General features: G+C 43.0%; 2 protein-coding genes across 3 annotated transcripts; both read left to right on the top strand.

Moving 5' to 3' along the window:
• Positions 1–266: 266 nt before the first annotated feature.
• Positions 267–98072, top strand: RETREG1 (reticulophagy regulator 1; the record flags this gene model as incomplete). 2 transcript variants are annotated; one of them, XM_081090546.1, is made up of 9 exons in its annotated part: positions 267–571; positions 18766–18872; positions 24983–25013; positions 89614–89740; positions 91012–91096; positions 93055–93192; positions 94011–94075; positions 94313–94439; positions 96641–98072. In XM_081090546.1, 9 exons carry the CDS (start codon positions 267–269, stop codon positions 97132–97134), a joined length of 1479 nt encoding a protein of 492 aa, XP_080946672.1. In that variant the 3' UTR covers positions 97135–98072. The 2 variants fall into 2 exon arrangements, with proteins under 2 accessions (XP_080946672.1, XP_080946673.1); XM_081090547.1 differs by lacking the exons at positions 267–571; positions 18766–18872; positions 24983–25013 and adding an exon at positions 62730–63096.
• Positions 98073–107221: 9149 nt separating this feature from the next.
• Positions 107222–118895, top strand: ZNF622 (zinc finger protein 622). The gene is made up of 6 exons (XM_081088714.1): positions 107222–108007; positions 108900–109166; positions 109414–109576; positions 113099–113211; positions 117202–117345; positions 118623–118895. Exons 1-6 carry the CDS (start codon positions 107401–107403, stop codon positions 118748–118750), a joined length of 1422 nt encoding a protein of 473 aa, XP_080944840.1. The 5' UTR covers positions 107222–107400; the 3' UTR covers positions 118751–118895.
• Positions 118896–121896: the final 3001 nt, after the last annotated feature.

The raw sequence follows: 121896 nt of genomic DNA, 5'->3' as shown, positions 1-121896 counted from the left end.
AGGGAAAAGGGGGTCACGCTCCCTGGGTCCCCGGGACCCCGCCCAGCTCGCTCGCTCCCACGGCGCCCGCCGCCCCGCCCCGCCCTGCGCGAACTTGGCCGCACCCACTTCCCCTGGAGGCGCCCCAGTCGCGGCCGGGCTGACGTCACAAGGCACCCAGCTCGGCGCCCCGCGGTGCGCGCCCCGTGTCGGACCCGCCGCCCTCTCGGCGCCGACACCCCGACGCGCCCGCGCGTGCCCGTGCCCGCCTGCCAGCGCCGCTGAAGATGGCGAGCCCGGCGCGCCCAGAGCCCGCCGAGGAAGGATGCCCGGCTCGGGCTGCCGGGGAGCAGGAGCCGCCGCCCCGGGCTCCCCCCGGGGAGCGGGGGGAGGAAGCGCCGGAGGAAGGGGCGGCGGCGGCGGCGGCCGCGGGGCGGCAGGTGGAGGAGGCCGCCGGCGAGGTGGCCGCCGCGGTGACCTGGCTGCTGGGGGAGCCCGGGCTGTGGCTGGGCTGCTGCGCCAAGGAGCTCCTGAGCTGGGAGAGGCCGCTGCGCACCGTGCTCGGCTTCGCCGGGGCCAACCTTCTGTTCTGGTGAGACCTCGGGGTTCGGGCGGGTGTGTGTGGGGTTAGGGGGCGTCCAGGAGGGCGGCCGACCTTAGGGCGCTTGGGGTGGGGGTGCGCGCTGGGCACTGCGGAGTAAGAAGTGTCAGCCTTGCCCCACTTTCTTGGTCACCTTTCTGAGCAGGTAGACACCCACTTCAACTCTGCTCCAGAGGCACTGCCTGTAAACAGTTGTCATCGTGTGTGTGTGTGTGTGTGTGTGTGTGTGTGTGTGTGTGTGGTGTGTGTGTGTCTGTCTGTCTCCTGTCTCACAGGCCAGGTCGTTGGCTGACCCGCCTGCACCTGTACCGGTAGGTGTGCCCAGCATACTCCTTAACTTGGGCTTCTGCTTTCTAAAACTCGCAGGTTTTGACCTGTTCCCCCAAAGCATGCCCGAGCCATCGTGCTTGAACTTGTATTCGTTCTTGCACCCCCAGCAGGCATCTCTGGACCAGCTTACGTACATGCTCCAGACTGCCACCTGAGATGGGCACTGAATGATTTGTTTTCCCTTCCCGGGAGGGTTGGGTTCACTGTCTTGACTCCCCCAGGAGAAAACAGGAGGCAGCCAGATGGATTATATACACCCCCACCCGAGAGGTGTACACAGTGAGGAAAACAGGCATATTTTTTAGGTGAAATACAGAGAGAATACACAGGAATGGCTATGACAAGCCCCTCATCAACAGGTTTGTCCCTCCATATGGACCCCATCACCGGCAAGGACCGGGGAAGTGTCTGGCTCCTTCCTTGAAGACAGCTCCGTCATCTGATGGAGGGCGGAGAAAGGCCTTCTTTGTTTGCAACCCTGTCCTCATAACAAGCATGGCCCACACCGTGCAGATTAAGCAGGGCTTAGGTAACAGGTATCTTGTTATAGGGCATAGATTTCTTAACCTTAAAGTTAGGAAATAAGTGCACAAGTCATTCATACGTAGCCTTCTGTTTTCTAGGTGAATCGAGCAACTCAAAGATTTTTTTCTTACAGATCTGTGCTAGTCCTGGCTTTCCCTAAAAACTTGCTGTCTCTTATTAGGGCCCCTGAATGTGAATTAACTTGGCTTTGGGTCTCTTTGCTATCAGTATTTCTAGAGTTTTTTCCAAATTTCTTGATCCTGTTGTGAAGTTATGTGAGCACTCAAAATAAGGGGAAGATGTTGTGTTATGCTAGGTGGGTTGTGCCTCACTCATTTTTCCAATGTGGGATGTATTTTTAAAATCATTTTTCTTATTTTTAAATTTTATTTATTAAAAAATAGCTAATAGTCTTATAGTCCAAAAGTTTGATGGTACAGGAGGATGGACATTTTGAAAATTTCTTCCCCGTGCCTGTCTCTGGCTACCCAGTTTCCTCCCAGAGGCAACCAATGTTACCAGTTTCCTTGTATCTTTCCAGATAATGCATATTTCAGCAGGTACTCAACATTCTACCCAAATTGAAGAATACTGCCTGTGCTATTCCTCTTCTTAGTATGTCTTGGTGATCACTTCCTTGTTCTTTTTCAGCTGCATAGAATTCCATTGTAAGGATGTCCCTGATTATTTAACCTGTGTCCTACTGATGAACTGAGGTTGTTTCTAAACTTTTGCTATCTCAGTGTTATATGTAATGGATTTGTACATGCACTATTTTGCATATATGCAAGTACTTATGTAGGATAAATTCCCAGAAGTGGGATTGTTGGATCAGAGGGGACATGCACTTGTAATTTCGATGGATATCACTAAATTATTAGACTGCCTTGGAGTTCTACCAATTTATACTTCAACCAGCAATGTGTATGACTGCTTGTTTCTCTCTACCCTTGCCAACAGCATTTTCTCTAACTTTTTGATTGCAAATCAGATAGGTAAAAAAGGGTATCTCACTATGGTCTTCAATTTTTATTTCTCTGGGGTTGAGTATTTTTTCCTATGGTCAAGGGTCATTATAATTATCTTTTCTTTGCATTATCTGTTTATAAATAACTTTTATCCATATTTTTGTTGAGCCATTGGGCTTTTTCCTATTGATTTGTAGGAACTCTTTTTATATTAAGGATTTTAGCCTGATTTCTATAATATGAGTTGCAAACATTTTTTCCTATGATGTATTCTGTATAACCTCTATTGAAAAGAATGACTTCTGCATAAAATAATTGAAGGCATATTTGGCATTATTCGAGTGATGTCTTCTATCCATTTGGTTTTATGAGTTCTTTGGAAAGGCAAACATTGACCAGGCCTTCAATCCATTTATATCTTTGATCACCTCTTTTATTTCTTTCCAGTTTGCAGTGTCTACATTCCATGCATGTATTTTCTTTGATAGAAAAATAATAGTACGCTTTTTAAATTATGAAATATTTGTTAACTGGAATTTCTGACTCATTTATTAATTTCATTAAAATTTTGGACTTTTCCCCTTTGTTGTTTCTGGGGTTAAACACTTTTTGGGGACATCATTTCCTTTAAATAGTGTAATTTTTGTTGTTGTTAATTCTCACTTGAGAATATTTGTTCATTGATTTTTAGAGAGGGTGTAAGGGAGGGGGAAGAGAGATAGAAAGAAAGAGAGGGAGAGAGAGAGAAACATAGATGTGAGAGAGACACATTGATTGGGGTTGCCTCCCACCCGAGTCCCAACCAGAGCCGGGGATTGAGCCTGCAACCTAGGTACATGTTTTTGACTGGAATTGAACCCAGGATCCTTCAGTCCTCAGGCCAACACTCTATCCACTGAGCCAAACCAGTTAGGACATAAGTAGTGTACTTCTTACCAAGTGATCTTAAATGATGATGTTAAAACATTCTGTGTCCCAGTCACTCTAAAGCTCTATATTTTTAATGAGAAAAACAAAAAGATCAAGGTTAGAAATATGAGGAACCCATATCTTATCTTAAGCAAGAGTGATGTTGTTTCTACTTTAATTAGTATTTACTTATTTCATTTTTGTGGAAACTAACTTTTCAAACATATATTTTTGAATGATTTAATACCTGGTACCAGCAGTAACTTTCAGGATTTTGGGTTTGAGTTCAAAAGCTCTAACATATATTGCCTCCTCATTATCTGCAAGATTTTAGTACTGTGAACTACAAAAACCAACATTGAGGTATGGCCTTAACAAAGGGGTATAACTCAAGGCTGTGTGAAGCAATTGTGTTAGAAGAGTCGGAGAAAGGCCCAGCCGGTGTGGCTCAGTGGTTGAGCATCAAACTATGAACCAGGAGGTCATGGTTTGAGTCCTGGTCAGGGCACATGCCTGGGTTGTGGGTTTGATCCCTAGTGTGAGGCATTTGGCAGCCAATCAATGATTCTCTCTCATCATTGATGTTTCTCTCTCTCTCTCCCTCTCCCTTCCTCTCTGAAATCAATACAAATATATTTTTAAAAAAGAGTCAGAGAAAGGATAGGTTATCCTGATGCAGTTCCAGGGGAGGGGTGGCATTGTGGACAAGAAGAAGTTGTGGGGTCTTCATGAGGAGATCGTGCCTGGGCCAGATCTTGATGGACAGGAATGTTTTGGGTAGATCTAGTACATGGTCAGCAGCCTTCCAGCCCTTAGGAACTGTACCTGATATTTCAATCACTATTGCCAAACTGATGTGATGGCACACGGGTTGGTAGAGAAAAGTGGGAAAATGAGACTGGCTAGGTGTTTTGGAAACACATTTTGGGGCAATGGTTTCCTTGAATGTCATGTTATGTCTGTGACTTGTCTTTTGTTTAGACAATGGGGACAAAACAAAAGCCACCTCATTAATGTATCCATGAATATTTTCATGGGTAAGTAAATTGTGTTCCATTTATTCCATTTATTCCTGCCGTCCCCTGAATACTACCTAACAAAGCTACAGCGATAGGCAACAACATGGATGAGTTTTTGTGTCGGGGCGTAGGGCTCCCTTCTCCACATCCAGCACAGAGAGAGAGCGCGAACCGGTTCTTTCAAGTAGAGGTGCTTTTGGGATTGAGAAATGAAAGACAGACGCAGAAATAGAAGGAAAAGCTGGGTCTGGGTAGGCTTCTGTCTTCTTCTGGCAGAGAGGCAGAGAGACCAAGTCCCAAAGCAGCGTGTTTATTTTATAGTCCAAATTCCCCAAAATACCAGGAGGTTTCACCAAAACTCAAGATAAGGGAGGTATTCCCGGTGCTTGGACTGGATTTACATAATAAAAACCCATTCCCTGCACCTGGGCTTTGAAGAGTTGAGCTGAAGGCATTCTCACCTTTTGGCTAGAAATGCCCCCAAGGAAGGGCTATGCCCATGCCTTGGGTTCAGTCCACAGGACTTAAAGGAGAGCCATGGCGCCTTCCCTGGCAGAGGGCCTCCCACAAGTTTTAAAAATGTAATTTGGGGCAGAAGAAGCACACAGTAATATGTGCAGAATGATTCAGTTTTTTAAAAACGTTTCAAAATGTGCAAAGCTGAACAGTATTGACTGGGGATAGACACATAGGAGATAAGAAAGACACATTTCTTATTCCTGAAATCAAGAGAGTGGTTGTTCCTGGGATGAGTGAGAAGGTGTGATCCCAGGGGGACATATGGAAGGTTCTGGGGTACAGGCAGTGTTGTATTTTCTGACTTGGGTAGCGGTTACATAGTGTTCAAGTTATGAGTATTTTATAACTGTGTATGTATGTATTATCTATGATCTATGTATTTTATGGAAAATACTAAAGTATTAAATTATGCTAAGAAATGGTACTCGCTCAGAGCTCCGCGGAGTTTGATAAAATGCAGACCACATACAGTGTTTGCTTCAAGAACAGCATGTCCACGACCTGAAATAGATGGTGTGGCGCTTAATAGTAGTCTGAGGGCTGTGTCTCCCTTATTTTATCAAGGAGGGACATGTTTTTAAATTCTCTTAAAAAATTTAAATTTTATGTATTTTCAAAAAAATTAGCTAATACCGCCTCACAGTTCAAAAGTTTAAAAGTACAAAGGGGCCAACAGTTTGCAGATCTCTTTCCCACGCCTGCCCCTGGCTACGGTTTCTTCCCAGAAGCAATCAGTGACACCCGATGGTAAACACAACATAGAATGGAATGAACCCAATGAAACGGAAAATGCCCATTTGGTTGTGGTTTTAAAGAATTAACTGTTTGCAGTGGACCATCAATAAAGTGCACAGACTCCTAAGTGTACAGTCCAATGTCACACCTATGTAACAAAGGCAACCAATTCTAGGCCATTCATTCCATCACCCCGAACGATTTCCTGTCAGTACCCACCCTGGGGACTGACCTGCTTTCCATCACCATAGATTCTATTTGTCTTCCCTAAAGTTGCACATAAATGATACACCATCTATTAGGATGTCTTTTGTGTCTGGCTTTGTTTACTCAGCGTACAGTTTGGAGATTCACCCCGTTGTGCATATCAGGTATTTGTTCTTTGTTGTTGGTGACCAGGCTGCCACTTCAGGGATATGGCACGATTTGTTTATTCACTGGTCAGTTGATGTTCATTTGGGTTGTTTTCAGGGTTGGCTCTCATGAATAAAGTTATTGAAAAAAATTCCGACAGAAGTCTTTGTGTGAGATGTCTGTTTTTGATGAGAGGAGTGGCGAGCTCTGACGCATGTTTTCTGCGGCCACATGACGGTTGCCTTGGACAGGCAAGGGATGGAGCAAAATGCCCCTATTCTCAGGCTCCTGGCGGGTCACAGCACTGACATTGGATGCCTTCCAGCGCAGCCTCCCTCTCGGGGCACACTGTCTCTGCAGCCTAGAAAGTGCCCTGATGGGATTTAGTATGGAACCCACAGTTGGAGGCTTGGCATACAGGAAAGTCTAGGCCTTGGGCTTTTCCCAGAGCATCTGGCATCGCATGACAACATTACCCTCCATGTGTGTGAATAGTGAAACTGCAAGAACGTGATTTGCCTGAGGTGACGGCACAAGGGCAGGAGACCTTGGGTACTATGGCGTCTCAGGCTGGGCACCCGTGTAATCTGGAATGCCCAGGACCCACTGGGGGTCCTTGGGGTGCTGTCCTGTGGGGTTGGTTTGGAAGGTTGCAGGGTCCAACTCGCACTTGGTGTCAACAGCCCCTCTATTCCATCACCGATGGTGCCTCCAGCTTGTTAGAGGAGGGCTGGAAGGGCTGGGCTTAGGCGGACACCTCTTCCTCCCATACCTGGGGACCAGGGGGAAAGGCAGGCGTGCCTGTAGTGGACGTGCCCAGGAGTCCTTGGACAGTGTTGACTGATATCTCTTTGAAGGAGGAACGATCTACTGAGATTGAGAAGGCTGAGCGAGGACGAGGCTGGCTATATCTTTCGTGGGGAGGATAGCAGGAAATCACAAATAATTGGGGGGAAGCGCTGGATGACATTGTTTTCCTGGTTTTATTTATGTCCGGCCATTTCTACAGTAAATACATTTTTATCAGGTCCCTGTATTTTCATCTTTGTCCTCATAGACCAGTTTTTTTCAAGCTGCATTTTTTTCATGGACTAGTGCTAAATTTAGTATTGTGGCCACCTCTATGCTGTATTGTATTAGTAGTCAGTATTGCTCGGGAAATGACAGAAGAGAGCTCAAAAGTGTCTGTAGTATCCACATCTCTTTACATACATGCTTTCAGAAGCATAAAACTCTGAAGTGTTTTCAAAGTTTCTTCAGGAAGATTTTCATTTCCTTTTAAATGTTTTTGTCTTGATTTCAGAGAGGAAGGGAGAGGGAGAAAGAGGTAGAAATGTCAATGATGAGAGAGAATCATCCATGGCCTGCCTCCTGCACGCCCCACACTGGGAATTGAGCCTGCAACCCAGGCATGTGCCCTGACCGGAAATTGAATTGGTGACCTCCTGGTTCATGGGTTGAAGCTCAAACACTGAGCCACGCTGTCTGGGCAAGATTTTCATTTTCTACATGCTTTCTTCTCTGCTTATTTCAGTTATTTGGGAAGGAAATATTTTTCTCTTGGGGATGAAGGCAGCACTACCTAAATGAAAACACGCTGGGCGAGGTGTGGCCACTTGCATGCTCCACATGGAGTCTTAGAACTGGGAGAAGGAGCTGCAGCCACCCATGGGCCAGCCGGCCTCCCATCTCTGCCCAGACACTGAGCGAGCCTTTCATTGGAAAGATAACCAGATGACGCCAGCACTCGCTCAAGTTGTGGCCACGCCTGGGTTACTGGATACATCGATTTGGATACACTGCTGAGTAACAGCCGGTGTTCTTTTGACAAATTGGGGGCACACTTTCTGTGGCCTTACATGATTTCACTTGGGGATACCTGCAGTGATCATTGATTTTAACAATGACCATTGATTGGGCTCCTGCTTTGTGGCACTTGGCATAGTTATTATTTATTTCTCACACCACCCAGCAAGGGGTCATTGTCCCATTTTGCAGAGGGGAACGTTGAGGCCCAGGGCATTTAAGTCACTTGCCCCAAGATGACAGTATGTGGCAGAGCTTGGATTCCAACCAGGCTTTTGTACATTTTTCCCCCTATCAACTAGACTCGCAGCCGTGGGCAAACTACGGCCCGTTTGAAATGAATAAAACTAAAAAAAAAAAAAGACCGTACCCTTTTATGTAATGATGTTTACTTTGAATTTATATTAGTTCACACAAACACTCCATCCATGCTTTTGTTCCGGCCCTCCGGTCCAGTTTAAGAACCCAGTGTGGCCCTCGAGTCAAAAAGTTTGCCCACCCCTGAACTAGAGCCTTCTGCAAGGGAGGTAAAATGAGTGTGACGTTATATGGCTTATCCCATATGTCTTCTACAGGACCCAGTGAATTTACTTCTCAATTAAAACATTGGCTGCCTCCCACATAGCTGGTTGTCTCTTACCTGCTTTCAGGAAAGAAGCTGATTTATTTTTCCAAATAAAATTTCATCACTAACCACAGCTCCATTCTACCACCTTTGTTTTCCATTTTCCAGCGTTAATTGCAAAAACCTAGAGTGCATCTCTTTGAGTTGTCAGGTGGTCCAGCTTCATCATGTTGGGTGCCCTTTTGTGTTTGCCTTTTTGATTGGAGGGTGGCCCTTTTTCTCCAGGTAAAAGGTCGTGTGGACCCCGCATCTTCTCAGGTGGCTGTGCTGCTTGATGGTGTCGAATAGCACCTAAAACATGTGTCCTTTGGGCTGTGAGCCTGGGTGCGTTTAGTGTTGGGGATGGCATCCTGTCTTTAAGGAGCACTTCTGCCATACCCTGGGGGAGGGGAGCTGGGCCGTTGGCTGGCAGTGATGGCGGCGTCTTTATTGACAGAGCAGGGGAGGATGTTTGGGGACTCAGACCCCCTGCTCCTCCGGCCCATCTGCAGAGCCTCCCTGCTCTGTTTCAGCTCTTACTGCTCCTTCCGCCTCCGAGGCTCTGCCTTTGCCCAGCATGTCACCCACAGCCCCCCCACTGTCTCAGTCCGCAGTCACCGCCGTGGGTCATCCCTGCCACCTTCTCTGGGTCCTGCCTGTTAATTTCAGTATTTAGATCTGCTTGTATTGTTCATGGTACCTGGAACAATTTGAAGTTATTTTATTTTTCTGTGGGTCTGTTTTTCTAGTTTTTAGAAACTTAGTAAAACTCTGTTGACAACCAGTTACGTAAAAAGAAAACAATTAAAGCTACATTTATAGAATATGTAGTAAATGATATGGAAAGTACTGCATATGGAAGTCAGTCACTCTCTCTCTCTACACATACCTGCATGCTTTCTCTTTTTCGCTGTCTCTCAGATCGATTAATCCCAACTGACTTTTAATAAAAGCCAAGACATTTTCTTGTCCCATCTCTTTCCACTTCCTGGTTGTTTCTCAGAGCAAATATTGTTAATGATTTGCTTTTAGCTCTCTTTAGGCTTTTCTAAATAATATCCTTAAAATGCCATTTTTTTTTACATTATTTATAATTTGTTTTTAAAAATTGTGAGGTATAATTGACATATAACATATTAGGTATACAGTATAATAATTTCATATTTATATATATTGTGAAAAGATCACCACAATAAGTCTAGTCAGTAGGTTACTTTTTTAAAAAAGATTTTAAAAAAATATTTTTAATGATTTCAGAGAGGGAGAGGGAAAGAGAGAAGTATAAATGAAGAGAGAATCATTGATCAGCTGCCTCCTGTATGCCCTCTACTGGGGATTGAGCCTGCAAACTGGGCATGTGCTCTGACTGGGAATCGAACCTTGACACTCTGGTTAATAGGTTGACACTCAACCACTGAGCCACACCAGCTGGGCTGTTAACATTTTTTTAATGCCATTTCTTGATTGAGCAATTTGAGACATTATTTTGTTTCCTCCTGCCCTAATTCACACACACACTCCCTTCCCCTCCTCCATCTACTGTAATGATGTCACAATTTTTGGGTTGATCACTTATCGTTGTGACTGTGTAAGCATTGTTTATACATGAACTAAGGAGAATGCCATGTTTACAGTACTGTGCTTGTACAACTTCATTTTGCTGTTACTCTTAGCAGTTTTTTCTATTTGATCATCTTAATTTTCCAGCATTTCTGGAAAACTCCTTTTGATAATGCGTCAAATGTATCAGGCTGCCAGTTTGAGTTCCTCTCTTTTTATCCTTTTCCCTGGAGCCACCCCTCTCAGAGTCCTCACCCTCCTATACTTATCTCATGTGATTGTCCCCAGGGCCTGCTGTCCTCTTAGGACATCTGCATCCGTCACCCCGTTCCTTCCCTCCTCTGCGGGAGCCTCCATCACTGGGCCCATGCTGCAGACAGAGTCAGGAGAAGTCACAGCCTCGAGCGGGAGGCCCCTTTTCTTCCCCTTAAGAACATTCACGAAGGTTTAAGGTTTTCTTGTTTGTTTGGAGTCTCTCATTTCTGTTTGTTTTCCCCCTGTTACTGGACTCTTTCTTGGTGAACTCCTTCTGTACTGAGAGAGCACATTCTCCACCTCTAAGAAAGTACAAAGGAAATGCATGTTGTGAGAACGCCTGTGCAGGAAATATCTCTGTCTCACCCTTCCAGCTGGTTGCTAGTCTGTTTTGCTTTAGAGTTCTGGGTTGGAAATAATTTGCTCTTAGAATTTTGAAGCATTGCCCTTCCTGTCTCCTCTCTTGCTTCCAGTGTTGCGTTTGAGCAGTCGGATGACTTTCCAAGGCCTTTCCAATCTCTTGTAGATGATTGGTAGCAGGTCCAGCTATTGATTTCTGATGGCTGATATTTAGGTAAACAGGGAATTGGCCAGACTGCTGTATTATCATCACTAGTGCTTGAGCGCTTAAGGGCAAGCTTAAAGCATTTCTTTTTTTCTTTTTTCTTTTTTAATTAAAATATTACAGAGAGTATTAGGCATGTCTCCTTTTTTCTCCCCCTTGACATTCCCCTGGCTTCCCCCACCCCCCAGTGTCTTGTGTCCATTAGTAAGTAACATTTGTCTGTTGCATGCATATAAGTAAAGCATTTCTTTTTGGCTTTCATACTTCCAGGACTCAACGTTGGCCATATAAAAGCTGCCATTGTAGTCCTGTGGACTTGAACACAGGGCTTCTGTGTGCCTCCAAGGGGTACTCACACATAGCACAGCTTGCGTGGCACCCCCTGCGGTTGTGCAGGGAGGCTGCCCTGGCTGGGGGCTGGGGGCTTTGCTGAGTCATGCCCTGGGAGGTGGGTGTCAGGCCTGGCTTTGCGGGTACACATAGAGTCCTAGAATAGACTTCACCTAATGAACCGAAGGTGGATAGAATTCATGCTTTGCCTTTGCATGTACTCAAAACAAACATCCTAACTTGTCATAGGCCAGGATGCGACCAGGATGTGCTGAGTTAGAAGAGTGTCACTGCTATTTACATTTTAGGTTTGGTTGGGAGCTTCAGACCACGTAGGTGCCACTTTCTGCTGGTCAGCTTCCAAAAAAGCACCCTGGCACTTTCGCTCGTGTCTTGTGGGTCCGGGGTAGCAGAGTTCAGCCAAAGAACCATAACATGAATCTATTAAAATCCTCTAGGACCCCGAGCTCCCCAGTGCTTTGAAGGCACTAACCTGTTTTTCCGTATTTCAAACAGCCGATGGAAGATACTTATTTCTGTGATCAAGTTACACCAGCTCTGACCTAGTAAACCAGGTTGTTTTGTTAGCAGCTAAACTCTTTCAAAAGACGGCATCTGTGTGAGGAAACAAAAGGCAGGGACTCTGCTCCGGCTTTGGCATCACCTCATTGTCTGGCTGAGGAAACTGAGTCCCAAGCCCCTCCGTGAGCTGGTGACAACGGGCCGGCCTTGGGGCCTCCTGGCCCCTTTTAAAACTGCTGAGCGTTGAAACAAGCGTGATGAAAGCTTGGACGGCAAAATAAGAGTGTTCCCTGGTGCCAGGATCACTGCTCCGAGTTTTCAGGTCACTGCGGGAAATTTACTGTATCGATCCAGCCGCGTCTCGGGGGTCTTGAGAGTCTGGGGAAGGAGTATGGACAGATCTCCCCACGGTTTGTCGGGATCCGCAGAAGCTCCCAGCTGTGAGCTTCAGACCACATCCTCCCTCCTTACCCCTGTCCACGGAGCCGAAGTTTGTTAAAAGTCAATTTTGACAAGAGGAGACAATTGAAGACTGTCTTGCTCTCGGTTGTAATGGCGCAACGTGAGCACATCTACCTGAAACAAGATGTTTAGCACCCAGCGAGTGGCAGTACCACCTTTTCTCACCCCATGGGGATAACTGCATCCCGGAAACCTGTCGTAGGGGGACGTTCTTGTCACTTGAACAGTCACTTACTATTTGAAGGAAACATTTGTCTGTCTTCCTGAACCACAAACCGATACTCGTGTTTTCTAGAACAACCCCAGGACCCGTTAACACAGGCATGGCCACTTCAATAGTTACATTGGTTACCGACTACAGTTTTTTTTAATATATTTTATTGATTTTTTACAGAGAGGAAGGGAGAGGGACAGAGAGTCAGAAACATCGATGAGAGGGAAACATCGATCAGCTGCCTCCTGCACAACTCCCACTGGGGATGTGCCCGCAACCACTGTACATGCCCTTGACCGGAATCGAACCTGGGACCTTTCAGTCCGCAGGCCGACGCTCTATCCACTGAGCCAAACTGGTTAGAGCAATCGACTACAATTTAAGGGTGTTTTTTGTTGTTGTTGTTTTTATTTATTTATTTATTTTTTAATTTTTTTTTTAATATATTTCACCGATTTTTTACAGAGAGGAAGGGCGATAGAGAGCTAGAAACATCGATGAGAGAGAAACATCGATCAGCTGCCTCCTGCACATCTCCCACTGGGGATGTGCCCGCAACCCAGGTACATGCCCTCGACCAGAATCGAACCTGGGACCCCTCAGTCTGCAGGCCGACGCTCTATCCACTGAGCCAAACCGGTTTCGGCTGTTGTTGTTGTTTTTAATAAAACCTCTTTAAAATAGCTGTTGACTTCTCATCAAGCTCTCCTGTAGCTAGTACATATAATAGAGGGTGTTAACAAACAAAAACCAGGCACGCATTCAGTGTTTTAACAAATTCAAGCTTTCATGTAAAAGTCAGGACTAGAGAGTCCATCAGAAGAGTACAGTTTAGGGACCACGGTGCACGAGAATGCACATCCCTGGATCCCGGAGAGGGGACTACCACCACGAGTCAGGAGGTGGCCTCGTGGCCTCGTCTGGGGCTCAGCATGAGTTGCATGCAGTCCCAATCCATCTTTGTCTGTGGAAGAAAGGGCTTAGGAGCTGGAGGAGGGGCATTAGGCGAGCCTCCTCCTGCTGTGCTAACCCTGCACCCTCCCTGGGCATATGCAGGGCACTGGCATATGAAAGTAGGAAAACTTTCTATTAATTTTAGGAATGATTATATATTTGCTTAAATACTTATAAGTCCACCTTTTAAATTTAACTTCCCAAAACTTTCTGGGCAAATTCAAAACAACAACTTGCATTGTCGTGTATAATATCAGAAAGTTTTGGTGAGAGACTTTAACCAGTTTATCATCATAGTTTATGCAAAATGGTACACGAAACTCTTAACCTTTTTAAAGTACATGATATTTAAATATTTAAAAATACTTAATCCAATTTCACTTTTGGCTCATGTTCTAAATTTATTAGAATCCATTTTAAAATATAATCCAGTATAAATGGGAAATATGATTTAAAAATTGCTTTTCTGTTTGTTTGTTTTTAAATTCAGTAGTATTAGTGAACAAACTGGAAATTGGTTATTTCCATAAAATTTTCACTTTTAATAATGTCACTAAATACTGCATAGCTGAAAGTTCAGACTGTTTGTATATTAGTGCCATGTATGACTAAGACATTGGAATCTGTGTCTATGCTTTTAGCGCTAGTGTTGCCCATGAAATCTCTGATGTGCATAGAGTTTGCTTGGTGCAAACAGGCGCATGTTGTAAGGCTTATGACCCCATGATTGCCACATGCCTGTGGCATTAAAGAGCATGGCTGAGGATCGTCCCAATATGCCAAGGTTGTGGGTTTGATCCCCGGTTAGGGCACATACAAGAATCAGCCAATGAATGCATAAATAAGTGGAACAACAAATTGACGTCTCTCTCTCTCTCTCTCTCTCTCTCTCTCACTAATAAATAATAAATAAATAAATAAATAAATAAATAAATAGTATGGTTGTTAGAAGAACTCCCAAACATATATTGTGTATTGGTGTGGCTTTCCTTGTAAGCTTGGCTTCTTAGACTTGAAGGGAGGTGCATCTGTTGCGCCTCCGGAGGCAAGGATCTATGACATAGCGAGGCACCATCACTTTGACCTGACTGACCACATCATGGCAACAGGGCTTTGGCACAGTGGCAGTTAGGAGAGACAGACTGACTTCCAATAGCTAGTGAGAAGCCCGGTCTTCCCTTACAGAGAAAAATTAATCTAAGCCAAGGTCCAAGGGCCATCCATGTTCTCAGTTGCTTCATGGAAGGTCTTGAACAAATTGCATAGAAGTTTTTATGCTCCTCCATACATTTTTGTTTTTTCATTTTGGCAAACTGTTACTGTTATAATAGTGTGCTTTAGGGATTTAATATTTGATGATTACGTCAGTTACATGCATGATTATTTGCACAAATTGACGCGCAGTCGTTAATATATATTGAATGGACAACAGTACAAAATGTATTTCTTGAGCACCTGCTATTGGCCAGTGAGTGACCTATTGCTGGGGTGACATCAGTAAACAGAGGAGATTGGACCCTTCCCTCATGAACTTTGCAGAGTGGTGTCAGGAAATGGTAAACAGCCGACAGACAAATGGACAAGTAGGAATCAAGATGAGTACTAAGAAGGAAAAAGCATTACTCTGGGAGAGCAGCGGAGGGCTCTAATTTGATTGCCGTCTGCCAGGGAGACTGGTTTTCAGCATGTCTGGCTACCGAGTGTGACAGTTGTCCATGGGATGGTATCTGACTCACTCTTGTGCCTTTGCCAGGCTTTTGAATTTGACCTCTCGTTCTCTTCTCATCTGATTGCCGTGCAGGCCTGTGATGGAAATGTGGACCCTGTTCTCTTCCAGCCTCAGAATCCTTGCTGACTGCGTTTGTGGTTGAACTGAGGCGTTTTCTGTAATTGTTTGTGCTTAAGGGCAAATGTTATAAGCACAGAAGCTAAGGCGCTCGCGTGGAGAACTTAATGGGAAACCGTCATCTTTCCTTATTACATATTCTTTTCTTCTTCTTCCCCGCCTTGTTTTTCACGGGCGTTGTCTGTCTTGTTTGGAGAGTTAATATGGGCCTGGAAATCTCAGGTGGAATGGTGAGGAGGGACGTGTTTTCCGTTGGAGCTTGGGTAGGGCCGTGCTGAGGGACGGCTTTGTCTCCCTTGTTTAATTAGAGAAAGCTGTTAGGGTTGTTTCTACCCCTGGCACTGCCCCAGGTGGGCACACAGAGGGAGCGGACGGACAGACCTGCTGGGTACAGGCAGCGCCTCTAGCACACCCACGTTTGAACTCGGTGTGAGGAGGTGGCTTTGTTCCCTGCTGGAACACGTCCAACCAACACTTCTCTTTCTTCCTAGTTTACAGCTTCTCCTTGGCAAACAATGAAAAGACTGGAAAGCAAACAAACGTCCCCACAGAGTCACTTCTAACAAGGCCAGGTGGTGTTCGGTCGTTATTGTGGTTCCGGGCTGTCCAAGGGCGCCTGGGTGGTTGTCTGTGCACTGGCTGCTTTACTTAGTCCTTCGCTGTGTTTCATCAGTCAGTTCTTTTCATATTAAGAAGATACGAAAATGATCTTTGTGTTAGTTGGTCTTCTCTTATTGGGGTAAAAAAAGGGGATTCTCATGATGAAGCGTAAAGTCTTAGCCAGAAGAGGTCTTCTTGGATCCCAGTTTGTGGCTTTCTTCTTGCAGCTCAACTCATGGCTTGAATTCTTGTGGGCTAACCTTAGAATTGAGTAATCTTTTTTGTTTATTTTCCCTTTGCCAATTTTCTTATCTATTTGTACTTATTCTGTGGGATCGTAGATATTTTGGCTCTCTCCACTGCTTTTTGGACTAAAATATAGTGGAAATAAACACTCGTGGAGATGGGCAAGTATATGCATGTGTATGTGCATCGGTGCCTCTGTATGTGTGTGTGTCTTTGTGTGCGTGCCTCTGTGTGTGTGTGTGTGTGTCTGTGGCTGGGGAATAGGGGTTCTGAAGTGAGGTGTGAACTAGCTTCTAGCAAGGTGAACCCAGTTAAGTGACTGTCTTTCTGAGCTTCAGTTTCCTCATTGTCAAAGGTGGGGACCTCACAGAATAACAGTGAGGATCAGGGAGACGGCAGCCTTGAGGGAGGGGAGGTCTCTCAGGCCAGTGCCTGGCCCTGTGCGGCCTTTCCAGAATCCCAGTTTCCCACTGAAAAATGTTCTGTTACATTTTGTGCTATTTACTGAAACATTTTAAAAATCACTAAATGTAACAGAAGACATTAAAGTATTATTTTAAATAAAAATAACTACAGCTGAAAGGAGCCCAAGACCAGCGTGCACACTCCCTCCATCGGTGTGGTGTGTATGTGTGTGTGTGTGTGGGGGAGCGGGGGGCGGGCGGAGGGCAGGGGGACAGAATAAGCTGCAGGAACAGGCTCTTTGCTTGCCCAGCTTCCTGAACCTGCTGAGGGTTCCAAGAGGCCCCAGGATCAGGGGCTGAAGTTGGAGGACCCTGAAGAATTGACAGCCATCAGAAGAGATTCATTCTAATCCCAGGTTCACTCTCAGTTTGGAATGTTCGAGAAATAGAGTATAGGGTGTTGTGGGGACTGAGACCTGTGAGGCAGCCAGACCTCTTATGCTTGCAAACTCATCCACAGGCATTCCCTGTCTCTGTATCTCTGTAAATCTATCTATCTATCTATCTATCTATCTACCTATCTATCTATCATCTATCTATCTATCTATCTATCTATCTATCTCTATGTCTTTCCGTTTGTTTCTGTCTCTGCGTTCCTTTTTATTTTTATTTTTTTATTTTTTTTTAAATATATTTTATTGATTTTTTACAGAGAGGAAGGGATAGAGACAGAGAGTTAGAAACATCGATGAGAGAGAAACATCGATGAGAGAGAAACATCGATCAGCTGCTTCCTGCACCCTCCCTACTGGGGATGTGCCCACAACCCAGGTACATGCCCTTGACCGGAATCGAACCCGGGACCCTTCAGTCCGCAGGCCGACGCTCCATCCACTGAGCCAAACCGGTTCCGGCCTGCGTTCCTTTTTAATTGGACCCTTAGGAAAGAATGAGAAAGGGCTTTTCTGCTTGGGATGACATAGTCTCTGGCCTTGAGGTTGTCCTGCCAATTGAAATCCAACTGGACAGTGTCCATTGGCATGTGGGCCCACAGTGGATGTTCCTGATACATATATTGGTGCTCAAATATTTGCAGCCACTTTTTACTTGGCCTCAGGTTTGGCCACAGAGTATCAAGGACTCGTAGCTCCCAAGCACTGGGAATAACAGGTCACTATTCTCCCCTTTTTTGCCAGCAACTAGGAAGCCTGCCACTGGACACACCACGAACTCCCCCTTTTTAAAAAAACTTAGGGTTTTGAAAACATTTCCCACCCTTGTTAGTCAGGGCAGTTGCACCAAGCAGGGTTATAATCCCTAGCTTTGAATCTCCTGTCCCAGTGTTGCCTCTCATAGGGACTGACCAACAGTGTCGTCACTGTTCTGCCACTTAAGTGCATCTTTGGAAAGTACAGTGACGAGTCCACATCCAGCTGTGGGTAGTGTGTGATTTTGTTTTCAACATTTCATCATTGAATAAGAAATACAAGTGGATGGTGTGTCCCTGGGACGACTTCAGGATATGGTGTCCGTGAGAGGGGTATGCCGTGTAGGGAGCTGTTTACCTGTATTCCTAGACAGACTCCCTGTGAGGTACTTGGCTAGCTCAATCTGTATTAGTCTCTCTGATGAGAAAGTAAATTTCTAGAAGGCAGTGCTCATATGTTCTTTAGTTCTCTATAGTCTCTACAATGCCTTGCACTTAGCATTACGTGATGCATTTGTTAAGTTAATTTTCTATGAATTATGATTACATGAATGTTCATGTCATTACTAGCTTGGCCAATTAACTAGTATAAAATGGTCTTCAACCTCCATAGGAAGCCCCAGAGCTCCTTGTGACTTTGCCATTCTATTCCTTGATAAGTCCAATTTAAAAAAAAAAAGTGTTATAAGATCTATATGCTGTTCAAGATAAAGGATTCTTTGTTTTCCTCTGGAGAGAGGTGGGCAAATGGACAAAAGGGTAGTGATTCTAAGGAAAAATGGTTATTAGCAAATTGAGTTCTTAATAACTGCTATTTTTAAGAGACTGGTGGGGAGGGTGTAGTAGTTAAAGAAATGAATACGGCATAAAAGTAAAACATAAAACGGAGGACAGGGCTTCTATTTAGCGTCTCTGTTTGTATTAAGAGCCCTGTAGCTCTGCCTTTGCAGCCGATCATAATTGTGTTTCAGGTCAATTCCATTCTCCATCTGTTAGCAGAGCGAAATTTGGGCCACACCCAAGATAGCAGATTCTCTGCCCAAATTACAGGTTAGAGCAGAAAGCCTAGCACAAAATTATACGTGGATCAAGTGCTTTTATTTTGTTGACATCGATGCCTATTAAATGACTTTTATGTGCTCATATTGGGGTGATTTGAAAGTGAAATTGTTGAGTGTTGGCAGAAACTGAACCTAATTTTTTAAAAAATAAAAATCCTCAAACTGAAATGATTTGTTTTTGCTTTGATAGGTTCCTCGCATTGACTCCATGGAGAGTGTATCACCTGATTGCCGTCTCGATACTTGGGCGAGTTATTATGCAAATCATAAAGGATATGGTTTTGTCTAGAAAGAGAGGTAAGAAAGCTCAGCATTCACTGTGATGGGGTTTAGTTTTCTAGAGCCTGAGTGTCTGATTTTTGTGCAGGCATCTGAACCAAGACGTCCTTTGACAAGGAGCAGGAAGCCAGGGGATACAGACATTGACTTTGCTACTTTTAATGTTGATTAAATATTTATTTATTAAACATTTATTTAATATCTGTTACTTATTTAACTGATGTTGTCCCTAGTCATAGCTACTGCTCTGGGCAAAAAGTTTATATGTGTTGGTTTCTCTTTTAGCTCTAGGCACTATTATGTAAGTACCATTTTGATATTTAAGGATGTCAGTGAGGAAAACAGGTAAGTATTTATCACATACTACATGATGAAAGTGGGCGATTCAAAAATGGACTGGTTTAGGTAAATTTTTTTCTACCTCAAAATGAACAAAAAATTCAGGGCTTAAAAAACAAGGAAGTAATGGTTAAATTTTTTTTTTAATTAGTTGGTGATGAAAAATGAATTTTAAACATGAAGTTTAAAAGTGAGAACTTACATTATTTTTTACTTTTTCTAAGGTGTTTTCTGACTAGCTTATCTCTATCATAAATCTGAGCCAAGCATTTTCATACTTGGAGGGTCCTCTTCTACCAGGGTTTGAGCTTGTTTTGCAAATGGGCAAAAATCCCTCTTTGGAATAATTGAGCCCCGTGAATGTGGTAAGATTGATTTGATCAAAGATAGCTAAGAGAACGTTACATTCAGGTATTTGATTTCACTACACATGATCCCAAATGGACAGATCATTTTGGTTGGGGTTCTCGTGATGAACGTGCATAAGACCTGCCCAGACTTCTAGCCCCGACAAGGACACTGAGACCTCTTCGTGGAGGACACCCTCTCCTGATGCCAAGGATATTAGGTATTAGGTATTTACTATCATGATGTGGACTGCCATCCAGTTTATATTTTAAGTCTTTATAGTTCTTAAACTAAAATTTCTTCATTCTAGTGTTCTGGGAAGGTGAACAAACTTGTTTTTGTCCAGTTATTGCTTTTCATGAATCTGTAGTTTAGACCAGGAGTAGGGAACCTTTTTTCTGCCAAGGGCCATTTGGATATTTATAACATCATTCGTGGGCCATACAAAATTATCAACTTAAAAATTAGCCTGCTCTATTTGGTCAAACATTTAGTTAACTCACCCCTAATGCCTTGGCAGGGCTAGACCAAATGATTTTTGTGGGTTTTATGTGCCCCACCCCTGATTTAGATGATATTCTTGCTTTCTTCCTTCTCACCCTCTCTTCTTCTCTCTCCTTCCCTAACCCCCTCTTCTGTGTCAGAGAACAGACTCCTAACTTTTAACCCTAACAGGCACCTGCCCAGATGCTCTCTCTGCTTACCCAGATGTGTGAAGGCCGCCCCGAGGTGGAGCATCTTGATGCTGTGGGATTTTGTACCAGGGTCGGTGGGATCAGTGCATGGTGGTCCCCATGTCTCTGCCTTGATTCACAACTGGTAGAAGAGAGCCTATTTTTCTCAAATATACTTTGTCACATTTTCACCCTCCAGAACCTTCCTCTTGGGAATCTTAGTAGAAATAGCCCACTGACAAATTTTATCCCTAGTCATTTTAGCTCAGCAGCAGAAATGGACTCACAGCGCAAGCTGAGCGGCTACATATTTTCAGTGGTGCATCAGAGTTGGTCCCAGCACAAGTTACGAGGAACAGACAAATGTGGAAGGCCAAGGATGAAGCTGGAAGACTTCATAACTGTCCTTCTCTCACGCTTGGCCCCTTACACAGAGGTTGTTTTCAGCACTGACTCATTGCTTGATGTTCTTGCCAATATGGAACTTTCATAGTGACGAAGTACAAGGAACCTCTGCATTGCAAAGATTTGGTCCTTTAAAAAATTAAGGTGGCAGAGTTGGGAGACTTGTAGCCTAAAGGGTCTAGTTCTTGTCTAGTTCTTGAGCTGATTCACTCCATTTGCTAGCTGCGGAGAGACCCCATCATAGGCTGCCTTAGTGTCCAGTGGCTGCTATAAGAAATTACCACAAACTTGTGGCTCCAAACAACAGAAATTTTTTCTCTAATGGTTCTGGGGATCAGTAGTCCAGAAGCAGCATCACTGGGCCAAAGTCAAGGTGTCAGCAGGGCTTTGTTCCCTTTGGAGGCTCTAGGGAAGGGTCTGATCCCTTCCTTTTCTACCTGGGGTTGCTGGTGTCCTTGGCTTGTAGCCACATCACTCCAGTCTCTGCCTTCATGGTCACATTGCTGTCTCCTGTCTGTGTCAAATCTCCCTCTGCCCTTCTCATATAAGAACACCAACTGTATTTGGGGCCCATCTGGGATAATCTCCATCTCATGACTCTTAGCTTAATTACATCTGGTAAATCCCTTTGTCCATACAAGTAACATTTTACAGGTTCCAGGGATTAAAACCTGATGTCTTTGGGAGCCATGATTCAGCCTACTATACTCTCTGAACCTCTTTACCCTATGAAATGGGAGAAGCCAACCTCTACTCCAAGGCTATGCAAGGATTGAATAAGAGGGTGAAACAGAAGTGCCTTGGGCACAGTAACAGTCTACTCTGTTCAACTCTGCCACTTGATTGGAACAGCGTGGGGTTGTTCCCTCTTCAGTCAGTCTGTGGGGCCTTTCTGTGCCAGTGCGTGTATGGGTGCTGGGCTTCCAGTGTGATTCAGACACACCCCTGCCCTCTCCGCCCAAGTGGAGCTCTTATGCTTCATCCAGTGGGGGGGCAGACATTTGTCAATGGCCCATCTTTCTGTCAGGGTTTTCACCGGGCACATTGCTCTGAAATCAGCATTTCTGCTCAATGGAGAAAACAAGCCTGAGAAACTGGATGAATGGCTGTGCCTTCCCAGCACTACCCAGCCCATGACGGCAGAAGCAGTGGTGCCTGCTTCGTCTTCTTCGCCAAGCCTTTTGGGACAAAGACCCCTCTGAGGCTGTAAATAGCTGGCAGGAGCCTGACTTCGCAGGCCGTTCGGCCCAGGCCCGACTGTGATGAATTGGTCTCTGGGAGACTCAGAATCGGCTTCAAATTAGATCCAGATGCAGTTATAGGAACGCCATGGCCTCAAGCAGAACTGCCAGCCGCTCTCACTAGATACCTTGGCCGACAGCAACTGCAATGAGGAGAGGAGGACCCAGTCATCAGGGCTCAGGGGGCTGCTCTGTCTCCTGCTGTCCTTCCACTTCTCCACTTGGCTAAAGACATTACACGTCCACTGTTAAGAAAGTAATTGTATTCCTCCACTCCCTCCATTATTAATTTTAATACCGTCTTAGATGCTTACTCTGAAATAGGCGAGCAGAAGCATGGAGATCCTTCTAGTCTCTGTTACGCGTCACCAGCATGGGCAGCCTCCATGACCACTGAGACTTAGACTTCTCCTTGACCACCTCCTCCTCTCTCTCATTGCTGAGGAACCGAATGCCCGGCCAGGTCTCTTTAAGGTGTTGTGGGCCCAGAAGGGCTCCCCACGGCCACCTGAGCAGCATTTCCACCCACTGTCTCCATTTACACCTTTCCTCCTGCAAAATCTGCACTCCTCATTTGAGCCACGTGCTGGTTGCTACAGAACACGGACCTACCGGGAAGCGTGGCTATGAACTATATCAGTGATGGCGAACCTTTTGAGCTCGGCGTGTCAGCATTTTGAAAAACCCTAACTTAACTCTGGTGCCGTGTCACATATAGAAATTTTTGGATATTTGCAACCATAGTAGAACAAAGACTTACATTTTTGGTATTTATTTTATATATTTAAATGCCATTTAACAAAGAAAAATCAACCAAAACATGAGTTTGCGTGTCACCTCTGACACGCGTGTCATAGGTTCGCCATCACTGAACTATATAGTCCTTTGTGCCCCTCCATTCCCTGTCATTCCTGCTTGTACCCTGATGGCTTGACCGAATGACACTCTGGATTCGGTCACGTGTTAGTGGCCTCATCTTTTCCCTTAGCCTTGGGAAGTACAATGTCTGCAACCCCTGCAGAGGCCGAAGGTCGGTTTTCAGCGGACTCCTTTGTCCAGGCCCCTGCCCCTCGTTGTGGTGGGACCAGCTCTTGGTGCGTAGTTTTCCTGTCCCTCAGCCCCGTGCAGCCCCAGCCCGGTCTGGGCTCTGTGATTGCAGTGTCACTGTCCCCACTGTTCTGCGTGCCGGCAGCCAGGCTCATTTTTCCAATTTTTAATAACAAAGCCACACTCAGTACTGTTGTCTCTGTTCTCCACTCTTGGCTCCGGTGTTAGCAGAGAAATGCCGTATGACAAGGAGAGTTGTTGCTTCTAGGATTTAGCCTATCCAGCTTTCCAGCGTTTGTTGAGACCTCACTAGTGCTCAGAATTCCTTGTATTCTTTTGTGTTATTTGCTTTGCTTTGTTTTTTTTATTACTTATCTTTTAATAAACAGTGAACTCTATATGGAAGTTAATTTAAGAAGTCCCATTTATACAGTCAGCCCTGACACATACAGACTCAGCTACAGGTGTTTCCAGAGTAAATTCGTAGGAATCTGAAGTCATTTGGGCTCACTCTGCGCACAGCTCACTCAGGTGAAGTCCACGTCTTCAGTGCCTGGAGTGATGCATTTTCTTGTGTTTAAACAGTAGAGTAAAAATAAATGAGATAGCCCAGGAACTGCAAAGAGAAAGAACTAGAACTTAACCTTAAGTGACTGCCATTCTGTCATTCATAGTGACCATTTCAAATCTCTCTTTATTATGTTTGTTTGTTTTTATTTCCCTTCACCTTTTTCACCCTTTACCTATCCCCTTCCCTCCGGCAACTGCCATTTCCTTCTCTGTTTCTCTGAGTCTGTTTTTGTTTGGTTTGTTCACTTCTTTTATTTGCTTTGTTTTGATATTCCATCTAGTTCCAAAATACTTGAGGCAGCCTATAAGGAACATAAGATTGCTTACAAGAGGTCGAGCAGAAGAACAGGAGTCTAACATGGTGACCATAATTGAGCAACAGATTTATGTCTGGGCTTACTGGCAGCCAAGGCAAAAAGGGAAGCCAAATCAGACATACAATTCTAATAATCTGATGAAAGGATGCAAGCAATTTTGAGAAACATTTTCCTGGGGTTAAATTTTAAGTAGAACTTGTCACAGAGATCTTTGGTAGGGGACACTGAAGAACAGGAGGCAACATCTTTGTCATTTGCTGGTAAATGCTGAAACTGTCTTATAGCCATTTCATTTAAGCTGGTAGTTGAAAGTTTAATATTAAGGCACTATCTGATGAAGAAAATTACTGGGGAATTAAGAAAGCAAATGAGATCTAGGTATATATTTTTTTCTGTCAATTTTATTTGAGCCTAGATATAAGCTCAAAATACCTAAAGAACGAATAAATAAAAAACCCCTTTCTCAAATAAAATGTCTTAGTTCCCCTTTTGTCAGCACCATTTCAAAGGTCACGTTAAATGCCCTCTCTTTTGCCCTGGCTGGTGTTGTTAAGTGGTTAGAGCATCGGCCCATGCACCGAAGAGCTCATACCTGGGTTGCAGGTTCAGCCCCTGACCTGTTGGGGCGAATGCGGAAAGCAACCAATTGATGTGTCTCTCTCACATCCATCTCTCTCTCTCTCTCTCTCTCTCTCTCTCTCTCTCTCCCCCCCCCCCCTTCTCTCCCTCCCATTCTCTAAAAATCAATGGAAAAAATATACTCAGGTGAGGATTAACAACAACAACCAAAAGTACCACCTCTGTTACGGGTGCTCTGTCTTCCCAGAAGTCTCATGGTTTGTGCTGCTTGTGTAGTTTCTTCCTTGGTTCGCATTTACTTGAGTGCCAGTTTTGGCTGCACCACTAGACGGTCAAGTCCTCAAGACAGGACCATGTGGTATATGGTTTTCCCTCTCCCATGGTACCTATCCAAGTGTTTTGCATGTAGTAGTATCTCAATAAACACATGTGGATTAATTGCCTGAATTAGTTATGATGTCAGAGGTATACAAGGTATGATTGCAAAGTTCTAGAGTTTAAAGATGTAAGCATTGCATTTAAACAGGTCAGAATATTTCTAAGATGAGAAATGCCTCCAGAGAAAAATACCCTGGTTAAGTTTCACCTGTGCCTTCTCCTTATTGCAGGTGCACAGCTGTGGAGAAGCCTCAGTGAAAGGTAGGAGACTTCCTTTCAGTGTTGTGGCTATTGGGGGGCCTAAGGGGAGAGGTGACCAAGCCGCCAGGATAGAACTCTGAAATAATATTTTAGTGACAGGGACTTAAGTCCTATAGGAATTTGCAAGAATGGAAAAATTCATGCAAATCTAGTGGGGACTCATTTAAGAAATAGCTCACATCTTGCTGTCATATTGGGCAACCTGAATTGTGCCAGTGACAATGCCTGAGGACTGGAAGTGAGGAAAGAAGGGTGGACTGGGAGTGAAGGAGGGGCGTTTTCAATGAGGACTTCCTTTCAGACTTCGTTTTGGGGCATGAACTGCACAGCTGGGGAGAACAGGGCGACCCCGGGCCCTGAAACTGTGCCTGAACATTCCCGAAGGGTTAACCACGCTGCCGTTCAGAGGACTTTGGGGTGGGAGGAGCAGGTGCAGGGCTCTGACGGGTGATGGTCCAGCACATGTGGACTGACCTCTTGACTCCTTGCCCAGCCGGAGACAAGTCACTTCCCTTTTCGTTGGGTGTCACCTCCCTGAAGTAGAACTACATTTCCAAATGGCAGAGAAAAGAGCCGGGCAGTTGACGAGGGAGCATGATTCACTTCGCTAGCTGTGCATATGAGAAGTGGAAAAATGAGGAAAGTGGAAGGATTCATATTCCAGTAAAATGAATTTTTATGGGCGCTTGTTTGTTTTTCTAAATCCTGCCTTAAAGAAACATTCTGGCATTACTTAGAGGGAGGGGTTTAGGGTGCTCGATATATGTAAAAGTGGACAGCATGAAATGAATGCACAAAAAGGACCAAATTGCTGTTCAAATTCTATTAAAAAAAACACTTGGTATTTTATGTGCCTTGAAAGCTGTGCTCTTGGAAATACTGAGTATTTCAAGTAAAAGATAATTTTTATGACCAGTTGACTTCTGCCTGCTTATTCCTTCATTCCGGATCCCAAATTTCCATGGAATGTTTGTGAACTTGACAGGAGACTCTACAGAGGGAGACGCTGGATGTAAGAAGAAAACTGACGCCTGTGGTTCTCAGGGTGGAGGAAGGATGGGTGGGAGGGATGGCATGGCCCAAGGGGAACCAGCAAGGCTCTGACAGTCATTTGTTCGAGATATTTCCCGGGGCCCAGTGTTCCAGTCTGTGTGCACCTAAGGACGGGGGCTGGTTGTCAGGGGAGTCAACCATGGGATTAGAGTGTTGGCATTTTCAGTCCTAACCCCTGACCTCCGGAGAGGGGAGAGGGGCTGGAGGTTGAACCAGTCACCAGTTGCCAATGATTGAATCCATCATGCCTGTGTAATGCAGCCTCCGTAAAACCCCAAAAGGGCAGGGCAGGGAGAGCTTCGGGGTCGGTGGACATGTGGAGAGACCGTGGAAGCTCTGTGCCCTTTTTCCCCTACCTCGTGCTATGCATCTCTTCCATCTGGCTGTCCCTGAGGTAGATCCTTTCTGATAAATTGCTAATCTAGTAAGTAAAATGTTTCTCTGAGTTCTCGTAGCTGCTCTTGCAGACTGATCCAACTCAAGGAGGGGATCATTGGAGCCGCCAACCTATAGCTGATGGGTCAGAAGCACCTGACAGTGGGACTTGTGATTGGTGTCTGAAGTGGCCGGAGGTGGGGGGTGGGGGTGAGGATGAGGGGAGTGGGGGGGGGAGGGGAGGCAATATTTTCCCATATTTTTTTCACTGCAGTTTCCATTGTATAATTTCACTCCTAATCTATTCATCTCATTGAAGATGTAAAATTGAAATATGTATTCCTCAAATTCTTTTAAAAAATATATATTTTTATTGATTTTAGAGAGGAAGGGAGAGGGAGAGAGATAGAAACACCAATGGTGAGAGAGAATCATTGATTGGCTGCCTCCTGCACGCCCCCCACTGGGGATCGAGCCTGCAGCCCAGGCATGTGCCCTGACCAGGAATCGAACCCTGACCTCTTGGTTCATAGGTTGATGCTCAACCACTGAGCAACACCAGCCGAGCCCTCAAAGGCTTTTGATGAAGATTTGTTATGTTGTTTACAGTGATTCTTGGCTTCTGCTGCTGTGTAGTGCTTGTGTTTTTTAACATTGGAAAATATAAAAACACTTTATTTTAAGGATAAAATACAGTGATGGATAAGAGGATCCTCGGAAGCAGAGAGAGCTTCCATGTGGACCAGGGGCTTTCCACTGCCAAGGTCTCAGGTGCTGAGCTCAGCACCTCGCTCTCACTTGGCTGTAGGTAGAATCCACACCCATATCATGGCTGCACGGCGGATTCCCATATTAGCAGCCTAGGGTGAGTTTTAACTCTCTCTAGCACTGGGCAAGTAGTTTGTGTTCAGCCTCAGAATGAGCCAGACCTTCTCTTCATGGGACTCGCGTTGGCTCATTAAGGACCATCAAATGCCCTGTTAAAAGGTGAACCAAATAATGGAGCGCTCTCCCTTCATAAAGCCATTGTCAAGTTTCTACATGAAAAAGGAGCTCCTCAAGAAGGGAACCCTGTGCACTGTGGGTAAGAATGCAAACTGGTGCCACCGCTATGGAAAACGGTATGCAGGTTCCTCAAAATATTCAAAATAGAGCTACTGTATGATCTAGCCGTTCCATTTCTGGGTATAAATCCAAAGGAAATGAAAGCAGGTTGAAGAGATAGCTGCACCCTCATGTTCATTACAGCCTTATTCACAATAGCCAAGGTGTGGAAACGCCCTAAGAGTCGGCAGATAAGTGGATAAAGAAAATTGGGATATATACACACAGTGCACTATCACTCAACCATTATAAAAGAAGGAAATACTAGAAAATGAATTTTAAAAAAAGAGGAAATTCTGCCATTGTTGAGTGCCTTACATTAAGTGAAATAAGTCAGACAAAGACAAAATACAGTATGATCTCACTTGTGGAATCTAAAAAAGCTGAACCCATAAAAACAGGGTAGATGGGCAATTGCCAGGGGCTAGGGGGTGGGGGAATGAGGAGATGTTGGTCAAAGGGCACAAACTTTTAGTTATAAGGGGATCTAATGTACAGCATGACTATAGTTAACAATACAGTATTGTATATACTTGAAACTTGCTAATAGAGTAGATTTTAAATGTTCTTACCGAAACAACAAAATGGTAACAATGTGAGGTGAAGGGTATGGTAAACATTTTGCAATATATAAGTGTACACATCATCATATTGTTCACCTTAAACTTATACAGTGTTTTATGTAAATTACACCTCAATTAAGCTATGGTGGAGTGGGGGGAGGAGTGGGGAAGGAATGCCTCCCTTGTTACATCTAGTGGCTTGTTATTTCAGACTGTTGTTTACTCTTTGGGAACATTTGCTCTTGTCAGCTAAGCTCAGCTTAAAGGATTTCCTTCAAAACTGAGCAGGAAGATGGTAGTGTACATGCACACCTATGCATGTGTAGTTTTTCTGGACACTCTAAAGGTTTTTATAAAGTTTACTACATAACCGTAAAGCCAGCACCTAATTTCCAATATTGTCGTCAGCAATCAAATTTGAATAATGTTAATCACAGGCCATTCACATTTGGTTTTTGTGCCTGGAAAATTCATCTTGTATAGATGTGATTCTTGGTGGGTAAATTCCGGGAAGCGTTCAGGCTTGACCTGTTTTTTTTTAATAACCAATAAGCACTAACTCTACAACCTGTGAACAGGATTTATGCGGAGCTGTCTGTCAGCCTAACCAAATTAACATCTTTTATGACTCATTCCTGTATTGAAATGAAACCGGATCCATAGTGTAATAGCTTGTTATTTCTGCATGTGACTGCGGCCGCTGGCTGAACAAAACCCTCTGTTAACAAAGGAAAAATTGTGCACATCCGTTTTAATAACAAAGTTGTTTCCAGTTAGGCCACGTGTTCCTAACCCTGGTTCTTTAATAGTGGTGTGCATTAGAACCCAGGTGAAGGAGCTGTTCTCATCATAAATCTTGTTTCATTGTTCAGTGCCAATTTACCGAAATTACAGGGGTTTTTCGTGGCAACTAACGATTTTGAAAATTGTGGCTGAGAGCTTTGGGATTTTTCTGAGAGACTCCCCCAGAGTCCCCGAGCTCCAGCCGGTCTCCTGCAAAGGAAGTGGGAGTGTAATGTAAGCCATTAAGTAGTGCAGTGGATCTACTCTGCCCAACCTTGAGCTGACTCTTTGTGGGCACAGTGGAGGGTTAACAGTCAGTCTTTCTAGACCAGTGGTTCTCAACCTTGGCTGCACATTAGAATCACCTGGGAATCTTTTTAAAATCCTGATTTCTGGGCCTCATCTTCCGGAAATTCTGTTGCTTTGTTACTAATGTTGTGGCCCCACCTCATCACAAAGAAACAGAATTTCCAGAGGACGAGGCCCAGAAATCAGGATTTTAAAAAGATTCCCGGGTGATTCTAATGTGCAGCCAAGGTTGAGAACCACTGCGTCTAGCTGAGTCACGTTGCCAGGTGACACCTCTTAGCTTGACTGTCTTACCTGCTCTGAGGAGAAGTTGTTACGTGGCCCCACATCAAGGGACCCTTTGTATTGTCAGGGTCCAGATAACTGCTAAAGTGTTGTAGCTGGATCCCCCCTCTCTCCTGCCCCAGGAAGAAAAGCCAAGAATCTTTGGTTGTAAAACCGAAGTCCTGAGCTTGCCCCAGCTCGCATGCCCAGAATGAACTGGAGCATTTAAGTAAGAAATGTCTGATTAAATCCTTGAGCCCAATATTATGTTAAAAGTGAAAAGTCATCTAGCGTTTGCTAAATTGTCTCCTCTGAGGAAGAGAATTTAGCGTGAGAACTGCTTTCTATATTTATGAATCATCATTCCTCATCAAAATTGCATAGACGGTGAATTATCAAGTCAACAGCATCAAATAGTCACGTGTGTTAAATAACAAAAATACAACCAAGTACATTTTAAAGATCTAACTGGCTTTGTTGAATAATTCATGAATCGGGCAGCATCCCATCTAGCAAATAGGAGTTCCAAGGAGCCGTACAAGATGGAAGGCTTGTATAGAGAGAAGGGAGAAGGGATTGGAAAGAACTGACAACCTCAGCATCCTTCCGGGGATAAAAAGGGCCTGTATGGAAGATGACCTCATAGGTGCTCATCAGACAATTCCAGACTGACTGGTTAAGATTATATTCCTGGGGAAAGTTGAAATTGCAGTTAGGTTAGGTAGAAAGCCTTGGTTTGGTGATGTGGGTGGGCATAGCCCAAGTGGCTCCATTTGAGGCTTTCTCCACCGCCCCCCCCCCCGCCCCCAACAGATGGTAACTTGAAAAGTTTACTCTCTTTCTTTGCTGTTAGGTATGGCAGTAATTCTGACTCATGCATCAAAACTACTAGATTTTGCAGGTTTAGGATTTTTGAATGTGTCTGAAAAGTCACCTTGTAACTTGTATTTTGTAACCTCGTGCTTGTACCTTTCTAATAAGGCATAATATTTGGCAACTATTTTTAGTTTAATTGCAGCCAGAACGATAGACAGGGAGCCAGCCACATCTCCCTGAGCTTTCAAAGAAAACCTTGCTATGAAGGATGCATTTGGTTGGATTAAATGAAAAGAAAATTTCCTCAAGAAAAGAAATTCACTTAAATTCAGAATATGCTGGATTTTAGCAGAAGCATAGCTGTGCTTGGGTAAGCTTTTGGCTGAAGATGTCTGGGCTAGGCTGGTAGCTAAGCAGCACTATTAAAGTCTCTACCCTGCCAAAATCAAAATCCGAATAGCCCTTTTATTCCTTTCTAAAAAAATAATAATTAAGCACAATTCTGTAGTCATGTATTGCACAATGGGGAGTCAAAGCCCCTTTCTTCCTCCTCAGGAAAGAACAGATCCAGTCATTGATGGAGAGGGAGCCAGCTCTTTTAGCCAGAGCTACTGAGGTTGGGCCCGAAAGTTTCCCAAAGGTCTTCATCCGAATTCCAATCTGTTGTGTTCATTTTTTGAAGTTATACTTTGAAAATTACCCCACTTGAATACAAGTATGGGTCAAAGGACCAAAAGCAGTCTTTAAAGCTGTTTTGGAGGACAGTGATATGGAGAATTCTGCTTAATTTTTTACCATCAAGTGAACCCACATAAAAATTTATTTTTGAGGTTGTTTTTTTAAAAATATGTTTTATTGATTTGAGAGAGAGAGGAAGGGAGAAAAACATCAATCGGCTACCTCCTGCACGCCCCCTCCTGAGGATTGAGCCTGCAACCCAGGCATGTACCCTGATGGGGAATCGGTGAACTCTTAGTGTGTGAGATGACGCTCAACCAACTGAGCCACACCAGCCAAGGCTATTTATGAGTTTTTAAAATGCCTCATGCTAGACATTTAAGGGCCATTCTTTTCTCTCAAGAGTCTATCAAACGAAAATACATGCCTATAATGTGACTTTGGGGGGGAAAGCTCTTCATGAAATTGACATGGATCTTCATAATAGCAGTTGATAAATTTCCCAAACCATCTATACATATAAAACCTAACCAACCATCTGAACAACTGGAACAATCGGAATGACTGCTCAAACATTCGCGATGATATGCACTGACCACCAGGGGGCAGATGCTCAGTTCGTGGTCAGTGGGCTCCCACAGCCAACCTCCCGTGGTCCCTATCCCCAGCTGGCCACCCCTCCCCCGCATAGGCCTCTATCGCCCGCCAAGCCGAGGGACCCCACCCATGCACAAATTCGTGCACCAGGCCTCTAGTTAAAAATAAAATGAAAGAGGAAGTGCAATACATTTCAGAGCCCACTGTTTCAATTGATAAGGGCAGTAAATTGTCAGACCTGTTCCTCTGTGTACATTCCATTCATGAGTAACATATTCTCTTATGTTCAAGCAGGTATTTTGAGTCAAAACATGGACAGAAACCCAGAGGTCAGGCTCCCTGTGGGTCTCGGAGCAGCAGCCTTTACGTGAGCCTAAATACTTAATACTTAGGACTCCTTAAGTGAAATGCACTCAATATTATAGTTCTAGCACCACCCCCCACCCCCATTATTTTAGATCTGCTACAGTTTTGCCTAATTAAGTGTCATTCCCAGTGGCAGCCCTTGGATCTTTATAGCCACTTGGTAACAAATGAAAGTTCCTACTCTGATCATTTTCATCCACGTTTCATTCATCTTAACCCCATGCTTACTAGATTTGATTAGGTAGTAGATCTTGAATTATTAAGGATTTGAAAATGTAGTTCATTTATAAATATATAAAATAATTAAACTAGACTAGCTGCTACCTAGTAGCATTCTTTCTCTGCTTCAGTAAATTTAAATTACCAGAGAAGGAAGACTAGTAGCTGAAATTTCTCTTAACTTACCCTAACCTATGCTGCGATTATTTGAATATATAGACTTCACAGGTAGTTAAAACTTCCTTCCTTCCCTTCCTTCCTTCCTTCCTTCCTTCCTTCCTTCCTTCCACATCCAAACCTGTAGGGAATTTTTATAAGAGTTTATTTGTGTCAAAACTGACAACAATGCTGGGAAACAAGATCTCAAATGCTTTGAGAATGAATTTGCAGTTTCTTGGATGTATTTGGGATAAAGGAGGGAACATAAGGAAGATTACATGGAGGTGGGAGAAAAACCAGGCAGGGATTGAATTACAGGATAGTTATTAAGATTATGTGTTCTCCTGAGGGTGGTTACTCTTCCCAGGGGTCTGGAAAAGGCATTTTAAAGCTTAAGGCAAAGATAAAACTTTACTAGGGAAGTTACAAGCCTGGTATTGACTACTCACCATGACCTGCCCAGTTAGGAATTTATTTACTTTTGCTTAGATTTATTGCAGTGCCTGCCTTTGGTCTGCTCCCTCTCTCTCTCTCTCTCTCTCTCTCTCTCTCTCTCTCTCTCTCTCTCTCGCTATTTTTTTCTCTGCCTGTCTCTGTTGTTCCCAAACATTTTATTTGTAGTCATATTTGCCTACCAGCATTTAAAATGTATTTTTTCTTATTTTAAAAATAATACATGCTAACTTAGAAAACTGAAAATATAGGAAACAGTAAGATGAAAACCCAAATCCCTAATAACCCCATCACCTAGAAATTAAACTCACTTTCAGTTTTATTTCCTTCCAGTCTTTTTGTAAAATTTTACACACACACACACACACACACACACACACACACACTAGTGGCCCATGCATGAATTCATGCACATTGAAAGGAAATTAAAATATTTAACTGCAGCAGTGTTTGACTATATTCTGCACAGTGAGAAAACCTGAAGTCATTTTCAAGGCCCACCATTTCTTACTTTTCAGTCGGGTCAAGTTTCTAAGCTTTCTAAATATCCTTTTTCTGACTAATGAAAAGAAAGGATTCTACTGAGTCTCCTATCTACCTTCTCCAGGACTTTTGTGAGGATCAAATGAGATGAGGCATGTGAAAACGCTTCACAGACATTTGGTTAAAATGTTTGCACCTGTTATAAAGCAAGTCATGTTTCTGGGCTGCAGAAACCGCAAGGAAGCTAGTTGTCGCTAGGGAGAGGAAGCCAGGCATTGCTACGGACGACACTTAGCATATTTTAAAAATAATACATGCTAACTTAGAAAACTGAAAATATAGGAAACAGTAAGATGAAAACCCATGTCGTCCTTAGCATTACCCAGACGACACTTAGCATATTAGCCTTTTACATGTATAGATGGCCTGTCGCTAGGGCGAGGAAGCTGGGCATTGCTATGTGACGTCATTACCCGGTGCCCACAGCAACCGTTTCCAGGCTGGCCACGGAGTCTCGGCAGCGTCGGCTGCGATTTGGTGGGCTGTCACTCCGGGGTGGTGGCGGGGCCTGTGTCCCACTTGGGGGAAGCCGAGTGCTGCTTTGCTAGCCAGGTCTGTGGTGCCATTTCTCTGTGCACATCACGGCAGCTCCTCCATTGAGCATCTGCCGCCTGGTGGCCAATGCCAATGCGTGTCATAGCAAATGGTTGAAAGGTGGGAAGGACACTTAGCATATTAGCCTTTTATGTAGATAGATGTCCATTCACTTATCCATCCTTTTAAGAAAGGCTTATTGAATGCCTTATTGCCAGGCATTTGTGGAAGAAAAACAACAACAACAGACACACAACCAGGTCCTTGTGGAATTCACAATAGAGTGAGTGAGCAGAAAATAAATGTTACTACAATAGATAATGTTAGATGGCATTTAAGAGAAACTAAAGTAGTAGAGGGGATTAGGGAGTATTAGGGTGGGCAGGGAGGGTCAAGTTGTAATAAAATAAATGTAAAAATCTTCCTTAAAAAGCGTTTAGAGCGCAGACTTGAAGGAGGTGAGGTTGGGAATCATGTCTGGAGGACATGCAAGTGCAGGTGGACTAGCAAGTGCAAAGGCCCTGAGGCAGAAGCTGTGTTTGAGGGTGGTTTTTCTTTTATACCAGTAAGGTTTTTTGGGTTTTTTGTTTTGTTTTTTAATGCAGCGATAGTAACTGGAATAAATGGACTATTGTGTAGCTAATTCAGATCATGTTGTACAAGAATATTTCAGGCTGTGAAATCTACCCCTTATTGTTCATTGTAGACTTAAAGCAAGTACAGAGAGAGATACAATGCATCATCCAATATAATTATACGTTGGGACATAAATGTGGTATCTGTGTGTGAAGGGAATATAGGTAGTTTTAATTTTCTTGATTTTGTTTACCAAGTTTATTACTTTTATTCTATAATGAACATGCATAGCCTTTATCATGAGGGGGAGACAAGATATTCAATGAAGGGGGGTGACCCGTTGGGCAGGGTGGGGCCTATGATGGCAGATGTGGGAGGTAGAATGGAACTCCGCAGGCAGCACTGCGTTGGATATTCACCTTACTTAAGTGCCAAAGAGCTGCGGTCCAGAGACGGGGCTCTGGTTACGAGGAGAGAGCCTGGCTGGGCTCCGTCATTGGAAACAAGGTCAGGGACCAGGTCCAGAGAAACCACTGGGCCCAAAGGAGGGGATGGAGCCTCAGAAATCAGCCTGAGGACACTAAGTCTCAGAGGATCGGGTTATAGAAAAATTACTAATGTATTATTAAGTAAGAGGTAAAAATTATTAATGTATCATTAAGTAAATTAAAATCATTAATTTCCAAGGTCAAGTGGTATCTGAAGGATGGGATAACATTTCTGAAATTCTCCTTTTCTATGGCTTAGTGACAAGCCCCAGACTGAGCCTCTGGGTACATGTGAAGGGGCTGAAGTAGGTATTCTCATGATTTAGGTGCCTGTCTTACAAGGAAGTTTTACTTACGTAAAATGTGTAACTTCTTGTGTCATCCAGAGTAAGACAGATATTTATAGTATTGTGCTCAAACTATAGTCTTTGGGCAATTCAAACAAGAATGAATCTGAGAAGGCATGTGTTCTCTTCAGAACAACTCACCCCTGGGTTCTGTTGGCCTGTCCACCTGTCTGTCCATCTATCAGATATCAGCTGTCAATCTATCAGCCTATCAATCTACCTACCTGTACTTATTTCTTAATTATATTTTAATGATCACATTTGATATATTGAAGAACACATGGGATATATACATAGGTTATCAGACATTATAATGAAATGAATACACACGAGCCTTTCCCCCAACCAGGACTGGCGCTATTGTGTCTCCCTACCCCCTTCTGCTGCCTCCCCACACCAGAGGCAAGCATGGTCCTGAATTTTGTGCTATTTCTTTGCTTTTAAAATTATATACATATTTGTGTATGTATACATATAAGTATCTATAAACATACACCTGTTTAAATTACATTGTATGTATTTCTAAATCAACTTTTTGTTTTTGAAGCCTATGAAAATGCGACCATATTTATATTTTCTAGAACTAGTGTCTTAGCGTTAAATGTGTTTCAAGAAGATGACTCCCACATTGCTGTGTATAGCTTTAGTTCATTCCTTTCTGTTGCTGTATCGTATTCCATCACGTGACTATACCACAGTTTATTTAGACCTCTATTTTCACTGGACTTTGGATTTTTTTTAAACCAGCCTGTCCATTGCTTCTGTGAGTTTGAGTATACTCTATGGCCTTACCAAAGATCACAGAAAGAAAATGCCCAACACGTACGTGAATGGTTTCCTGAGCCAGAATGCTGTTGTCAGCATAAGAAACGTCCAAACCTATAGGAATGTTGATGAGTTTATTTGAGCAAGCTGATGACAATTGCCAGGAAGCAAAATCTCAAAGGGTTGAGAAAATGCTCTAGAAAACGGCAGTTATGCCACTTATTTTATATATCAGAATCAAGGGGAAGACTTAAGGGGGTTGCATGAAATTCATTGGTGATAGATGAGGGAGCCAGCCAGGAGAAAGCAACATGGGAAAGTCTCTGGGATTGGATAAAGAGTAAAACAAATAGACACGTACTTCTTGTACGTAGGCGGGTGCAGGATCGTTAACAGTTAGCAGTTAACACAGCAGCAACAACAGTGAGGGACACGGTGGCCTCCTGCTCTGGTAGGAGTCTGGAGAAAGGAAATTACCTTGACATTCCAAAGGTATGTTATCGTAGGTGCAAAAAGATAGTAGACAGGCTCAGTGAAAATGAAGATTGACGTTTGTCAAGGAAGATACTGGCCTAGGACATGACTACCCACTACGACTCACTTTTAGTTGAATGTTTTAATGTCAGACCACCCTGTGTGGTTACTTTAGGTCTCTGAGTTTATAAGGCCCACCATGCAGGCCTCCCCTGAGCTTGCCAGGTTAGTAGGTGGCCCCTTTTCGCCTACACTGTACATTTGAACACTTGTGCAAAATCTGCACCAGTTCTTGGGCTCTGACACCTATTTTACAAATATTTCCTTGCAAGACTGCTCTAGTGTTGGCTGCCACTAGAGGGTGCATAAGAGAAGCTAAGAATAACTTGCCTATGTTGAAACCTAGCAGCTGGCTCCAAAGTGTTATTACTATAGCGTATTTCAACAGGGCAAAAATAGTATTGCTCCTAAAGTTACAAGAAGAAAATACAATTAAAGGTTATGTCAATATCCATAGACATATGCACGTGGGTGCACATAGATTTTAATGTAGTAGCGGGAGTGAAGAAAAGAACAGGGAGTAAGATAAGTGATGGAAGGGTGCCTCCGTGGAGACGAAGACGGACTAAGTGGGAAGGAAACCGACAAATCAGTGACAGATGACTGTGCTTCTTAGTGTAAGAACAAGCTAATGGCTTGGGAGGCCTCCAGGAACCCAGTGGTATGTTGAGTGCACCCCCATGTCTTTCCACTGTCTTATGAAATCTTTTGGAGGTTGTTTATTATGTGCGCCAAAGTCTGTCCTTCCCTAACTGGGCCCTGACTTAGTACTTCTTCCTCTCTTGGAAACGAAGGGAAACATGGGTTTTCCAGAGCTCTAAATATTCTTGAACCGTGAATCCCAGAAAATGGCTTAATTTGCAGTTGTGTGGAGAAAGGACCTCTGCATGAATTGACCCATGAAATGCTGAAGGCAAAGGTCCCTGCTTGTTGAAAAGTGAACAAAAGAAAAAAGGCTGCAGGATTGTGTAGTGTCCGTGGTAGACTGAACACCCTTCCCACCCCCACGAGAGGTGTCTACCTCCTAACGCACAGCCCGTTTTCTGTGTTCCTCCCATGATACAGGGACTTCGCAGATGTGATTAAGTTAAGGATCTTAAGGTGGGGGATGATCCTGGATTATCCTGATGACCCCGTGCCATCATGAGAGGGAGGCATGCAGGCAAAGAGAGAAGATGCGAAGCTGCCGGCTTTGATGATGGACCATGTGCCCTTCGCGGGTTATTTTAGTCATGTCTCCCTTCTAATTGTTTTTTGAAAGAGGAAGGAATATGTAGGAAGGGGGGACGTTGAGGGGGAAAGCATTGTGGAGAGGTATTTGGTCAAAGGAGGAAAAGGGGCATGTGATGTAGCCTTATTGAGTAGATTACATTACTACTCGTGCTGTTCGTTAGGTGTTTTTTTTTTGAAGGCTATTCTTACTTGTGCTTGTTTTTAATACCTGAACAACTGGGAGAGAGAACTTATAATCCTGCAGCCATTTGGCTTGTCTTCTTGGAGAGTATTTTTAAACTATAATTTCAGAGCCATCTAATGCCGTTACAGCATCAACAGTGCTTTCGGCATTCAGTCCTGCTTTAGACCCAGAGGCATTTCATTGCTTCCTCTGACAACACTTTTTGAAAAGATCTTTTCCTTGATGTTTGCCTTGATTAGGGGTGGGAGGGGGTCAGTTGTTTATTAAAATGAGTGATGATATTTTCAGTCATGACTCAGGAGTCATCTGCCTGGGAAAGAAAACTGTCTCAATTCCAACACTTATCAAGCTACATATCCTCAAGTCAGAAATGGATATTTATTTTGAATACATTGCACATTTAAATACTTCTTTTCCCCCTGTGACTAAGTTGGAATGAAATCATCTGGCTTTAAAGGGCTTTTGATGGATGCACCATGCTTGGAATAGAACATGAAGACTCAGTAATCAAGAGAAGTGGGAAAAGAAACTTGTAATTTTAAGTTGAGCAACAAATCTGAAACTGATTTAGGGTCCAAACAGGACTGTCCCAATCTGGGGCCTCATTTAGTTGGAATGGAAAAGGCCGCCCTCCTTCACAGTCTGGTTCATATGCGAGATGTTCAGTAAATGCCTGGTGACTGAATCCGGCCACTTCTACTTCCTCATGGAGGGGAGAAGGGTTCCTGGTTTGAGGAATTTGTATTTTTTGTTGTGGGGTAGGGGGAGGGAATACATGGAAAGTTAGAGGTCAGCTTATAAGTTTGTCTTTGTTCCTTGTTCCCCAACAGTGAAAGGATGCACAGCTGGTAATAAATGAATTTTCTCCCCCTGGTTAGAAAATGGGATCAATATAATCCATAGCCAGAAGTAGTTAGCTAAATTTCTAGGAAAAGTTTTCCTCTTGATACTGGTAACTGATTTCTGGAATGGAAAACAAGTGATTCTCTGGTAAGCAGGGGATTTTGAGAAGCAGAGGGAGGCCAGTGAAGAAGTGGATGAGGCTGCTGTGACCGGGTTGACACCCCAATATTGCATCAATGATGTTGCGCAGTGCTGTTGCCTGAGCTCACTGCCTAGCCCGTGGTCGGCAAACTGCGGCTCACGAGCCACATGCGGCTCTTTGGCCCCTTGAGTGTGGCTCTTCCTAAGCCTTAGGAGTACCCTAATTAAGTTAGTAACAATGTACCTACCTATATAGTTGAAGTTTAAAAAATTTGGCTCTCAAAAGAAATTTCAATCATTGTACTGTTAATATTTGGCTCTGTTGACTAATGAGTTTGCCGACCACTGGCCTAGACTTTGCTTGACCTCTTGGCCTGGGGTTCTCTTCCTGCCCATTCCCCCCATTTGGATTTTAATAATGAGTGTAAGTAGAGGAATTTAATTGGTTGACACAAGTCCTAGGAATATAGACTTGAAGTGTAGGATGAAAGTATAGGTAATCTGAGCCTCTGAAAAAGATTTTAATGGATAATCATAAAGATAATCTGTCCAGCACTCAGATTCCCAGAGAAGAGGTTGCTTGCTAGTCCCCTTGGTTAAATAGTTCTAGCATCTTAGGACCCACTTAGATACAAAGAAGAAATGCCCCCTTTCTTATTCTTTTGGATACTCTTTCCTACTATTACTATTGAGCTCTGAGAGTGGGAGTCCTGAATTACAAGAGTTATTTCAAACTTATTGTTACTTTGGTGTGGGCCATTTTCAGAGAGGAAGGGAAAGGGAGAGATAGAAACATCAATGATGAGAGAGAATCATTGATCAGCTTCTTCCTACATGCCCCCCACTGAGGATTGAGCCCACAACCAGGACATGAGCCCTGACAGGGAATCGAACTATGACCTCCTGGTTCATAGGACAAAGTTCAGTCATTGAGCCACACCATCCAGGCAGTGTGGACCATTTTTAATCATATACTACCTTTGCCAGTTTATATTCTGATATCTTTGGGAAATAGCCACTAACGCGGGTCTGACTTTGTGGTCAGAGCTGGGGGTAAGTGTAGGTCATGTGGCAGGGTCACCCGACATCAAGACACCATCAAGGGCAGAGCCATTAACCAATCCTGATCACCCTCCCCTCCTGGAACCTGATAGATCCTGGCTCCTCATTCATGTTACAGGAGGAGAGAATCCAGACAAAATGCAAAAGTGGCTCTCCATAAGATTTTTTGGTCAAAAAGGCTATAATAATTGTGTTCTCAAGATCCTTTAAAATTTTTAAGCAGCAGTTCATGTGAAAACAAATAGAAACAGGATTGATAATGAATGCATGATGACTCCCTGATTTGCCAGTCTCTTCTCTTTATTGCATAAGGACTTATCATGGTCAGGTTTTGCTGCATAACAAGAATAACAATCACCGTGGCAGACAGCCAGGGTTTATTTCTCGCTCATGATTCTGTAGGTCAGCTGGGATGGATGCATCAGGTATAGGCTGGGCATGGCTCCGAGTTCTGGTTGCATCCAGGTTGCCCCTCACTCTTTCAGCCCTGTTGGCCACAAGGCCATCTAAGGCATATTGTGATACCGGTTTTTATTCTATGTTTAGAACATTTTATATTCACTTATGAGATAGAAGCTTATAAGTCCAGTCTCCCCATTTATTTTTTAAAATGGCTACTTTAACTACCTTTTCCTAACCTTGGTATTTTGTAGGTGCTTCTTGAATTTTTGGCCATAATTATTAATTTTATCCAGAACTAATGTTCAGGAATATACTCAATATGATATTCTTCTCCTTTTCAAAATCAAAACAGTTTTATCCAGTAATAATTTCAGGATGTGATATTGTTGGCAAATTTGATGTCATGATGACATATTTGTGTGTTTTCATTGCATTCAGAGCTAAAGGGCCTTATAAAACCTGCGGTTACAGGATTGAGCATACTGTGTGTCTTTATATTTATAGAAGGACCTCTATACACATTTTGAAAGGAGACTATGGAAGAATCAGATATTCAGGGGTGGGCTAAAGTAGGTAGACTTGTTGTGAGTACGTGCAACAGAGTTAACAAAGCTATTGTAATAATCATACCCTGCATGTCTTTTTAAAAAACATTTTATTGATTTTTTTTTACAGAGAGGAAGGGAGAGGAATAGAGAGTTAGAAACATCGATGAGAGAGAAACGTTGATCAGCTGCCTCCTGCACACCCCCTACTGGGGATGTGCCCGCAACCAAGATACATGCCCTTGACCGGAATTGCACCTGGGATCCTTCAAGTCCGCAGGCCGACACTCTATCCACTGAGCCAAACCAGTCAGGGCCTGCGTGTCTTTTTCCATACAAACAACTGTAAAGATACTTTTGCCCACGCCTGTATGTATTTATCCACCGATTTCGGTAGCCTGAATGAGTGCTGCTGAAACAGGAGTTAAAGTTTCTGTATTACAGATTAAATTCCCATTGTTGGAAACACTCGTGGTTGTTCAGTAAAAGTCAACAGAGAGCCAACTATGACCGAGGCTCTGTGGGAGCATGTTGCAAAGTGAATGTAGAGTGTTTTAAAAATGTTATTTTTATTCTGAAGAAACCAAATGTTCTGATTATAGGAGTTCATTAGCCATCTATTCTTTCCCTCTATAAAGTATCTTTTATCTTGAGCCTGACTCTGAAGTTCTGCACTTGAACCTCTGGCAACATTTGTAAAGGGATGAAGCACTTCATAAATGTCAGCCTTTTTGTTTGAGACTGGAGAACGGGAGGCGACCGTTTCCCTGGGCCCCCTCTAGGTATCTACTGGCTGCTATTCGGGGTTCCTGCTTAAACTCTGAGGCCATGGTCCCTGTTGGTGTCTTAAGCTTGATCAGTGGCCCCATTCTTCCAGCACTTAGTAGACGCCTGCTGTGTATCTGCTGGAGATCTGGCCGAGTACCCATCTCATGCCAGGATCTTGTTGTCGTTCCCTTGATGTCAGAACAAGGGGAGGAGGTCTCAGTGTCAGAGAGGTTGGGAGAAATAACAAGAATGGTACATTGTTAGGCAGAGCCTAAGCTGTGTGTGTCATTTTACTTTTCAAGTGATTCTAAAGAGATTTCATTGCTGTTTGTTCTACATAAAGTGAGGGAGCCTGTGGCCCAGAATAAAAATAGCTGTAAGTATTACATCATCAGAAAAGGTTTTCATTGGTACATCATGCCTTAAGGGAAAGAAGTCCATGATTGTATTTAGATTGATTCTGTTTTGCTTATGGAAATGATCATTTTAAGACAAAATAAGAAAAGGAAGGGGAAGAGATACTTGAAGAAGGCCACAGAATTTATTTTGTACACATTGATCAATATTTCAAAATTGTGGTTTAGTGTTAATTTTTCTGTATACTGAATAAGCACCCTATTTATTCCTGTTTTCCAATCTCTTATTAGAATTATGTCTTCTATTTCAATTATAAAAGCCACTTTGGGTAACATGTTGCTTCTAACAATGTACAATGTTGAATGTTTCTTTGTTAAAAATAGGACATTTCAGGATCTGTGCAGTGGAAAAGCAGAGGCACCAAAGGAAATTTTTTATTTTACTGTTGTTTATTCTTGGGATTTGGTTATTGAACCTCATAGCTTTACTTTTTATGACCCGTGAAGACTGGACTTGCTTAGGTTTTCTCACTGAGGGATAAGGGTTTTAACTCGCCACCCCATACGCACAGGACGTATGTGCTCAGAAAGGTCTTTCTGTTTGGCTTTTCAGAGCCCAGGCGAGCTGATGGCTGTGGGGTGCCCAGCACCCCGGATTGTCTGGAACAGGCACCTGTTTCCCTCGCCTTCCTTTCCCTTGTATGTAATCAGCCTTCGTTCCAAATTACTCATTAACAAGCCTAAGTCTTTCCCAGCTTTGATTTTCCTACAGACCAGAGTGAATCATTCACCGGTATGTGTGACATTCCTGAAGGGCCCAGAATCTAAGGGGTGACAATACTCAATACTGAAGATCCTTTCTGTAATCTCTGAATTCATGGTGGAAAGGAATCCATTCTTTAGCTGTGGCTCGTGCCTGCGGAGGGGAGGAAGGTGCTTCTGTGTGACAATGACATCAGTCCTGAGCTCACTCCAAGTCAAGCCTCATTAGGTTCCTCCCTCCTTCCCACTTAGCAGGCACACTCTGTGCTCTCAGGTTTTATCAATTATTGACTATTCATGACTCTGCTCAATAAACAAGCGGAATAAGGTAATGGACTTGCTCTTAAGAAGTTTGCAAGTGCTTAAAATGCAGCAATAGGATAGAGATCACAGCCATAGGAAAACCTATTGTGTTGGTGATTTTGAGTTGGGGGGAGGGTCTAGGTTGAAAGGAGAAAGCTGTTTGTATTGTACGCCCAGGTCCCCACCCAAAAAGGGTTAGATTTTGGTAAATCTGTTCATCGGATGTCTATTGTTATCAGCAGGCAAATCCTTGGTCCTTATCCAAAAAGCAGTCAAGAATATAAATAAGTCCAGCTGGTGTGGCTCAATGGATTGAGTGTTGTCCCTTGTACCAGAAGGTCGCTGGTTTGATTCCCAGTCACATGCCCAGGTTTTGGGTTCAATTCCCAGTAGGGGCCTTGCAGGAGGCAGCTGATCGATGTTTCTCTCTCTCCCTCTTCCTCTCTCTCTAAAATCAATAAAAACATATTAAAATATTTTTTAAAAATAATGAAAAGAATATAAATAAAATAATCATAAGTTTTACATTTAAAAACATTATTTGAATGTGCATTTCCCTCACGTAGGATTCTTTTCTGTCCGTTTAAAAGTGCCATTCACATTTTCTACTCCCAGAAAACATGACTTTAAAAAGAGAAGTTATTTTAAAACATGTCATTCAGCTTAGTCACATTTAATAAGTGGAGAATCTGGCACCAGTAATTATTTGACATCTACATGTCTGGTGAATAAACTACTCCTTCATTTTGACAATTACTCAAAACATGTTCAAGGCAAGTCAAGGAAGCAGGGAGATCTGCCGTCAGTGACAGTGAGGCGGGGAGCAGGACGCCCCCCCTGGGTGCACTGGCTTTCCCGTGGTGGTTGGGAAGGGACAGGGGGCTCAGGGACAGGGCGGCAGCAGGCAGCCGGTTGTAGGGCAGGAGGAGACAAGCTGGGTGCAGCAGACCAGGGGCTGTGTTTTGACCTTTCCTGACTCGCTCACTAAGTCCCAGCCCTACATTGCGAAACATGTTCTGGAAATTATATCCAGAGGGCACACGTCCCTTTGGTGACAGCTTATTTCTGGATCCCTGGCCTCTGATGACATTCAGAGGTGTGTTTCCCGGCCCATCATCTGATTAGTCACTGAATTGTAAGGACTCTCCCGCTGGCTTTGGGTCAGAGCACGTGAGGACGGGAGCAAAATAACTTGTTTATTTCCTCCAGGCTCATTCTACCAGATCGAGAAGTCAGGGCCGCCCTCTTTCCTCAGCTGTCCCAACTGTTTGGAAATGAAATGCTGGGGCCCTTCCTTGGGAAATGATCTCTAATTCAGAGCTCTTTGAGGCTCCTTGGAGTGACCCGAGAGCTTTGTGTTTGCAGAGATGATTTCTGTCCCTTCTGAAAAATCTTGGAGTACAACATGTGTCCGCGTAGATTCTTACAAGCGATCAAGCCCTTTTGTTCCTCTTTGATTCTAAGGCGAGGTCCATGATGCCACTGGCCAGCTGTCTCAGCAGGTCTCAGTGGTTGTGCCGAGAGTCAGGCCATTGTGGTTAAAACAGACTTGAGTTCAGACCTCTCTCCGTCCTTAGTGTGCTCATCTTTAAAATGGGTGTAATAATAGAAACCCCCTACTGGCGCTTCGGGGATGCTTGGATGAGATCACGTAGGTACAGCATCTAATATACTAGAACGGTGCGCGTTCAGTTCATCTTAGCTGTCTGTCATCGTTATGATTTGTCTTCATTGTATGTGACAAGAGCCCTTGATTGAAAGCCACTTCCATGCTCAGAACAAGACTCCCAGGGAGACCCAAGGGGCACCCTAACCATCCAGCTGCCCAAGGCTCCTTCATCCAAGGCAGCGTCTTCACTTTCCCCTTGAGGTTGGTGGCTTGGCGTGGTCTTTGTTCCCTCTGAGGTTGGCGGCTTGGTTTTCTGGGTGGAATCCAGGCTCCATCTGCTGTGTGTTTTGGTTAAGGTGGGTGTGGGGGTGAGGGTGGGGGAGTTATGTTTCCTCCCTAGGCTGGGGGCTATGCTGCGGCTCAGAAATCTTGTTCTGATTTGAGGCCCTCCCCAAACTCACTGTGTGAGCTCGTAGACATCAGTAAGCTGATCCCAAGTGCCTTCCTGGGAATATTCTTAAATATCCTTGAGAGCTGAGTTCCTCTGTACAGGGTGGGGCAAAAGTAGGTTCACAGCTGTGAGTACCTAAAACAGTTTATTTTTGTATTATTACTTATTAATTGTTGCATTATTTTCACTATGAACACCTGTAAACCTACTTTTGCCCCACCCTCTATTCTGTGCACGTACTTGAGGCTGAGAGCAGGCCCAGGCTGGGCTGTCACTCTCTCCTTAGCGGATAAAAGGCCCGGTGGATGTGAATGCACCTGCCACCCCACATCCATGCCTCACACTGTCCTCCTCCTTTTAAAGAACTAAAGCCTTCCTTTGATCTGTGGTTATATCCACACCCATCTATGCCCCACTTCCATGCCCCACCTTGAAGCTGCTGCAGATGTTGGCAGCTGGCAGCCTTGGAGACCTGGAGGCCCTGGCCTGCAGCTTCAGGCGAATTGTGGGGCCATTTACAGAATCCCCCCACCTCTTTTTCAATTGGTATGTGGCCTGGGCAAGTTTCAAAGCCTCAAAGCCTCATTATTTCATTTTTAATATGTGGAAAATGCTACTTAATTCAGGAGGTCCTGGTGAGGATTAAAGCATACGAAAGCCTGCAAAGTGCCTGGCCCCTTTAAGAGCGCTGTGTACAAGTGGATCTGGTTCACAGCTGTTTGGGACCGGGTGGGGCCGCCCGGCCTTGGAGTGGACACTCTCATCCTAAGGGACCAGGCGGGCAGAGTGGGATTGGCGTGGGCTAGTCAGAGGAGAGCAGGGAAGAGTCTGCAAGGGGATAGGTTGTAATCGGACCTTTTGCCATCTTGGGACTCCTGAGGTGTGAGGTGCAGTGAAGAGCCCAGCCCTTCCTTCAACCACACATACAGACAGCCTCCCCCAAAGAGAGCTCAGTGTGGGGGACCTTGCAGCAAATCTGTATTTGAAAGAACATTCTTTTAGTTTGCCAGCATGCTCCTCAAAAAGGAGAGTCTGAGATGACCTTGGAAGCCCATTCGTTTCTAAAACATTCCAACTCTTATTTCAATTTATGAAAAAAACACGATCTCGGGCATCCTTTTGCTTTGGTGCCACCAACACTGTGCAGTGATCTGCAGGCTCCTGGCAGACGGCTGTACCATGCCACGGTGACTCATGGGTTTTCCATCCAGTGTATCTGGCACATCAGTGGCGTTCGCGTTTCCTGTTGGGTGGGATGAGGAAAAATGAAATGAGAGACATATGTTTGTCCTGAGACCCGTGTGTCTTGGTGGTGAAGTTAAAAGGTGTTGAAGTATTGACATATCCAGGTCCCGGGGGTGACCCAGGTAGGCCATTTTATGTTTTGGGAGGTGATCCACTTCTGCTGACTCATAAGCTTTGTCACTGTCATTGCCACTGTGAGCCGTCGGATTCTTCCTAGTTGAAGCCTCAGGAGGGAGTTTGGGTTTTAATTAACACCGTCCAGCTTCAGGGCATTGTGTGAGAGGCTCTCTCTGGGAATGAACGAGGGGGTCCCCATATGTTTCTCATCCCAACATTTGGATGGTTCAAGGCGGGCTCCCAAGGAGATAAAGGGCGTGTAAAACGCTTGCTTTGTATGCTCCCTGTGACTTGAGTTCTGGAAGATACAGATGGCAGTGTGCTCTCTGCCACCCCAATGCAGCGTGCATCTAAAGACCACAGTGCCCACTGGGCAGCTGGCGGTCTGTGCCCTGAGCATCACTGAGATCACACAGAGCACTCAAATAGCATAAGGACTGATGCTGCCTGAAAATTGATTTGCCCTGGCCTGTGTGGCTCAGTTGGGCATCGTCCCATGCACCAAAAGGTTGCTGGTTCAATTCCCCGTCAGGGCACATGCCTGGGTTGGGGGCTCGATCCTTGGTAGGGGGCATGCAGGAGGCAGCCGATCCATATTTCACTCTCACATTGATGTTTTTCTCTCTCTCGCTCCCTTCCTCTCTCTCTAAACAAAAATTTAAAAAAAAAATAAGAAAAAAAATATTTGTATGTATTTGAAAGTAGGGATGGGAGGAGAGAGGGAGAAAGACAAGAAAACCAATATAGGCATTCTGTTTTTAAATTTACCTCATGAGGACCCAACTTCTCATAGCTCTTAACAGAATGAGCCTTTATGTGTTTGTTTATGCTTCACTGGTTTAATATCCAGCTTCTCCACCACCCTGGGAGCTCCATGAAGCAGAGAATGTGCCTCCCATATTCATCCATGTCTCTCTGGGACTTAGCACAGTGCTGGGCACTTAAAGTACTCAATTAAAGATGATTGATGAGCCGAAACCGGTTTGGCTCAGTGGATAGAGCGTCGGCCTGCGGACTGAAAGGTCCCAGGTTCGATTCCGGTCAAGGGCATGTACCTGGGTTGCGGGCATATCCCCAGTGGGAGATGTGCAGGAGGCAGCTGATCGATGTTTCTCTCTCATCGATGTTTCTAACTCTCTATCCCTCTCCCTTCCTCTCTGTAAAAAATCAATAAAATATATTAAAAAAAAAAAAAAAAGATGGTTGATGAATGAGCGAGCGCGGAATCCTGTGCCCATAGGAGACCATCATTTCCAGAGAAGAAAATGGTAGCAGAAGACACTGCCCTTTGGAAGTGTGGTAGGGATATGTTATCGCTGTAGCCACCCCTGGTACAGAGTCTTTTTCTGTGGGGGCTTCTACTCTTCGCAAATCGATGAGATGGAGGTTCCAGGTCTGATGTGAAAAGTGGCCAGTGAAGTCTCTGAAAAGGAAAATGAGAGCTGGCTGGTATTGAAGTGTGAATGTTGATATGAGGACAGAAATACCCGGGCTACCCCTTCTGATTCATTCACACATTATCACATGATGGCCTTGGCCTTGATAAGGTTGGCTGAAACAGGCAGGGTAATCTCTCCTCTCTACACGCTCTATACGTCCTCACCACCCAGCGGGGGATGGGCGAGTGTGGAGTGCTCTGCACTCCAAACGATAACCTTGGGGAGCAGCTCTGCACGGCTCCAAACCAGTGGGCAACTCCTATCTCAATTCTTAGAGTGCATGTAGGCAGTGTTGTTCTCACACAGAATTAGAATGGGGAATAGGTGATGTCATACACGTTAGTCTCCCAACTCAAAACACCCTCGAAGCTCAGTTTTTTGGTTGGTAAAATGTTCATTATTGTGAATCCGTGGGAATAAGGAAAAGGGTGTCATGCCACTCTTTCTGGATGTCTTGGACTTTGGAGGGACTTGCCCATGAAGGGGATTTCCTGCCTCATGGGTCTGCACTTTTCCAGTGTAGAAGCTGGCGTTCCCTTTCCTGGACGCCCTCGGAGCAAGGGTGTAGGCATGTGACCCGGGCTCCACAGCCAGATGCACGGACGTCACACTTGGAATTGGAAGCCGGTCATGAAAGAAGCAGGCTTCGAGGAACCCATTCTGGTGAGGGTTGCGGTCTGCACGCCCATTTTCCAAGATGGCCATGATGAAGGCTCCTGAGTATCCAGCATTCTGCGAGCTGCCGGCTGTTCCCACTGCGATTTCTGGCGGAACCATTCTGTGCTGACATTTGGGCTGCGTTTTGACCTGTTCAACCAGAGGAAGCCCATCTTGGTTTGCCACCAGGAACCCTGGACACTGTGGGTCATTCTAAGCACCTCCGAGGGTGTGAAATAACCCCATAACCACCATGGGGACCCCTATCGGACCTCTGCTGGTTACCATGGAAAATCCTCCCTTCCTTCCTGAGCATCTCTCAAGAAAGGCTTGGCTCTGGAGACCTCTATGTTGGTCTGCCTTGGACAGAGTATTCCCCTCCACACACACACACACTTGAAATTTGGCACTTGTCTTGGGAAGTGGGGAGGAATGGAGTACTGATTCCAAAGTATCTATCTTCAGAGTTGGCATTGTTTTAAATTCCATCCCAGTCTTTCACATGCATTATATCAGCTCTAACAGTTTACAAAACAAAGATACTAATAAACCATGAAGGGAACCTAGCTTGCTCTCCCAAGGCCAACGTACACCATAGTCACCCTGGCTATAACTTTGTGCAGGGAATGCATGCAGTTAGGTCCATGTTGGCTCATTTGTAAAAGTTTCTGCAGAAATATGTAGGTAATACAGGCATTCTTTGTAAAAAAAATTTTTTAATGGCATCTAGATAATTGCTCTACTCTTTCTCTTTATTGTTTGCATGAGAAAACTACAGGAGGAAACAAAAAGGAAAAAGCAAAAGCATTTGAACCCTAAAAAGTAGATTGAGAGGAAACCTGTGATGTTCTAGAAAGTTCTAAACAGCCAAAGATTCAAGTGACAAATAAGCTCCTAACATTCAGTGCCATTGGGTCTCCATTAGATGTCAGGACACGTTTGATCTCCGTGTGTCTGTTTTTTAAGGATTATTTTCTGAGGCTTAGGAGGACATGGGTCCATTCCCCCCACCCTAGCAGTCTGAGGTGGGCCAGCCCTGGAAGCTCTGACATATTCCCCGAAGCTCTCCTAACGCATGCCACTTCCTCTGGTGTAAAGGAACCTTACATTTGGCGGAAGGGCACGTACAAGCCTAATTGGGAAATAGAAATCCAGGCTTAGTGGAACCTCATAGTCCTCCTGACATTCTTTCTAACCACTCCCCCTTCTCTGTCCTCAGATGGGCCATGATTTGTCTTACTTCCACCCCCTCTCAACGCCAGCCCCAGCACATCCTTTACCATCACTGACACATCACCCCCCAGGAGACTTTTTCGCCCACCACAGCCCCCCAAGCCTGTGACTCTCCATATCTGTCCTTTCCCTATCGTAATTGAGCCCATCACATTGCTTTGTAATTGCTTGTTGATTTATCTGTGTTCTTCACAGACTTAAACTTGGTGATGACAGGGACCCTTTTTGATCATTGCCCCCTTAGTGCCTGGCCTGTGGTTGGCGTCAGTAAGCTGTTATTAAGTGAATCAGTCATTTCACAAAACTGTTTAGTTAATAAACATCTAGGTGAGTCTGGAACTGTGCTCTCTATGAGCAATGGGTGATTCAAGAGAGGAAAATCATATCCCCGGCTCAGCCATTTGCAAGCTCCTGTGGCCTTGGGGAAGACACTTTGCCTGTCAGCCTCAGTCTCCTTATCTGTGAAATGGGATAAGAACACCACCTTCTTCAAGACTTTTTAAGGATTCTATGAAACAGTTAACATAAAGCTCTTCACATGTAGTAAATACTCCTGTGCTGCTGCATTATTACCTGTCACCAAGGGCTGAGCTGGCCAGTAGTAATGAGGCACCACAAATGAAAGAATAGGAAATCTAAAAAGTAGGTTTATTCATTCTTTCCTTATGTTGATATTCTGATGAAAGTCAGAGAAGGGAAAGATCATTGCAATTGGAGAGAACCACATGAAAAATCTCTTTATCTCTTGAGCATTTGTTAAAGCAAACACTTAAGTAGGACAGTCTAAATTCCAGCACTGCTCTCAGAATTTTGCATGTTAACATTCTCATGCAATTTTATATACTTAATTCAGTCCAGTTGACTTTACAACATGTACAAGTGCATTGTCTTCACAACTGTATGAAGTACTATTGTTAACCCATTTTACAGTTGAGGAAATAAGCACAGAGAGGCTAAGTAACTTGCCTGAGATCACACAGCTAGTAGGTAGGTAGAGCCAGCATCAGAATCCAGGCAGGCTTGCTCCAGGAGTCACTTGGCAGAATTGCCCCTCGGATCACATGCGCTGTGCCCAATGCAGTGAGGGGCCTGGATGCTGGAGACTCTGTCCTTCAGTGGTTCACTGCTCAGGCCAGGAGTTGCAGTCCTATTGAGAAATAAACAAAATTTGGCACACACAGTTGAGGACGAGAGCCAGGTGGGTTTCCTGGAAACAGTCTGTAAGGTAGAGATCAGCATACAGCCCGTTTACTAGGGTCTGCACCTGAGAAGGGAGGAAGAGGAGGGGCGGGCAGAGGGGAAATGGAGCTCTCCTGCGGCCTGGCCTTCTGGGCCAGAGAGAACCGGATCAAATGATGGAGAGAGGACAGGGCACAGCTCTCTGGATGCAGGTCAAGCTATGTTAGGCTTCACTTGGACTTCACACTGATTAGAACAGAGAGGTTGAAGACGAACCTGAGCATGATGCAAGATAAATGCAAATAGTGTCGTGAGGCTAGTGTCTGTGCACCTGAAGGACTCTCAAGGTTAAAGTCAGTTTCTGCCCTGTTCCACGTCCAGGTGAACTGAACAAAATGCACAGCAATACAATGAGAAGCGTGAAAAGAAATGAGCTAACGTAGCTGAACTAGCTGTGCATTACTTATCAAGACGTCTGATTTACTCTGAGGTTTACAGCTTGCTGTTGGACGATGCCCCCAAATGACCCTGTGGCTGCCTTCAAGGGGATGGTGAGAATATTCGATCAGATGTTGGTGCATTGAAAGGAGTGTTTCTGATTTATTCAATTACCACATTAACAGCAAGTGCTGCTGGTTTGATTTGCACCTGATCTGATAAGAAGCTAATTATACGACAGGGTGACCCACGTGGCAGGACGATTTCAGTCATAGCAACACAATATTTATCTGGGCAGCAAACAGTCAAGCTGCTAATTCAAGATGCAACCTTTTCCAGAGGCTTAGCCAATGCAGTAAAAAACATCCTTTCTCCATCCCACATACAGACAGACACGCTCCAGTTCTAAGGAACACCACCACAGGTTACTGTCAACTTCCAGGTTAGAATTTATTTCCCGATGAAATATGAAATAATATAGTTAGTATTTATATTAAATAATCTCCACTAAAAAGTAGGATCAATTGCAGGATACCAAAACACAGTATAACAGACTTTGTTTGCATTTGTAGAATTTTAAAAGTTAGAATTCCAGACTTTATCTTTTTGTTGTTGTAGATTTTATCTGATTACAAAAGGAATATGTATGTGGGGAAAATTTCAAAAATATTTAAAGCACACAAAAGAAAGGGCTAGTCACTATTACTCATAGGGCTAGTCACTATTACTATTGGGGTACATAATTCCTTCCAGATGTTTTTCTCTAATCAGTTACAGATGGACACATACTCTAATTTGTGCTGGATATGTATATATTATACAGCAGTTGGCCAATTATGGCTCAAACTCATTTGTTTACGTTTTGTCTACATTACAACCGTGGAGTTGAGTAGTTCTGACAGATATTGACTTTGTGGCTGTTTACAGAAAAGGTTTCAACCTGTTTAATATGTAAAGCATCCCATCAAAAATGGGCTTTTAGGAACTTTATGGTATTCAGATGAGTGGATTGAAGTCATATTTGATTTCACCACGTCCCTAATCCACACATTTAGTCCATCAGTGAAACTGCTTGGCTCCATCACCATAAGGTATCCTAGACCCCCGCTCTATCATCACCTTGGACCTGCGTGGGATCTCACCCCCAACTGGCCCTCAGGCCTTCTCTTGATCCTGAAGAGCTAGCTGGCTTCCAAACACCAGCCAGAGATATTCCGAAGACTTCCTGTTCTGCATGGAGTGCAGTGTGTGCCTGGCAAGAGCGGACCACAAGTGGAGGCAGTGGTCCTCCTCTCCAGCGTGATCTAGGAGAGGCCTGTGGCCATCCTGAGTCTACGGCTTCCTGCTTGTAATTCAGAGGGTACAATTTCCTACTCAAGCTATTGCAACTGCTGTCAAAAATCACTATTTGATAATTTAGTTATGTTGATATATATAAAATCTTATATACATGTTAGTTTAAAAATGCTGCTTTCCCTATTCTCTCTTCATGTCAGTTTTATTGAAACTGGGGCCACTCTTTGAGCCTAATACATTTTCCAGAACATGTCATCTTCATTCCTAAGTTGTGTTAGAGGACTTTATAAAAGTAGAGTCACTGGAAATTGTACCAACAACTATTTCAATCAAACTTTTTTTTTCTAGTTTTATTTATTTATTTTAATTAAATCTTTATTGTTCAGATTATTATATTTGTTCCTCTTTTTTCCCCCTAGAACTCCCCTCCTCCCAGTTCCTGCCCCACCATCCGCCCTCACTCCCCACCCACTGTCCTCATCCATAGGTGCACGATTTTTGTCCAGTCTCTTCCCGCATCTCCCACACCCCTTTCCCCCCCAAGAATAGTCAGTCCATTCCCTTTCTATGTCCCTGATTCTATTATGATCACCAGATTATTTATTCACTTGATTCTTAGATTCTCTTGTTGATAGATGCATGTTTGTTGTTCATAATTTGTATCTTTACCTTTTTCTTCTTCTTCCTCTTCTTAAAGCATTTCATATAATACTGGTTTGGTGGTGATGAACTCCTTTAGCTTTTCCTTATCTGTGAAGCTCTTTGTCTGACCTTCATTTCTGAATGATAGCTTTGCTGGATAAAGTAATCTTGGTTGTAGGTTCTTGGTATTCATCACTTTGAATATTTCTTGCCATTCCCTTCTGGCCTGCAAAGTTTCTGTTGAGAAATCAGCTGACAGTTGTATGGGTACTCCCTTGTAGGTAACTGAGTTTCTTTCTCTTGCTGCTCTTGAGTCTCTCTTTGTCTTCTGCTCTTGGCATTTTAATTATGATGTGTCTTGGTGTGGTCCTCTTTGGATTACTTTTGTTTGGGGTTCTCTGTGCTTCCTGGACTTGTAAATCTATTTCTTTCACCAGGTAGAGGAAGTTTTCTGTCATTATTTCTTCAAATAGGTTTTCAATATCTTGCTCTCTCTCATCTTCTGGCACCCCTATAATTCTGATGTTTGTACGCTTGAAGCTGTCCCAGAGGCTCCTTACACTATCTTCGTATTTTCGGATTCTTTTTTCATTTTGCTTTTCTGGTTGGGTGTTTTTAGCTTCTTCGCATTTCAAATCTTTGCCTTGATTCTTGCGGTCCTCTGGTCTGCTGTTGGGAGTCTGTATAATATTCGTTATTTCAGTCCGTGTATGTTTAATTTCTAGTTGGTTCTTTATCATAACATCGAGGGTCTCATTGGATTTGTTGAGGATCTCAGTAACTTTATCGGTGGCTTCTAGACAGTTCTTGAGAGACCTTAAAAGTGTGGTTCTGAACTGAATATCCTCCATTGACAGTTTTGTCCTTTTTCTTTGTCTCCGCATTTTTTATGCTTTCTTGGTGCACCCCCTAGTGGTCTTTGTGTGCAGTCCTCCCGTAGTTAAGCCTTGATTGTTGTAGTTAATACTAGGGGGATTTGACCTCCAGGCCAGCTGGCTGTGAGAATCAGCTGTGTCTGCAATGGGAAAACTTCTGTCCTCTAGGGAGGTGCTAATCTAGCCTTTGCCTGAGGCTATCTGGCAAATGGCTCTGCGCAGGGCTTGGGTGGGGCGGGTGGGTCGCTTGGGCTCGGGATCAACAGGGTGGGCCTGAGAGAGCAGTTATGGCGGCTCTCAGTTCCGTCCCTAGGGGCTCTGCCTCACAGAGTCCCAGCAACCGCCGCAAACCTCGGAGAGAAAGCTGCCTTCGAGTTCCAACTGAAGCCAGACAGTCCCGCTTCTCCCATTTGAGTCTGGGTCCCTAGAGACTTGCCCAGATCTGGAGCTCAGAATCTGAGACTCCCTCCCGATTGAAAGCACCAACTGCGCCCTCCGCCGCCAGCCCGCTCTGCGCGCACTCCGTACCTGAGTATTTCACTTCAGCACTGCGCCTCCTCTGAGTCTGGGTATGATATTCTCTTTCCTCCTAGTTGTAGAATTTCCACTCAGCCAGCCTTCCTGTGGTTCTGGATGATGTCCGTTCCATCTTTTAGGTGTATTTTGATTTGGTTGTTCAAGGCAGCAATCTCCGGCGTTAACCTATGCCGCCATCTTGGTTCCGCCTAGTTTTATTTTTTTTGTCCAGTTTTGTTAAGATATAATTAACATAAAAAGTGTAAAAGTTTCAGGTGTACAATATAATGATTTATATAAGTACTAGAGGCCCGGTGCACAAAATTCATGCACGGGAGCAGGGAGAGTCCCTCAACCAGGCCTGCACCCTCTCCAATCCGGGACCCCTCGAGGGATGTCCAACTGCCAGTTTAGGCCCGATCCCTGTGGGGCAATCTGGGACTGCTGGCTCCTAACCACTCACCTGCCTGCCGGCCTTATCACTCCTAACTGCTCTCCCCTACTGGTCTGATTGTCCCTAACTGCTCTCCCCTGCTGACCTGATCGCCCCTAACTGCCCTCCCCTGCTGGCCTGATCACCCCTAGCTGCTCTCCCCTGCTGGCCTGATCACTCCTAACTGCTCTCCCCTGCCGGCTTGATGGCCCCTAACCACCTCTGTCTTGGCCCCCACCACTGTGGCTTTGTCTGGAAGACATCTCGTCTAATTAGCATATTACCCTTTTATTAGTATAGATATGTTGGAAAATGGTTACCACAATAAGTCTAGTTAACATCCATCAATCTCACAGAGTTGAAATTTCAGGGGGCAACATTTTAAAATCTACTGTCTTAGCAAGTTTCAAATATTACAGGTCAGTATTGTTAACTGTAGGCACCATGCTCTACATTACATTTCCAGAACTTATTTGTCTTATAACTGGAAGTTTGTACCTTTTGACCACCTTCACCCAAGTCCTCACCTCCCATCCCCGTCTGTTGCTCAGTCTTCATAACATGACCACTCACTATATTACTGTTTGAAGAAATTTTGAAACGCTTATTTATAATAACACTGAGCCCCTTCAGTTATGAGCTTACCCCCCACAGATAATGAAATCGGTGATAAATGTCTTTATCTTCAATTACATTATTATTGTTATTAACATTGTTAATATATAATATTATAATAATATGCCACTTCTGCCAGGTAACCTCTGTGACATCTAAAAGCTTCCTAAACTAGCACTGACTGATGTCATTTCAGCCGTTCTTCCTCCCCCAGTGCTTCTCTATTCTAAAGGAAGAAATTAAATGCGCAGCCCTGGTATATCTCAGATTTGGTAACATCACAAACTGTGGCCACCTCCTCGGCCTGAGAGATAATTTTAAGTAAAACAAAGCCAAGCATGTTTTTAGAGACAGGTAATAAGTGGACAGTTATTACCCTGTGGACTCTGTGAGGCACTGCCAGGTCCCCCTTTGGGATGGAATCCTGCCTGACCAGTACACCTAGGAACCCAAGGTCTGCTCTTCCTCCGTCTCCCTGCTTTGCCTAAAGGGCTGCCACAAATATCTGGGGGCCGTGGACACACAGGGCCAAGAAAGGCACCATCTCGTCCACTGAAGCCTGTTTCTCAGGCTGAAGTCCCAGGAAGAGCCTTACTCTGCCTTTAGGGTTTGTAAGTCTATGTTATTGGGAAGCCCTTAAAAAGAGCTATTTCTCATTGTTGGTGAGACTCCCTGTTTATCTCCTCACCTGAAAACAGTTGCACTTTCATGGGGAGAAGGGGACCTCATCATCCTAGAAGACATGTGTAAGCACAGTGCCCCCCCCCCACCTCCTTGCACATCCATCCAGAGACGGGGTGGAAAACACGTTTCCTGGCCGAGGTCACAGCTCTGACACAGCGTGGCCCTTACTCTTCGCTTATATTTAGGACTGAGGTGACGTTTCCATTTTAAGCTGGATCAAGAGGAGTCTTAAATAGGTCATTGACCCCCACAGATTTTACTGTCTTATTAAAAAATATAAAGTCAAGTTTGAGATAAAAACTTGACATTGGTTGTAAATGAGCAGACTGAGAGCCGCCCCTGGCGGCGTGAATCCGCGGAGAGAACCCGTGATGAGGTGTGTGTATGGCATTGCCACGGTTTGATGCTAAAAGTGGGTACAGCTAAAGAGGCCAAGTCTCGTTTCCATTTTTAAACTGCGGACTTCCTCTAATACTCAAAATAGGAAAGAAACATGAAAGGCAAGGTGAATAGCACACGCGGAAAGGAAATCTGAACTTGGTTTCAATCCTGGAAATTTTATCAGAGTGAGGGAAAAGGTGGCAAGTTGCCAAGGCTTTCCGAAGAACACACTGGTGGTAGCTCACGTGTGCACACAGCTCACCTCCGAGGACACGGCTCTCAGCATCTGGCGCCCCACAGAGGCGGGAGCACCTGCAGCGGGTGCCCTGTCTTGTGTGTGTCCTTAGAGATGGGCGCACGTGTGTGGGTACAGCCTTTTGTTCCCCTGTGTCGGGCCACTTTCCTTCTGGGTTCACATGGTGTCGCCTGGTGGCTGGTGCTGACGGAGGGTGGAAAGGAAGTCAGATAGTCTTAGAGGCGACTGGGTGCATTGTAAACACCGAGCTCAGTGCATAGTTGGGCAAGTCTCATGGAGCAGTGTCAGCAGGGCCAAGAGGTGGCCTCTCCTGGTCTCGTAAGGGGTTAGAGGAGGAGCTTGTGGCTGGAACAATTTGAGCAACTGTATCAATAACATGAGCCCCTGATGTGATGTGATGTGATGTGATGTGATGTGATCAGAGGGGTCCTTCAGCTTGGAGGTTTTCTTCTCCCAAACCCATAACCTCAGTCTACATGTAAGAAACAAAACAAATTCAAACTGAGGAACATTTTTCAGAATACCTATGTCTACAAAATATTCCTCAAAACTGTCAAGGTCATAAAACCAAGAAAAGACTGAGCAAATCTTAGACCACAGTAGACTAAGGGGATACGATGTCTGATTGCATCTGGTGCCCTGCATGGGGTCCTGGAAGAGAAGAAGGACCTTAGTGAAACACAAAGTTCAGAGTTTAGTTCAGACGAATGTACCAATGTTGGTTTTTAGTTTCCACAAACATACTGTGGAAGTGAGAGATGCTGACCCAGGGGGAGCTGGGTGAAGGGTACATGTGAGTTCCCTGTGCTTCCTCTGCAACTGTTCTAGAAAGCTAAAATTCTACCCAAACAAAAAGTCCATTAAAATAGAGCAAGTTTGTTATGCTTATAGGAGAGAGGTGCTGGAGGAAACCCCTCACGAGGAATGGTTGTGGAGACAGGAAACTGGGGATTAACCTCGTCAGAGTCTCACTGGGCCCAGGTTCTCTTCTGAGGCTCTTCAGGGTTCAGGTTTTGGATTTCTTCCTTTTTGCTGTTCATTGAAGGCGTTTTCCTCAGACCTGGTGGGAATGAAGTCACTTATGAGACACCTTCAAGTTGTATCATTTGGAACCCTGAGGTGGCCTGAAGGAGATACATGTTTCTGAGAGGCTAGATTTATTGACAGACAGACAGACAGACGGACAGACAGACAGACAGACGGACAGACAGAGTGGTTGAGGCAATAAGGAGACCTGCCCATGAAGTTGTTGGCGGGATCTGTCCTTCTACGAGAAGCAGTTATGAGGTCTCTTAAGTCAAGGCCGACTTCTTTCCCACTTACCAGGATTTGCAGATGCTCAGCTTTTCTTATAACAAAAGCTGCTAAAGGGGCTGCTTCCTCTTCAAAAATGCCTCCAGGCTGTAGGATATTGGGCCGGGGAGCATATTTCCTCAAATACCATTGCCGGGAGGAGACATTCTTTCAATGTCTGAAGGGATTTCTCATCCCCAACCAAGGCTGGGTCAGCAGGTGGAGCTCAGCCAGCCAAGACCACAATGGTGTCACTTGGTGCAAAGGAAAAGGGATAGAAGGAGGCTTTCTGGCCACCCAACCCATCACCTCAAAACTAATCTGGAAATAATGATTCCCTGTTGCAGGCCTAGTCAGGCGGAAAGTCTCCAGTGCAGTTTGGCTTCTCCACTGGGTAAACGTTAGCCAAGAAGCATCCTATCAGGTGCTATGTAGGAATGAAAAGTAATTTTTAACATTGATCTACAGAACATATGATAAGGAAGATCAACATATAACAGACGTATTACGTAATTCATAGTTAAACTGAAGGTTATTATTGCCCTCTATCTTTCATTGTATTTTTAAGCTCAAGAGATAAGATTTGTTTTGAGCTGTGTGCCACTCTTGTTCACTCAGTCCAGATTTTTACAGCCCACAAAGACCTCTGTTTCTAGGATTTGTGATCTTAGAAATTTTCCATTTCCTTATGCTTGCTAAAAGCAGTGAGGTCTGCCAGACTTCTTTTTCTCCTCTGGCTATGTGTTCTAAATTTCTTGGAACCAAAGACCTTTGCCCCTGAAATATACATAGAGCCTTTGAAGAGAGCTTTACATAAGCAAGCAAAACTATTCAGGAACAGGTGTGTGCTGTGGAGGTAAGCTTGAACCAATGGTAACGTTTGGCCCCCTAGGGAATTTGATTTCTACCAGTGTCTGTACTTCTGTTGGAGTTTTATAGAGTTTTTTGGATGGAGTAGGAGTTGGGGAAGGATGAGAAGAAGAGGAGATAAGGAAAGAAATTGGCTTGATACAGAAGCATATCAACTATGTTTTAAGAAGAGAAGGAATGAGTAAGTAGGCAGGAACAAAACCAATCTCAGGTGACTACAGCGCCTCAGAGAGGGGGATCACAAACAAGAGTTTGTAGGGACCGCGTTTAGTGCAATGAAATGGGTCTCAGTAAACACAGGATATAATAAAAAACAAGCCAGTGACGTAGGGTGATGACGCATGAGGTCGGAGCACCAGCCTCGTTTCATGTGGTCCTTCCTTAAGCAGTCGCTGAAGGGCGCTTTCCCTCTCCATGTTTTCCGAGGCTACTCCTATACTCACTTCATTCACTTCCTGCTCTTCCCCATCCGCTGTCACCCACCGTCCTGCTGATGAGTGGGCAGATGTGTTATTTGTGGAGTTTACATGCCCCCCCCCTTAGATTAAAAAAATTTTTAAAGGATCAAATGACCCTGTATGTACATGGTGTCAATGATGCATTTGGTAATGACGGGTAAACAACGTGCCACACCACTAAGATGGTCCCCTCTCCTTTCTACTTGGTGGAATCCTACTGAGACTTGTCCTACATTCGTGGCTTTCAAAGCGATAAAAGCTTCCCCACCCCAAATGCTATGTTATACCAGTAATCAAAAGAGTTACTCGGATCTGTAATTCTCTCAACAGCAGATCACCTCACTTTGCTGAGCCTGTTTCAGTGTCTGTGGCCCTCAGGGGCTCTCTGTCCTATTCTCCAGGATGCCCAGTGAACTTCAGGTCAGCAGTGATGAGGGAATCCTTGGCACCCCAACCCCTGCAGGGCTGAAGGCGGCCTTGATTCGAGGAAGCCACCCACTATGTCAGTCTATCTGTGCTATTCGTGTTTTCCCTTCTTGTCCTTTGATTTCAGTAATGAACACAAATATACCAAAGGGGAATTCATGGTTGAAGCAAGTAATTTTTTTTATATTAAATGTATTGGGGTGACATTGGTTAATAAGATTACATAGGTTTCAAGTGTACAAGTCTATGACACATGATCCGTATATTGCATTGTGTGCCCACCACCCAAAGTCAAATCATCTTCTGTCACCATATATTTGGCCCCCTTTACTCCTTACTCCCTTCTCCCCTTTTCCTCTGGTCACCACCATACTGTTGTCTGTGTGTATGAGATTTGGTTTGCTTGTTTTTCTTGTTGGAAGCCAGTAAGTACAAAATGCATGAAGGAGTGCTTAAAGGAAATGTTTTAGTCACTATTTCATGGTAGTAATGGGCAGTTCAGCTGTTGCCGCACCGATCAGTTAGCGGCCCTTTAAAATTGAGAGGCAGCTTTCAGGGACATACTCAGTCTGTAGTAACCAGCAGCTAAGTTCAGCAGCAGCTGGGCTCGGATAGTCAAGAAGTAGTAAACTAGACACTTAGGAGAACGAAAGGTAAAATTAATGGGAAAGAATGGTCAGATCTGAGAGTTAGAGAATTGGCACTTTTTGTTAAGATTAAATAAAAGTACAGCAGTATTCTCACTGATCATATTTTCAGTGCTTCACCTTTAAGTTCCTTAATCCTCACATTTCTAACAACACAGCCCATTGCTTTAGTGCTGAGAGGCTCCTGCCCAGCTTGCTCTTCAGAGCTCTGCTGATGGCTGTTTTCTTTCAAGGTCAGCGGTTTTTGAGTTGTGTGTGCAGGTATCTGCACCGACTTAACCTTCGACTTTGAGGTCCACAACTGTAGATCATGTATGAAATACTGAAGAAATGTCTTGAATTGTGACATGCGTGTACCACAAAACAGTTAACACTACCGAAGGAAAGCAGATGGTGTGATTTGTTTTGACTTTTCACTTCTTTAATGCACTAGAAGTCACTCTGAAACATAAAGGTGAAATACACATTAGCTATAGATGTATTGCTAGGATCCGCTATAACGTGACCATGGAATACAGGCATTTTTTAAAAAAGAAAGGTAGCCCTAATCGGTTTGGCTCAGTGGATAGAGCGTCCGCCTGTGGACTGAAGGGTCCCAGGTTCGATTCCGGTCAAGGGCATGTACCTTGGTTGTAGGCACATCCCCAGTAGGGGGTGTGCAGGAGGCAGCTAATCGGTGTTTCTCTCTCATCGATGTTTCTAACTCTCTATCCCTCTCCCTTCCTCTCTGTAAAAGTCAATAAAATATATTTTTTTAAAAAAAGAAAGGTATATTGTTTCTTAATAATTAGATCTTGCTTACTGCCTTACTTAATGTTACCAATTAGGAAAACAAAGTAGTTTCAAGTTTGTATGCAAAAAGCATTTAGGATATATTTCTAAAGGAATCTCAGTAATATTTCTTTAGCCTTTTGCCCTCCTTTAAATGAGGCTGGAGCTATACTTTCTATTTTTAAATTGAAGTATTTATTTTAATTGACATGTAACATTATATTAGTTTTGGGTGTATAACATAATGAGTCAATATTTGCATATATTATGAAATGACCACCACAAATCTAGTTACCATCTGCCACCACACGATTACAAATTTTTTTCTTGTGATGAGAACTTTTAAGATCTACTCTCAGCAACTTTCAAATATACAATACAACATTATTGACTATAGTCACCAGGCTGTCCATGACAGCTGCATGACTTATTTTGTAAAGGGAAATTTGTACCTTTTGACCACCTTGGTACAAACTTTTTCTCTTAGCCTTTTGGTAAAAGAATTGAAGTGATTTTTGTCCTGGTCTGAGAAGTGGCAGCAAATGAGGGTACCTAGTGATTGATGACTCCGAGGTGGTGAAGAGCCGAGCTGTGTCCCATGTCAGGCTGCTCCCTGATGGCAGAGGGGAGTCCTGTGGGAAAGACCATGTTGCCCAGAGGAGCACAGGGGCTTCTATTGGTGTGCAAACTTATTCTGTGTTGAGAAGTCTCAATGACTTAAGGAAAGATTTTCATGCAACACACTATCCCTCAAAACATAATTGTTTATGGGCATTTTTTTTCCCTAAGTGAGAGCTCTTTTGCTGAGTGGCAAAAGTGTTCTCAGAACAAACAAACCTCTCAGCTCTGGCACGTTCGGCCCATTTTGCTCTCCACCCTCCAGCTCCCTCCTGGGGGTTGGAGACCTGATAGCCCGGCTGAAGTTCCAAGCTCCCCGTGGCCATGCTGCCCGTCGGTGGGGTGCCTGGTCATGCCAGGAAAAAAAAAAGGAAAAAGAAAGGGTAGGCAGGCCTAGGTGAGGTCATCCCAACAAAGGTTAATAGTTGGGTGGTGACACCTCCTCACACGACTGGACAGAAAATGCGGGGCAGCTGGGCCGAGCTTGCTCCCAGCTGCCTGTCACGGTGCTGGGAGTAAGAGGTGACCTGTTTATTTTTAGAAGGGGACAGTCATAATAACTCAGCTCTTAGCTTCATTCACGGCAGGCAGGCGCGTTGGAAGTTTGTAAACACCTACTTTCTGAGTAAGGGAGGAGTGCTTTTTTTTTCCGAAAAGGAAAGAACTTGACTGCTGGGATTTTCCCTCCTGTGGTCGGGTTAGAGTGGAGAAGAAACCTTGGGCACGGACGTGCTGCAGCCTTCTCCCCTCTCTTAGCGTTTTTAAAGGGCAGACATGCCTGAAGGTGAGGACTTGGGACCAGACAAAAGGTAATTACATGATATATTTACTTCTTCTTGAGTCTATTTCATTTGCTAGTTCTCTTTGAAAAAAATATTATGACTACTTTTAAATGAAAATACAAAAGAATTAGAATGCAATCCCTTAACTCCAGGAAACTGAATTTTCTTTGGCAGGAAAGAGACATAAAATTAACTTAATGTACCCTTAGAAACATATGTAAATAAGTGTTTTTCTTCAACGAGGAAGTGATGGTGTGAAATTTTTAAAAGTATTTCTTCCTACAATGTAAAGTCTATTTGAATTTTTTGATGTTTGATTTTTAACTGTAGATGATAGTTCTTGGAAATCTAAGCTAGTGAACATTTTGTAAAATATTTGCATTTTAAAGACTTGTTGAATGTTTTATAAAGGTTAAGTATTAAACCAATATACCAGTTTTGATATTACAACACTTAAAAACAAACAAAGAAACCACAGTTCTTATCTTTTAAAATGTGCTCAGTTGAAGCCCATATGCAGAACATTAATTGTATCAATGTTTTTATTAATATCTGGCTCTAAGGAGAGGGGAGAGAGATGGAACAGAAAACAGGCAATTATTCCTCTATCACCGGTGCCCATATCGAAGGTCTCAGTTCTAGCCCCATTGCTGTATTAACAACATTTGTATGAATCAGTTTCATTGGAATTCTAATTAGGGTCGTGGAAATTCAGATATGAAGAAATAGAAAGAAACCAAAGCAGTAACAAACTCACAAATACAGAGAACAAACTGATGGTGGCCAGATGGGAAGGGGGTGGAGGGGCTGGGTGAAAAAGGTTTAGGGATTGAGAAGTGCAAATTGGCAGTTACAAAATAGTCACAAGATGTAAAGTACAGCCTAGGGAATATAGTCAGTCAATAGTATTGTGGTGACTACATATGGTGCCAGGTGGGTGCTAGACTTGTCGGGATGACCACTTCCTAAGTTACGTAAATGTCTAACCATTGTGGCTGTGTACCTGAACTAATATAACATGGAATTGCAGTGGGAAAAATAAATACATTTAAAGCTGTTTAAAAAGGAAAAGGGGCTGTTGACAATTTTATTGTCAAAAAAGGTGGAAACTGGTAGCTCTGTATGAACAGGGGTGCCAGTATTTTTGTTGTTACTTTCTGTAAGGTAAGCCCTTTCCGGCCATGGTTATATGGTGTAGTATGTGTGTGTGTCGCTTGTGTATGTGTATTGTCTGTGCTGATTGTAATGAGTTGTAATTGTGTCCTTAAAAGCTACTTTTCTCTGTAGCTTTCTAGTTTTAATTTTCATCCAGATTTCTTCCCAGGACAACAAATGGGTACATTAAGTTGATATTTAATTGGATAATAAAACAACTTTCTATATAAAATGAGACCTTAAATCAAGTCCTTGAGGAGAGCATTTATAAAAGTGCCTAGATTTAGGACAGGGGCTAGCTAACTAGTTTAGAAAACATTTTCAGAGAAATGTAAATGTCGGCCTAGGTTTTGAGATGATGGGCTTGATCTACCTGTATTGTGTGTGTCACCTCACTCCCACTCCCACACCCCATGGCCGTCAGCATTTCTGAAGGCAGCACTTTCTCCTTTTCTCTTAGCATCTTGGCATTCCCACCAGCTCTCTGCATAGAAATTTGCACAGAATAGGCATTTTGAATAAATGCTTGTTGAATGAGGTTTTTCATAGACCACTACAACAAATACCTAGGGTGCCTGCTTATTTTAGACATTGAAGGGAGAGATTTGGCAGAAATGTAAGAAGGGTTGCCTTAATGAAATGGAACATCATCACAATTAAATAATAATTGATTGTAGATAATTACAAATATTTTGAACTAATAGTTTGTGATGTTTAACGACAAACATAGATTGTTTTAGAAGAATTTGTTTTACTGGTTACAGAGGACACACAGACAAGAGGGAAAAAAAATCTATCTAATAATTATTATTATTACCAAGGACTGATAATATATTTGCTAAAAATGGGAAACTCCCTCTCACTCCTTTGAAGTAATATACCCCCACTTCCCACTGTTTTATTTTGATGAGCTAACTCCCCGCTCTGAACAGTTCATGGTTTTCTATACAATAAGCTTTGCTTCGTATGTTTGTTTTCCCCCCATCTACGCAGAAAGCTAGAGAGGGTACCCTGGACAGGGTGAACGTTGGGAGCCAGGCTAGAAATAAAATGTTACTCTCGAGAGGGAGTTTTACTCTTGCTAAATTTGAGATGAAGTGCCACTGGAAGCCTCCTCGGATGCCACGGGTAACAGGGAAAGAACTGTCAGTGGCGGGTTGCTGACCACACTTGCTATTGGGGCCTGAGAGCTGCAGGCCACGGTGGAGTCTCGCACGCAGCTTCTTCGTGTTCCCTCCGTCCCGTTTTGGACTTTGGTGCCCTGATTGCTCTGTGACTGTCAGGGAGCGAACTCTGAATGTAGTGCTTTCAATCAGTGGAAACCAAATGACACGAAGCTTCACGCGTGTGCCGGGGGCACCCTGTGCCGGCCGCTCTGTGCCCTCACGGCCAGCCTTTCCCCTCAGCAAGTGTGTCCGAGAGCACGCCTGCTGGGACCTCCTCCTCCCTGTTAGCTTGTCCCCTGTGATAAACACTCTGGTAACAACCTCCCAAGGCTCTGTCCCAGTTTCAAGGTCAGGGGATGCAGCGAGAGGGTGTGAAAGAATGCCATTCTGTAGCAGACTAAGGCAGGCAGAAACCCAAGCAGGAAGCTGAAGAAGAAGGAAAAAAGTGGGGGCAGCCCCCAGGATCCAAAAATACGAGGAAAATTAGACCCTGGCCAGAGCCTGGCTCTATGTGGTCCATCAGATTTGGAGCTTCACCGTGGAGGCAGCGGTGCACACCCTCGATGTGGTTGGTTAGTACCTGGATGTGGTTGGTTAGTACCTGGATGTGGTTAGTACTTGGATGTGGTTGGTTAGTACCTGGATGTGGTTAATACCTGGATGTGGTTAGTACTTGGATGTGGTTGGTTAGTGCCTGGATGTGGTTAGTACTTGGATGTGGTTGGTTAGTGCCTGGATGTGGTTAGTACTTGGATGTGGTTGGTTAGTACCTGGATGTGGTTAATACCTGGATGTGGTTAGTACTTGGATGTGGTTGGTTAGTGCCTGGATGTGGTTAGTACCTGGATGTGCTTAGTAGCTGGGTGTGCTTAGTACCTGGATGTGGTTAGTACCTTGGTGTGGTTAGTACCTGGGTGTGCTTGGTAGCTGGATGTGGTTAGTACCTGGATGTGGTTAGTACCTGGATGTGGCTAATACCTGGATGTGGTTAGTTACCTGGGTGTGGTTAGTACCTGGATGTGCGTGGTAGCTGGGTGTGCTTAGTACCTGGATATGGTTAGTACCTGAGTGTGGTTAGTACCTGGGTGTGCTTGGTAGCTGGGTGTGCTTAGTACCTGGATGTGGTTAGTACCTGGATGTGGTTGGTTAGTGCCTGAATGTGGTTAGTACCTGGATGTCGTTAGTACCTGGGTGTGGTTAGCACCTGGGTGTGGTTAGTACCAGGATGTGGTTAGTAACTGGGTGGAAGGATGTGGACAGGTAAAACATTCCCTATTCCAGCTGCCAGCAAGGGAGATGGACCCCAGCTACCATGACTGAGTCCTGAACGTGTCTTATAGAAGCACTTCCAGGCGAGGTCATCATGTGCACACACTCGCTGAGTATGTGTTTATCAAGTGCAGCATCTAAGCCAGTGGCTACGCCAGGTGGTAGGGTGCGGGGTTCAGCCCCTGCTCTCAAGGAGCATACAGTCTGAATGGGGGAGACAGACACTTAACACGTTGAGAAGTAAGGGCTCAGATCTTTTCAGAGGGTACTGTGTGCGACTACCTGGCGTGTGTGTGGTATGAAAGAGTAGTTCAGAGGCCTCTCCGAGGAGGTGCCCTGGGCACTGGGATGTGAGGAGCTGGCCATGAGAGGATGTGAGAAGGGGGTGCTTTGGAAGAGGCCCCGGCGTGAGCTCAGACCCTGAGAGGGGGATAAATTGCTACCTGTAGGAACAGAAAGGCAGGCGTGGAGAGCAATGAGCAGGAAAAGGCCTGGCCGGGCCCATGGCATCTCATAGGCCAGAGTGGGAGGGTAGATGCCAGTCAAGGTGGTGAGACGTCATTCGAGGGTTTGCAGGAAGGGGTTGGGATGGGGGTGGGGCCACCTCAATCCTTCAGAGACATTATGAGGTAACATGCTTTTGTGAGTCGGACTGAGAACTTCAGCACCATTGATCACCTCTCATGGAAATGTGGAATCTGAGGTGTAAAAGTGCTAAGTTTGGGAACATAACTGAGTCCACAGTTGGAAATTAGGTGGATGTGCATTTCAGAAATCAGTACAAATTACCCATCAAGAAAACCTAAGCATTGAGGCTGATACCGTGGAAGTTCAAAGACAGCACTGTTTATTACAGAGCAGTGTGGGGTCACCCATTGGGTGACAGATAACTGGGTCCCCTGCGTGGCCTCCCAGGCCTTTCATAGGTGCTTGGAATCATGACAGAAAGAGAACCATTTTATACAGTGAGTCTGACCATTGGGTGATCTGGGGGGTGGGCTCTGAGTGTGTGACAGGCTCCACTGTCATTCTTTTTGGACAGGTTTCTCAGGTCCACAGTGAGGGAGGGCGACTTGAAGTCTTCTCACCATGGAACCAGGAAAGAGCACTGCTGGAGGCCCCTGTGGGGATCACAGAGAGCAGCTGGTCTTTAGATTGTTCAAAGTACCTGCTTATGCTCTACACAAATCTCATATTTAACCAATAAGTAGAATATCATCGAAAGGACAGTATGCGGTTTTAGCGATGAAGAAGCAAAATATTGGCTGTTACTGTAGGATTCTCTAAAGCATGGTTATTTGACTTGTCATATAACATAGCAAAAACCTAAAACCTCTATTGGAAAAGGCCACTGAGCTTCTAAAGCTGTAACTCCACAGTGGCGATCTCGTTTGCTCACAGATCTTTCTGCTCTGCTCTTGAGTGGCGAGGTTCCATCTGGGCTCTGGATATTCGAAGGGCCGTTTTATTTAAGAAAACCGAAGCCCTTTGAAGGTGCATGGCCTAGTTAGTATTTGAAAATGGCATTAGAAATTGCATTGGATTTTATTCTTGGAGGATTTAAAAGAAATTGATTTAAATATAGTTTTTAATCCAGATGTTTTAATAATTCAGGTTGGCCTGATGAGAGTCTTAATTTTACATTGTTGATGAAGTTTATCCTTTGATGATACTATTTCTTTAAAATATGAGATGAGGCTCTAGGAGAACCCTCACAAAGAAACCCAAGCAGCACGCCCCACCTCAAGCTTTAGGTGAGATGGGTTTCCATGAGCAAGCCTACTTCAGCTTTTGTATGTCTGAAAAAGTCCTTACGCTGCTGTTGGCTTTGAAGAAGGCACAGAGAGGCGAAGTTCACACAGCCATGGAGTGAAGGGCTTGCTCTTCGAAGGCAGGCAGCTGACTCCTGAGCCTGCGCAGCTAGACACATACATAGTCATATGGTGGTGACGCACGGGGTGGGTCTGAGGCTCAGATAGGGCAGTATGGTTGGCACAAGGGAGAAAGGAAAGAGTGGCTGGCGATGAGTGGAGAGGAATGGAGGAGCTCGAGGTTGGGCCTTCTTGGTGTGCTGGTCTCTGGGGGAGGGGAAGCCCTTATCTTAGCTTTTGTTGATTCCTCTTCAAGACCAGGAGGTCGCTGAAAGTGGAGCTGGGAAAGGTGCACAGAACTGGTTTGGAAAGCCTGTGGGGGTCAGCTCCAGCTCTCCAAGGACTGTGGCTCCAGCTCCAAAGACCGCACTTTGATAGAGTTAGCGTTTCCTTCCAGCATTGCTGCATCTTCTTCATCCACTCGTCCTGAGGGCATACCAGCCGTTCAGGAACGAATGCCTTCTTTTTCTTCCACCCTCCAGCACAGTCTTGGAAAATGTCTCTCAAGCATAGGAACTGTTTACCACTTTTGAAATCCTCTTTTGACCCAGCTGGGCTAATATTTGAAATTGATTAAGAATTCTAATCTGTCCTTGCTGCCGGAGGTTGTTTGTGTCTGATGTCTTAATCGCCAGCTAACAAGCAGCATGCTTCCCAAACCCTTGTGGCTCCCCAAGCCCCTGTTCAAGCTGATCTCTAGTTTATAAAGCAGGTGACTGATTTTTGTCATCCCTAAAATGTGATGGAGGCCTCTTTAGTTTCCAACACCAAATGAGCCCTATAGCTGCTGTGTGTTGGGCCATGGGGTGAGCTGTCCCCAGCCTGTCCCAGGGCTGCCAACAGAAGCTGTCCCTAAGAGGAAAAGTCCATTGTGTGGGCTTTCCTTACTCCCAGCCTTTTGTCCCTTCATGGGCAACTCGGGTCTAGATCCACCTGGTTGTCTTGCTTCTTCTCACTGTGTAAATCTGGGTCCCACAGAAGGTATGTGAGCTCAAGGGCTTGCCCGAGGGGCAAATCTCATACACAATGTTGTTTTCCCACTTGGAGAAATAAAACAGTACCTGCAGGGAAAAATGAATATAAAGAAGAAAGGACCGCCCTGGCCGGTGTGGCTCAGTTGATGGAGTGTAGTCTGATGCACCGAAAGGTCTCCGGTTCATTCCCGGTCAGGGCACATTGCCCAGGTTGCACGTGCAATTCCCAGTCGGGGTGCATATGGGAGGCAACCAATCTATGTTCCTCTCTCACATCAATCTTTTTTCTCTCCATCTCTCTCTCTCTCAAAAAATAAATAAATAAATAAAAATAAATAAATTTTTTTTTAAAAGAAGGAAGGATCAACTGGTATCTTACTGCCCTAAAATAATATTTGTTTTCAAGTATTTCCTTGGACAGATGTTTTTGGCAAAGTTACAATAATTATATATGATATATACAGTTTTTTAAATCCTCACCTGAGGATATGTTTATTGATTTTTAGATTTTATATATATATATATATATATATATATATATATATGAGAGAGAGAGAGACAAACATCAATGCTAGAGAGAAACATTGATCAGTTGCCTTCTATATACACACCCAACTGGGGATTGAACCTGAAACCTTTTTTTTTTTTTTTGGCGTACAGGACATCGCATCAACCAGCTGAGCCACCTGGCCAGGGCTGATATATACAATTTTGTATGCTGCTTTATTTTTCTCTGGAGCATTTCCCAATGGCCTCTAACATCTGGAAGCATTTTTTAATGTCTGCAAAATATTCTACCCTTTGTTTTTTTTCCATGTATAGTCTTAATGTATTATTGAAAATTGTTTTGCCATATTGCCCAGCTAGCGTGGCTCAGTGGTTGAGCATCGACCTATGAACCAGGAGGTCACGGTTTGATTCCCAGTTCAGAGCACATGCCTGGGTTGCAGGCTCTATCCTCAGTGTAAGGTGTGCAAGAGGCAGCCAATCAGTGATTCTCTCTCATTACTGATTCAATTTTATCTCTCTCTCCCTCTCCCTTTCTTTCGGAAAAAAAAAAAAAATATATATATATATATATATATATATATATATGAAAATATATTTATGGTAAAACTTCCTATCTGGCTTCCTTGCCTAAAAAAAATTGCTGACCATATATGGTGACAGGAGAAGATTTGACTTTGGGTGGTGAGCACACAGTGCAATATACAGATCTTATAACATAGAAACCCACACCTGAAACCTATATGATCATGTTGATCAATGTCACCCCAATAAATTTAATAAGAAAAAATTGCTGACCAATGACATCTCTTTCTAATGGAGAAATGTATAGTTTCTTGATGAATATACTTACTTACATAGAATAACTTTACATTTCTTTGAAGTTCACATCTTAAGGCATAAACACTTATCTATTTCATCCATTGGTTAGAGTGACTCTAGGCATGGCCTTTGGAATTAGACAAAGCTATTTCCAATCCTGGCTGCAGATCCTAGCCTCACCATTTATTAGCTGGGTGACCTTGGGAAAGTTTCTTAATCTTGCTTAATCTTGCATTTTGTTTACCAGTAAAATGGGGTTAATAATACTTTATAGACTTATTTTATAGCTTAAGTATAGCAATCTACGTTAAATATTTACTTTATTTAATACCTCATTGTAAGTCCTCAAAAAGCAGTTAATAGTAATAATATTTATGTAAGTTATACATTGCCTTAAACACTACTAAATAGGTCACTTTGAGTGAAAACACCTTACCATCTGTGGCCTAATCCTTGTGCATATCCTGATTATACTTAATGTGTGTGGAAGGTACTCTGTGTGTGCCATCCATCCACTCTCACTAGATGGTGTTCTCAGCCAGGGTCGATCCAGAATTGCCCAGTGCATACTGGTTGGTCTGATCTGGATGGTCTGCGTGTTCTTCACGTTTGGAGTACGGTCACAAGGGGCATGTGTTTGGCTCACATGATTTTAATCCTTCGTAGGACTGCTTTAATCCAGGTGAGCTTGAGTGTTGTGCCACAGACCCGAGTTAAGTGAACGTACCTCTTCTAGCCGGAAGCAAGGCTGTCTTCCCAGTGCAGCTGACAGTGAGCCGAGTATCCACAGGAAGAAGTTCAGGTTCAGGGCATGTGTATATCTATTGTCCAGTTGGTTTGTTTTAATCTTATGAGCACCGTGAATCTTCTAAATGATCGTATTTCCATCTCTGATATAGTCACCGGGAGGTAAAATGGCAGCTCACTTCTAGCAAGTGTCTGGAATCCTTTGGAATGCATTTTTGTATACTCTTCTTCCCCTGGGTTTATGTTCTTTCCCATCAGGCCCTTCAGCGCCATTCCCGGTGGGGCCACTCCCTCCCCCCATGGCTGTAATAGCTGTGTGCTAAGGCATCCAGCGAAGAGACCCAGTGCGGGGGTGACACCACCCCAGGCGCTGCCCCCAAGCTCTGGGCCCTGGGTGGGCTGCACTTCCTGGGTGAAGGTCCCCCATTTATGCAGGTGGACCTTACAGGCCAACAGGCTCTGCTCCCTTCGGTGTTTACTTTATTCCTTGTTTTCTATAAACTTTTATAAGCCACCTAAAGTCCTTTAAGGAAGGGAATGAGATAAAATAATTACCAGGAAATAGCCTCGGCCACTCGCAAGTCAAATATGTACCTATATGTGGAGAAACCAAAAATGAAGTCTTCCATTCACCTGGTTTCTAACTTAGGACAAGGGGACAGAAGCGATTCCGTTCTCGAGAAGGTCAGTCACGATGAGATAGGGTGAGAGGAAGACAATGCTTGATATTGTGCTTGAGAAACATCGGCTTGCAATACCCACAGAAAGGCTGCTTTGAAAATCAGGAATTGTCTTCAGCAGTTCAACTTCTCCTTCGGCTCAAATCCAGGGATTTCAGTTTGTCTCTGGGGCTGGTTGGCCACATGGCAGCCTAGTAAGAATGTGTATGAACCAGCCCAAACTCAGAGGAAGGACCTTCAGGCAGAAGTGAGTTAAAACTCTGTTTATGTTTTTTCAGCTTTCTTGTGAAATCACCAGTAAACTCTGAATGGGAAAATAAAAATGACCTCCTGGGGGAATATTGGCTTCTGGGTCTTTGGCCGGAGTAATATGACCTCATCCAGTGTCTCCTCTGCGTGAGATGCAATCAGGCAGAAACGGTTCCAACCCTGATCCACTCTTAACCTGTATTTCTTCTGATTTTTCTCTCATACTCTCATTCATCTGTTCTCTCTAACTTCTTTGCTCCTCCTGTACCTTCACACCACGCACCTCCACCACCTGCTTGTCTGTGAATCCACATTGGCAAAGGCTGGAGGCAAAACCTAGATGTAGTAATGCATGGCAGTCCATCTAGGTCACAAAATGTCCTGATGCAGAAATTGGGAAACAGCGGGAGGGCCTCAGCTGTCCCTGGGAGACACACACAAGTTTAGGTGGTGGTCAAGAGGGCAGTGTTGTTGCCCGTCTTAAAAAGAGGTTCCCGTCAGTCTGCCAGGCCCCTCCACCTCCCCAGCTATAGCCTCATTTTTGCAGGATTGGCCTGCCCTGGGCGTGATTGTCACCCCGCTTGGTAAATGCCAGGTAGGGAGCTCTTAAGGGTGTTGCTGTGTAGTTTCTGCAATTTCTGGGGAGGAATCCAGAGTGTGAGTTCTTTGTCTTGGACGGGGGACTGCACTTGTGAATGTACATGTGGGAAGAGGTGAGGGAAAGGCTCGAACCCCCAAAAGCCCCCTCTCCGTGGTAACTGATGTATGAGGGGTGCTGTGCTTCAAGGGTGGAGACTGGAGCTCAGACACCCACATGGGGTGGTGCCTGAGGAGGAGGGAGTGTCCTGCAGTAATTACCATCATGATGTGGCCTCTGGCTGGCTGTAAACAGAACAAGCAGCCGCGCACAAACACTGCTCGGTGACTCAGGAGGGACATCTCAGGGTGCTGTTTTAGTTGAACTATAGGCAAGTGCTGTATTGTGAAAAGAAAACAAACCCATCTATTATCTTCAAATTATGCCTATAAAACTTAAACGTGTAAATTCCATCTTGAGACAAGGTGAGGGGATTACAAAGGTGTTTGCATGTTTTGGAAGTTACTAGTGTCTATGTCTTAGAGTGTTCTAGGCAGGGCCACAGATTATGTGGCATTTGTATGTTTAAACGTGGCTCTTTTTTCTCAGAAGTTAACAGAAGTGTTTCTGGAGTAGCTTGTAATGTGAGTGGTGGTTAACTTTCCTTCCAGAATAGTTAAACTGAACATGAATTCTACATAGCTGTAATTTCTCATAGTTTTCAAAATGTGGGAGACTTTCTTTGAGAAGTATATTTGTTTTGCGAAGGAAGGCTTTGAGGTGTGGACTTTGTTGGAAAAGGAATCCATACGTAGATTAGTTATAAACCTAGAATGAACCCACTTGCTTGCGGAAACAAGAAGAGATTTGCTCAGTAAACTAAAATACAACAGACATTAACGTAGACGATAAGGGAAGTAGCTGATAATCCCTTTTTTGGGCACAGCAGAGGGGAAAATGGGAAGCTGTTGTGTTCCGTAAGGCAGGTGTGACGGTTTGATGGCAAATGGCTTCATTCTTTTGTGCCAACTCCTATAAACTGGAAATGGTGCCTGGGGTTCTGATAAGGATTATGGGGCCTTGTTGAGAAGGTTCTGGAAAGAATGTTATGACAAATTAGTGTGACCTGCCATGCTTGGAGATGGTTATGTGAGTGAAGCACACTGTGCCAAGGTGCGGATGGGGGGGTGGGGGTAGGCAACAGTGGGAGAAGAATCTGTTTGTTTTATTTTGAAAGATCCTAAAAGTTTTCAACGATATTAATGGCACCTTGACTCCCCCCAACCCCAATAGTTACCAGTATCTGGAAGCTTGAGAGGGTAGAAACTTCCCCTAGGGAAAATCTGAAGGTTAGATGCCTCTTTGCTAGATCCTGGATAAACTTCTAGGGCAAGGATTATTTTAAGATCAGAGGGAAACCTTTCTCCTTGTACTACTTTACAAGTCAAAGCTGGCATTTAACATCTTCTCCAGAAACCTGACAAGAAGTTGTGTGCTTCTGTTTCATTTATGATTAGCAGTAGGACCGTTTTTCAGCCCACGACTGTTAAACAGGCGTGGGCAGTTGATGGGCTGGGGCTGGAGAGACCTGGAAAGGTCTGATCTGGTGCTACCCCATCATGCTGTGCCTGCTTTCTCACCTGGAAAATGGGGGCATTTGCTCACATTGTCAGATTGTAGTGAGGATTTCAGATACTACGATGAAGCTCCTGATGCAGTTCCCAGCACTTGGTATATACACAATACATGGGAGGTGTTGTTGTAGGAGAAGCTCTTTGAAAGGTTCTCAGTCAGCTTGTTGGGATAATCTCTCCATCACTGCGGCACAGGACGCGGCTGAAGCCCATGACACCCTGAACCTAGCAGACCAGTGCAGCCTGGAGGCCACATCCAGCCTACAGCCTGTTTTTGTAAATTAAATTTTGTTGGAACACAGCTGTGCTCTTTCATTTGCATATTGCCTGTGGCTGCCCTCGAGCTGTAATGGCAGAGTTGAGTACAGAGATTGGATGGTCAACACAGCCAAAAATATTTGCTATCTGGCCCTTTCCAGAAAGTGTTTGTCAACCCTGACTCTAGTATATATTTGCTTCCATATTTGAGTTGTGTGTTTACCAAGTCAGATTTATTCACAAATCTCATTATGCCTATTATTGTTGCTACTGGAATTGCATCATTCTAATTATAAATTATGTAAACAGATGAACTAGGAGATCAAAAAGAGAATTGTTGTGAGAGATTCTGCTGTTTGTTCCCAAATACTCACCTTCCCTTCCTTCGGTAATAGAATCTCAAGTTTCAGCTGGATGATGGCCACTGGTAATTGATTTACATTTCCTAGGCTCTCTTGCAGCGAGGCATGGCCATGTGACCGTGTTCCAGCCAGTGGGAAGTAGGCTGAAGCTTTGCATGCAACTTACAGGCCATGGCTTTCAGGGAAACCAGAGTGCCCTCCTGATCCCGTTCCCCGTCCTGCTGACTGTGACCAAGGATGGGGGTGGCAGGAGCTGAGTAACTATCTTGGACTGTGGGATGGAAGTATGATGTTGAGAGTATCTGGGCAACAAGATAAAACGAGCCTGTATCTCCAACATTATGGAGAGCCCATAGATCCCCGGACCGCTCTGCTCTACTGCACATGAGAGAAAAATGAAGTGGTGTCTTGTTTAAAACATTGCCACTTTGACATTTAAAACAATAGGTCAACTTCTATCTTAGTACATAACAGCTGTTGACCTCTATGAAAACTAATTGAATGCATTGGTGAGAGCCAGGAATGGCAAGTTGCTCATAAATCTTGCTTTTTTTTTAAAAAAAGTGGACAAAACAACTCAAAAGGTTGATGGAGGGGTGAGCATAAGAATGATCCTTTATATGGGTTGTTTGATTTACTTAATTCTTCTCTTTAAATAAACTAGGGAGCATAGATAATTCATGGGGAGTTTATTTTATGCAACACCACCAATCTCTATTCCACACCCTAAATCAGTTGGCAATTTTATAATTCCCATTGCACATATACGTAAGTTAACATTTATTGGATTGAGTTAAATGCCCAGTTTTTTGTTAGTCCCCAGTCAGCATTCAGGTTATTCCCCAAATATAAGAATATTCACACTTATTTCTTGTTCATATGGTTTGGAATTAATGGATAATCTGTATATCCTAGATAAAAGAAGGGAGGAAATTATCTAATATTGGAAAAGCAGCTTAAAATTGACCATCGTTGGCAATATATAAGGATATGATAGCCCTTTTAAACCCCATGGTGAAAATCTGAGAAAGGGGGATTTAACTACTCCCAGGTGATTAGGCCCTGGGGCTTAGTGCCCCCCCCCCTCCCCAGTTTTTGGTAAAATTACCTTTGCATTCTAACTCCCATCTCTGGAATCTCCAGCTCATGTTTCCAGTGAAATCACAGGTCCCAACTTTGTCCCAACGCAGAATTTGTAGTTGTATGTTTTTCTGAAAGGGGACAAATCAATGAAGGTTGTTTCCTTGAGGCCACCCTCACAGATCAAGCTGACCGAGCCTGCAGAAGGGGCAGCAGGAAACCTGCCCTGGCCTTGCAGTCACCAGGCCTGGAAATGAGCAGTCCAAAGGAAAGACGAAATCCTTATATAGTTCTGTGTTTCTGTTACAGGACTGTAAGCCTTGGCATAACCTGGGTTTGACACTTTACATATTTAATACTCTTAGAGCCTCAGAAAATGGAAGCCCCTGGGCTTTTCTCAGCTTATTGGGAAGCCTATTTGTGGGGAACCTCTGTCAATCTGAGATCTGACGCTTGGTCATCAGGACTTGAAGTGTCACCGAGAGCTACTGTCTAAGATTCTCTTTTCCATCAGCATCACTGGGATGATTTAAGGGACATTGCTAGCTTTAGATATTCCTCTTTCAAATGAATATCAATTTCTAAATTCATTCTTTATATGAGAAAGTAAATGTGGTTTATTTCATAAAAGTAGAGGACTTAGTATTTTCCTAAATTCAGCTTTTTAAGCAAACATGTGAATGGATAACTGATGACAAAATCCTTGAGCAGAAGGTGTTGATTAGCCCATCCAGCAGTATGCAGCCTGGAGCCCACAGACCCTCTGGTTTGCTGAGATATTTCAAAGGGTAGGGGGTGGGGGATGATCCAGAAACGGTGACTGTCCAGTCTGGTCCTGCTCCTTATTGTACAGACCTGGAAACCCAATGTTCTCCTGGGGACGAGGAAGAACTCTGAATGGAGTGACGTCTTTGGTCATGGAGCTGCTCATCTGCATATTATTATATTCCCACATTCTTTAGCATAATTTGTTAAAAGAACATTAATTGTATTTGCTCTTATAATTCCAAAGAGTCCATTCATGATAGAATTCACAGAGTTGATTCATTCCTGACCTCTTTGGTTACCTATTTAAAATGAACTTTTTTTTTTTTTAAATATATATTTTATTGATTTTTTTACAGAGAGGAAGGTAGAGGGTTAGAGAGTTAGAAACATCAGTGAGAGAGAAACATTGATCAGCTGCCTCCTGCACACCCCCTATTGGGGATGTGCCCGCAACCAAGGTACATGCCCTTGACTGGAATCGAACCTGGGACCCTTGTGTCCGCAGGCTGATGCTCCATCCACTGAGCCAAACCGGTTAGGGCTGAACTTCATTTTTAAGTGAACCTAATTATACTTAGCTCCTGAGGTGCCTCTGGCTGTGGTATGTACAGGGATCATTCGAACCATGTTAGAAGTGGATAGTTTAAAGACTACATAGATTAGATGGTATAAGGCTTTTGTTTATAACAAGAGAAGCAATGGCATATATCTGGCTTTAAAAACAATTGCCTTTTGCCAAAACCGGTTTGGCTCAGTGGATAGAGCGTCAGCCTGCGGACTGAAAGGTCCCGGGTTCGATTCCGGTCAAGGGCATGTACCTGGGTTGCGGGCACATCCCCAGTGGGAGATGTGCAGGAGGCAGCTGATCGATGTTTCTCTCTCATCGATGTTTCTAACTCTCTATTTCTCTCTCTTCCTCTCTGTGAAAAATCAATAAAATATATATTTAAAAACAATTGCCTTTTATAGTAAAGAATCCAACATTCTTTCCATTTCTTGAAAATGATTATGCTTACATGTGCTAGAAAAAAAGAGAAAAAATGTGCATAATAGATTGGGTTCTGATAAAAATATAACTCTTAAGCATAGACTGTACTGGAAGATAACGATGAAAAGATGTGTCTCTGTCTTTCATTGTGTGTTTGTTTAAAATAGTCATTGTGTTGCTTAATAATAGGTGCTTTTCTTTGGCCATCTGGCTCCGTGGGCCCGTTTTGGTTGTGCTCCGTTCCCTGAAGACTCACCTCGGGTTGTGAGCTCTCCCAAGTAGCTCAGGATAAAATGTTTAGCACCACTTAACTGACCTACTTAGCCGGGTGGAGACACCTTAGAATGTCCAGGCCCAGTTAAAACACTATTTTGCAGTAGTTTTGTCTTTGTGGTTCTGGAGGGTTCTCTTCTAGAAAAACTAAATAACTGAGGTTGATCAAAAAAAGCTGTTTCATCTCACCAGAGGATCTTACCAAGTCTATTTCATGCAACTGAATTATAGAGCACAAGCAGAAAACGAAGCAATAATAAACTGTGTAACAAACAAGAAGACATTTGAAATTTTACTGACTAGCAAATCCAGTAAACAGTGACCGAGGTGAAAGGAGTAAGGGATATGGAGTTAACATTGTGCCCGAGGGAGGTGGTAAGTGTGAACAACATGCATTGCTTTCCTGTGATATCTGATTTAGTGAAGGTGACTTCCAAGAAATGGCTAGAATATTGGGCAAGCAGGTCTCTACTATGTCCAATATTGGCAGTTTTCTCACACATAAAGCACATCTGGCGGCTGTTAGGTTCTCCTGAACCCCTCTGACAGGAACTTGAGCTCTAGAGGCAGAGAGGAATACCTGCCACAGGTGAGAGTGAAGGAGGTGTAGATGGCCAGACAGCTCTCCACTGGCACAACAGCCAGCCAAGATCATTCAGATCGCATTTATGTCCACTGAATGGCATTTCACAAAGGAATAGTAATTTTCTGTGCCCTCTCTGAGGCTAGGAATACTAACTTTGAAGAGTAAGGTTTTCTGAGAAAATTAATAATGTGAACGGAAATGAAATGTTGGAGGAACTCTTTAAATAAGTGTTTTCAGGAACTCTTCATCTCCAGATATAAAATACACAATGACTGTTACCATGGTGATTAGAAATGCATTGAAGGCCGGCTGATTCCTTTTCAGTTCATTATTACACACATCCCTGTTTTCATTCTGTGAATATGACAAAGTGGGGGAAATGCATTTCTATAGAAACTCTCTCTAAGTCAGAAGGCTGTATGTATTAATTTTTATGATTTTATTTTCCTAAAGAACCTATTACTAGGAGAAATAACTTCTTTTGAAATTTGACCTCACTCTATTGTAATATCCACCTCTGCACACCTTCCCTAAGCAAGACTTCTTCATAGTCACACATTTCATGGACCTGCATCCATTTCTACCCAGGCTGTCACATAATCCCTTTCTTGTTTGTGCCCTGCACACCCCCAGATACAGACCCATCATCTCTGCATGCTGTTATGGAGTATTGTGTTGTAATTTACCGCTAACACACAATATCCACACAATAGCTTATTCTTAAAATCTGCTTTTGAGGGAGGTTGATGGCGAGTTTGGGAACCATTGACTCATCGTAAGGAGATTCTCATTTCTTTGACTGATAAGAATGATTCTCTTGGTAAGGTGTGTTCCTTTAAATGCCACATTCTGTGGCTGGCTTGAAAATGAAGAAAAATGAGAGATGTGTTCTTAAAAGAAATAAAGTGGGAATGTAGCCTATAATTAAACAGTCCAGCATCTTGAATGAATACCTCAATAACTGATGGTCACCGACTCCATATCTGCCATATTCCAGGGCATCCTCTTATCAACAAAGACTGATGACAGAGTCTTCAAACAAAAGACGTTTTAATAGACAGATGATATATATATATATATATATATATATATATATATATATAGAGAGAGAGAGAGAGAGAGAGAGAGAGAGAGAGAGAGAAATATGCTAATTAACCGGGACTCCATAACGGGTCTACCAGACAGGAGGAGGTTGCGCACACAGCCTCAGGGGTGGGGCGGCAGGGGCCTCCACAGGCCTGTGCTGGGGGAGGGCCTGATCAGCAGTGGCCATGGCTGCTTCAAGGGCTGGAGAGGGAGGCAGGGCCTGACCAGTGACTCGAGGATGGGCGGCACCACGCAATTTTGAATCGCAGGCTGGGATCCTAGTTTATAATAAAAACACATTGGAGGAGCTTGATCATTTAGTATCTGGGTTGTATGTACCTGTACAGACCTGTGAAATGGGTAAGGTCTCTGAGAAACAAAATTAGGAGCCATATTGTTGATGAAATTTTCTCTGTAAGAAATATGCCCTTTAGTATTGTCACAGAAGTGTGCGTTTCACATAACTAGGCCAAAGGTGTGAAAAGGGGACAATTACTTTTGACTCCAGTTACAGTAAATCCTGGATTGCACTTCATTGGAAATTATGGCCCCAAGTAGAATGCAAAGAAAGGCTTATGACCAAATTAGTCAACTTGCTTCACAATAATAATATCTGATTTCCTGGAGAAATGTTTCCTGACTCTCAGATATTATCTGTCCTTCAGGGATAAGGTAGAAACCTTTTCTTCCATCGGGGAGAGTGATTGAAGCAAATCTTGGCATTCACAAACCAAAGGGTGTTTAATCTGCAGGTCTCAAGTAGGTGCTTGTTCTGAGCTAGTAATGGAATTTAAATTGTTCTTGCCCTGACTTTATGACGGTCTAGTTGTTGAAAAGTTAATGAAATTGAAAACTCTGGAAAATAACTTCTAACTGGCATCTGTTCATAGAAACCAGAATAACATAAGAAGTAACGCGATGGCGGTTGAGTGCCAACCTTCCAAATCATCCTGGTGGATAAGTGATGGTCTGTGCTCCTGGGAAGTGGCAGTGCACAGACTGAGATGGAAGGGACACAGGGGCAGTTTCACAAAGTGACTGCTATCTGATTTGTTCAAAACAGTATGAAAAGAGAGAGGGAGGGAGGGATGGAGAGAGGGGGCAAAGAGAGAGAGAGAGAGACCCACCTACATAGAACCCCAAGTTTCCCTGAGGGAGATGGGGCTCAACTGCTTGGAGTAGAAAAAGCCAGCACTTAGCTGGTGCCTCCTGGTCCCTAGCCTTGGGAGGAGCTGCTCACGAGGTCTGAGAAAGTGACAGCTTCAAGTGGAGGGCTATGTAATTTCTTAATCTTGCTTTTGCTTATTTTAATCTCCAGTTGACACATCTTATTTGCTTTGTCATGGTTCTAATGCTGTGTTTGTGCAGAGACACATACCTGTTTTTATTTTGTTCTCTGCACACACACACACACACACACACAAACACACACACACACACGGAAGAACATATTATGTGTCCACAGGATTAAAAGAAATTCTAACACATTGTGCTAAGAAATGTTAAAATCTGTAACTGGATACTGACTGACCTTTCTAAGAAAAATTCGGCAGGACTTAACCATCAACAGATGTTCGCTACCAACAGCGAGCATGAGACCATTAGTCACTCGAGGAGAATGACAGGGCTGTGCGGGCTCCAGGCCAAAGCATATTTATAGGTGTCATGGTGGAAGCAGCTGCTTGTCGTGGTTGCTAGGTGACAACTTAGGTTATAACAAGTCCCCTTTTTAAAAATTTTGTCCATATGGGATGTTGACATAATTCACTTATTCAAAAATATTATTTGGCTTCATTGTTCAATTCCTGTAGATTAAAAATCCAAATCAAATAATGTAAAATAATGTGCATTCTCTGGAGGAGGTATGACAGAGCTCTTCTAAACATCGTTGGGAATGATTATTGCCATTTGAGTTCTTAGGGATATGAAACATCTAAGAAGTGACTAGCACTGATCATCAGGGAGATGTAAATTCAAACAACAATGAGGCATCACCTCACACTGTCAGAATGGCTACCATCAACAAATGACAGATGCTGGCGAGGATGTGGAGGAAAGGGAAACCTAGTACACTGAGGGTGGGAATGCAGACTGGTGCAGCCACTGTGGAAGAGAGTACGGAGTGTCCTCAGAAAATTAAATATGGAACTGCCATTTGACCCAGTGATCCCACTTCTAGGAATATACCCTAAGAAACCCAAAACACCAATCAGAAAGAACATATGCACCCCTATGTTCATAGCAGTGCTATTTACAATAGCTAAGATCTGGAAACAGCCCACGTGCCCATTAGTAGGTGAGTGGATAAAAAAGCTGTGGTACATTTATACCATGGAATACTGTGCAGCTGTAAAAAAGAAGGATCTTTTACCCTTTGAGACAACATGGAGGGACCTGGAGAGTATTATGCTAAGTGAAATAAGCCAGTCAGAGAAAGACAAGTATCACATAATCTCACTCATATATGAAATCTGATGAACAAAATAAACTGATGAAAGGAGTGGATCCAGAAACATGGAAGCATGGAAGAGACTGTGGAATCTAGGAGGGAAGGTGGGGGAGGGTGGGTGTGTGGGAGGTGATCAACCAAAGAACTTGTATGCATATATGCATAACCCAAGGACACAGACAATAGGGTGGGTGAAGGCCTGGGGCAGGGGGTGGGGGTAGGCTAGAAGGGGCCAATGGGGAGGAAAGGAGGGGACATATGTAATACTTCCAACAATAAAGATTTTTTAAAAAACTGACAAGAAAGGTGTGTGTGTGTGTGTGTGTGTTTAAGAGGAGACAACAGTATCTGAAAATGCTCTCCAGTGGATTGAGGTGGCTCAACAAACAAAAAGGGGACGCATTTTCTCTATCGCATGGGAAGGCTGGGGACTGGCTGACTTTCACAGTCTGGCCTACATAGCTTCACAGGCCCCAGTCCTGTGCTCCCCGGATCACACATGCATGTGGGTTGTATGTGATGTTGTCTACCTACGGCGCTCCTGATTCCCATGGAGAGGTCAAGCATTGGGGCCCACATTTTGCCAGAAGGAATTCCACACAAAATACTGATTTCTAGTTATTTTGGAATAAATTAGGCATATTTCCTTATTACTTAATTTTGAAGGCAGTTTAACTCTCCATTTCTAGGGGAATAATTTTTTTAAAAACCCATTCCACATAAATGAAAGCAAGTTTCCAAATTTTGGGGGCCTTTTGCCCATTATTAGATATATATTTATACATAGAAAGGAATACATGCTTACTATTGTCAATATTTAATGTGGAGAAGAATTCAGATAAGTGAATAAAAATCATACATAATGTCACTAAATAACCAGTAATTTTTTTTTTTGGTGTTTTCTTCTTGGATATTCATCCATTGTTTACATTTATTCATCTAGTCACTCTTCCATGTGCTTTATAGACATCAAGCTCTGTTAGCTGCTGAAGCCAGAGCCACCTCTATGAATTCTTTCATGGAATTTAAAATCTAATAGTCAACATTGCAAACATAAGTGAACTGCAGTCAGTACTTGCTACAGAAGAGAATGGTATGCCGATGGGGTGGGGAGGGGCTCAGGTGGAGGAGAGTCAGTGAGGACATGCACACCGTGTTACACTCAGTGCCCGGCCCTGTGGGGAGCTCGGCCAGCGGCAGCTGTAAGCATGGTTATCGTTGGCACGTGCTTTGGAACCATTGTGTGGGTCCTGACTTAGAAACAGCTGAAGTGGTGCAGAGAGAAAATAGGAATCTAACTCGTTGGTCCTTAGTTACACCTGGGAACCAAAGCCGTGTTTTAGGTATTTCTGTTTCTGGAGCTCGGCATTTAAGGATTCTGTATTCCTTCCCATTGGATGCCCTAATGCACTTTCTCACTCATCTCTGACACGATCCCCATGTTCCCCTCCAGAGAGGCCTTCCTGTGTCTCCCGTTCTGAGCAGCCTCAGTTCCATTTCCTACAGCCCTAGTCCATTGTGTACGAGTTCTGTGACCTTGAGCAAGATGGCTAATGTATGTGGGCCTCCATTTCCTCATCTGTAAGACAGGAATAACACACAGCACTTCTCTCCTGGGTTGGTTGTAAGGACTGAATGTGAGATTACACTTATAGCATAGAGAGCAGTGCCTGGGCCCTGGTGTTAGCTGCTATTCTTATTTCTTGCTGCCTGAAACCTCCTTAGCTTGAATTGTTAACCAACTGCCTCGACTTGAATTATTCACCCTATTTCCATTCTTCCATTCTACTAAAGATTGTCACCTAAATAAAACTGTGATACTAATCTCTGTGTGTAATCTTCCTCCATACCTCTTTTTAAATAGTTGTTTCTGCCTCTGACTTTAAAATATGTTACACAACTGTTCACTGATCCCACTGAAAACGTAGCACTTCATTTTGTGCTGCACATGCCAGAAACCAAGCTGAAACCACCTCAAGGCCCAGGGGAGACTGGGCTCCCCAGAGGGGGTATCTGTGGCTGGCTCTGCCTCTAGGGCTTTCAGGACCCCAGAGCTCCAACTAGACCATCAGGATTCATTCGTATTCTCCACCCCTCACTCACACACTGCCTCCTCTTCTCTCTTTCCCCATCCACCACAGCTTACCTGTCTCTTGTTGGTAATTGTCTCCTCAAACCTAAAGCTCAAGAAATATATGAAAGGACTTGAGCTTTGATATATTAAAAACTCTTAATTTTTTGCTTTAAAAAATAACATTCCACAACAAAAATGCTTTTTGAATTTTAGGTTCACTAAGCATATTCTAAAAAAATGTATGATCCTGTGAAATGCACAATAATGAAAAGATGGTATCCTCTATTTAACAGGTTCTCCTCCCATACCCAATTCCCAACTCAGGTTTTTAAAATTTTTTCTCCAGTAGCCCTAATTAAATGTCATTTTATGAAGGCAAGCTTTATGTATAGTGAAAAAAAGAGAGGAAGCGGGGAGAGAGGTAATGAGGGAGGGGGGAGAGAGAGAGAGAGAGAGAGAGAGAGAGAGAGAGAGAGAGAGAGAGAGAATATTAGTTTGGGGTCCTGTGTAAGCTTTGACTTATTGGTTGGAGAGGGTGCCATAGCCATCCATCCTTCCCGCTCCTTGGCCTCCTGCATCCAGGAATGATGACTGACAGTCATCAGCTGCCTTCAATGCATGTTTATTGAAATGAATGGAAGGAAAATGGTACTGACAGACATCATTTGTTGTACGCCAAGATTCATTGTTTCTGCATTATTTTTGTAGAGCTCAAAGGCACTGGGGGCGAAAGAGATGAAACAGGTTGCTAGCAGGTGTTCTCTTTTACGAAATAGTCTATTTTTAAAGAGCAGAAGAGTGTCGCATTTATTAGTCTTATAGCACCCCCTAATGGAGGATACTGTGTGCTGCAGTCTGAAACTAAAGTGCATTGGAATTTCATGTGTCACCCATTAAACTGTACAAAGACTAACTTGTCTTTTAAAATAAAATTTAAACCATGTTTTTGTTAAGTACATTTCTAAAGAAAAAAGGTACACAATAATTTAAAGGGTAAGCATGAAAGGAAATAAAATCCTTCAGATCCCAGTTAGACCACGTGAGTTGTTTGGATCATACCAAACTTACCACTTTTTATTCCTAGGTCTGCCACAGTTAAATAACTTCAAATCCGTTTGATCCTTTTAGAGCTTGCTTCTAAGACTTGTTAGAACCAGAGGAGCACTTAGCCTAGGATTAATTATTCTCTTCAACTGAGGCAAAGCCCTTCTGAGGATATCCATGAATTTGAGGTTTTCCAGAATTTCCAGTATGACAGGTGTCATTCTGGCCTTGTGTGAGCACAGGACTCTGTTTCTGCTTGTCCTTTCTATGGCTGGTTCCTGGTCCCGGGTTCCTTATGCGTGCCCCGGTGGCCCTCAGCTGGAGACTCCAGGGGTCTCTGATGGTCAGCATTCTCTCTGCAAGCTCTAGTCCACCCACTCAGTCCTGCCACCATAGCCCTCTTGGGTCTTCTCGTTGGACTCTGAATTCTATCTCCTCAACTCAGGTAGTCACCAGGATCCATCCTTCCTGCTCCTCAGCCTAGAAACTCACGGCAGTGATTTGGACATCACAGCACTCAATCATCTCTCAGATTTGCCCACCTGCCTTGAGTAATGCCCAGTGTCTTGAAAATCAGTGTTTCATATATTTTGTCTGTTTTACCCCTCCCACTTTTTTTTTTGGTTGTTTCAGGTGGGAGGGAAAATTGGATTCCTGAGCAAATTCTTGCCCCAAAGCAAATTTTCCTCTTGTCTTTATTTTTGAAATGGGAATTCTTCGTAACTTTCTCATGGAGTATTTCTCGCAGTCACTCTTAGTGTAAGAAACACCTGTCTCAGAAACACCTGGGACACTTATTAAAAATGCAGATTTCTGAGCTTCTGCCCAGGATCTGCTCCACCACACTCTCTGGAGTGAGGCCTGGACAGCTGCTGTTTAAACTGTGCCCCAGGGGCTCACAGTCAACTAGAGAACTTTCTAGAATAGCAATTTTCAACCGATGTGCCTTGGCACACTGATGTGCGGCAAGAATTTGTAACATATACAATACCTGACATCTTTTCCCTTAGATTGTCAAATAAAAAGTGCCATAGCCGATGCAGTAATAGCCATCTGGTGTGAATGAATCAAAATTGTACTTTGTTTTTTGTCAGATTGGCAAAAAATATATATTTTCTGGTGTGTTGCAGAATTTTAGTAGTTTATGTGTGCCATGAGATGACAAAGGTTGGAAGGATTACTTAGGCTTGACCACCTAATGTATATACCAAAGTGTATTCTAACAGGAACATGGAGGCAGCAAGAAAGGATGGTGGGTTAAAGTTCTGCTGGGAGGCCAAGCTCCCTTCTGTGATAAGGTGAGGCTGCTTGTCTGAGGAACTATCTTCCTAATTCTATTCCCTTAGAGTTTCTCAGGCAGATGAAACCATCAATTGGTTCTTTGGAAAATAAATGCTTATCTTGACCAGCAAAATGCCTTTTGTCAAAAATCTGTCCTTTAGTTTTGTGGGTTTTTTTTTTTAAATTCACAGTAGCTAAATGAATCTGCCAGGGCCATAGTTTTGATACTTTTTTTAAAAAAAAAAATTGAAAGCACTACACAGCTGCAATCCTTGGGAATAAGCCCATCTGAAAGATGGTGTGGCCATGGGGGAGTTGTGGATTCTCGCTTGGAACCACTTCAGCTGGACTCACCAAGCGTGGGGGAGGCTGGGGATGATGACCACCAGGGAGGCACTCTTAAGGGGTCCTTATGTCTTGGCTGGAGTGTGTAGGAGGTTTCCTCAGTGAAGGCATGAGTGAGAGAGAAAGCCGAAGGAAGCAAGCACGTGGGTGAGGGAGGAAAGGACGGACAGAACGAAGAATGGACAGATGAACCAAAGAACCTTACTTCCCTTTGAAGCTGGCAAGTGCATGTTCTCTCTGAAAGTAAGGAGGGGGGAAATAAACCCTGGACTATTAATACTAAAGCCACTAGTTTTCTCCACTGGATGACCTTCAGACATAGGAGAGTTGTACTCTTTGGTTAAGAACTTGAGAAAGCCTCACACTGTTTTTAAGGCTCCTTTTATGTTAGTTGGATCTTGCATTGCAGGTTCATCAGTGCCAAGGATAGTGTAAAAGATCTCTTTCCCAAGCATCATCCAATATTCACAGGCGATCCTTTCTCTGGTCATGTGTTTTCCAGATAAGGCTCTCTAGGAAAACCTAGAATTTCATTATGCAGTCTCTCTCTCCTCTCTCTCTCTCTCTCTCTCTCTCTCTCTCTCTCTCTCTCTCTCTCTCTCCTCAATGCCACCTGTATTAAGCACCAACCAGCCACCAAGCATGAATCTTAGTTTCCACTGAGTGTTTGCATTCTGCACACAAAGAGCTCTTTATTGCCTAGAAAGGCAGCTCCTAAATGAGGCCACGTGTTCCTTGGGTTAGTCTCACCTTCTTCCTCCTGACTCTAGAAAGGAGTGAGGAGGAACACTGACTGCTCCTTCTCGCTCTAAATTACAATATTGGGTTTCTTTAAAGGATGTTGTTGAATTTATTTATCCTTTGAAGAGGGTACATGTTCAAAGGAAACAGAACTGCATGGAAAATTAGGAGTCGTGGCATCAGGTCGTGGCTCTGCCCCAAACTAGCGGAGGAAACTTAGGTTTCACTTTGCGCATCTATAATAATAAGGGAATTTGAAAAGTTGACCTGAAATGTTCCATCCCATACTATACTATATAACTATATTAATTACAGCATATATTACATACTTCCTTATATTATCTACATTGAATTGTGGTGACATAAGCGAATGGTAGACTATATATAATGGAAGACTATAGAAATGCATGTTCCAGTGGAAATCAGAATTAATCACTGGACAGTTTATTAGGAAACTCCCAGAGGGTAACTCATTTGGGTCCATCTTTCATTTAGAGGAGTGAATTCTTTGCCACTGAATTCAGATTTCCTTTTTAAATTGTATGTATTTCTATTAAATTGTATTCAGCACCATTTATACATTTATTGTTATCTAAAACATTTACTACTCTTTTCAAACCCATTTGGTTAGAAAATAATTTCAACTTGTACACAGTGAATTTCTCATTTCTGTTGCTGATTGTAATAATAATTCATATATAAATTTAGAATTATTTACAGTTCTTACGGTAATATAAGTGTTAGTAACAATGGAATTTATTGTCCCAAAATACTGTCACAGGAGGCATTTCCTACAGGGAGAGGGATAGAGCGTTAGAAACATTGACCAGAGAGAAACATCGATCAGCTGCCTCCTGCACACTCCCCACTGGGGATGTGCCCGCAACCAAGGTACATGCCCTTGGCCAGAATCGAACCTGGGACCCTTGAGTCCACAGGCCAATGCTCTATCCACTGAGCCAAACCGGTTAGGGCAATTAATTCCCTTTTAAAGTGCACGAATTTCATGCACCGGGCTACTAGTGTATATATATATATATATATATATATATATATATATATATATATATATGAATGATTGATTTCAGAGAGGAAGGGAGAGGGAGAGAGAGATAGAAACATCAATGATGAGAGAGAATCATTGGCTGCCTCTTGCACATCCCCCCACTGGGGATCAAGCCCACAACCTGGGCATGCACCCTGACCGGGAATCGAAGAGCAACCTCCTGGTTCATAGGTCAGTGCTCAACCACTGAGCCACCATGGTTTGGCTCAAGTGATTTCTTCAGAGAGGATGTCGCAACGCCCCCACCCTGTACCTCTCCCCCAGCCGTCCCTTATTGTAACTGGGTATTGTGTAGCTGGTGATTTAGTCTGTCTTTCTTCTCTGGGCACTTGAGCTTTGCTAGGCAGATATCTGGCTTGTTTACCTCTGCACAGGGAGTTTCCAGAGAGTGTTGCCAACAGTATGTGCTCAATAAATATTTGCTTCTGAAGCAATGAATGTTGCATTATCCAAAGTTCGTTTAATTTTTTTTTTGTTTTCTTCTCTCTTTAGCTGGGAAGTTATCACTTCCAAACCAGATGAAAAACCCAGGCTCAGCCACTGTATTGCAGAATCCTGGATGAATTTCAGCATATTTCTTCAAGAAATGTCTCTTTTCAAACAGCAGAGCCCTGGCAAGGCAAGTTTCCCAGTGTGGGAGAATGATTGTGTGTGCTTTAAATGGTGCAGTAAACTTAGAAACAAATGCGTTACTTATTTTACCAGCTTGTAAGTGGTCTCCAGTTCAGAAGACGATCTACTAGGAACACATCCCCTAAGAGCTGGTATCAGCAAGGTTTAGAATCATTCGTGTGTCAGCATTAGACAAACTTCAACATCATAGTTTGAAATTGGATTGGTTTCCTATTTTTATACCTATTTATCTAGTTCCTTAACAAAAAGAATGGTGATTGGTCTTGTCATCCAGACCAAGAAGAAAAAAATATTAAGAATTTCAGTTTATAATGTTCAGCCTGGTTCTGAAGTCAAAGGGAAATGAAATGAACTCTTAGTCATTTGAAGGGTTTTTTGGAGATAATTGAGTCTCTCTTTTTAATCTAAAATGACTCCTGGAAGGAAAATAATCATGTTTCACTGTGGGAATTTCATTTCATTCACAGCTGGTTTCTAGGTGATGTAGAAGTGGATCAATTTGATATAGTTACGGAGGAGGATGAAAAGGGCCAGTAGAGCCCTAACTGGTTTGGTTCAGTGGTTAGAGCGTCAGCCTGTGGACTCAAGGGTTCCAGGTTCAATTCTGGTCAAGGGCATGTTCCTTAGTTGCAGGCACATCCCCAGTGGGGGGAGTGTGCAGGAGGCAGCTGATCGATGTTTCTCTCTCATTGATGTTTCTAACTCTCTATCCCTCTCCCTTCCTCTCTGTAAAAAATCAATAAAAAATATTTTTTTTTAAAAAAAAGAAGAAAATGGCCAGTAGAGTTATCCCAGTAGCTTATCAGCTGTGCAAATTCCCGTTATGTTTAGAGAAATGCATCTAATTTCTGTAACATGTTTTGCTTATAGAAGTAGTTTGAACTTTCAGATTTAGTTCCTAGGCTGCTTTATATCCAGAGGGTGATCCTGAGTAAGAGAAGTTTCTGGAGGCATATAAATCTTCAGTTCGCTGGCATCTGGCAGTACGAAAAGCCACAGGCATGATTAATGGGAGACATTGTGCCCTGTGCCAGAAATTAGCTTCTGGAACGTCAGAACGATTATTACCAAGTGTGAAAATAGAGTAAGGCTGGTTGAACACTATAGTCATTAGTCAGAACTAAGGGCAAAAGACACTGAAAAGCCTTCACCGTAATTAATAGGTCACATATAGAAAAATAAGTGTGTGTGTATCCCGTACTCTGAAATGTCCTGCTATTATGCATAACTGTCACGTGTTATTCCTCTGATTTCTAGTTTTGCCTCCTGGTCTGCAGTGTGTGCACGTTTTTTATGATCTTGGGAAGTTACATTCCTGGGGTTATACTCAGCTATCTACTCTGTAAGTATAGCAGAACATTTGGCTAGTTTATGCGATGCATGTGGTATCATTTAATGGTCAACAAGACCATCCATAGTTTGGAAGAGGAGGGGATGAGTTCTTTATTATAAAGAAAGGTGATTGTTCTTTAATTTCATCTGTCCGAAGTTTCTCCTTTTCATCGAGATCTGTTTATATTTTAAAATTGGAAGAATAGTTGCCAAAAGGCAGGATTATAAGTAATTAATGTTACTTTAAATGATGTCTTAAAGCTATAAATAAGTATACTCCCTACCCCCACAGACACACGAATACCTTTGCCCTTGTGCATGTTCTGTGGCTCAAAAAATAGTTAAACCACAATGAGATACCATTACACCAGAATGGCTAAAATTAAAAATGCTGATCATATCAAGCATTAGCAAGGATATGGAGCAGCTGGAATTCTCACATACTATTGGTGGGTAAGTAGAATAGTACAACCACTTTGGATTAACAGTTTGGCAGTTTCTTAAAAACTACTTTATATCCCATTTCATAGCTAGGTGTTTACCCAAGAAAAATGAAAGCATTTTTCCACAAAAGACTCATGAATGAATGTTCATTGCAGCTTTATGTGTAGGAGGCAAAAATGGAACACAATTCCTATATGACCATCAATAGATGTACGGAAAAACAAATTGTGGTATATCCGTACAATGGATTTTTACTCAGCATGAAAAACATCAGTATGTGCAGCAATCTGGATAAATCTCAAAATAATCAATTGAGTGGGAGAAGCCAGATTTTTTTTTTTAAGAAAAGAGTATATAATGTATGATTTTATTTATGTATCATTCAGACTAATTTTTAGTGATAAAGCTGACAATGGTTGCCTGAGGGTGAGGTAGGAGAGGTCAAGGATAGGCAGGAGGAAAGGATTAATAGACACATGTGGAAACTGGAGGATGGTAGATATAGTTACTGTCTTGATTGTGGTGATGGTTCCTTAGTTGTATGCCTGGCTCAAAATTTATCAAATTGTACACTTTAAATATGTGTAATTTACTGTACATCAATTATAATTAGAAAATGCTGTAAAAAAGTAGATTTCCTGCTTCTCCTGAAAAATATGATTTAGTGCTGCCACCTTTAGATGGTGTGGGCATGTTCCACTTAATTAACCCTTATATTGCCCTATTTTTCTCACACCAGCTTTTAAAATTTTTACATACCACCTTGGCTGCTAGAGGTATTTGAGTTTGCATCTCCTATTTGAAAGGTAAATAGGCATGTTTCCTAACAACAACGAAGAAATAAACATTAGGGAAGACAATACAGCCTTCATTTCTTTTTGTTTTCCCGATGCATACCACAGATGGCAAATGGTCCGAGCTCAAATCCATTCTCCCAAATAGAATTCATGTAGAATGTCAGCCTCCGATCTGCCTTGTGCAGCAGGTAGAGGAGAAGAGAGTGGAGAAGGGGAGTCTGATATGGGCCAGGCATTATTCAGATGGTTTGCATTCGTCTCATTTCCCCTTCACAGCAGCCCTGAAATAACGTTACTATCCTAATATGACTGATGAGAGACAAGTAGATAATAATTTTCCCGTGGTGCATTTGCATTTAACAAATAAGTAGAGATCTTAACCCAGGACTGTTGTCTGGAAAGCATGGAATCTGTGTATAAATTTTGAGGGTAAAGGATTGAAGGGAGGGAGTTGATCTAATTGTAAGTCTTTGAAAACAATGACTATAAACGTGTGTGTGTGTGTGTGTGTGTGTGCACGCGCGCGCACACATGCATGCAGGAATAACTTGTTATTGCAGGGAGAAGAATTGAAATTGTAAACTTATTTCACAGCAGCATTTCCCTAAGAAAAAAAACCCTTCTGTTTGTCACTAAGGGGAATTGAAATATTTTTGTGAAATACAAAGATGTAGCCTTTTGAAATGAAGATCATCTTACCCACACTCTCTTCCTTCTTATATTTCAGTACTGTGTGCATTTTTGTGTCCACTGTTTAAGTGTAATGATATGGGACAAAAACTATACAGCAAAATCAAGTCAGTTCTGCTGAAACTAGATTTTGGAATTGGAGAATATATTAACCAGAAAAAACGTGAGAGATCTGGTAGGTAAAGTTTGACTTTTAGATTCCACACATGAAATGAGACATCAGTGGGCTATTGATTATGAAATCACCTTCCGTACATTTCACGGTGTTTGCCTTTTACAGCATATTATTACAGAAGCTCACCCCTTTCCCCAAAGTAACATAGCCTTTCCTATTTAGGTAGACTTTTATTATCTTCTGAAACATACAATAAATGGACTTTCTAATTAAATTTCAGAGAGGGAGAAAAGAATTCAACCATTCTATATTTGCTATTTACGATTTACTTCCTTTAATTTGCTTTGTTTTGGGGTGGGCCATTGCAGATAAAAAATGACACAGGTAGGACCAAGAGTGTGGGAACCATAGAAGAGGCATCAAAAGAATGGGAAGGGAAACAAAATACATAGAGGGAAACTCAGTGTCATCAATTTTCACTTCTTAACTTGTCCTGTGACCTTATATGTTCTCAAACTGTAGCATGCATTACAACTGCCTTTTAATAACAAGGCTTATTAAAGCAGAGATTGCTGGGCCCGGCCCCAGAGTTTCTGATTCAGTCGGTCTAGGGTAGGGCCTGCAAATACGCATTTCTAACAAGTTCCCAGTGGTGCTGATGCTGCTGGTTCAGAGACCACACTGTGAGAACCACTGATATGGACCATCCCCTTGGAAATCACACCTCTGCAAATAAGCGAAGCTTGTTATGTGCAAACATTTAATTCCGTGGAAGTGTTGGAGAAAGTGAGGAATGTGGGTAAGGATATGTAATGGATAAGATACACTATGTCTAAGCTGGCCGGGAAACTGAAAGCTCCCCAATTTTTTCTCAACAGAAGCAGACAAAGAAAAAAGTCACAAAGATGACAGTGAATTAGACTTTTCAGCTCTTTGTCCTAAGGTATTTTTTTGTTTAGTTTTTCCATTTGTTCCTGTGTAGTTTGACTGTAAATTGATTTAAAGCCAGAATGATTTTCCCAATCGACTCCTCCTATTTCTCTAAGATGATTGAACAATTCTGAAAGGAAAAATACTCACCTGGTTTTTATTAGCCTGACATTTTTGGTGGTAGTATGGAGTTTTCAAAAGATTTGCCACAGAAGTTTAGAATGTGCCACTGGTATTTATATTAACACAGATTAGCCTCACGGTAGCTGCCAAAGAGTTGTCTGTGTCCGACACAGACGTATCCGAGGTGTCCTGGACTGACAATGGGACCTTCAACCTTTCAGAAGGATACACTCCACAGACAGACACTTCTGACGGTATGCTCACGTTTCTCTCTCTCTTTTTTATTATTATGAGTGCATGCAAAATATTTAACGCTGTCTACTGCTGAATGGCTAACCAAAATGGGGTATATCTATATAATGGACTGTCACTTGGCTATCGAAATGAAGTATTAGTACTTGCTACAACATGGATGAACCTGAACACTTTAGGCAAAATGAAAGAAGCCAGACAAGTCTAGATATATTGAGTAACTCCATTTATGTGACAAAGCCATATAAATGGAAAGTAGATACGTGGCTACTACAGGGCCTGGGGAAGAGGGAATGGTAAGTGACTGTTAATTACATGGGTTTCTTCCTTTTTTTTTTTTTTTTTTTTTTTTTTTTAGTATGAGTTTCTTTTTGGAGGGATGAAAATGTTTTAGCATTAGGTAGTGGTGATGGTTGTACAGCTTTGTGAATATATTAAAAACCACTGTGTTGTACACTTTAAAGGGATAAATTTGATAATATCTGAATTATATGTCAAGAGCTATTATTTTTTGAGTATGAAAAACAAATCTAAAGTCAGTGTCCAAAATTTGCCCTTATTTAGAAAACATATAAATGTTGACAGTGAACAAAATTAACTTCTCCAAAACCTGGTGACCTTGTTTATAGCAGTAATGGGAGGAGGGGAAGAGAAAAACCAATCCCACATATCTGAGGGTAGCCCTCATTCACAGGGACTGAGCATGGAGGGCAAGTTCCCCAAATCCAAAGCTGACTCCAGGGTTTCTCATGTTTGTCTTCAAAGTCAGTTTAAAAATAAACAAGAAATGCTCTTATTTTAATAATTAGGTTAAGTACAATTTAAAATAAATTGAGAGACAACTCATGTGCAGTAACTTAACTTTAGCTAGTCTTATTAGATTATTTCAAGTCCTCTTAGCCATATACTGAAAATATGAGCAGGCTATAATAGAGGATTCTGAATAAATTGTCTTCAATGTACTTTTACAAGCAAGAACACTCTTTTCTAGAGAAAGGAGGGAGGCTGTGCAGGGTTGGAAAGGAGACAGTTTTGGGGACTGGGAGACCCAAATATTGGCTTGCCTTTGTAATTAGCTGTGTGACCTTATACTAGTATTTATGGGGACCTTAATTTCCTCATCTTTAAAATGCATTAGAACAAGAGGATCACTGACATCCATCGAAGATCTCTAAGCGCTAAATACCCACAAAACCTAGATAACAAACACTTTGTTTTTCAGCATCCCACCTCAGATTTACACAAGGGAAGGACGATAACCCAACCCACAGATGAGACTTTTCGCTAGTTAAACCGAGGATTTCAAATCACTGTTGTAAAGAGTTAACCTTTATACTGAAAGATTTTCTCTGAAACGTGAAAATAAAATCACTGTCTGCCTATGAACCTGACACTGCTTTCAAATGTACCAAATTTTACAAGTGTTCCTACATGTATTCAGGACACTAGTTTGGTTAAAATGGTATGAGCTATTTTTAAAATATATATTTTTATTGATTTTTAGAGATAGAGGAAGGGAGAGGAAGAGAGAAACATCAATGTGAGAGTGAAATATGGATCAGTGGCCTCCTGCAGCCCCCTGCCAGGGATCAAGCCTGCAGCTATTTTTATGTAAAGCCAAATGTTTCCATGTGCTCTGAAGTTGAATGTGGAATAGAAGGAGCAATAGCTGCTTCTAATTAATTGCTTTAAACAAACACAGGCTACAGATACTCAGATCTTCCTGGATGAAAATGCTGAGGTTGGGTAATATTCTCCATCTGCTATACCAGATACCATGAAAACCTCCAATTGAAATATTTCTTATCCTGTGATCATACATATCCACAATGGCTTAAGCTAATTTCCTCCCCAGGGGCAGGATGAAATATTTGTTTATGGTGAACATTTAAACTTTAGTCAAAGCCTCAAGCTAATGTTAGGTCGAATAGTAAGTCATTATGTACACTGCTCTGTGCTTAGGAGAAACATTAAAGACATAAGGGGGGGGCATGTAGTATTTGTGTACTTGTGGAGAGATGGTGCCCCAGATTTGGGAGGGGTCCAGTATGTGTGGTTAGGTTTATTTAAACTGAACCAGGCGGCTAGATGAATGCCAAGGTTGCCCAGAGGGTTTAGATTAAAATCAGTATCTTTTAGACTACTCTTTCATTTCAAATTTATCATGGTGCTTAAGCATGAACTTCTGTTGTACGTTTTACAGATCTTGACCGACCTAGTGAGGAAGTTTTCTCTCGAGGCCTTTCAGATTTTCCATCTCTAGAAAATGGCATGGGAACAAACGATGAAGATGAATTAAGCCTCGGCTTGCCCACTGAGCTCAAGAGAAAAAAGGAACAGTTGGACAGCGGCCTCAGACCCAGCAAAGAGAGGCAGTCACCAGCTGGTCTCACCCTTCCTCTGAGCAGTGACCAAACCTTTCACCTGATGAGCAACCTGGCTGGGGACGTCATCACAGCTGCAGTGACTGCTGCTATCAAAGACCAGTTAGAGGGCGCGCAGCAAGCCCTTTCTCAGGCTGCACCCAGCCCGGGAGAGGACACAGACACTGAAGAAGGGGATGACTTTGAACTCCTTGACCAGTCAGAGCTCGATCAAATTGAGAGTGAATTGGGACTTTCACAAGACCAGGAAGCAGAAGCACAGCAAACTAAGAAGTCTTCAGGCTTCCTTTCAAATCTACTTGGAGGCCACTAGTCTGGAATCAGCTTATATGACAGAGCACAGATAAACTACCAAAAAATTTCAAACAAGCAAAAAAAAAAAAAAAATGTTTTTGAACTGTGAGCTTTACTCATTGCTTTAGATTATTTTGTCTTATTTTCCCTTCTGCAGTGAATTAATTGGATATATATCAGCTGACACTGATAGATTGATATATCTGATAGTTATTTTTATGTAATTAGCATGGAAATGAAAAAAAATATATATATATACAATTGACCCTTGAACAAATGGGTTTGAACTGTGCGGGATTATTTCAATAAATACTATAAATGTATTTTCTCTTCCTTATGATTTTCTTAGACATTTTGTTTTTCCAGCTGACTTTCTTGTAAGAATACAGTATATAATACATAAACAAAATGTGTTAATCAACTGTTTGTGTTATCAGTAAGGCTTCCATCAGTGGTAGGCTATTAATAGTTACGTTTTTGGGGGAGTCAAAGATATACACAGATTTTTGACTGTGCAGTGGGTCGGTGCCCCTAACCCCCGCATTGTTCAAGGGTCAACTTGACATGTGTGTGTATATGTATGTATGTGTGTATACATACATATATACACACATATACATACATACTGTGTTTTCAGAGATGAATATTAGGGGTTATATTTAAAGCAAAAAGAAAACATGAAATTATTGCAATCCTTCCATAAGTACTCCTTACTTTTCCTTTACAATTATTTTTTCTTTACAATTAATTTTTCAAGCATGCAAAAACAGTTTATTGTAATTCACTGAATCATTAATAACTAATTGGGAATACATGTTATATCTACCCCTTTGTTCCTAACACTGGGAAACAAATATTTTTGGTGGATTTTGTTGTAAAAAGGTAAAAATTATTGAGGCATCTTTAGTTGAAGATTTGGAAAATAATATCAAAATTAATTTCCTAGGAAAAATTCTTAAAATGTATTTAACTCCTTTGGATAGGCTGGTACATTTCCACTGTTATTTCTGCAGTTGTAGATTTAGGCTTACTTGTAAATGGCATGCTCCATTGACTGTCAGCTCTAGTCCCGCAATGGGTGATATTAACCCATAGAAAGCAAGTAATTATGTATCACGTATACCGTTGTAAACAGATATTGGGCTATGTTTTGTGGTTCAATTATCATATATTTGTAATAGGGATATCATGAGTGCAGAGTTATTCTGCCTGCTCAGATCTAGGTAAAGCCCTCATCTTTGATATAGTATCATGGGGGGAAAAAAACGGTCTCTTAAAATCATGAAACTAGTTCCTGATCTGTTCTGTGAGTGACGTGGTCATCAGTAGTAGAAAAAAATAACTGTTTTTGTAGTCTGTATAAATTCTCCTACAGGAGAAAAACTTGCTTGGCTTTAATATGTATTTATTTGCCATTGAAGTCTAAATATTTAATGTTTCTCACTGGGAAGCTAGAATATGTTTTTCCATTATTTTAAACTTTTCGATCACCTTTAATAACCAGATTTGACGGAGGTTTTTAACAAAGGACTAAAGAGCAGGAATCAAGCTAATTGTGCTTTTGCAATGTAACGTTTAATAGTGTTGAGGGACCATGCCAGCAAAGACAGTCGTTTCAATATTCAGTACTGCTGGCATGTCTGCAGATGCATACAGACATCTGAGACCCTCAGAAAGGAAGGATAATCCAAGAATATAGGAAATCTGTGATCCCGCCCTTCATTTTATTTTCTAAAGGCTAGTGTAATCATAGGTAATGTGACATTTTAATGTAGCAGCTCTTATTTTTTTCCTTCTGAGATATTAAAATATCTAGACTGAATTTTGCCAAATGTTAAAGGGAGAGAAGTTACTGAAGACTTTGAACACCTGCTTTTTGTGACTGACTATGCTTATATGTCATTAGTGCCTCATGACTGTGTTTGATGTCCTTTATTGATACACAGTGAGCCTGTGCCTTCATTATCTTGCCCGTTTTGGTACACATGAAAACTTGGTGTTAGGTCTATGAACTGTGTGTGTTTGGGAGAAATATACCTGAATTCTATTCAGTAAGAGTTTCTGGACATGAAGAAAAATACAGTCACACATTTATAAATAGTGGTGACTAGGATTCCCTTTTTTTTAATGTGTATGTTTCTTCATTTAAAAAATATTTTTGGCCATAAATTCAAAAAGTTTGAAGGTCATTTCAATTTCTTCATTGAGGGGAAAATAAGAAGTTAAATAATCCAAATAATTAAAGAATGTGTTACAATTCAGCGGACAAGCTTACACAAGAAGATAAACTCAGGAGTTGATGGTCTGAACAATGTACTAGGATCAAATGTTAACTATAAGTCAAAAGGGTCTTCGGGATGGGGAGGGGATGAGGACAAGGGAGGGTAGAAAAATGTGTTATTAGCACTATGGAGGAGACATGCCAGCTCTCTACCAACGGTGGCTTTATCACCTTATATCTTCACTGTCTGCCCATGAACCTGGCACTTCAATGTTATTTGTTTGAGAATATGATCACAAATTTATACATACAATAATGGTATTCTTAATTCAAACTAACAGGGATATGGAGGGTTTTTTTTTAATTTTTTTGGGTGTCTATGGTTTTTTGTTTGTTTTTTTCGTGGGGGAGCATTATATATAATCTTGTTTCTGATTTTAAGATATAGTAACAGTAAACCCTGTGATTGATCCGGTATGGGGGGGGAGGGGGACTCTATATCCCTTACCATAAGGATTGATGCAGTCATTAAAATTTGAAGCATGTGTTTATTTTTTAATTATAGAGGAGTTGTAGAAAAATGTTTTGCTCATTTCCAGTAGAAAATGCTGAGCAAAACGAGAATAGTATACATTGATCATGCATATTGATCTGAAACAATAAAACAGAGTCCAAGAAGGTCAAGTTTGCTTTGGAAGGTCAACCCAGGGTTAAAGCAGTGTTTATATTCTCATTCTGAAACATCTTTGCTTTTTCCTACCCTAAAAATCTTCAAAAGTGATTTTTAAAAAAATTGCCCCTCTCCAGCTTAGTATTCTTTTAAGAAAAGAAACTTGTATAAGATTTTGCAATTGGCAAACATCCTCAACACCTTTAGGCATCTCCCTGCAATATTTGAAATAAGGGCAATTCCTTTTAAATAAGTGGCAACTGCCAGCATATTACTGATTTTAGGACAGAAGCAAATCTACATTTAAGAAAAATATAATTTAGTTGATGTAGAGTTTACACTGCTCCAACTATATTAGTTATAAGGTAGAAATGATTCTGAAAACACTTACTAAACTGTTGTCATTGGTCATTTGTGATCATGATGAAATTAAAAAGTCCCAGAACTATTTTTGTGTGTATTGTTCCTCCATTTCCACCAAAGCATTTCAGCTGGGATGGAATGTCAGAAGTAGGAGCCTGGTTCTGATGTTAATATTACGGCCCTAAGTCACAATGTCAAAGTCACATAACATCCCAAGACCACTACCCCAATGTCCCCAACATAAAATTAGGAAGCTAATTCTTACCTTCTCACAGGGATGTTTTGAGAATGAATGGGAGGAAAAAAGCATCTGAAACACTTTCAGGGGATAAAAAAAACTGTGTAAAACCAAGACAGTAATTTTTTCCCCCAGCCTGTGTTTCAACTAAGCCATCTTTTCAAACATGAAAACCAAGTCAATCAACAAGTACCTGCTTATAAGAAAACTCTGTTTCTTTCAATGGGCCTACACTTTATTGGCCTCATAACCCAATAAATGCTGTGGAATAAAGGATGAAAAGTTTTGCAAAAATGTCTATCATTTCAGCTGACTCCGGACCATGTATGAGATTCTTCACTAATCATGTTTAATGGTTCTAATACTTACTGGCTGTGGGACTCTAGTTCACCTCATGTCTCTGTACCTGTTTCCTTTATCTATAACATTAACATATAACACCCACCTCCTAATACAGCCGTGGCCAAACTACGGCCCGCAGGCCGGATCCGGCCCGTTTGAAATGAATAAAACTAAAAACAAAAAAAGACCGTACCCTTTTATGTAATGATGTTTACTTTGAATTTATATTAGTTCACACAAACACTCCATCCATGCTTTTGTTCTGGCCCTCCGGTCCAGTTTAAGAACCCATTGTGGCCCTCAAGTCAAAAGGTTTGCCCACTCCTGTCCTAATATGTTATGAGGATAAAGTGTCTAAGACTGGGGTTGGAAAACTATGGCCTGTGGGCCAAGTCTGGCCTGCAACCTTTTTGTATGGAATACCAGCTAAAGTTTGGGTTTTTTTTTTAAACATTTTTAAATAGTTGAAAAAAATCAGTATTTCATGACGTGAAAAATATATGAAATTCAAAATTCAGCATTCATAAAGTTTTATTAGAACACTCATTCATGTACTGTCTATGGCTGCGTTCATGCTATCAACAGAAAAGTTGAATAGTTGTGACAAAGAACATAGGCCTACAAAGCCTAAAATATTTACTATCTGGCCCTTTATAGGAAAAGTTAGCCAACCCTTGACCTAAAACAGAAAACAATGACACTTGGGATTGTGTGTAATCTTTGTGATTACTGTTAAGTAAGAGTTGTCCCCCCTCCCCCCCCAGAAGAACAGGGTTAAATAAGTTACTCAGTTACACAGCACATGCTTGCATATAACTGGGGCACACAGCTTCTAGCTTGTGTCCCCTTTAACTGCGAGATACATGGGAAGGGGTGGGGGAATTGTTTACTGAAAATCACAATACTTAACATTTTTTTCATGACCACGGAATTCATAGAAATTGTAAACCACTTATTAAATGTTCGTTTTATATTCTATATTTGTTACCCCCGAAAGGTAACCTCAACCAACCCAATTGCCACTAGAATATAGGAATGTGAAAAGTAGTAAGCCGAAACCAGCAAATATTGTGATCACTACTATATCAATTGACTTGAAGGTGACCTTATTAACTTTTTTAATTACCAAAAATCAACATTGCAACATCTCCTAGCCTATAAAGGAACCACTCATCATGGTACTGTCACTGTTACAGTGTGCACCATAACATCAGCACTTCGGTAATTAAGTGAACTAACTTAAGGGCTATGTCACAGTATCCAGAAGGAATTTTCAATATTTTCAAACCTAAATATTTTTTTTTTTTGTCATGGGCGGACTCAGTTTAAATTCTTCAGTAGGATGATTAATTGGTAATAGACCTTTTTAATAATTTGTCAGCAGAAATTAGACACATTAACAAAGTACCTGGATATGCTGTGGAAAATTTAACTCAAAGGTCCTTTAGTCATTTGGCTTGCAGCTATTGGCTGCAGACCTGCCCTTGTGGTATTTTTTCTAATCAATTCCAGCTCCTGCTGCTGGATCTACTGAAGGCCCAGTTCTATTCCTGATGCCCATATAAACTGAGACACTTTTGCATCCCTACCTGTTTACCAATGAAGAATGAGTAAAAAAGTCTATACAGTTCAATGCTTTACCCAATGATAATTTGATACTTTCTAGTCTTATTTTCCCTTCTTTCACTGTATCCTATGCTTCGCCCAAACTGGACATATTCTAAATATGTCCCTTATTTTCCTTCTTCCACAGTTTTTCTTCTTTTTCTACTTGCAGATGAAGTCCTCAGTATTTCCCCTCTTTCAGTACCCATCTGGAATGGGTCAACTCCTTAATGAAAACTTTTCTGATCTCCCTAGTTGATGAACTTTCTCTATTCTAAAGACCCCATCGCCTCTTCCTTTATATTTCATTGTCCTTGACCCCAGCTTCATGGTAGTAGTTAATTGTGTATTTCTTACCATTCATAACAAATCCCAAAATGAAAGTAGGGCTCTCTTTGTTTAGAACTAGCTGAAAATCATAAAGGATAGGTGATGTGATTTATAATGAGAAATATACATTCCTGGCACAGAGCTCCTAAAACCTGTGGAATTTCCTAAGTGATGAGAGCTATAAAGGTGTCTTTTGTTATGTTAATAAGGTGACTTTTGGAAAGCGCCTAGATATTCTAGCCAAGAGTGTAGGACACCCCAAACTCCACAGGGACAAAACCTTCTATGTTTGGGACCCTTCCAGACATGACTCCATGTATCTCTTCATCTGGCTGTTCATTTGTATCCTTTACTGTCCTTTGTAATAAACTGGTAACCTAGTAAGTAAACTGGTTTCCTGAGTTCTGTGAGCTGTTCTAACAAATTAATCAAACCCGAGATGGGGCCATGGGAACCTGTGGGGTGTGGTGGTATCTCCAGGTAGAGAGTGACTGGAGTGAGTTGAGATAGAGGACACTCGGTTGGTGTTGGAGAATTGCTTGGTGGCATGGAAAAAACACAGTGGAGATGGGTAGCATGGGAGGAAGGTTATGAAAGCCAGGCAAAGGAATTTTCATTTCAGCCTATGGGCAACAGATAACCATTCTTGAACAGAAGGGATGACATGAACAATAGTTTAGGAAAGTCTGACTTAATTTCGCACTATAAAAAATTCATTTGAAAATACTGAACAGTCTCTGTATTGCTCTATCACAAGTGTAGGATACAGCAATGAAAGGTGTCCCTGTCTCAACAGAGCTTACAGGCTAGTGTGGGTGACGAAACTATAACGCCATCCTGGGTTGCCCAGATGGAGGCGTGTCCTGGATACAAGACTTTCAATGCTAAAACTGGGGAACAGTCAAACAGCAAGTGCTAGAGGCAGCCAATTTCCCAAAATGGTCCCCAAAACACCCCACTCCCACCCTTACGTAGACCCCTCCCACATTAAATAAGGTCGACCTTTGTAAGTACAGATGTGTACACAGTAAGCATGTTTTGGCCAATGATGGACCACATATATGAGCGTGGTCCCGTAAGATTATCTAATGGAGCTAAAAAATTCCTATCACCTAGTGACATCACAACACATTACTCACATGTTTGTGGTGACACTGATGTAAACCTGCCAGTCATATGAAAGCATAGTACGTACAGTTACGTACAGTACATAATACTTGTTAATAATATAAGCCTATGCCACCAGTTTAGGTGTTTACTTTTTATTAGTGTGTACTTTTTCTAATTGTAAAAAAAAGTTTGCTGTCAAACAGTATGCTGTGTTCTGCCAGCAGTCTCATGCATCTCCTGTTTACCTCATCTTGGTTGTATCGTTTTCTCTCTTTAAAATTTTTTTTCTTTTATTTCTTTTCTTTTTTCCCCATTTTCTCTTGTACTTGATTTAATCTTATGTTGTTTTGTACGGGAACCTGCTGTACAGGCTTGTGAACTAGCAGCCACAGGTTATACCACACCGTCTAGGTGTGTCGTAGGCCATACCATCTCGATTTGTGTATGTGCACTCTATGATGTTCACAGAACAAAGCTGCCTAACTATGTATTTTTCAGAACTTTTCCCCATCCATAAACAGCACCTGACAGCGACAGCACATTGTGGAAATAACTGTGACTTCCCAGACCAGTCATAAAAGACATTATGGCTTCCACTTTGCCCTCTGTGGAGGAAGCCAATTGCCGAAACCGAAACCTCTTGCTATCAGCCTGTAAACAAGCCATCTTTCAGGGTGTCCTTCAGCCACAGTGAAACCTTCACAGGACTTCAGCCCTGGCCCCACATTTTCACTATGATTTTATGACATCCTGAGCCACCCACATTCCTGATTTACAGAAACTCAGCTATCAAAGTTTATTGTTTTAAGCTGCTAAATTTTGGGGTAATTTCATAGAGTAATAACTAATACAGTGCTATAGAGAACAGTTATGCTTGCGATTTGGGGAGTAGGCACTATATTTGATAAGAGGGTATGGACAGGCCTCTCTTGTAAAGGTATTTGGGCAGAAACCTTGAAGGAAGTAATCTAGTAAAAGAATGTTCCAAGCAGAACTCAAAGGGTTTCTAAGACTTAGTACCAACAAAAGATGTTGGCTCAGCCTTGTTAGAGGGACAGCAACAGTTTCAATATGACTGAAGAGAAGTGAGCAGAATGGGAAAGGCGGTGTGGCAGGAGGTCAGAGGTAGGGGGTCAGGGTGGTGGCAGATCATATAGGGCCTCCTAGAATAAACAGTAGCTTAGTCTGTTCAAGCTGCTATAAAAAATGCCATAGACTGGGTGCCTTATAAACAACAAATTTATTTCTCTCAGTTCTGGAAGCTGGAAGTCCATGATCAGGGTGCCAGCATGGTCTGGTGAGGGACCTCTTCCTTGTCACAGATTCTTTTTTTTTTTTTTAACTTCCTTATTGATTAAGGTATTACATGTGATCATATCCCCCCATCGCCCCCCCTCCCTGCCTTCCCACTCATGCCCTCACCCCCCTGGTGTCTGTGTCCATTGGTTAGGCTTATATGCATGCATACAAGTCCTCTGGTTGATCTCTCCCCCTTACCCCCACCCTCCCTACCTTCCCTCTGAGGTTTGAAGGTCTGATCGATGCTTCCCTGTCTCTGGATCTGTTTTTGTTCATCGGTTTATGTTGTTCGTTATATTCCACAGATGAGTGAGATCATGTGATATTTATCTTTCACTGACTGGCTAATTTCATTTAGCATAATGCTCCCCAGTTCCATCCATGCTGTTGCAAATGGTAAGAATTCCTTATTTTACCGCAGCTTAGTATTCCATTGTGTAGATTCTTATTGTATCCCCTCCTGGATAGCTTGAAAAAACCACTACTCACCTCCTGAAGACCTGCCCCGCCCCCTCCCCCCTACACCACCAGATTGGGCATCAGGTTTTCTTTTGACTTATGAATTTGGGGATGGGGGGTGGGGCACAAAAGTTCAGATCATAGTAGAAAGATGCTTAAATTTTATTCGGAATCAAGGGAAGCCCCTGGAGGGTTTTGAGTAACATGGGCAGCGTTGCTTTGATCTAGATTGGTAAAAACATCTCTTACCTTCTTTGGTGATAAGAACCACTTGGATTCTGAAGATGTAAGGTCCAGTGGGTAACTGTGATGACTGTGCAGATGAGTCTGAGAACTCTCTAACCTTTAACATTCATGGTTCCTATAAACTGTGCGGCTACCTCTGAGGCCATAGGGTTAACTGAGACGTGAATGAGGCTAGTCCAAATGGAGATGTGCTGTTAATTGTACAATATGCTTGAGTTCCAAATTTAGTGCCAACACACGAACGTAAAATTTCATTAAATCTTTTGGATGATTACATGTTGAAATGATAATATTGTGGCTATACTAGTGGGTTAACTAAAATATACCAATCTTAACCTCTTTCTTTTTGCTTTTTAAAATCGTGGCTATATTCAGTTTAAGACGGCATGCGTGGCTTGGATTAGATTTCTATTGGCCAGGGACTTGGCTGGCTCTTCGTTCCTAGCTGGCACTTTTCATTCGGGACTTCCCTCGAAGGTTCGCCCCATACACCGGGCTCAGGCCTGGACTCTCCGGTTTTTCCTGTGAATTCCCTCAGCCTCAGGTCTGCGTGTCCAGCGTCCCTCATTGAACTCCAGCCCAAACGGCGAGGGCTCGGCTGGGCGGACACCTCGCTTTCGTGGCACCGATTCATCAGGCGGCAGGGGGGCCCGCGAGATCCTCCGAAAACCCCGGCCGGTGGCGTGGACGCGGGATCACCCTCGGGGTCCTCCCAGGCCCGGGAGCCGCCTGGGGCGCCCCCTTCCCCTTCCTTCCAGCGATCGCCGGGACCACCTCACGTCTCTCTCCCAAAACCACGAAGGAAAGTAAATAAAGGAACCGTCTAGGACTCAGTGGCTCTCAACCTTCTGGCCCTTTAAATACAGTTCCTCATGTTGTGACCCAACCATAAAATTACTTTCATTGCTACTTCATAACTGCAATGTTGCTACTGTTATGAATCGTAATGTAAATATGCAGGATGGTCTTAGGCGACCCCTGTGAAAGGATCTTTCACCGCCAAAGGGGTCCCGACTCACAGGTTGAGAACCGCTGGTAGGAGGCTTAGGCTCACCACCCACCGCGGTGGACTCAATCAAAACTCACCTCTGAGCATACGATCCACACCGACCGACCCAATCAACGCCCGCCTCAGGCGACTGGGCGTGGCTCGGTTAGCCAATGGCATCTCTCGCCTTCCTGGCTTCTCATTGGAAGGGGCACGGCCGATAGGCGGGACTTCCTGTCCATCCCGGAAGAACTTCCTTTCTGTTCCATCTTTTCCCTCAGATACAGCCGGGAAGTCGGTGCCCACTCCACGTCTTCGCGGGCGGTGAGGCGAGTGAGGGTTTGAGCGCGTCGTGGGGTCGGGGCGCCGGTCGCTAGCTTTCTGCCTCTGTCGCCTCGTATTTCCCGCCGGGGGATGGCGATGTACACCTGCATCACCTGCCGGGTGGCGTTCGGCGACCCCGAGCTGCAGCGGGCCCACTACAAGACGGACTGGCACCGCTACAACCTGAAGCGGAAGGTGGCAGACATGGCCCCCGTCACGGCCGAGGGCTTCCAGGAGCGCGTGCGGGCGCAGCGGGCCGTGGCGGAGGAGGAGAGCAAGGGCACGGCCACCTACTGCACCGTCTGCAGTAAGAAGTTCGCCTGTGCGAACGCCTACGAAAACCACCTCCGGTCCCGGCGGCACGTGGAGCTGGAGAGGAAGGCGGTGAGCCGCCGGGTGGAGATGATGAATGAAAAGAACTTGGAGAAAGGGTTGGGCGTGGACCGTGTTGACAAGGACGCCATGAACACGGCCATCCAGCAGGTCATCAAGGCCCAGCCGTCTCCCAAGAGGGCCCCTCCGGCGCCGGGGAAGGAGTCCGAGGGTCCCGGGGCGGTGGCCGAAGGAGGGCGTGCGGCCGACGACCGAGACCCGGCCGAGAAACCTCCCCGGTTACAGTGGTTTGAACGGCAGGCGAAGAAGCTGGCAAAGCAGCAGGGCGAGGAGGAGAGCGAGGAGGGGGACCTGGATGGAGACGGTAAGGGCCGGTGTGTGTGTGCGTGTGTGTGTGTGTGTGTGTGTGTGTGCGCGCGCGCGATGGGAGCGGCTTCCATGCTTTCCGAGGTCGTTTGTCTGTCCAGGAGCCCCACGGGGAACAGTCTGCTTCGTTCACTGTTGACTGTTGTGCATTCCGGGCCTGAAGCCTTGGGGCGGGGAGGCGGGGGGAAGGTGTGCCCTTAATAAACACCTGCGGACGGATTGACGCCCTCTCTGTTGTGAATGAGGAGGCTTGTGCACAGTGGTTCTCAACCTTCCTAACGCCGCGACCCTTTAATACAGTTCCTCATGTTGTGGTGACCCCCAACCATAAAATTATTTTCGTTGCTACTTCATAACTGTCGTGTTGCTACTGTTATGAATCGTAATGTAAGTATCTGATATGCAGGACGTATTTTCATTGTTCGCGACCCACAGGTTGAGAAGGACAAAATAGAAGGACCAAATGCTCTTGGGTTTCTAGTTACCATGGATTTGCACTTAATTTAGTTGGTTGACACAATGAAAGGAGAGGTTCAGAACCAGCTCCTAACCGGGAATGAGGAGCTGGAGCCAGCAGCCTGGCTCCTTGACTTGGAGTTATTTATTCCTCCTCTCCCTCGTCACACATCCTGTCAACACCGGTCGTATGTGTACGTCTAGACACGGGGAAGGCGCAGACTCCTTCAAGGAGTTTACTGTGGGCTGGAGAAGAGAGGTGAAGGTGTTTCTTAGCCTTACGACTTGGTCTGTGGGAAAGGAAGGGTGAAAATTGAGATCTTGGAAGAGGGGCTGTCCCGGGAGGTAAGTCAGCAACTCCCACCTCATGCTTGTATGTTTGTGGTCACCACTTTTCTTAAACTAACCTGGTTTCTCAACTCTCTGGCTTGAAGACTGGGAAGATATTGATTCTGACGAAGAAATGGAATGTGAAGATGCGGAATCGATGGACGAGTTGGAGGAGCAGGCTGCAGAGGAGGAAGAGGCAGAGGCGGGGGCGGGCGCTCCTCTTGGCGCCATCTCCATAAAGGACTGCTTATTTTGTTCCCACCATTCAAGCTCCCTTATGAAGAATGTGGCTCACATGACTAAAATCCATAGCTTCTTTATTCCTGATATAGAATATCTTTCGGATCTTAAGGGACTGATCCAGTATCTGGGTAAGTACAATAGCTTTCCTTTTAACGAGGAAATAGCACATAATTGGGGGGCAGGTCTTAAGGAAACATTAGTTTTATGTTTTTCATCAATCTTTGACTTAATTACTGGTACATGTTTATTTTGTGAAGATCAGAAATTTGGTGCATGTTTGTTGTTTTTTTTTTGAATTGTGCAGATACATGGTGAGATTGCACCTGGCCACAAAAGCTTTTTTTCATATTTTTCCCCCTCAAATTATTTTGTCAGGAGAGAAAGTTGGTGTTGGGAAGATTTGCTTATGGTGCAACGAGAAAGGGAAGTCGTTTTACTCCACGGAAGCTGTGCAGGCACACATGAATGACAAAAGCCACTGTAAGCTCTTCACCGACGGGGATGCTGCTTTGGAATTTGCAGACTTCTATGACTTTAGGTAGGTCTGTGGTTTGTAATGTGAAGCAAAGTGAAGTCATCGTCTTTGCATTGAAGTGATATCAGAAGTGCCAGTGCCTGATCTGTGTCTGGCACCATACAATCTAGTCTTCATAACTCTTACAACATCTCTATATGGCAGGTTATTCGCTCTTTTTTGTTGATAAGAAACTGAGTGTAACAAAGTTAAAAACATACATATGGTAAAGAGAAGTTCTCAGGCCCCAAACTGAAATTTGTTTGACTTGAAACTCGGGGGCTTCTGGCGGTTTAATGATCAGGAGTTCAGCTTTGCCAGTTGACCTCAGGAACAGAAGCACAGGCATTAGGTTTTGGTTTCCCTGAGAGTCCTTCAGGCACAAGCTGTCTCCTAAGGGGGTTGAGGCGGTTGCTGAACTAGGCCAGTCGTGTGCATTTGATGGTGAGATGATCCCATAGGTGGTTCCCCTTTACCAGAAACTTGTATAATTGAAATACTATGCACTGAATCTATGGTAGGCACTCTTGAATAGCTAATTCCTAGTGTCAAGATGCCGACGACCTAGCACAGGTGTGCCACACAAGCAGGTGTGTATAACTACATGCCAAGTGTGCTACACCATATGCTACAAGTATTCAGAAAAGTCCTAATCTTCTCTGTTGTCATTTTGCTTTTTCCTCCTTATTTCTCTTGTAGTAAAGGAGTTTTTCATTTTTGTCACTTTGGTATTTTTGTCATTTTTGTGTAGTGGTAACCCATTGTGGGTTTAATTTACATTTCCCTGATGATGACCACTGTAATTGAGGACCTTTTATAAATTAACCATTTAGATGTCTCTCTGTGAAGTGTTTGGCCACGTCTTTTGTCTGTTATTCTTTTGGGTTATTTGTCTACTGTTAACATTTTATGTGCATTTTTCCAATTACTTTCTATATATTTGTGAACATTTTTAGGCACATAGTCTTCTAGAACTGCACCAATATGGTAATACTAAGTGTACTCATGTGGCTATTTAAGTTTAAATTATAAATTAAAAAATAATTAGTTCTTCAGTTGCACAACTACATGTCATAGCTCAGTGCTTAACAGCACACTGATTTGGAACATACAGATAGTTTCTCTATCCCAGAGGTCTATTGGACAGCTTTGTTCTAGAATTTAAAAAAAATTTTTTTCAATTACTGTTGACATACAATATTATATTAGTTTAAGGTGTGCAACAAAGTGATTAGACATTTATATAACTTAGAAAGTGATTACCCCTGTAAGTCTAGTACTTATCTGACACCATACATAGTTATTATAGTACTAATGGCCCGGTGCACATTGAAAGGAAATTAATTAGAAGAAATATTTTAATATCACTATTTACCCTTTCTCTATAATAGAAGTGTCATCCAAATTCATGATCAACAATGACAGATCAAAACACAGGCGTGATATTGGCGCCAGCGAGAGCTTTATATGTATCATGCATGTGCAAGTCAGTGTTTATCTTTAAATTGCCAGTGCGCGTCATAGGTGCTGGTCGGATGGATGGATGGATGGTCGGTCACTTAGCCTTTTATATGTATAGATTATTGACTGTATTACTATGCTGTACTTCATGACTCAGTGACTGCTTTTCCCCCCCGTGACTGGTTGTTGTTTTTTTTGGTTCTTTTCCAGTCTGTTAAAAGGAAAAGCTTCTTCTTTTTTTTTTTCAAGAAAAACAATTTTAAATATAATGATGTTACATACAATAAACATTAATATTTTAAGAAAAACTGTCTTAAATATAATAATACATACAATTAGTATCTCAAGAAAAATGATTTTAAATATAATAATGTTACATGCAATCCCCTGTGACTGTTTTTATAACTGGCAATTTGTAAATCTTAATCACTTCCCCATTTCACCCTTCTCCCCAACACCCTTCCCATCTGGCAACCACCAGTTTACAAAACTTATTATTATAATGGTTAAATTGATGAGAGCTGCATTTCCAGCTCTATATTCTCTCCCTCTATGGCTACCTTCCTAGGGAGAAACAAATAGGTAAAAAAATTCAATTATAGGTAATCTGCTCATTGTTTTTTTAGTACAATTTTAGGTTCATAGCAAAATTGAGCAGCAGGTACAGAGATTTTCCATATCAACCCTGCCCCCACATGTGCATGGCCTCCCAGGTTATCAACATCTTCCACTTATTGTACATTTGTTAAAATTGATGAACCTGCACTGACTCATCATTATTCAAGTCTGTAGTTTGCATTAGAGTTCACTCTGGTATTCTACACTGAACAGATGTATAATGACAGGTATCCACCATTATAGTATCATGCAGAGTAATTTCACTGCCTTAAAAATCCTGTATGTTCTATCTCTCCACCCCTGACCCTGGAAACCACTGATCTTTACGTACTCCATAGATTTGCTTTTTCCATAACTTCATGTAGTTTGAATCATTCAGTAGCCTTTTCAGACTGGCTTGTTTCACTTATTAATAGGCATTTAAGGTTCCTCCATGTCTTTATGGCTTGACAGCTCATTTGTTTTTGGTCTTGAATAGTATTCCATTGCCTGGATGTACCACAGTTTATCCATTCAGCTAGTGAAGGACATTTTAGTTACTTCCAGTTTTTAGCAATTATGAATAAAACTGCTAAAAATAATCCGTGTGTAGATTTTTGTGTTGACAGTAGTTTTTAGCTCTTTTGCGGATATACCATGTAGCAAGATTTCTGGACCATATGGTAGAGAATTACCATATGTCAGTAGTTTTCTAAAAAGCTGCCAAACTGTCTTCCAAAGTGGCTGTACCATACCATTTTTCATTCCCCCCAGCAATGAATGAGAATTGCTCCACAACCTCATCTACATTGGTGCTGTCAGCATTTGGATTGTGGCCAAATTTAAGCATCTCATTGTTTTAATTATCACTTCCCTGATAATATGATGTGGCACGTCTTTTTACACGCTTATTTGCCAGCTGTATATTTTCTTAGTGAGGTGTCTGTTAGGGTCTTTGGCCCATTTTTTAATTGGGTGTTTGTTTTCTTATTGTTGAGTTTAAAAGTTTTTTTTTTAAATATTTTGGATAACAGTATTTTTTCAGATGTATCTTTTGAAAATCTTTTGTCTGTGGCTTATATTTTAATTCTCTTGAAATTTTCTTTTCACAGAATAGATGTTTTTAATTTTAATGTAGTCCAATTTATCATTTTTTTTTTCCTTTTATGGATCCTGTCTTTGTTGTGGTACCTAAAAAGAGTCATCACATAACCCCAAATTACCTAGATTTTTCCTGTGTTATCTTCTAGGCGTTTTATAGTTTTGTGCTTTCTATTTAGTTCTATGATCTGTTTTGAGTTCATAAGTCATTTATGCACTTTTACTTCAGAGAAAACGTTAAAAAGTTGTTTTCTATCTATAGACCCTGCAACTCTGTATTGCCCCTTTTGGGTAGCAAGTGGATTTGCCACATTTGCAAATGCAATTTATGTCTTTAGTTAAATTTGAGGTATTAGTCTATTTATTAATACCTTTCACTGTTTCCAGGAGTAGCTACCCAGATCACAAGGACAGGGAGGATCCTGATGAGACAGAGGAGTTGCCTTCAGAAAAGACCTTGGATTATGATGATGAAACCATGGAGCTGATTCTACCATCTGGTATGTGCATTTGTCAAAAATAAATAGTTTAGCCCTAGCTGGTTTGGCTCAGTGGATAGAGTGTCAGACTGCGGACTGAATGATCCCAGGTTCGATTCCAGTCAAGGGCACATGCTTGGGTTGCAGGCTGATCCCCCAGTGGGGGGTGTGCAGGAGGCAGCCAACCAATGATTCTCTCTCATTATTGATGTTTTTATCTCTCTCTCCCCCTCTTCCTTCCTCTCTGAAATCAATAAAAAAAATACATGTATTAAAAAATAAAAATAAAAAATAAATAAATAGCTTAATGCCAGCGAGACTAGTGGAGCTGCATGTTCCCACCCGTTCTTTTCTGTATTGACGGGAAAAGAACATAAAACCTAACATGCATGCCTGTGTTCTCAGGTACGTGGTACGCTGAAGGTTGCCAGTGAGCTCTGTGTTGGCTGTCTGTTTAAATTGGATCACTGTTTTTGCTCGCTCCTGTTCTGTCTCAGCAGAATGCTTTGTCAGGCATTTCTTTTCTTTTCAAATATGTAGACTTGTTCTACTGATCAACTTTTTGGACCCAATCTAAGTTTTTCTTGTTAATCTTGACCTTACTCTTATTTTTTGAACTGATTCCTGTTTCCTTATATTGCTCAGACTTCCAAATGGTAGTCTGACATGGGTGTATCTAATTGACAGGGACCAGTTTGACTGTTTCTGTTTTAGGGAGAGGTTTAGAGTTTGAATTCTGTCTTGTACTGTGGGGAACAGTATTCTTAATGGTGGTATTCTAGTTCCTGCAGGTCAAGTAGCTATGACAAAGAGCAGCCAGTAGAGGGCACTGTGGGCATAAATCTGAAAACTGGTTTGGCTCTGTTGCGTGAGGTCTTTCTTTTGCTCTTCAGTTTCTGTGGAGTACGTTGCTATGAAAAACATAGTGAGCCGCTGACTGGCCAGATGAAACTGTTGGTGGGTCCACAAGAGATACCGAGATCATCTTAAGAAAATGGCTGTTGGAGATACTTTCCCCCCACAATCTAATGTCACTGGTTGTTGGGCTACTTGTTAGGCAGGAGTGGACAGTTCTGTAAGTGGTTATTGCTGTGGTGACAGATAGATGGACAGATTGTGACTTCACCATAACTCAGACATAACCATCTGTTATATATTGAGCAGTCAGTGTGTTCTAAAAATAATTTTCCTTGATGAGGGCCTTCAAATTGAGCTGTTCTCAGCATATTATACTTGGTGCTTAAGGTCAGGTGCTCACTGTCATTGACACAGGTCAGGGTGGCTCTAAACACTGCATGTTTTTATTCATTCTGCTAGCTGTTGGAAATGAAACCTTTTCAAGGATGTTTTTAAAAGGCAAACTTCAATAATAATGTATTTCTAAATGTTGATTAAGAATATAAACATATTGACTTAGTATATACGAATGACCAAAATTATCATTTAATGATTTTGAGGTATTCATCATTACAAACCTGGAGCATTCCAACCTAACATTATAAATAGAAAATCACAATGAACAATGCTAGGTTTCCTGCTAGAGTCTCCATTTAAGTTGAGTTCATATCCATCAGCTGCATTTCACTTATTTATTTGTGGTCTAGGAGCTTCGTTAACTCTTAAGCTGCCAGGACAGTCAGGTTTGGAAACATGTTTTTACCTATATCGGTATTCAAAGACCGTATTGTCTTTGATTTGAATGTTTCCTTTTGTCATCCCTTGAATCTGGAAGTAATTACTTTTCCATTCCTATGTAGCAAAAAATATTTTTCTGGTAGCTTCCCAGGTAGAGGGACTAAAATAATGGACCTGACAGAATTTTTCATGTAAATTAAAGATCCAGGTCTTAAAAGCAAATACAAGTGTGTGCCATACTTATAGTATCCTGTACATATAGTATCCTTACAGTATCTTTTTACACAGGATTCTGAAAGAAATGGCTTTATATATGTAGGTGTCAAACTTTCCTAGAAGCTGTCCACATGGCTCTACCTAGCCATATTTCTTTTACTTATTTTCAGCAGGAATAGCTATTTTTTATCTTTTGTATATGCTGTTGTTATATTTCTACATGTTTATATCTGTCTGGAAATGTGTTTGATTGCTTATTTCCTAATTAATATTCTTGTGAAAACACAACTTGTGTTGAGTATGCTCTCAGGTGATGCTGATGCTATTGGCCCAGGATCACATTTTGAGAGCCTCTGTCCTCATGGAGTCGGGAGTTAGTCTTCACAGAGGCCTGCCCCCTTCCCTTTCACCTGCTGTGAAGCTAAAATATAGGGGTCAGCACACTTTTCCTGTAAAGAATCAGATAGTCTATAGAAATTCACTTCTGAAAGCATGATTTCATAATCTTACCAGATCCTTCTAAATAGGCAAAAGCTATAGAGAGAATTCAACCTAATCATCTTTTAAAATCCTAGTTCACTGGGTAATTTCCATCATTTTGAAAGCAATAGGGCAGAGCCAGGCCCATCTGCATCTACACCAGCATTCTCTGCGTAGCCCACTGCAGCATGGCCACCTCCAAGCGCTTTCCGAAGCTCGTGCAACTGGAGCAGCGGGGAGGGGCGCCATTCCAGGTGCTGCGTGACATCACGAAGCAGCCCTGCTGGCTCCACAGAGTACCTCAAGAGTCCGAAGACACTTCACCTCGAGGCATGGCTGGTGGAAGCGATCTTTGGCCCCAATGGAGAGCACATTCTGCGCGTCGAGTGTGTGTCACACCCTAATTAGCGGGACTCTGAAGGCAAGACTGAGATCTTGGTATTTGGTCAGCCTTCTTACCAAAAGGATGTGTCCAAGATGATCATGAACTTGGCTCACTATCACCACCAACTCTGGGTGCAAGGCTTGGGGAAGAATGCAGCCCAGGAGGCCAAGCCTCAGAGCTTCTCCACTGTAAAAAAAAAAAAAAAAAGAAAGCAATAGGGCAGTGTTTCTCAACCCAGGCACCATTGGCATTTTGGGCCAGATAATTCGTTGATGCGGAGGGTTATCCTGTGCATTGCAGGATGTTTAGATATATCCCTGACTTCTATCCACTAGATGCCTTATCCACTCTCTAGCTGTAACAACCAAAAATATGTCCAATCATTGTCAAGTGTCCTGAGGTAAAGTCGCCCCTGTCTGAGAACCACTGCTATAGAGAATTTAAGCAATGGAAAGATGGGTTGATTTTTGTTCTAGCCCGACTGTGGCTTGTAGGCCTAAACATCAGGACTGTTCTCTGCTCAATCTTCTATTTAAAAAAAAAGTTAAAATCCCATACCTCATAGTGTCCTATTATCTATATTAGTAGGTATTGCTATTAGAATTTCTAGGCAGGCATCTACACTAATAAAAGAGAGGCATGCAAATTGGTGTCACTCCACTACACCCACCAGCCAATCAGATGAGTATGCAAATTAACCCACCAAAGATGGTGGTTAATTTGCAAACACAGGCTCAGTGCGAAGACTGAAGGCTCCGGCCCGACTGAAGACTGAAGAGGCTTGGCTTCTCTGCTGTGGAGAAGCCAAGCCTTGCTGCAGCCGCAGCGGAGAAGCCAAGCAGCACACACACAGGGCGCCTGCTCTGAGCCTCTGCTGCCAGACTGTGGCTTAGGCCTGCTCCTTACGGGGAGCGGGCCTAAGCCATCAGTAGGACATCCACTGAGGGCTCCTGGACTGTGAGAGGGGACAGGCTGGGCTGAGGGACCCTCACCCCCCAGTACACGAATTTTGTGCACTAGGCCTCTGGTATTGTACATAAATATAAGATACTGAACACTTCACTTAAAAATTGCTTACCATTCTCTTTTTTAAAAAATCTCACTGCTTTCTTGTTTTCTTTCACTTTTCAATCTGCTGCTTCATATTTTTTCAACAACTAGAGCACTGTCTCCTGTGGCACTCCATTTTTCAGCTTGATACCCTGTGGAGTCTGCTTTGGAAAGCCCTTGCTTTATAGCTGTGTCTTGGAAAACTATCCATCTCAGTGTTTAAATATTGCTCCTCTGAAAAACAGGTGCCAGAGTGGGCCATCGCTCCTTGATGAGATACTACAAACAGCGATTTGGCTTGTCAAGAGCTGTGACAGTTGCCAAGAACCAGAAGGCCGTGGGCCGGGTACTCCAGCAGTACAGAGCCCTGGGATGGACTGGAAGCACAGGTATGTCGGTGTGGACAGCCACAGACCAGCCCATGCCCTCGTTTTACAGCAGGGCTTGGGGAAAGTTGCTTCCATTTATGTCGTCTTTGTGGATCTAGAGAGGTCTAGGGGAAACTTAGCCTCTTGGCTCTTTAGCTTCCTTTACCACTTGGTTTGTTTATGCAGTAAACCCAGTTCTGTGACTTAAGAACTTCATATTCCTGGAACTTTCTAAAACTGCATCAACACCATTAACTTTTTCAGAAGATAATAATTACCAAAAAAGTATTTAGCAATCACCAAAGGTTGAAAAAACCCTGGAGGTTACACAGAAGAATTAAGTAGTATCTTTGTGGCAAAAGTGGAGTCCTATCTGATGTACTTGTAGGTTCTTAATGATGAGCATGAGTAATATAATTCACTCACACCTCCTTTTCCTCATTTATGAAATGGTGATGATAATAATATGACCTACCTTGTAGAGTTGTGCAGGTTGATTATCATAATGCATGTGTGCTATAGTATATGCATGTAATCAAGATTAGCCATCACTCCTTTATGTACTTCCCATTGAAAACTTAGTAAGAGTCAAACAATAAAGCAGGCCACTGAAATTGTTGGTCTTTGATGCATCATCAGTACAAAATTATTTAAGGGTATTCTGGTGTGTCTGCTGTATGAGCTCTGTTCTTAGCTCTTCTGGGAAAACATCAGTCCACTAGAGGACTGTGGAGACGATAAGAGGAGAGCTCTTTTAATGGCCTGGAAAGCTGTGTCCAACCAAAATCCATTTTCAAGGCCACTGTGTTTATATACACTTGGTTTCCTTTACTGTGGCCACCTGTGAGCCCTTTCCATTAGGTCAGAACAGATGAAGTAGAGGGAAAGGTAGCAACAGGAAGGCATTCATCAATCGGCTTTCTCTAGTTCTCACGCAAGGAGGACACCCGTGGAGGAGACTGTGACTCAGTCTGGCGAGACCCTTAGAACATCACTTGGGCCCTAAAATGCATCTACTTGGTGACCTGGGCCACTTAAATCTAGCAGACACTGATTTTATCTTATGATTCTCAATTGTATACACACACACACACACACACACACACACTCACACTAGTATATTAATTCTGGGGTACACATAAACCATAAACCCCCAGCCCACTGTATGGAGATCCCAAGTTAGAAACTTTTCTTTAAATATAAGAACCCCAAACTTAGTTTGAGATTCTCTGCAAAGATTGGGTTTTCTCTGATCACAACAGACATTTGCTTCATTCTTATCTCCTTTCCAACCACAGGAGCAGCTCTTATGAACAAACGGGACATGCAGTATGTCCAGAGGATGAAGTCAAAATGGCTGCTGAAGACGGGAATGAAGAACAATGCCACCAAGCAGATGCACTTTAGGGCCCAAGTGATGTTCTGAGGGCCTGCAGTGGATTGAGGCATCGTCTCCTGTACAGGGGTCCTTGCCTGGGAACCAGCAGAAGCTGATTGTATGACAGTCCTTTTGCTGCTACTTCTCCCTGTACTTTATCTGTTCTGACCGAATAATAAAAGGCAGAATCATATTGGCTCTTCAATATCATTTCTGGTCAGATTTTAAAGGTTATGTTTTCACAAAGTGTCTACTGGACTCAGGACTTGCACTACTGCTGGGAAGTGTCTGTTGCCTTAGCCTTTATCTGATTTATGGCTGTCAGCATAATATGGGAAACTCACTAGTGACTTGTCTTTTTCAAAGTTTAACTTTCAGAAGAGTGACTTAGCAGATGATGGCACTGGAACCTAGTAAGAGGGCTTAGTTGAACATCAACCATTTGAATGTACTGCGGCTCAGGAGGTGGTGAAAGTTTGGGCTCGTTCATTAAATTCAGGCAAAGTTAAAGAGCATATCAGTGGCTTGCTGTACAGGCTCTTCATTTCTAAATATGAACACAAGAATGACGGGGCTGTGCACTGGGTTTCCAATACTGCCTTTATGTGAGCAGTTAGTTCAGGAAGGAAATAAGTATAGTGTTTACATCTCATTTTAGAAACAAGTTACCTGAGGATGAAATCTCTGAAGTTGGTTGAGAGGAAACATATTGGAAACAAAGTTAAACACTAAATTCAAATCCATTCAGCTACCTTTGTGCCTAGAAAATTGACTTGGTTTTTCAATCTGTAAAATTGAAAATTTAACCCCAGGTTGGGGTTAAATAAATTTGCTAGAGGACGCATCACTCATTCAGTCCCCAGCATAATGTAAGTGCCAGAGGTCTCTCTGGTTGACCAAATTGGTGCCACACCGAATGGCCTGTGTTCTGGTCAGAGCAATGTTCTGAGTAGTGGATGTAGGAATGCCAGGAGACCATGCCTGTCCTTAGCATGTGTTCACGGGCCCTCATTTGCGAGAGACATGCCTCACAAACTTTGGATGTGCAGTTGAGTTAATTCTATTTCCTTTGTACACCGGTCCATTACCCTCCACAGTGAGGGCTCCCTGACTTCAGTTTTGCTCCTTCATCCTGTTTTCTAAATCCTTGCCCAAGTGCCTGCCCTCTTGTGTTTGACACATTTTAAATCTGTATCCTGGGAAATGAGGTAGTGCTTCACCTGAGGTATGCTTTTAATTTACACTTCATGAATTACATGATACTGTGCTATGGCCCGTCAGTTTCCTTTTTATTCACTCAATATGATAGACCTAGTTCACTGCTTCTGACCGCTGTGAGGTGTCCATAGTGTGTATCCCCTACCTGGTGCTTACCTCGTCCTGGAGCCGTTACCACACCAGCCCAGCACTGCAGTGTACCTTGTTCATACCCATATGTCTTTAATTTTGAGCATTTTTACTTTGGGGGACAGTGAGGATAGTATGTGTGCTGACCTATAATACTTCTGCCACTTTCCCCCCCAGACTTTGTGAATTACCTTCTTAGTTTGATTCTGGGTTTGTGAAGCAATCCACTGCCTCACCTCTGTCTACATCACAATTTTATAGAATTTAGTTTTTTTGCCTTTCTGGAGTAAAATTCTATTGGGAGGGAGGACAAAGAAAAGAGAGATTTAGACATCATCTCCTTAGAGTTGAATGAACCAGACAAGAAACATGACGAATGTACTTAAATAGGAGACATCTTTGTGGACTAGGGAAATATGGAAATGTCCAATGGTCTGTTTCCTGGTCATTCTCTCCTTGGATGTTTGTCTGTCTTTCTTTCCCTAGATACACTGTTTCCCACTCTGTCTTCTGTAGCTAGGATTCCTTGGGCTTCCTAGCCCATCCCTACACAGTGATTTGCTACTATTTTGTTCTTTCATAGCCACATGCTATTTTTTTAAAGGTTTTAAATGGACCAATTACTCTTTTCAAAGCAGAGTTTTAAGTCTTTTTAAATATATATATTTTTATTGATTTCAGAGAGGAAGGGAGAGGGAGAGAGAGAGAAACATCAATGATGAGAGAGAATCATTGATTGGCTGCCTCCTGCAAGCCCCACATTGGGATCGAGCCAGTAACTTGGGCATGTGCCCTGACTGGGAGTTGAACCATGAACTGGTTCATAGGTCGATGCTCAACCACTGAGCCATGCCGGCTACATGTTCTTTTCTTGACATCTCATGGCCATTGCATTGGAGAAGTGGGTAGAGAACCTGCTTAAGACCTAGGGAATGCTGCTATCCTTAACTTCATGCTTGATCATTTTTAACTAGAGGCCTGGTGCATGAAAATTCATGCACTGAACGGGGGAGGTTCCTTCAGCCCGGGAGCCTTCAGGGGCGGGAGGCGACCTGGTGATCAGGGGAAGGCAATGCCCCCATCACACCTCTGCTGCTGCCACTGCCGGCAGCACAAACCTCGACCGGCCCTGGTTATCTGAGCCTTGGGCCACCCTGGGCAGCTGGGACGCTAAGGGGACTGGGCGACTACAGAGGCAGGCCGCCCTGGCAGGGCTGAGGGGACTGGACACCGCCATCTTGTGACTGTGGGTGCCACCATCTTTGAGGGTGGGGCAGTCAATTAGCATAGTCCCTCCTTATTGGCTGTGGGCACTGCCATCTTTGGGATGGCATGAGGGTCAATTAGCATATTCCCTCTTTATTAGATAGGATTTTCCCTACTTGACATATTGTTGTTATTGGTCTTTGGTCTCCAAATTGTCATTATTCACAATTCTTTTTTATTAAATTAAAAATTAATCCAAATTAACCCCAAATTTGATCATTTTGCTAAATCCAAATTTGTAATCCGATCCCTATGGATATTTCCACTCATTGCTTATTGTCTTTAAGACAGCCAGTTGTCTACATTTACAGTGGATACAGAGCAATGGTATTACAGGTTCTTCATCAGTACAAAGTTGGCACTGGCTGCTGCAGCTGGCTGCCTGTGACTGTGGAATCTTCTCTCTTGGGAGAAATCTCAGGACCACATGGCCGTTGCAAGTTTATGTGTCTGTCTTTAGTTTGAGACATCAAGACTGGGATCAACACTGATTGTAGTGATGGCGACATAACTCTGAATCTTCTAAAAGCCAATGAATTGTACACTCTAAATGTGTGAAGTGTCTGGTGTGTGAATTATAT

This window comes from Myotis nattereri (assembly GCF_964212035.1).
Source record: "Myotis nattereri genome assembly, chromosome: 4".
Classification (NCBI taxonomy): Eukaryota; Metazoa; Chordata; class Mammalia; order Chiroptera; family Vespertilionidae; genus Myotis; species Myotis nattereri.
This window is presented reverse-complemented; position numbering and strand designations above follow the sequence as displayed.

Coding starts and splice junctions, on each gene's coding strand:
- ZNF622 (XM_081088714.1), top strand. CDS start 107,401: ATGGCGATGTACACCTGCATCACCTGCCGGGTGGCGTTCGGCGACCCC. Junction 109,167..109,413: donor GGGACTGATCCAGTATCTGG/GTAAGTACAATA, acceptor TTATTTTGTCAG/GAGAGAAAGTTGGTGTTGGG. Junction 117,346..118,622: donor GGGATGGACTGGAAGCACAG/GTATGTCGGTGT, acceptor TTCCAACCACAG/GAGCAGCTCTTATGAACAAA.